The 144179-nt window shown below is 45.1% G+C and overlaps 4 protein-coding genes and 1 pseudogene across 19 annotated transcripts in view; all 5 read right to left on the bottom strand.

Annotated features, from left to right (window-relative positions):
• Window positions 1-18398, bottom strand: part of LOC109880509 (protein FAM131A) — a 43248-nt gene extending 24850 nt beyond the window's left edge. Inside the window, exons 1-3 of one of the 4 annotated variants that reach the window (XM_031795508.1) lie at window positions 17318-17734; window positions 15769-15854; window positions 13676-13818 (exon numbers count right to left, since the gene is read on the bottom strand). In XM_031795508.1, the coding sequence (XP_031651368.1) occupies window positions 13676-13818; window positions 15769-15778 (153 nt within the window). In that variant the 5' untranslated portion in view covers window positions 15779-15854; window positions 17318-17734. Of the gene's footprint in view, window positions 1-11890; window positions 12554-13675; window positions 13819-15768; window positions 15855-17317; window positions 17735-17789 lie in introns of those variants that run through there. The other 3 variants (XM_031795510.1, XM_031795511.1, XM_031795509.1) reach the window with 3 other exon arrangements.
• Window positions 18399-22071: 3673 nt separating this feature from the next.
• LOC109882822 (alkaline phosphatase, tissue-nonspecific isozyme-like) lies at window positions 22072-29975 on the bottom strand. 2 transcript variants are annotated; one of them, XM_020474910.2, is made up of 5 exons: window positions 29127-29964; window positions 28035-28158; window positions 27033-27198; window positions 22744-22860; window positions 22072-22570 (listed from the first exon to the last, which is right to left on the bottom strand). In XM_020474910.2, exons 1-5 carry the CDS (start codon window positions 29186-29188, stop codon window positions 22275-22277), a joined length of 765 nt encoding a protein of 254 aa, XP_020330499.1. In that variant the 5' UTR covers window positions 29189-29964; the 3' UTR covers window positions 22072-22274. The 2 variants fall into 2 exon arrangements, 1 of the variants encoding a protein (XP_020330499.1); XR_004203932.1 differs by lacking the exon at window positions 22072-22570 and adding an exon at window positions 26570-26725 and having other exon boundaries at window positions 22748-22860; window positions 27033-28158; window positions 28497-29975.
• A 5199-nt stretch (window positions 29976-35174) lies between these two features.
• LOC109882823 (eukaryotic translation initiation factor 4 gamma 1) lies at window positions 35175-105379 on the bottom strand. Of its 12 annotated transcripts, none has more exons than XM_031795500.1 (33): window positions 105257-105379; window positions 97352-97431; window positions 97131-97236; window positions 96930-97013; window positions 96476-96508; window positions 89173-89193; window positions 88624-88800; window positions 87819-87918; window positions 59718-59857; window positions 51507-51623; window positions 51257-51329; window positions 50115-50999; window positions 48435-48523; window positions 47816-48002; window positions 47373-47506; window positions 46645-46794; window positions 46123-46530; window positions 45789-45935; window positions 45427-45660; window positions 45208-45312; window positions 43459-43758; window positions 42954-43077; window positions 42755-42872; window positions 40460-40662; window positions 40252-40370; window positions 39429-39601; window positions 39143-39268; window positions 38966-39047; window positions 38705-38803; window positions 37577-37720; window positions 37321-37402; window positions 36864-37004; window positions 35175-36544 (listed from the first exon to the last, which is right to left on the bottom strand). In XM_031795500.1, exons 3-33 carry the CDS (start codon window positions 97191-97193, stop codon window positions 36360-36362), a joined length of 5043 nt encoding a protein of 1680 aa, XP_031651360.1. In that variant the 5' UTR covers window positions 97194-97236; window positions 97352-97431; window positions 105257-105379; the 3' UTR covers window positions 35175-36359. The 12 variants fall into 12 exon arrangements, with proteins under 12 accessions (XP_031651360.1, XP_031651366.1, XP_031651364.1 ...); XM_031795506.1 differs by having other exon boundaries at window positions 51528-51623; XM_031795504.1 differs by having other exon boundaries at window positions 59724-59857.
• LOC116354849 (uncharacterized) lies at window positions 48613-48704 on the bottom strand (annotated as a pseudogene).
• A 448-nt stretch (window positions 105380-105827) lies between the features above and the next one.
• On the bottom strand, window positions 105828-115943 carry LOC109882825 (26S proteasome non-ATPase regulatory subunit 2-like). The gene is made up of 20 exons (XM_020474924.2): window positions 115720-115943; window positions 114606-114662; window positions 113958-114122; window positions 113518-113639; window positions 112848-113072; window positions 112495-112653; window positions 110915-111059; window positions 110394-110454; window positions 110140-110286; window positions 109781-109887; window positions 109509-109636; window positions 109237-109324; window positions 108866-109130; window positions 108569-108714; window positions 108222-108305; window positions 107879-108047; window positions 107534-107628; window positions 107309-107435; window positions 106900-107018; window positions 105828-106600 (listed from the first exon to the last, which is right to left on the bottom strand). The coding sequence occupies exons 1-20, from the start codon at window positions 115822-115824 to the stop codon at window positions 106418-106420; spliced, it is 2697 nt and encodes an 898-aa protein (XP_020330513.1). The 5' UTR covers window positions 115825-115943; the 3' UTR covers window positions 105828-106417.
• Window positions 115944-144179: the final 28236 nt, after the last annotated feature.

The following is a 144179-nucleotide window of genomic DNA, read 5'->3' as shown; positions in this document are numbered from 1 at the left end:
TGGCCTGCTGGCTTGACTGGGTGGATAGGAACATTAACATTAGCCTGCTGGCCTTACTGGGTGGATAGGAACATTAACATTGGCCTGCTGGCCTGACTGGGTGGATAGGAACATTAACATTAGCCTGCTGGCCTTACTGGGTGGATAGGAACATTAACATCAGCCTGCCGGCCTAACTGGGTGGATAGGAACATTAGCCTGCTGGCCTTACTGGGTGGATAGGAACATTAGCCTGCTGGCCTTACTGGGTGGATAGGAACATTAGCCTGCTGGCCTTACTGGGTGGATAGGAACATTAACATCAGCCTGCTGGCTTTACTGGGTGGATAGGAACATTAACATCAGCCTGCTGGCCTTACTGGGTGGATAGGAACATTAGCCTGCTGGTCTTACTGGGTGGATAGGAACATTAGCCTGCTGGTCTTACTGGGTGGATAGGAACATTAGCCTGCTGGCCTTACTGGGTGGATAGGAACATTAGCCTGCTGATCTTACTGGGTGGATAGGAACATTAGCCTGCTGGCCTTACTGGGTGGATAGGAACATTAGCCTGCTGGCCTTACTGGGTGGATAGGTACATTAGCCTGCTGGCCTTACTGGGTGGATAGAAACATTAGCCTGCTGGCCTTACTGGGTGGATAGAAACATTAGCCTGCTGGCCTTACTGGGTGGATAGGAACATTAGCCTGCTGGACTTACTGGGTGGATAGGAACATGAGCCTGCTGGCCTGACTGGGTGGATAGGAACATTAACATTAGCCTGCTGGCCTTACTGGGTGGATAGGAACATTAACATCAGCCTGCCGGCCTAACTGGGTGGATAGGGACATTAGCCTGCTGGCCTTACTGGGTGGATAGGAACATTAGCCTGCTGGCCTTACTGGGTGGATAGGAACATTAGCCTGCTGGCCTTACTGGGTGGATAGGAACATTAACATCAGCCTGCTGGCCTTACTGGGTGGATAGGAACATTAACATTAGCCTGCTGGTCTTACTGGGTGGATAGGAACATTAGCCTGCTGGTCTTACTGGGTGGATAGGAACATTAGCCTGCTGGTCTTACTGGGTGGATAGGAACATTAGCCTGCTGGTCTTACTGGGTGGATAGGAACATTAGCCTGCTGGTCTTACTGGGTGGATAGGAACATTAGCCTGCTGGCCTTACTGGGTGGATAGGAACATTAGCCTGCTGGCCTTACTGGGTGGATAGAAACATTAGCCTGCTGGTCTTACTGGGTGGATAGGAACATTAGCCTGCTGGCCTTACTGGGTGGACAGGAACATTAGCCTGCTGGCCTTACTGGGTGGACAGGAACATTAACATTAGCCTGCTGGCAATACTAGGTGGATAGGAACATTAACATTGTCCTGCTGGACTTACTGGGTGGATAGGAACATTAACATTAGCCTGCTGGCCTTACTGGGTGGATAGGAACATTAACATCAGCCTGCCGGCCTAACTGGGTGGATAGGAACATTAGCCTGCTGGCCTTACTGGGTGGATTGGAACATTAGCCTGCTGTTCTTACTGGGTGGATAGGAACATTAGCCTGCTGGCCTTACTGGGTGGATAGGAACATTAACATCAGCCTGCTGGCCTTACTGGGTGGATAGGAACATTAACATCAGCCTGCTGGCCTTACTGGGTGGATAGGAACATTAGCCTGCTGGTCTTACTGGGTGGATAGGAACATTAGCCTGCTGGCCTTACTGGGTGGTTTGGAACATTAGCCTGCTGGCCTTACTGGGTGGATAGGAACATTAGCCTGCTGGCCTTACTGGGTGGATAGAAACATTAGCCTGCTGGCCTTACTGGGTGGATAGGAACATTAGCCTGCTGGCCTTACTGGGTGGATAGGAACATTAACATTAGCCTGCTGGCAATACTAGGTGGATAGGAACATTAACATTGGCCTGCTGGACTTACTGGGTGGATAGGAACATTAACATTAGCCTGCTGGCCTTACTGGGTGGATAGGAACATTAACATCAGCCTGCCGGCCTAACTGGGTGGATAGGAACATTAGCCTGCTGGTCTTACTGGGTGGATAGGAACATTAGCCTGATGGCCTTACTGGGTGGATAGGTACATTAGCCTGCTGGACTTACTGGGTGGATAGGAACATTAGCCTGCTGGACTTACTGGGTGGATAGGAACATTAACATCAGCCTGCTGGCCTTACTGGGTGGATAGGAAAATTAGCCTGCTGATCTTACTGGGTGGATAGGAACATTAGCCTGCTGGACTTATTGGGTGGATAGGAACATTAACATCAGCCTGCCGGCCTTACTGGGTGGATAGGAACATTAGCCTGCTGTTCTTACTGGGTGGATAGGAACATTAGCATGCTGGCCTTACTGGGTGGATAGGAACATTAGCCTGCTGATCTTACTGAGTCTATAGGAACATTAGCCTGCTGGCCTTACTGGGTGGATAGGAACATTAGCCTGCTGTCCTTACTGGGTGGATAGGAACATTAGCCTGCTGGTCTTGCTGGGTGGATAGGAACATTAGCCTGCTGGCCTTACTGGGTGGATAGGAACATTGGCCTGCTGTCCTTACTGGGTGGATAGGAATATTAGCCTGCTGGTCTTGCTGGGTGGATAGGAACATTAGCCTGCTGGCCTTACTGGGTGGATAGGAACATTAGCCTGCTGGTCTTGCTGGGTGGATAGGAACATTAGCCTGCTGGTCTTACTGGGTGGATGGAACATTAGCCTGCTGGTCTTACTGGGTGGATAGGAACATTAGCCTGCTGGTCTTACTGGGTGGATAGGAACATTAGCCTGCTGGTCTTACTGGGTGGATAGGAACATTAGCCTGATGGCCTTACTGGGTGGATAGGTACATTAGCCTGCTGGACTTACTGGGTGGATAGGAACATTAGCCTGCTGGACTTACTGGGTGGATAGGAACATTAACATCAGCCTGCTGGCCTTACTGGGTGGATAGGAAAATTAGCCTGCTGATCTTACTGGGTGGATAGGAACATTAGCCTGCTGGACTTATTGGGTGGATAGGAACATTAACATCAGCCTGCCGGCCTTACTGGGTGGATAGGAACATTAGCCTGCTGTTCTTACTGGGTGGATAGGAACATTAGCCTGCTGGTCTTACTGGGTGAATAGAAACATTAGCCTGCTGGTCTTACTGGGTGGATAGGAACATTAGCCTGCTGGCCTTACTGGGTTGATAGGAACATTAGCCTGCTAGCCTTACTGGATGGATAGGAACATTAACATCAGCCTGCTGGCCTTACTGGGTGGATAGGAACATTAGCCTGCTGGTCTTACTGGGTGGATAGGAACATTAGCCTGCTGGTCTTACTGGGTGGATAGGAACATTAGCCTGCTGGTCTTACTGGGTGGATAGGAACATTAGCCTGCTGGCCTTACTGGGTGGATAGGAACATTAACATCAGCCTGCCTGCCTTACTGGGTGGATAGGAACATTAACATCAGCCTGCTGGCCTTACTGGGTGGATAGGAACATTAACATCAGCCTGCTGGCCTTACTGGGTGGATAGGAACATTAGCCTGCTGACCTTACTGGGTGGATAGGAACATTAGCCTGCTGGCCTTACTGGGTGGATAGAAACATTAGCTTGCTGATCTTACTGGGTGGATAGGAACATTAGCCTGCTGATCTTACTGGGTGGATAGGAACATTAGCCTGCTGGTCTTACTGGATGGATAGGAACATTAGCCTGCTGGTCTTACTGGGTGGATAGAAACATTAGCCTGCTGATCTTACTGGGTGGATAGAAACATTAGCCTTCTGATCTTACTGGGTGGATAGGAACATTAACATCAGCCTGCTGGCCTTACTGGGTGGATAGAAACATTAGCTTGCTGATCTTACTGGGTGGATAGGAACATTAGCCTGCTGATCTTACTGGGTGGATAGGAACATTAGCCTGATTGTCTTACTGGGTGGATAGGAACATTAGCCTGCTGGCCTTACTGGGTGGATAGAAACATTAGCTTGCTGATCTTACTGGGTGGATAGGAACATTAGCCTGCTGATCTTACTGAGTCTATAGGAACATTAGCCTGCTGGCCTTACTGGGTGGATAGGAACATTAGCCTGCTGATCTTACTGGGTGGATAGGAACATTAGCCTGCTGGTCTTACTGGGTGGATAGGAACATTAGCCTGCTGGCCTTACTGGGTGGATAGAAACATTAGCTTGCTGATGTTACTGGGTGGATAGGAACATTAGCCTGCTGGCCTTACTGGGTGGATAGAAACATTAGCTTGCTGATCTTACTGGGTGGATAGGAACATTAACATCAGCCTGCTGGCCTTACTGGGTGGATAGAAACATTAGCTTGCTGATCTTACTGGGTGGATAGGAACATTAGCCTGCTGATCTTACTGAGTCTATAGGAACATTAGCCTGCTGGCCTTACTGGGTGGATAGGAACATTAGCTTGCTGGTCTTACTGAGTCTATAGGAACATTAGCCTGCTGGCCTTACTGGGTGGATAGAAACATTAGCTTGCTGATCTTACTGGGTGGATAGGAACATTAGCCTGCTGATCTTACTGAGTCTATAGGAACATTAGCCTGCTGGCCTTACTGGGTGGATAGGAACATTAGCCTGCTGTCCTTACTGGGTGGATAGGAACATTAGCCTGCTGGTCTTGCTGGGTGGATAGGAACATTAGCCTGCTGGCCTTACTGGGTGGATAGGAACATTGGCCTGCTGTCCTTACTGGGTGGATAGGAATATTAGCCTGCTGGTCATGCTGGGTGGATAGGAACATTAGCCTGCTGGCCTTACTGGGTGGATAGGAACATTAGCCTGCTGGTCTTGCTGGGTGGATAGGAACATTAGCCTGTTGGTCTTACTGGGTGGATAGAAACATTAGCTTGCTGATCTTACTGGGTGGATAGGAACATTAGCCTGCTGATCTTACTGGGTGGATAGGAACATTAGCCTGCTGGCCTTACTGGGTGGATAGAAACATTAGCTTGCTGATCTTACTGGGTGGATAGGAACATTAGCTTGCTGATCTTACTGGGTGGATAGGAACATTAGCCTGCTGGTCTTACTGGGTGGATAGGAACATTAGCCTGCTGGTCTTACTGGGTGGATAGGAACATTAGCCTGCTGGTCTTACTGGGTGGATAGGAACATTAGCCTGCTGGTCTTACTGGGTGGATAGGAACATTAGCCTGCTGGTCTTACTGGGTGGATAGGAACATTAGCCTGATGGCCTTACTGGGTGGATAGGTACATTAGCCTGCTGGACTTACTGGGTGGATAGGAACATTAGCCTGCTGGACTTACTGGGTGGATAGGAACATTAACATCAGCCTGCTGGCCTTACTGGGTGGATAGGAAAATTAGCCTGCTGGTCTTACTGGGTGGATAGGAACATTAGCCTGCTGGCCTTACTGGGTGGATAGAAACATTAGCTTGCTGATGTTACTGGGTGGATAGGAAAATTAGCCTGCTGGCCTTACTGGGTGGATAGAAACATTAGCTTGCTGATCTTACTGGGTGGATAGGAACATTAACATCAGCCTGCTGGCCTTACTGGGTGGATAGAAACATTAGCTTGCTGATCTTACTGGGTGGATAGGAACATTAGCCTGCTGATCTTACTGGGTGGATAGGAACATTAGCCTGTTGGTCTTACTGGATGGATAGGAACTTTAGCCTGCTGGTCTTACTGGATGGATAGGAACATTAGCCTGCTGATCTTACTGGGTGGATAGGAACATTAGCCTGCTGATCTTACTGGGTGGATAGGAACATTAGCCTGATTGTCTTACTGGGTGGATAGGAACATTAGCCTGCTGGCCTTACTGGGTGGATAGGAACATTAGCCTGCTGATCTTACTGGGTGGATAGGAACATTAGCCTGCTGGACTTACTGGATGGATAAGGAACATTACCATCAGCCTGCCGGCCTTACTGGGTGGATAGGAACATTAGCCTGCTGGTCTTACTGGGTGGATAGGAACATTAGCCTGCTGGTCTTACTGGGTGGATAGAAACATTAGCCTGCTGATCTTACTGGGTGGATAGGAACATTAACATCAGTCTGATGGCCTTACTGGGTGGATAGGAACATTAGCCTGCTGATCTTACTGGGTGGATAGGAACATTAGCCTGCTGGTCTTACTGGGTGGATAGGAACATTAGCCTGCTGGTCTTACTGGGTGGATAGGAACATTAGCCTGCTGAGCTTACTGGGTGGATAGGAACATTAGCCTGCTGGTCTTACTGGGTGGATAGGAACATTAGCCTGCTGCTCCAGTTTCAACTTCCACCTGACTGTGCTGCTGCTCCAGTTTCAACTGTTCTGCCTTATTATTATTCGACCATGCTGGTCATTTATGAACATTTGAACATCTTGGCCATGTTCTGTTATAATCTCCACCCGGCACAGCCAGAAGAGGACTGGCCACCCCTTATAGCCTGGTTCCTCTCTAGGTTTCTTCCTAGGTATTGGCCTTTCTAGGGAGTTTTTCCTAGCCACCGTGCTTCTACACCTGCATTGCTTGCTGTTTGGGGTTTTAAGCTGGGTTTCTGTACAGCACTTTGAGATATCAGCTGATGTACGAAGGGCTATATAAATAAATTTGATTTGATTTGATCTTACTGCGTGGATAGGAACATTAGCCTGCTGGTCTTACTGGGTGGATAGGAACATTAGCCTGCTGATCTTACTGGGTGGATAGGAACATTAGCCTGCTGGTCTTACTGGGTGGATAGGAACATTAGCCTGCTGGCCTTACTGGGTGGATAGAAACATTAGCCTGCTGGTCTTACTGAGTCTTTAGGAACATTAGCCTGCTGGCCTTACTGGGTGGATAGGAACATTAGCCTGCTGGCCTTACTGGGTGGATAGGAACATTAACCTGCTGGTCTTGCTGGGTGGATAGGAACATTAGCCTGCTGGCCTTACTGGGTGGATAGGAACATTAGCCTGCTGGCCTTACTGGGTGGATAGGAACATTAGCCTGCTGGTCTTGCTGGGTGGATAGGAACATTAGCCTGCTGGTCTTACTGGGTGGATAGAAATATTAGCCTGCTGATCTTACTGGGTGAATAGGAACATTAACATCAGCCTGCTGGCCTTACTGGGTGGATAGAAACATTAGCCTGCTGATCTTACTGGGTGGATAGGAACATTAGCCTGCTGATCTTACTGGGTGGATAGGAACATTAGCCTGCTGGTCTTACTGGGTGGATAGGAACATTAGCCTGCTGGCCTTACTGGGTGGATAGGAACATTAGCCTGCTGGTCTTACTGGGTGGATAGGAACATTAGCCTGCTGATCTTACTGGGTGGATAGGAACATTAGCCTGCTGGTCTTACTGGGTGGATAGGAACATTAGCCTGCTGGTCTTACTGGGTGGATAGGAACATTAGCCTGCTGGACTTACTGGGTGGATAGGAACATTAGCCTGCTGGACTTACTGGGTGGATAGGAACATTAACATCAGCCTGCCGGCCTTACTGGGTGGATAGGAACATTAGCCTGCTGGTCTTACTGGGTGGATAGGAACATTAGCCTGCTGGTCTTACTGGGTGGATAGAAACATTAGCCTGCTGATCTTACTGGGTGGATAGGAACATTAACATCAGTCTGATGGCCTTACTGGGTGGATAGGAACATTAGCCTGCTGGACTTACTGGATGGATAAGGAACATTACCATCAGCCTGCCGGCCTTACTGGGTGGATAGGAACATTAGCCTGCTGGTCTTACTGGGTGGATAGGAACATTAGCCTGCTGGTCTTACTGGGTGGATAGAAACATTAGCCTGCTGATCTTACTGGGTGGATAGGAACATTAACATCAGTCTGATGGCCTTACTGGGTGGATAGGAACATTAGCCTGCTGATCTTACTGGGTGGATAGGAACATTAGCCTGCTGATCTTACTGGGTGGATAGGAACATTAGCCTGCTGGTCTTACTGGGTGGATAGGAACATTAGCCTGCTGGTCTTACTGGGTGGATAGGAACATTAGCCTGCTGAGCTTACTGGGTGGATAGGAACATTAGCCTGCTGGTCTTACTGGGTGGATAGGAACATTAGCCTGCTGGTCTTACTGGGTGGATAGGAACATTAGCCTGCTGGACTTACTGGGTGGATAGGAACATTAGCCTGCTGGACTTACTGGGTGGATAGGAACATTAACATCAGCCTGCCGGCCTTACTGGGTGGATAGGAACATTAGCCTGCTGGTCTTACTGGGTGGATAGGAACATTAGCCTGCTGGTCTTACTGGGTGGATAGAAACATTAGCCTGCTGATCTTACTGGGTGGATAGGAACATTAACATCAGTCTGATGGCCTTACTGGGTGGATAGGAACATTAGCCTGCTGGTCTTACTGGGTGGATAGGAACATTAGCCTGCTGGTCTTACTGGGTGGATAGGAACATTAGCCTGCTGGTCTTACTGGGTGGATAGGAACATTAGCCTGCTGATCTTACTGGGTGGATAGGAACATTAGCCTGCTGGTCTTACTGGGTGGATAGGAACATTAGCCTGCTGGCCTTACTGGGTGGATAGGAACATTAGCCTGCTGATCTTACTGGGCAGATAGAAACATTAGCCCAAGCTATTTAGGAGGGATATCACACCTGGCACAAATGATTGTCTAGTTCTGTTTTTCCTGCCGAGGGATGCCCTATGCCTGCGCCTAGAGGGGAGTAGTTCAAAGTCTGGGTACAGGGGGTGGCTTGGGTCTAAAATTATTTTGTGAGCCTTGTGGAGGGCCCTGACCTTAAAGATCTCATCCAGGCCTGTCTGTTTGACTCCCAGTACCTTGCTTGCTGTGGTGATAATTCTTCTCAGCATATTTATCTGGCTGACATTGGCATTGCCAAACCAACAAACAATACAAAAAGTTGAAATACTCTCAATGAAAAATTTGTAAAACAGAGTCCGTATAGTACAATTAACATGAAAAGATCCAATCTTTTTGAGAAAGTACAGTCTCTGTTGACTCTTTTTGTAGATCAGGTCTGTCCATTTACTCCACTGAAACTTATTGTCCAAGAGGACACCAAGATATTTGTATTCCTCTACAATCTCTATGTTCTGACCTCTGATAGATGTTGCAGAGGTAGGTGTTGTACACTTCCTGAAGTCTCGGCACATCTCTTTGGTCTTATTGGCATTGAGGACCAAGTGTGATTCGTCACACCACTCTACAAAGTCATTTAGGACCGGGCCATGGTGTTCCTCTTCATCAAGCAACAGGCTGATCAAGGCAGTGTCAGCAGAGAACTTAACGAGGTGTCTGTCAGGATGGGAACTAGTACAACTATTAGTGTACAAGATGTACATGAGTGGGGACAAAACACATCCCTGAGGAGAGCCTGTGTTGGTGTTGCGTATGTCCGACACGTGGGGACCTATTTTGGCACGCTGTGACCGTTGGCTCAGGAAGTCCAGCAGCCACAAAACCCTGACATGGGATTTGGCACCCTCTAGATGTCTGTAGACCATGTTGAGGAGAGTAAGAATGGCATCATCAACTCCTCTGCTGGGCTGATAGGCAAATTGAAATGGTGACGCTGAGAATATGACTTTTCATAATTTTCTCACTGCATTTCATTACTAAGGATGTCAAGGCGACAGGGCAGTAGTCATTCAGCACAGAGGGATTAAATGCTTTAGGAATGTGTATAATAACTATGAAATCTAGATATTATGCTACTCCCGTGTTATGGTCTGCAGTGGCATATATTCAGGGATGCCAAGGGAAGCCAGGCTTCCCCAAAAAATTAACCAAGATAAAAGGTACAAAGATAAAATAATGTATCTTTTGTCTCCATGTGTTTTCATAATTTTCCTTCAATTTCACCAGAGAAATCATCCGGGTGAGCGAAACAGCACCCCTCTGTCTCCATGACTAGGCCATCTACAGTATCTGATGCTGTCTGGCCATTAACATGGTTGCCGCCTGTAGCACTGAATGCATGGAATGCAATCCAGCGAGCATTTGGCCTCCCTTGATGAAAACAACAATAAAATAATAGCCAATCAGCGTGGAGCTAAACTGAGTGAACTCAACTGTGAATGGTCCTGGCGCACCAAAACAATATATAAAGGGAAGCCAGTATGGATTTGGTGTCACTCCTATCACAGCACATCAAGAGAAATATGTCATTAACAGAAACAACTTAAATTGTTACATCTTATTGTGTTCTCCTCCGGTGGCTGGCTGGCTGGCTATAAATAATTGTCCCTTTCCTATATTAGCCATGGATGGACTTGTGATTTGACTTAATTATCTGTACTGAACAATGATTATAAAAGTGACTTTGATCCAACCATAAATGCATACATTGTGCTCCTGGCCTGAGAGGATGAAAGTGCAATGTGTAGCTAGATGTAGATGACTAATATTAACTAGCTAACGTTGCCCATGAAAGGAAGTTAGGCTAGCGAGCAAGCGTTTTAGGCAGGTAGCCTAGGACAACAACAAATAGTGTACTGTATGACAGAGTCATTGATCATTTCGTCAACATGAAAGAGAGGAGGATGGCAGGATGACACAAATCAGAACCATGGACAGCCACATCATACTTAGCTTACATTGATTGGACTAAATACTTTTTGGTATATTTTAGTTGTCACTGTATTAGACTAAGCATAGGTGATTTGATTATTTTGAAATGTTGAAGACGAAATGGTGCTTTTGAAAAAGTTGAAGTGGAGGCAGCTCCTGTTTCTTTGTGACTTGCGGTAACTCTCAGTGGTTCTAAATCAATAGTTGTTTAGTGGTCCGAAAATGTCGGAAACATGAACTTGCTTCACCATGCTGTAGGTCATGTAACTGTTTGTTACATGCCATATGCTTTGTGGGCTTCACCGGACAGAGGTTGCTCTCCCGTTTTGTAATGGAACAAAGGTGTGGTTGAATTTATTCTGCCACTGTGTCATCTTGTCTCAGCTTTAGGCCTATATATCACGGTCTCAAGGCATATAAACTTAAAGGTTATAGAAAAAGCAATGCTATTATCACAACACATAGATTGCAATATGGCTTTTTTTACTGGCTTGGCTTCCCAAGTGATTTTACCCACGCACCGCTACTGATGGTCTGCTCGTCCTGTAAAGTCACACCACAGACTTTGCATCTGGTGTTGACACGCGCTTTTGTTCGCCATCGCTTTTTATAGCCTAGCTTGGTCCGCGTGTTTATGTCGACAGCTAGCTGATCCCATGGCAAGCTTGTGCATTGCTAATTCATGACGGTAGAATCATTAGCAACAGAAGCAGAACACAATGACAGTTTTTGGAGCGCTCTAAATACTGACAATTTTAGAAACAGACCTGAGGCAGCGGCCCCGCGAGCTCAGATGTTCACGCGCTGGCGATTATATCAACCACCATTGAGGCGTGATAATCCTCTAGCGCCGCAAAGGAGAGAGAACGAGAAAGAGGAGCTCCCAGATCACTGAAGACAATCTGAGAGATATGTATGGCATGCCATCGCGTTTCACAAGACCCCGGGGGCCACTACAGTTTACACCACCGTCACCCACTCTACCTCTTCACCCACTCTCCCCTACTCGGCGGCATTCATCCCAACACAGACGGATGAAGAGGAATAGGTTGCAAAACACCAGGTGCCAGAGTGACGTGAATATAGCGACAGGGAGACACAGCAATGCCCTACCACAGGCTTTCCAGCACTGGGCAGCTCTGCTCCAGTTCCTTTGAATTGAATACGCTGAATATGAGGCATTTCCGCAAGTAGGCTATGCTGTAACATGATATAACAAAAACAAACGCACGCGCGCACACTGGCTGCACGCACAAATACACCCACATACACACACGCAAATATTGCATGCAAGAAAGCATCCTTAGCTACAAAATCATTGACATCAGTGAAATGTCATACCAGTGTTCCTTCATCCGTGACAACGCCCCTTATTTTCTCGCAGAAGAGCAGCTTTTCCATGGAACATAGGATGAACATCGATTCCTCGCCTCCTCGTGACCCTATGCATGTGCTTCGAAAACGGTTTTCCGTTAATCGACTTTCTACCAAAGGAGAATTGCTATAGATTACGTCACATGCACCACGGATAGCCACAATACCGTTTAATTTCTGCTCCAACCCTTTGTATTTTACTCATTGTCTCAGTCTAGCTGTACGTTCATATGTTCCTCTGGAAGCCCAAAGCCTCAAATGCTCTCTATAGGTTTCAGAGGCGACACTGTCTGGTCTACGAACAGATGCGTCGTCTATATAGCTTGTTGAACGTGGAGAGAGGACGAGCCGAAACACGTGCACTCGCGGAGCATCCGTCTGGCAACCGGCATGCATGCACCGATCTGCGACAGTTCTATTCTATTCCAGCTCCGAGATATTCAATAGAGCCATGAAAATAGGAGAGACGAGAGGGGAATGTTTTGGCGGTGCTAATCATCTCCTCGTTCCTGCAGCCACGCGCTGGCTCATTGCGACGTCTAGATGGTGCGCACTGATCGATGAGATTAGACGGATTCATTATTAGCTTTGAGTGAATTATTCCAGCAACCTTCTAACTTCTATTTACTTCTCCATAGCCTGCAGATGACTGTCAATAGCGAGAGATAATATGGACACAATTAAATAGGCATATACAATCCGGTTCATTGCAGAATTGTTTCCACCTCTGGATAGGCCTATACCTGAAATTGTTTAGATATAGCCTAATCGTTATAAAATTGTGCCATTCAATAAATAATATTTATAAATCGTGACAGAGAGCTACTCCGAAAGGAACAATCAAGTCAACCCAATGTCAACGTGGCACTGCGACCAACCTCCGGGTACAAAGCCAGGCAGTCAGTCAGAAGTGCTGAGCCTACACAGTAAATGAGACTGCAGCGTTGGCCGCGGAGCCGCAGCCGACCCAACCGTCCAAATCTCCTTAGTAGAGCTGTTTAATTGCATTTAGGCCAAGGCAAAACTGCATTACTTTCAGTGCCACTGAGATTCCTATTTGAAAGCTGAATTAAAAATTAATTGCTAATTACTTTGAATGACTTCATATAATAATTAGAAAACTTACTGGTGAACATTTAATGAAAACCAAAATGAAGAAACCCAAAGCGGAATCACTCGTTAACGACTTGGACGGCTTAGTTAATTAGGTAATTATTAAACCAGAAAAGGTTGAGAAAATAATTTTCTGCTTCACATCGCGAATTACTGCTGACTTCGAAGATAACTCAATTCAGAGCTAGGGTACCATCAGCTGTGATTATTTGGGTGCCCTTTCGGTCTATTATCGGCGATCCCATTACATTAGACAAAATATACACATAAACGAGCAACACTAGGGTTTATCTAATTGTAGTTATATTCCGAATAGGCTACTGTAGTTAAAACATATAAGCATATTGGTGATACAAATGTTCCGTTCAGAACTGCTGCTTTAGGCTGATGGAATATGATGTAAACGCACCCATTATAACAGAGATGAAAATGATGTTCCACCTCATGCAGCGTATTATCGAGTAAACAGTATACGCCTAATCAATAAGCATTCCTCCAGTGAAAACATCCTGCGATAGAGGGTCGCGCATGGATACACAGTGTATGATAGCTGTAGCTGGGCGGCAGGGCCAGGGGACGCTGAAGTGTCAAGTAACTGCGGACGGAGACAAAAAAAAGGGTGAAACTGAGAATCAGCACCTCGTAGTGGTCCAGTGTCTCTAGGGGCGCGTGGCGAATGTGTCTGCGAGCCAAGCAGGTCCGCGTGTTCCCCAAGAGCTCCAGGTCAGACACAGAGTTTGCTTCGCTCCAGTCCACGCGCAACATAGGACTGTCGACCGCCACTGTCGAAAGGAGAGAACGTAGGTAAACTGCAAATCACCATGCCAACCCTGCCTCGAGAGGGACTAAGCATCCACTGCGGGGGCTAACCCAGCGGTAGCGTTTAGAATGCTCTGCGGGCCCTATGTGGTATCTCAATGCAGTGTCCCTTAGAATAGGCCAACTATTAACCCCAGTTAAAACCGATTTAAAATAGTAATGAAAACGACAGGGTCCACTTGAAGTGAGATACCACGGGAGGCTATGGGAGGGGACTGTCCTCGTGCACATCCACTTTGCAGTCATGCCACATCATGCCACATCATGCAGGCAACACAGACTAAGCTACAAGGAGGTCAGTGTAGGTTAGAGGGGGCCAGTGCCCATCCCTGCTAAGCAAATAAAGCAGATATAATTGCCATCTCTTTATGACAAAATACACATTTTATGTTCTACCCAAACACCCCTTTACCTGGCTGCATGCATTTCAACCGCCCTCCATTATGAATGAGTGCCAAGGCACTAACCAAAAGGCCTAAATGGAAGAGAGAAAAAAGACTATGGGCACGTTGTGCTCGAGCGAGCTCAAATGCCACCATCCCTTCAACCAGCTCCCTCGGGCTGGAATTAGCACCGCGAAAAACTTAATTGAATAACAATTCAGAGAAATAGACCTAATATATTTCTTTAAAAATAATAATTTCGAAAAATATTATTTACTTAAATTATCCTTAGAAATATACAGTGCGCGTGCTTTTGTTTTTTTTGCACGTGGGAAAACTTTCAAAAACGAAATAGATCGAATTGGCCTTGTTTCTTAGACGCTTACGTCATCACTTGGCACAATGGCGGTACTCCTTAGCTAATCGTTTCCACCAGTCGTTCAATACAAAAATGATAAATATTGTATATAATTCTATTTGTTAAACTTATCTCTGAAGGATGGACCAAGATTGCAAAACTTAAGCATGGAAATGCCCTATAGGTGTTTCAGCATTTGGACAGCTTCTAGTCTCCAGTGCACTGTGTGATCGCTGTTTTCAATGGATAGGCTTGTGGGGCTGAGTGCAACATGACTAGATAATCAACCATGCAAGTGCCAATAATGAATGACAAGTGCCATTTAGTATCAGTTGATTACAAAAACCTCAGTCTCTACTGGATATTTCCTTTCAGTAATCAGAGTGGGTCTATAATGTCAAAGGATAACTTCTCCTTTGCTCTCCTCTCAAGAGAACAGTTTCTAGTTACAGCATGTGAAAAGAACTCTTCTTCGCTCGATTAGTCGCCGCACCCATCTCTGATATTAAGCCCAATATATCTGGCCTCATCACTTACGAGCTCAAGTTGCTCGCTCCAGGAGGATTCAATATCTGCCATTTAATTGAATCTGTTGGGATCAAATGCCTCGGGGTGTTTTGTATCTTGGAATCCATGGCTCGCTCGCTAATTAAAGTATTGTTCGGAGAGGTGATGGATCCACGCGCTGTTTGGTAAATTAGATTCATGGAAGGTGCTTGGAAGGTGTTGGTTTGTCATTTGACCCGGTGGCTCCCTTTTGATGTGTGTTGATTTTCAACCCTCACACATACATATTGCTTTGGGGTAGACGAGACATGTAATGCCCACTCTGTTACCCCCCCTGGATCACACACAGAGAGACACACACCTCATTAACCGTTTCTATGACGACGGAATCGACTTGATGCTGAGATCGTGTTGGTGAGAATTAGCAAACCAATAAACACAAAAAGCCTACCAACCCGCACTACTGCCGAGCTAAATGGCAATATTTAGATGTCTAATATCTGCCATGTAAACAATGATTTTCACTTGCCTCTGGAATGACAAATGGATCAGGTTATGACCTTTTTTTAAATCACAGTAGTAGCCACACAACACAAACAACATGTAGGCTGAACGTGGCCTAATTATATAAGACCTTAAATAAACAAATTAATCAAAGGCAATACCGCAACCCATATGTGATCGTGTCTCATGGCAACCTCGATGATTCCATAAAGTCCCTGGTCCACAGAGAAATGCAATGAGGACCAATCTGTAAAAAAAATAGGACGAAATAAAATAAAAACATATTCAAAAGCCTATGTAGCCTAGAGAAAACTACGGGGGGGGGGGGGGGGGCATTGTAATCCTATAGGCATAGCCTGGGATTTTTGAAATTGAAGGGCTAACGACGTCAGGTTGTGCAGCAGTGTCTATGCGGCCGCGTGTATCAAAAGAGAGCGGATCACCAGGAAATGAAAGGCTCGCGGACATCCGTCATATTTGCATATTTTTTTTATATGCTCTATGCTATATCTTTTATAGTTCATGTATGCTTTTTTATCCATCTAGCCTTAGATATCAGTGTATTTTAAATCTACATGTATCTGCTTGAAGAGCAAGTGTCTATAACGCTTTTAGGTGTCTTGCTTTCTGTCGTTGTCGTGGAAACAATACATAGACCATGGCCGTGCGCGTCCCGTCTTCCGGGCTCACTGAAAGAGGAAATCAACATAATTATGTTAAGGCCAGCTGCGTGGTGATGTCATCTACATAGAGTTATAATGGGCAAACAACTGGGTCTTGTCTTGTAGCCTACAACAACGACAGGACTCTGTAGGCTATTACTGGGGTGACAGACAGCCATACACGACACAGAACGTTACAAAGACAGAACGCTTGAAGCAGCCCATCTAAGTCAGTAGTATGGACAGCAATATTATTACATTGACATGTCACAGTCCTGACAAGTGCTGATAGGCGCTCTGGCGATGGTAGCACATTAGCCTACAAGTCATTATCAAGGGTCTGAAGGAGCAAATAATTGATAAGCAATTAGGGGGCCTGGCTTCCAGATTTATATGCATATCAAATAGATCAGCACTGGTTTGTTTATATTGCTAAAAATATTGTATTTCGCTTGCTGTGTGTGTGTGTGTGTGTGTGTGTGTGTGTGTGTGTGTGTGTGTGTGTGTGTGTGTGTGTGTGTGTGTGTGTGTGTGTGTGTGTGTGTGTGTGTGTGATTACATGGTTGTTTGCACTGATGGATGGATGTGTGGAGAGCGTGTGATTTATCGCTTCTGCAAGGCCCCATCAAATTAATTCCCAGGACGGAGCGAGGGATCGTTCGGTGGGAAACACCATTGAAGAGGAGACGGGAAGGCACGTAAGAGCTTCATCGACTAGGCGGACTGAGACCGACAGACTGGCAGAATATTGTAAACAACCAGCGGGAGAACATGACAACTGCGGTGTCAACCGAGGAAGCTCGTCAATCGGAAATAGCAAATCAGTCTGTGGGCTATGTAGCCTATGTCCCAACACAGTGATATATTTTATTCAAATTATGCGTTTCCGAACGAGGGTAGCCCCCTATTTCTTAAAAATGACCAATTACAGCTTAGTCAATTCAACGATGTTATGCTGAATGACGGCTATGTCTGTAAGAATAGCTCTTGTAATAGCCCGGATAACATCACGACAGAAAGCGTAGATAAGAGCAATATGCTGTCTTACCTTCCAGCTAAACTGGGTCAATGCGGTCAAAACCATGGTTCCGGCCGGAAGAGTCTTGTCATTCAAACATAAAACCTTCAGCTCCGCATCCTTTAACAGCAGAAAAAGCACTTCACTCTCTCCTGCCTAGCGCGCCCAACAAAAATATATATGAGATCAGCTCTCGCGGCATCTTGATGCTAGCACTCCATCCTCATCTGCTGCAGCTTCTCCAGAAGAAAGCTCCCGTCCCTCCCTATTCTCAACTGATTGAATATTGTCAACATATTTCTGGTCAATCTAGAAATCTCTAATCTCAAAGATGAAAGCAAGGGTTACAGTCTAGTTCAATACACAAACGACTCATTGCACCTCTTATATTTTCCGTGCACAAGACTTCACAAGCAGCCCAATTTACACAATTCGATGTATGCACAAATCAGGCTGTCTGGGACGTGCTTTTAGGATCACAACAAAATTCAAGAACTCTTACCAACTGGCGTTTTGGAACCAACACAGCCCATTTTCGCTTCTTAGACGAGTAGCCTAACCCACACCCGTTTTCTTTCTGCAAAAACGACCTGAGCGTACCTTATAGATCTGAAGTCTCTCTCTCCCGGGAGTCTTCTCTGGGTTCCGCAAGGATACCGCGTGCTGCTCAGACCCCTCGAGTGACGCCGAGGGCGGGGAAAAGTCCAGCACGTTCGTCCCCGTTTTCACTTGCTTTTTGTTACTGCTTTGCTTGCTTGCAAGTTCTGCATTTTCATTATGGCTTCTGTGTAGTCTTTGTGCAGTTTTATTATTACAAAATTAATCTACCTGTTTGTAGCCTAACCGAACCCCTCTCTCCCTACGTCACTGAGGGAAGAATCGATGCTGGTGTTTCAGCACCACCGCGGCTGGACAGCGCACGTCTGCTTGGGCTACGAGGCGGTGGCATTAGCATTGGCTTTACGCTCCGCTGGTGGGGGTTCCCCCCTCGTCGTCACACACCAGTGAAATCCATACACCGGCAAGGGGTCGCCCCGCGTTCTTCGTGTAGCTCTAGCCTACTAGCGTCACTTGGCCTTGGCTAGCAGAATAGTTGCAGGTTGCATTAGTATAAAAATCCGAAAACTGACTTTATACACAAGGCCGAGTTTCCACCTCCCTTTTCGCTCTACTGGACGCTGAAAGAGAGCTGATTGGAGGATGTCACCGTGGAAGGACCAGCGCATTTCAGAAAGGGGAGGGGGTAGAAGTGGAGAAAGAAATAGTTCGGGATTTATGTTCTCAATTCAAAGTTGCATTTCTCAGCAGATGCGATTTTAGTGAGGGCCGATGGAAGCCCACTGAGATAACTTATTACAATTTGTTCAACTGATCTAACTCACCTCCTGTGGGTAGGGTCTAGTTAAATATGCAAGGCCTGATTAAAACTTTACAATCATAGCTTTTAAAGATGAAAGCTTATAATTGACGGCCTTGCAAAATACAACACTTAGGCATTTCACGAAAGAATCCGGAATCAGGAGTACGTTTTGGTTATTCTCGTATTTGTGCCGACATCTTAGGGACAAGGACCACTCTCCCCCCTATTTGGTTATTCCGTGTGTGGAAAGTTAAATACATAGCTACGGCCAGTCGGCAGGTGGTCAAGACCATACATAGACAGGCTATCAGTCAATCACATTTACTTATAAAGCTATTTTTACAACAGCAGTTGTCACCAAGTGGTAATACAGAAACCGTGCCTAAAACCCCAGAGAGCAATGCAGATGTAGAAGCCCTGTGGCTAGGAAATACTCCCTAGAAAGGCAGTAACCTTAGCTATGTGCTTTGCATATTGCTTAGCCTATAGACCATACTTAGCCTTGCCTTATACTAGGCAATGGGATATAAGTGACACGACGCACAAAGCATTTAAAAAAGTAGGCCTGCATGCATTGTAACATCTCCAGTCCTCTTCTCTCTTAAACGCCCACCATGACGCTAAACATAGCTCGCTCGAGCTGCTGCTGCTGACCCACGTACCCACTTCTTCTAATCGCCTGCCCGACATTATCGTTTCACAGAAAGCGTTCGTATGAGGTGCAGCTCCTACCAGGGATCTAAAGGGGTGAAAAGTAAAAAATAACCTAGATAAATGCGCGGTGTTTCGATGGAAATGAGAACATAACGCAGTGAAGCTCCACAACCTTCAGGTCTGTGACTTAATCAGGCCTGAGTAATGAGGAAACTCCATATGTGATACTATAGTGTATTGGACAGAAGTATTGATGTGAGAAGTCATGCATGGCAGGAAGGGAGGACACAGTAATGGTATTTCGCTCTGTATCTCTAATATATGGCCTACTAATTTTCTCTCACTCGCGTACTCGCACAATTTGCAGGGGCATTTGGAAAGCTTTGTTGGAGGGGTTCTAATAGACGTATCAGGATGACTAAAACAACAGCAGCAGGTGCATGGCTAGCCTACTTATGCATCGCGCTGTGGTGGTCTACCTCTCTGCCCTTCTCGCTCTGGAAGCGAGGAAATGTTTGCGATCGATTATTTTTAAAATCACTAGCTCTAGCCAGGTGAAACCTCTCTCACAGTTATTATGGACAGCCAACGTGGTGCGTTGGAATTGAGCTAAAAGCGGTCAAAATAGGCGTACATACTCAGATTCCACCTGTGGCAGTTATACCAATACTAAAGTTTTTACAGCACCGCTGTAATTAGAGCAGTACAAATACATGTTTTGTCATACCCGTGGTATACAGCAGGCCTCGAACCACCCAGTTTATAATATGATTTTAGTGGCAAAGCAGAATACAAAAATACAATTGAGGCACACTCCCAGCCGCAAGTCCAATAGGTATATCCTCTGGCGTGTTGATGCCCTCTGTAGGATATCCATAGCCAGAATGGTTTTGCAGTGCATGGTGATCAAACAGGTTTCCTGTTATATTCATCAGAGGTTTAGGGTGGGTAAAGTCTGTGAATATAACAAATATATCATTATACAGATGATTAACAAAACGTGTACGACAGTAGTCATATCTTGTTTTTTTGTGGTAAAAAGTATGTGACTGAAAAAACTTCACTTTTGACAGGTTTTCATAGACATACCTCGTCCATAATGTAGAGACCTCTGGGATCTTCATTGAAGAGGTCAGGGAGGAGGAAGATGGCTGCTGTGACTGATTCCTATAAGGTTTTAGAGAAGCCATTCATTCAAATTAATTGTAGATGATATATGTGATCTGCATAGATTTATGAGACAACCAATACCAATTGTATTACAATTACATATTTAATCATATTCAGAGATACATTTTTCCAGTCTGGTGATACATGGATAGTCAGGTTCCACTAGCCTTATCAACTTGACAGTGTCCATTGTGTGCCTCCTCGTCAGAATACCTGCAGACACACACAAATAAGTCAGCAGTTCAGTCATCTGTGCCCAATGCAGCTATTTCTTTAACATATTCTTACCTCTGTTAAACAATATCCATTGACTTGTGTCCATTTTCAGAATGTTTTAATAGGGAGAAAGTGTGAAATAAGACCGCAATTTGCAGTAATATGAAAAGATAGATGGTATCATCAAAAACAATATAATTTTAGATCATAAAAGGAGAAACCTTACCTTAACTGAAAAATGGAAAGATCTCAATTTAAGTGCCTGCACCTGCTGTCTTCTCAAATCCAAATAAAAATATTGCAGTTGGGCAGTTAGGTTCCTGCAAGAACCTTGTTGAACCCCTATTTTTTTAGTGTAGACGGCTTGTTGTATATTTTTTCCTCTATAACCCCTTCTCTGATACCCTACCTGTCCAATATCTTACACCCACCGTTGCGCGATCTGTCTCGATTTCGTAACATCAAATTTGCAGAAACCTGAAGTTCTCACACACACACACACACACACACACACACACACACACACACACACACACACACACACACACGAACTGATTTATTTGTGTTCTAGCGGCACCAAAAGGCCGTATTGTGTAACAACACCTGAGTCAAGAGAAGGCCTGTTGCGCGGTGCAGCGGAGTGATGCAGCATGAAGCCAGACGCACAAGATAAATTTGCTAAGGCTATATTGCAATTAATAGCTCTGAGATCCAACTAACTATTTTAATAAACTCAATCAATTGTCTAGGCTTGGCTGAGATAGCAGTACACAGTAGGCTAACGTAACACAAAACACAAGTAGTCTACAGATTCATTTCCATTGTGGTCCTCTTATTTGTTCGACAAGCAGTCTACAGACTAATTTCCATTGTGGTCCTCTTATTTGTTCGACAAGTAGTCTACGCGGATGGTGGATTATACAATTACACAAATACAATGGCAATAGTTTGAAGGGTGTCTACAACTACAAGGAAATGACCTGATGCTTTAAAAATAAGAGACAATTGGGTGCAAGGAGGGTCCGTACACTCGTAATAGCCAAATTCTGCAACAGCTGTACAAAATAATTACCATAATCTGTAATTATGCGACGGAAATAGGTGATCTTTAAATATTGTGCATTATTAATGGCCTGCTGTAGTAATGTCATCAAACACTTGGCGCCCTCGATCCTCAATTAGCGACGCAGATATTAGAATAGGAGATCAAACGGCTTGGGCCGCCAGGAGGGAACCAGTCATTCCCCCAATCCTAATCCTTCTATGGTTTCATCACACTGCTAAATAGGCCTACAGCACTTTTCCTCTGACTAACCAACGTGTTATTATTGACTCAGGGCTGAAATGAAGACAAAGTTAGCAGAACGGTCATCTTCTCGTCCATATACTTTTTTATTAGCAGAAAATATATTATTTATTTAAATAAACATATACAAATGTGAGTATTCTCATAATTTACAATAATTTGACAAAATCATATTGTTAAAGAGCACATGTATTTGTTTAAGGCGAGTAGCAAAACGGATCCCTTTTATTCTACTTTCATTCTCTTACTCTCCCTTCCACTTCTCCACCTCCACCAGTCTCTTATTGCAGCAGTGCAGCCAGTAGGGCAGTAATGAGAGAGATGGAGGGTACCTGGGATGGTGCACTGTTCCTATCATCAGCAGTAGTAGTGATGAGGATCCTGTTGGTGTGTTGAGGTCTACCTTCACAGTGCCTGAGGTCCCATCCCACACAGCCAGTGTAAGCCAGGTAACTTTTCTCCTGGACCCAGTGGAAGAGGTGGGCCATGGGGACGCGGGCCAGTACCACCACGTCCTCCCCACCATGGAACTCAGTGTCCATGGGCACTGCAGACAGCTGCATGTAGTCCTTCCACTCTGACCAAGAGAAAGAGAGGGGGAGGAGAGGAGAGAGATTAATAAATATGTGAATATGGACTGGAGAGATAAACATGCAGCAGGAGGAAATTTTATAAAGAAGGCCAACTGAGAAGGGATGATTGTAAGAGTGAAAAACTATACAAGAACAGATACTAGTTTTGGTTTCTTACTTGTGTCCACCTTATGGCTGGCAGGGCGCTTGTTGTCTACGACTTTGTATCCAGGGCCGTTTCCATACATCACGGTTGTGTAAGGCAGCATATCCTTCCCATACAGTTTAGATTTCCCTGTGAAACACACACACAGCGGGGTTAATCACAATTTAAAGGTCTTACACACACACAGTGAGAGAGGAGCGTGTCCTGGGGGAGCTAGGGGCCGAGCAGGTTGTTGAGTCTTCAGATGAAGTACTACACTCTCCCGCCCCTACTGATGAACTGCGCAGTGTTTCACTACTGCATTAACCACCAAGACCTGGGAGGCTGGACCACTGGGGAGCCATACACATACAGAGAGTGAGAGAGAGACAGGGCTGAACAATAGGGAGCCTCAGAGAGAGAGAGGGAGAGGTGGAAGGAGAAACGGAGGGAGGGAGGCCTGAATGCTGGCGAGCCTCAGAGGGAGTGATGGAGAGAGGGGGAGGTGGAAAGGGGAGGGAGAGAGAATAGGGAGGGAGAGGCAGAGGGGAGGGAGGGAAAGAGAGAAAGATCTAAGCTGTTTGTTTTCCTCTGTAATTGCAGGGGAGAGGAAATGTCAAAGTGCCAGTGGCGTCTCCCGGGCAGAGGCTGAGTCAGTCTAGTGGAGTACACCACCACCGCGGAGGTAAACATAGCTGTGAGGGGTGACACCTTGGGAAAGGGGGGGAGCAGACAGGGTTCTAGGCTATTTATTAAATATGTTTGCAGCTCCAGGTAGGCTACACAAGTGGCAAATTGATTTGCAATGACTCCAGTTATATTGTCATTTCAACATACAGAACCAGTCAAAAGTTTGGACTCCTACTCATTCAAGGGTTTTTCTTTATTTGACTATTTTCTATAATAGTGAAGACAAAAACTATGAAATAACACATATGGAATCATGTAGTAACCAAGAAAGTGTTAAACAAATCGAAATATATTTAATATTTGAGATTCTTCAAAGTAGCCAACCTTTGCCTTGATGACAGCTTTGCACACTCTTGGAATTCTCTCAACCAGCTTTATGAGGAATGCTTTTCCAACAGTCTTGACAGAGTTCCTACATATGCTGAGCACTTGTTGGCTGCTTTTCCTTCACTCTGCGGTCCAACTCATTTTTTATTTTTTATTTCACCTTCATTTAACCAGGTAGGCTAGTTGAGAACAAGTTCTCATTTACAACTGTGACCTGGCCAAGATAAAGCAAAGCAGTGCGACACAAACAACAACAGAGTTAGACATGGAATAAACAAACATACAATCCAATAATACAGTAGAAAAAGTCGATATACAGTGTGTGCAAATGAGGTAGGATAAGGGAGGGAAGGCATTAAATAGGCCATGGTGGTGAAGTAATTACAATATAGCAATTAAACACTGGAATGGTAAATGTGCAGAAGATGAATGTGCAAGTAGAGATACTGGGATGCAAAGGAGCTAGATAAATAAATAAATACAGTATGGGGATGAGGTAGTTGGATGGGCTATTTACAGATGGGCTATGTACAGGTGCAGTGATCTGTGAGCTGCTCTGACGCTGGTGCTTAAAGCTAGTGAGGGAGAGATGAGTCTCCAGCTTCAGTGATTTTTGCAGTCCATGGTGACCAGTGAGCGGAGGTAAGGTGGGGCTTTACTTAGCAGAGACTTGTTGATGACCTGGAGTCAGTGGATTTGGCGGCGAGTGAAGTGAGGACCAGCCATCGAGAGCATACAGGTCGCAGTGGTGGGTGGTATATAGGGCTTTGGTGACAACACGGAGAAGAGTCTGCCCTCGAATTGAACCCTGTGACATCTCATAGAGACTGCCAGAGGTCCGGCACACTGAACTCTATCAGAGAAGTAGTTGGTGAACCAGGCGTGGCAATCATTTCAGAAACCAATGCTGTTGATTCCAGGCTAATTGGTGCTTGCTTCGGGACAGACATTTGTCAGGAGTAGTCACTCGGATTGCATCTAGCTAGCTGCGATGATCTGGGTGAAAAGGTTCAGGGCTTGCGGAAGGAATCTGGGGATATGGAGAGAAAATAGGTACAGTATGCTCTGGTTTGAGTCGCATTGTACAAACTCACAAGAGCTTTCCGAGCTAAAGGTTAGCTGATGACCGCTAGCAGTGGTTAGCTGACTACTAGCTAGTAGCTACTGAGCTGGCTAGCTTCTGTTGGGGGATTCTGGTTCCGAGGTAAATAAAAATACTTTAGAAAAAACAGATCCACACCACATTGGGTGAGGCGGGTTGCAGGAGAGTATCTTGAAGTTGAGGTTTAGAAAAATATAAAAAGATATGCGAAGAAAAAGATATAAATAGAGATGTAAAAAATATATATATACAAAGATATGTACATGGGACACGACAAGATGAAGGACAAAGACGTCTGACTGCTACTCCATCATCCCAAACCATCTTAATTGGGTTGAGGATAAGTGATTGTGGAGGCCAGGTCATCTGATGCAGCACTCCATCACTCTCCTTCTCGGTCAAATAGCCCTTACACAGCCTGGAGGTGTGTTTTGGGTCATTGTCCTGTTGACAAGCGCAAACCATACGGGATGGCGTATCGCTGCAGAATGCTGTGGTAGCCATGCTGGTTAAGTGTGCCTTGAATTCTAAACAAATCACTGACAGTGTCACCAGCCTCCTCCAAAAATCTCAAATTTGGACTCATCAGACAGATATCCACCGGTCTAATGTCCATTGCTGGTGTTCCTTGGCCAAAGCAAGTCTCTTCTTCTTGTCCTTTAGTAGTGGTTTCTTTGCAGCAATTTGACCATGAAGGCCTGACTCACGCAGTCTCCTCTGAACAGTTGATATTGAGATGTGTCCGAACTCTGTGAAGCATTTATTTAGCCTGCAATCTGAGGCTGGTAACTCTAATGAACGTATCCTCTGCAGCAGGAGTAACTCTGGGTCTTTCCTGTGGTGGTCCGCATGAGAGACAGCTTCATCATAGCTCTTGATGGTTTTTGTGACTGCACTTGAAGAAACTCTCAAAGTTCTTGAAATTTTCCAGATTGACTGATCTTCATGTCTTAAAGTAATCATGGACTGTTGTTTCTCTTTACTTATATGAGCTGTTCTTGCCATAATATGGACTTGGTCTTTTACCAAATAGGGCTATCTTCTGTATACCACCCCTACCTTGTCACTACACAAATTATTGGCTCAAACGCATTGAGGAAAGAAATTCCACAAATTGACTTAACAAGGCACACCTGTTAATTGAAAAGAATTCCAGGTGACTACCTCACGAAGCTGGTTGAGAGAATGCCAAGAGCGTGCAAAGTTGTCATCAAGGCAAAGCGTGGCTACTTTGAAGAATCTAAAATATATTTTTAATTGTTTAACACTTTTGGTTACGACATGATTCCATATGTGTTATTTCATCGTTTTGATGTCTTCACTATTATTCTACAATGTAGAAAACAGTAAAAATAAAGAAAAACCCTTGAATGAATAGGTGTGACTGGTACTGTATTTATTGTATCAAATGTTCAGCTACAGTAACCTACAATGGCAGATAAATTAATAGCCTACTTGATGGCCAACAAATGCACCCTATCATTCTATACATTTAATCTAATTTCATTATGGACTTTTTTTCCATAACAGAAGCACGCCAGGGAGTTCCAAACCTTCCATTTCAAATTCCCACTCGCACAGCACTCCAGACCCTAGAACTGAGCATGAGTAAAACCCTTCGCTTGATATGGTTATCCATAAGAAAAGTCAACATTAGAACAGTTGACTTTAGAACAATTTGCTCAGAGGTAGTTTAAAGACCTGTAGTGGCCTTAAATAGTTAGTCCAATGCTTTCTCACCGTTCTAGCAGTTCTAGCAGGTTAATATGTTGCAATTTAGAAGTAGCCCAAGTAGTCGTTTTCAAAGTATCCCAATTTGGCCGGAAAACTGCAGTCATGGCAACCCTGGGTGCAGAGCAGGAAGGTGGGGGGAGATCTGTCGGAATGAGGACGTTCCTGTCCACAGAGGAAGGGTGTGTGTATGTAAAGGGGGGAGAGATTCTTACTGCTTCACTACATAAGCACATTACTAAACTAATGCAACATAACTATTGGTAATTTCATAAACTTAGCATGACCTGACCCAAACATCTAATCATGGAACCACTGAAAACAGCTGACCAAACATCCCTTTAATTATAAAAAACACTGCAGTGGAAAAGCCCTATAATCAGAATGATGACTAAAATAACCAACACTAACTCTATGGGGAAAACAAACCATAATCCATGAAGAAAGTAGTTTTTGTGAGGTCGTTGCTTACCCAGAATGCTTTGGCCTCTGAAGGGGTATCCATTGAAGGTGAAGGCGTGGGAGTGGCCAGCTGTCAACAGGGTGAGAGTTTCCTCCTCGTTGGGCAGCTCCAGGCCCTTGGCGACGTCATTGTCAAAGGCAACTGTCCCGTGCAAGGCTCTGCTGGCATGGTGGCCCTGGTCGATACGCCCACGTGACACACAGAGAGAAAGAGAAGGATGAAGTTACCCATAAACACTGATCTCAGCTCAGGATTGTGGTGTCATCTCTAATGATTTAAGGTTAAGATTGGGGGAAGGTAAGCTGACCGTAGGTCTGTGTGTAAGGGACAAGGAGTAAAGTTGAAATTACTCTACTACAAGTGTAACTTAGCCAAGTAAAACCAACCTAGCTCCTGTTCTCCTCATCAGTGCAGTGAGAAAGTGGAGAGGAGTTGGGCTAATATGTTGGATCCCCAGGGAGCAGGAGAAGAGGGTACGGTGCACCATATGCCCAGCTCTATTTAAAGCCAGCTGCGATGTGTTATTTAAAACTCATTGTTGAAGATGCAAGACACTCAACAGCACAATCAGGTCCCAGGATGGTGTCTCAGATTGAAGGTAGGATGGATGAGGGCCTGGGCCCAAGAGCCACCGCTGTAGAACAGTAATATGTCGCATCCCAACATAATGTTCCCCCTCCTCACACTGCGGCAAACACATGCAGATCCTACTACAGTCTGCAGATACATGTAGTGTACTGCAGTCCCCAACTGTCTTGCTGAGAGGCACACAGCATCAGCACCGCAACTAACTACCCTCTATATTGACGCAAGATACAAAAACAAGGTTACACACACTTTGAAATCAATGCATCTTGGTGTTCAATTATATAAGCAAGTGGTGTGATTATTCGCTCAATAGATTGATTCCATTTTAACAAACAACCGTACACCCATATCAAAGAGGAACCTGTTGGGATTGGGTTGATGGATCGATTCATTGACTGACAGCTTGGTTAACCCTTTGCTCACCTTGCACCAGGAGGAAGAATCGCTTGGGGATTTTGTTGAGGATGCGGATGGCGTTTCCTGTGGTCTCAGCAATGGACGGGTCCATGGTGGGGTCTCTCTCCACGTAAAAGTGCAGGTCACAGGGCTGCAGGGAACAAGGTTCATCAGGTAAGAAAAAAAGAGTGAGATCGTACTCAGTGCACTTCAGCCCGTGAAAATGATGTGTAATAAAAGGGGTCAGTATCATCTTAGTCAATGTTAACAATAAATATGTAGGCTAAGTGATGTAAGAATAGGTAAGGCAGGATGAGGTACTCTATTCCAAAGTATAAGAAAGTGAAAGAACCAAGGACACTGCAGTGTCTATTGATATACAGTAAGCATCAGCAGTACTGTTTGTTGTGACCTCCAAATACCCAGCTTTCCAGAATACTACAATGCTTTACTGCAGGAAGAGAGCAGAGCAGGGAGAGTAATAGTCACCCATAAGGTAGTCAGTGGTGTCAGGGTCCACAGCGTCAAAGTCAGTCCTGTTCCATTAGGACGGCAGATAGTTGTTTCCTACTTCGTTGATTTGGCAGATTCAGAAGAACTTGTGTAGCAAGGTGAGAGAGGAGGATGAACAGAGGAGTGAAAGAAGAGAACTTAAGAGTTTAGAAGTTTAAGACAAGTAAGAGGAGATCAGAGGGAAGAGTAGGAGAAGAGCGAGATCAGGTGAGAAAGACCGATAGTGGAGTGAGGAGATATGTTCTTGAAAGGAGAGAGTGAGAAGGTTTGAGAGGAGAGGGAAAGTAGAAACCAATGAAAGGAGTGCATATCATGAAAAACAAAACTCAGAAGAAAGTAATAGTGACTGTCTAGAAGTAAGTCGATGAAAAGTCAGGCCAGGTGACACAGGGCCACGATGGACATGTTTCTTACCTTTGGCTGTGGTTGAACCCAAAACACCCAGCAGACACAGGGCCACGATGGACAGGTTTCTTACCTTTGGCTGTGGTTGAACCCAAAACTCCCAGCAGACACAGAGCCACGATGGACAGGTTTCTTACCTTTGGCTGTGGTTGAACCAAAAACACCCAGCAGACACAGGGCCACGATGGACAGGTTTCTTACCTTTGGCTGTGGTTGAACCCAAAACTCCCAGCAGACACAGGGCCACGATGGACAGTTTCCATGATGATTTCTAAAGAGAAGACAGTTCTTCTCTCTGATCACCCCTCAGAGAAACAGAGGAATATATTCCAGCCCTCCCTTACCATCAGTCATTTGTAATGGCAGGTCATAAAACTGACTGATACTGACCATAGGCCACACACCATTTAGTATCTTTGGGATCTCCCCACTGATTCTGGCCAACCAGTGGTTGGCAGCTTCAGCAATAGACCCACCGAACAAGAAGATATCCAATGTAGCGACTAACAACCAACACCAGTGGTGACAGACAACAGCTCTGTATGATTGCTTTTATTTATGACTTTATTGATGAACAGACTGTAGCAGTTGATCAAAGGCACACTAACAGGGAACGTGTGGGAACAGAGCTTACACTAAACACACTATAAACACCGACCTTGGATCTGCCAATACAGTCGGGATCAAACACACAGATCATAAATGAGTAGATCATTAATAACCCAGTAGACTCATGGAGATAAAGGACTCATGATGACTTACATAATAGAGTCCAATGCGACTGGATGGATGAAGGGCTCTCCTCTGGGAGATAGCTGCCAAACACACACACCAGTTAATCATGTATGCATATAATTATGGCAACTTGTTAATGAACAGATTTTTACATATACTCCCACACACTCTCACTACACAGTCTTTCAACATAACACGTCTTAACACTCAAATCACACACACACACACACACACACACATTTATGAAGCTACACGCAGAGAGAAGCAGCCCTGAACTCAGTAGTGTCAGTAGTGAAAACAGCAGTGTGAGGGTGGTTTTGAGGGCAGGGTGTGTTGGCGCTGTGTTACTGCGGGGGGTGGGGTTACAGTGAGTGGCATGCGGGCCCAGGCAGGAGGCATGTGGCATCACATGAGCAATGTAGGTGCTATCATTATAACAGTGCATTCAGAAAGTATTCAGACCCCTTCACTTTTTCCACATTTTGTTATGTGACAGCCTCATTTTAAATTGGATTAAATAGTTTCCCCCCCTCATCAATCTACAAACAATACCCCATAATGACAAAGTGAACAGGTTGCTAGAAATCTTTGTAAATGTATTGAAAATAAAAAACTGAAATATCACATTTACATAAGTATTCAGACCCTTGACTCAGTACTTTGTTGAAGCACCCTTGGCAGCGATTACAGCCTTGTGTCTTCTTCGGTATGATGCTACAAGCTTGGCACACCTGTGTTTGGGGAGTTTCTCCCATTCTTCTCTGCAGATCCTCTCAAGCTCTGTCAGGTTGGATGGGGAGCGTCGCTGCACAGCTATTTTCAGGTCTCTCCAGAGAGGTTCAATCAGGTTCAATTCCAGGCTCTTGCTGGGCCACTGAAGGATATTTAGAAACTTGTCCCGAAGCCACTCCTGTGTGGTCTTGGCTGTGTGCTTAGGGTCGTTGTCCTGTTGGAAGGTGAAGCTTTGCCCAGGTCTGAGGTCCGGAGTGCTCTGGAACAAGTTTTCATCAATAATCTCTGTACTTTGCTCCATTCACCTTTCCCTCGATCCTGACTAGTCTCCCTTTCCCTGCCGCTGAAAAACATCCCCACAGCATGATGCTGGGATGGTGCCAGGTTTCCTCCAGACATGACACATGGAATTCAGGCCAAAGAGTTCAATATTGATTTCATCAGTCCAGAGAATCTTGTTTCTCATAGTCTAAGAGTCCTTTAGGTGACTTTTAGCAAACTCCAAGCGGGCTGTCATGTGCCTTTTACTGAGGAGTGGCTTCCATCTGGCCACTCTACCATTAAGGCCTGATTGATGGAGTGCTGCAAAGATGTTTGTCCTTATGGAAGGTCCCATCTCCACAGAGGAACACTGGAGCTCTGTCAGAGTGACCATCGGGTTCTTGGTCACCTCCCTGACCAAGGCCCTTCTCCCCCAATTGCTCAGTTTGGTCTTGGTCAGGCCAAACTTCTTCCATTTAAGAATGATGGATGCCACTGTGTTCTTGGGGACCTTCAATGCTGCCAAAATGTTTTGGTACCGTTCCGCAGATCTGTGCCTCGACACAATCCTGTCCTGGAGCGTTACGGACAATTCCTTCAACCTCATGGCTTGGTTTTTGCTCTGACATGCACTGTCAACTGTGGGATCTTATATAGACAGGTGTGTGCCACTCCAAATTAAGTCCAATCTTTTGAATTTACCACAGGAGGACACCAATAAAGTTGTAGAAACACCTCAAGGATGATCAATGGAAACAGGATGCACCTGGGCTCAATTTCGAGTCTCATAGCAAAAGGGCCTGAATACTTATGTAAATAAGATCAATATTTTTTTACCCTAACAACCTGTTCTCGCTTTGTCATTATAGGCTATTGTGTGTCAATTTATGAGGAAAAGTTGTGCCCACGGGCCCATGGCATACAGTACACTGCCACTGATTGAGTTACTGAATAAGTGGTTGGTTGGTTGACAGGCTGCTTACTCTTCACCAGTATGAAGAATCCCTTGTTTTTTTTTGTTGAGAATACTGTACAGAGGTATTATGCAGACTCACACTCATATCGATAGTGTGCAGTCACATAGATGGTATGATGGCTCCCTCTTGTGATTATGGAAGCAATGCACAAACCTGAATCAGCTGTGTAGTGCTAGGGTAAAAAACAGAACGTGCACCCAGGGGGGGACCACAGGACAGAGTTTGGAAACCCTGGCCTATGGACTAGGGTGCCATTTCGAACACAGACAGTCTTCCCCAGGGCCCCATATACTGTACTGACTTGATAGGCCTCAGTTAGCCATCTTTGAAAACTGGCAGGAACCTGTTTATTGTGATTGATAAAAGGAGGCTAAAGATTAGACCAAGTCAGTAACTGAAGGATCAACATGTCAGCAAGGGAGAGAATGGTTCCTGTAACAGTCAGGCAAGATAAGCCGATAACAGAGAGAAACAAAATGGCCACCGGGATAAGGTTTCAGTGGTGTAAAATTACAGTGATTACATGAAAGAGTGCTCTGTTGTCTTCATTATAGGTAGTGGATTGAAGAGGACACGAAGTGGAATGTTGTCATAAGTGGTGCATTGAAGACACATGTAAAAAAACAAAACTTATTTACATTAGTATTCAGTCCTTTATCATGAGACTCGAAATTGAACTCAGGTACATCCTGTTTCCATTGATCATCCTTGAGATGTTTCTACAACTTGATTGGAGTCCACCTATGGTAAATTCAATTGACTGGATATGATTTGGAGTGGCACACACCTGTCTATAAAATGGTCCCACAGTTGACAGTGCATGTCAGAGCAAAAACCAAGCCATAGGGTCGACGGAATTGTCCGTAGAGCTCTTTTCGGCAGCATTGAAGGTCCCCAAGAACACAGTGGCCTCCATCATTTTTAAATGGAAGACGCTTGGAACCACCACAGCCCTTCCCACCCGGCAAAACTGAGCAATCGGGGGAGAAGGTCCTTGGTCAGGGAGGTGATCAACAACCCGATGGTAACTCTGAAAGAACTCCAGAGTTCCCATGTGGAGATGGAAGAACCTTCCAGAAGGACAACCATCTCTGCAGCACTCCACCAATCAGGCCTTCATGGTAGAGTGGCCAGATGGAAGCAACTTCTCAGTAAAAGGCACATGACAGCACACTTGGAGTTTGCCATAAGACACCTAAAGGACTCAGACCATGAGAAACAATACGCTCTGGTTTGATGAAACCACGATCGATCTCTTCGGCCTGAATGCCAAGCGTTACGTCTGGAGGAAACCTGGGACCGCTCATCACCGGCAGGGACTGGGAGACCAGTCAGGTTCGAGGGAAAGATGAATTTAACAAAGTACAGAGATCCTCGATGAAAACTTGTTCCAGAGCGTTCCGGACCTCAGATTGGGGTCAAGGTGCACCTTCCAACAGGACAACGACCCTAAGCACACAGCCAAGACCACACAGGAGTGGCTTCGGGACAAGTCTCTGAATGTCCTTGAGTGGCCCAGCAAGAGCCTGGAATGAATCTGATCTAACCTCTCTGGAGACCTCAAAATAGCTGTGAAGCAACACTCCCCATCCAACCTGACAGAGCTTGAGAGGATCCGCAGAGAAGAATGGGAAAACTCCCCAAATACAGGTGTGCCAAGCTTGTAGCGTCATACCCAAGAAGACTTGAGGCTGTAATCACTGCCAAAAGGTGCTTCAGCAAAGTACTGAGTAAAGGGTCTGAATACTTATGTAAAATGTGATATTTCATTTTTAATACATTTTCAAAAACAATTTACCTGCTTTTGCTTTGTCAATATTGGGTGTAGATTGATGAGAGGAAAAACATTTGAATCCATTTTAGAACAAGGCTGTAATGTAACAAAATGTGGAAAAAGTGAAGGGGTCTGAATACTTTCCAAATGCACTGTAAGTAGTGTATTGAAGAGGGCATGAGGTTGAATGCTGTCTTCATTATAGGTAGTGTATTGCAGATGGCATGAATTTGAATGTTTCCTAAGGAAAGGGAATCTAGCTCTATGAGCTGCCAAATCTGCTCTGTCAACTATCTGGAGTGGTCCAAGGGTTAACAGACTAAACAGGATTAAATCTAGAGCGGCCGGGGACGATTTGTGCCTCCACTACCAAGGTAGAGGATGGATTTCTGTTGATCACAGAAGACAAAATTCTGCTATTCCACGAGGCCATTTGATCATCAAATTGAAAGGCTTCAAATTAAGTGGATAGAAAGGGTTGTTGAGTGTGTTGAAGGATGAAATGGTGTAAGCCTACTGTACTTCTATGTCAGGGATGTTATGGACCATCTGGTAGGCCAGGTCAGTACAGCCCTGTTGTCTGGCCTCATCACTCACTGCACAAATACCGGCTCACAGTGGGCGTAACTCACCGTGGAGAGTTGTATCCTTTCACAAAATCAACAGTCTTACCTGAGTGGAGAGGAGTACTGGACAGGTCAGACAGGAAGGGATCGAGGGATGAGAGTAGAGAAAGGAGACCAACAGAAGCACAGCGTGTAGAAATGTTGCTCTATCAATCTTGCTCATAGTTAGATCCAAGATATGCTGATAGTTAGATCCAAGCAAGATATGCTCACAGTTAGATCCAAGATATGCTCAGTTAGATCCAAGATATGCTCACAGTTGCAGTTTGAGTGAGTTTGTTACTTAGGACAGTCATGGTGGGATGTGGCTCGTGGTTGTACAGTACCTGCATCTGACCGAGCGCAGTATGGAGGTGACCTCGTTGCTGTTACACTGTTTACAGACAGCCTTGGCACTCAGCCCTCCCAGGAACTTGGCCTGTGGCTGACACCTTTTCCACATCTGTCATTTTTAAAATGTAACTAGGCAAGCCAGTTAAGCACAAATTCTAAGTTACAATGACGGCCTACCCCGGCCAAACTATGCGCCACCCTATGTGACTCCCAATCATGGCTGGTTGTGATACAGCCTTGAATTGAACCAGGGTCTGTAGTGAAGCCTCTAGCACAGAAATGCAGTGCCATAGACATTCCATTACTAACTAGGGTATGAGAGTGCTTACATCTTAGCTTTTTTTAAATGATTGTTTAGTGAAATCTCAAAACCCCTACTTAACAATACATTCAAAACTACAGCCCCATCCCATTAACCAGGTCCTTCTTTCAGTCCCCCCCCCAAAATAAAATACAAATATTTACAACATAAAAAAACCCAGGCTCCTTTTCAGTGGTGGGCTGAGCCCCATCTACACAGATGGAACTTCTGCACAAAAGAGAACAGTCAGAATACACAACTCCTTAGATCGGAGAACTTTAGAAGCGGAAACAATGAAGACAAATACAATTTCTCAGCGGTGGTGCCGCATTCTCGTAAATAAATTGTGTCTCTGCCAATGCCCAGTCAGCTTACTCATTCCACAAGACAATTAAGTACAATAGAGGCTTTGTTTCTTTGTATGGGGCAACCAAGTGAGGACATGTTGGGGCAAAACATTTTGTAATCGTCCCCTCTGGATACAAAAATATATATATATCCTCCCCAGTGTTCTTATTTGCAATGTTCTTTATTATCTTTTCCAGTTTCGGATATGAAAAGGATGCATTCATTTTCTTAATTAAATACTTCATAAAGTAAATCAAAAACATATTTACAAAATATTCAATTAAGTTGCAATCAATGACTTCAGGTGGATAATTACAAGCACCTTCTGCTAACAGAGGAAAATATAAATACATAGAACTGCCACTGTTTCTGGAAAAAAAAAATACATGGCTTGACAATAGCACTTCTTTTTTTGAAAAATAAAAACCAAAACTCCTTAAATGCATTTCCACTAGGCCTTAGTATACATACTGTGAACATTCATCTTCTTGAAATTATTTTTTAAAGTTGATTTCTATATATACCTTTCAAGTTTTAAATTATGATTTTCTCTTTAAAAAAATCCCTATCCTTGCAAGGCCGTTCTCCCTTTCCAAACCCCCAGTCTAGGAGAAAAGAGGACAAATGGGGGTTGGCCAGCAAGGCCATAAGGAAGCATTGTGACCCCCAGGAGCAAAAGGTCCTTGTCCAACACACCCCCCCCCCCCCCCCCCCCCCAATCCCAGGCCTTCCAGAGTCCATAGACATGAAGTTCAAAGGAGTCTCACAAAGACTGACTGGAACGTCCAAAGACCGTGAGCTCCAGAATGTCCACTTTCCTTTATAAAATAAACACTCCAATCAAAAAGAAAGAGCTAATCGCTGACAGTCATATAGAATCATACATATGACATGGCCATCATGCCTCATTCAACACAATATATGATGTAATCAAAAATATATATGAGCAGCCTTTATTAGTTCGTCGTCTGTTGGGGATTTTGTTTAATTGTTTTGCTAAACATCATGAAGTGTTGCTACGGCAACGAGACGCCTTTAAAACAAGGGCTAAAACCTCAAAAAACACTGAAGTAAACAGCCATCCCTACCGCTTGTTGTAAAGCTTACCATTCTCTCGCAATTACTTTCTTAATTTAGTTCAAAGACATTCGGCAGCGCAAAAGAAAGAAAATAAAAGGGTTGCATGTTTCGATATGTAGTAGAATCTCCCAGCTGATTATTTCCCTCGCTTTCATTTTATTTAATGCAGAAGGATTTTATTGATTCTAACAGCTCCATGCTCCTGAATAATTATCGACAGCATGTTGTCTTTCCTCCAAGAGTCCAGGGGGCACCGGTGAGCAGGTCCTAGCTGTTGTCAGACTCCTCATCCTCGGCCTCACGGAGCCAGGTAAAGAAGGCAGTGACTGACTTCAGGGCCACACCCTTGCCCTGCATCTCAGCGGGGTCCTTGCTGGACTCCCACTTGTAGAAGGCCTGCTCTTTGATCACGTCTTCGTCGTACAGCGTGTCAAAGAACATCCGCAGCAGGTCTACAAGGAAAGAGGAAGAGAGCATGTCAACAATGTAAGAGAAAGGATTTCAATACACAATGTACACACAAATAACTAATCTAGGAGACAAATTGGTCAACCACACCCCTCTGTCAAATAACCCCTATGGAAAAAAGATAAAGGCTAACATTGGGAGACAAACACAGGACAAATCTGAATCAAATCAAAAAAATTGAGATATCAGCTGATGTACGAAGGGCTATATAAATTTGATTTGATTTGATCTGAGTCTTCATGTAATAAACTGCCAAAGAGATGTGACAGAGGAGTGACTGAAGTCATTCTGTATCTCACTCACTGGCAGGCTGCTCCATCGCCACCATGAGGGCCTGCAAGGCGTAGAGAGCCTGTAGCTCCTTCTGCTCATCCTTCAGGTACTTGTGGAGCAGCTTGGCCCTCCGGGTGATCACCTTCGCATCCAACTTGTAAGGGTTCTCACCTGGGGGCAGAGATGGAGGGGTCAAAAACTCTTTGCTAATTAAAAAATATATATTAGTCCACTTTGTTTTGCATGTCAGCAGTCATGTTTTCAAGATATTGGACTTTCAAAAAGCAAAGTGTCACCGGCCACAACATCACGGTGATGCGTTTGGAGTGATCTGAACCACAATGTGCTGTGTTGGATATATTCCTTCTACCTTGTCCTTTCCAGCAACGGTACGGCCCTGCTAAGTTCTGTGAAAGGGGTATTCGAGTGGAGGAGTCCTGATAGTGTTGGATTGAGAGGTGGTAGCAATAAAGATAGGGAAACTCACACAGGATGGCCGACTGGCAGATGGCTGCCATGACTGCTCTGACAAACACGTTGGAGGATATCTGTGTCTCGTCCAGGTTAGCCTAAAGAGGGAAGGCACAGTCACAACACATATCAGTGGTGTTGAGCAGTGGAATATACAGTAGGGACTAATGCAACTATATATAAGAGTCTATTGGTAAAACTACTGCACAAGGAACCAATAGCAAAGCGAAATATTAATTGGGTGATGGGACACTCTCCCACTCACATCATACCTCGACCCAATCGTAAATCCTCTGGTTGTCAGCCTTGTCCTGTATGAGTCTGTCCAGCTGTTTGTTCAGCTCCTCTGAGCTCAGATCTTTCTTACTGCTCTTCTCTGTCTCATCACCTTCTCCTCCCAGGGTGAACTCCACATTCTGCATTCAGAGGGAACACACAGCAAGACAGTGAAACTTCCCATCATTACTGTTAAGGGCTTTCCAGACAGGAGGCGATGGGGCGGAGCAAAGTTTGCCAAAATAGAGCAGATTCCTATTTTCTCCACCTCGGCTGAGCGGCTTTCACGTGCACAAGCACCGCAGATCACCAGGCCTAGAATAACGTTGCCTGCCTAGCTCCATTGAAAATGAATGGGCAACTCTGCTGCCGCTTCCTGTCTGGAAAGCCCTCAAAGCACTTTGGGAAACTGTGGATGCAAGTAAGACGAACACATTTGATTGATCTAAAAGGTAGACTCAGCCATATGATGTAGATGCAGAAAATAAACAGGATAGTGGGCATATTTTTCACAACTACTAAGTGTTGGTCCCCTGGCTATAATTCCCAGCTGTGTTGGTCCCCTGGCTATAATTCCCAGCTGTGTTGGTCCCCTGGCTATAATTCCCAGCTGTGTTGGTCCCCTGGCTATAATTCCCAGCTGTGTTGGTCCCCTGGCTATAATTCCCAGCTGTGTTGGTCCCCTGGCTATAATTCCCAGCTGTGTTGGTCCCCTGGCTATAATTCCCAGCTGTGTTGGTCCCCTGGCTATAATTCCCAGCTGTGTTGGTCCCCTGGCTATAATTCCCAGCTGTGTTGGTCCCCTGGCTATAATTCCCAGCTGTGTTGGTCCCCTGGCTATAATTCCCAGCTGTTTTGGTCCCCTGGCTGTAATTCCCAGCTGTTTTGGTCCCCTGGCTGTAATTCCCAGCTGTTTTGGTCTCCTGGCTATAATTCCCAGCTGTTTTGGTCCACTGGCTCAGACGCACAGATACTGTGACTGTGTGAGAGCGAAGTTATTTTGCTGAGTCTACCTTTAATAATTGACTATTATTTCATATTTGTTTCTCAGTGCAGTTTAAGGTCAATACTAAATGGTGCAGCTCCTTTCAATCTTTACAGGGTCATGATCTCTGACCGCTTACTTTTTCTGTCACAAACTTGTTGACGTCCTCGTCCTCAGGCAGAAAGTCTTTCCAGCTAAGCCCCGCCTCCCTCCACATGGCGCCTGCCTTTTTACGGCTCTGAGGTAGACAGATACAAGTGGTTCCATTTCAAACACTTTGGATCCACAAACATGACATTTGCATTGGATTCAAACATCAAAGGTCATCTAGATGCCTGGATGGATAGTTATGAAAACAAAGCACCATCTCCTTTACAGGTTGGGTAGTGAGAGAACGTACCATTCCTCTGCAGAGTAGGGTGAGGATCTGGACCAGCAGAACTCCAGCCGTCCCCTGAGGAACCAGGGGCTTGGATATCTCCCTGCAGAGTGATAGGTCAATTCTTAATATAGAGGATACTGACTGATTGAATAGAGTTATTATTAGTAGAGGCCTAGAATGAAGCCTGGGACTGACTTGAAGAGCGGTCCCATGGGGATGCCTCCTTCGTGGAGCATAGGGGTGATGAGCTCAGCCAGGTAGAGCCAGATGTGGGGGATGTCGATGGCCATGTCCTCTGCCACCTCCAGTATCTCCTGAAGCCTGTTGACACACACACACTCAAAATCAATCCCTCAGACTTTATCTCGAAAAGAAAAGTTAAAATATTAGTGGTCCACTTCCACCCTTTTCACAATTTCAATGTTTCACAAGTCATTGGTATGCAGTGCTGTTCCACAGGTAGAAAACTGAGGTGACTGACCCTCTGTAGTACTGCTCTGTGGGCAGGGTGCCTGCCTTGTACAGCTGGTGCAGCAGCAGGCCGGTGCGTTCTCTGGCGATGGGGCTGCGCTCCAGAGTAGACTCCAGACCGCTCCGTACAAACACAAAGAGCAGCGGGGTGCTGTTCATCTCCACTACACACTGCAGCGCCTCCTATAGCGCAGGAGGGGAAACAAACAGGATTAAAAAGGTTAGTTTTACTCCTCTAAAGTAGGGCCGAGTTTCAGTAAAAACAGGTTAAACAATTTGTTGTACTTCATTTACATGGAAAGCCATGTTCAATAACACCATGTGGCCAACTAGCTACAGTATGTATCATTCAACTGTGTGACGTTGATATGGAGGTCCTACCAATGATCTACATGGGTATAAGTGTGATGTACCTTCATGTCTTTGATGTGTAGGTCTCACCAATGATCTGCATGGGTATAAGTGTGATGTACCTTCATGTCTTTGATGTGTAGGTCTCACCAATGATCTGCATGGGTATAAGTGTGCTGTACCTTCATGTCTTTGATGTGTAGGTCTCACCAATGATCTGCATGGGTATAAGTGTGATGTACCTTCGTGTCTTTGATGTGTAGGTCTCACCAATGATCTGCATGGGTATAAGTGTGATGTACCTTCATGTCGTTGATGTGTAGGTCTCACCAATGATCTGCATGGGTATAAGTGTGATGTACCTTTGTGTCGTTGATGTGTAGGTCCCACCAATGATCTGCATGGGTATAAGTGTGATGTACCTTCATGTCGTTGATGTGTAGGTCCCACCAATGATCTGCATGGGTATAAGTGTGATGTACCTTCATGTCGTTGATGTGTAGGTACTCCTCTATGATAGCTGTGGCCTTCTTCTCCAGCTCTTCTTCCCTCAAGGAAGGTTTGGTCTGGGCAGGAGGTGTTGCAGCAGCTTCCCTCTTCACTGTGGCCCAAACAGAGAGAGAATGTCACACAGAAGTTACTCTCAAAATGTCTGCCTGAGAAATCCTTGCTTGACAAAGTTTTTCGTACCATTCTCTTTGCTCCTAGCTCGGTCTCTGGTGCCCCGGTCGTCGGTCATGCTGGCAACGCGGCGTATGGGATCAGAAGGGCCGCGGTGCTTCTCTCTGCTGTGCTCCTCCGTCTCCCTACTAAAGCTCCGCTTGGTGACCGGGTTCCTGTCGTCCCGCCGGCCGAAGCGGTCGTTGCTGCCACGGTCCCGGCTCGAGCTGTTCCTGTATATGTTTAGGGTGGTAGACGCAAAGAGTCACAAGACCTTGATTCATATGAACCAATCAAACATTCTGCCCTGTGGTGATGTTACAATTAAGTGATAATGCCCGAGAAGCCGGTGTTTGGAGTAATATATATATATATAAAACACACACACGTATATACACATACACATGTATGTATATAGACACAAATATATATCTATACACAAACACACATATAGACAGATGTATACATACCCATACACACACAGCTCAAAAAAATAAAGGGAACACTTAAACACAATTTAACTCAAAGTCAAATCACACTTCTGTGAAATAAAACTGTCCACTTCAGAAGCAACACTGATTGACAATACATTTCACATGCTGTTGTGCAAATGGAATAGAGAACAGGTGGAAATTATAGGCAATTAGCAAGACTCCCCCAATAAAGGAGTGGTTCTGCAGGTGATATAAACAGACCACTTCTCAGTTCCTATGCTTCCTGGCTGATGTTTTGGTCACTTTTGAATGCTGGCAGTGCTTTCACTGTAGTGGTAGCACGAGACTGAGTCTACAACACACACACAAGTGGCTCAGGTAGTGCAGCTCATCCAGGATGGAACATCAATGCGAGCTGTGGCAAGAAGGTTTGTTGTGTCTGTCAGCGTAGTGTCCAGAGCATGGAGGCGCTACCAGGAGACGGGCCAGTACTTCAGGAGACGTGGAGGAGGCCATAGGAGGGCAACAACCCAGCAGCAGGACCGCTACCAGAGCCCTGCAAAATGACCTCCAGCAGGCCACAAATGTGCATGTGTCTGCTCAGAAACAGACTCCATGAGGGTGGTATGAGGGCCCGACGTCCACAGATGAAAGCAGGTTCACACTGAGCACGTGACAGGCGTGACAGTGTCTGGAGACGCCGTGGAGAACGTTCTGCTGCCTGCAACATCCTCCAGCATGACCGGTTTGGCGGTGGGTCAGTCATGGTGTGGGGTGGAATTTCTTTGGGGGGGGGGGCCGCACAGCCCTCCATGTGCTCGCCAGAGGTAGCCTGACTGCCATTAGGTACCGAGATGAGATCCTCAGACCCTTTGTGAGACCATATGCTTGTGCGGTTGGCCCTGGGTTCCTCCTAATGCAAGACCATGCTAGACCTCATATGGCTGGAGTGTGTCAGCAGTTCCTGCAAGAGGAAGGCATTGATGTTATGGACTGGCCCGCCCGTTCCCCAGAACTGAATCCAATTGAGCACATCTGGGATAACATGTCTCGCTCCATCCACCAACGCCACGTTGCACCACAGACTGTCCAGGAGTTGGCGGATGCTTTAGTCCAGGTCTGGGAGGAGATCACTCAGGAGACCGTCCGCCACCTCATCAGAAGCATGCCCAGGCGTTGTAGGGAGGTCATACAGGCACGTGGAGGCCACAGACACTACTGAGCCTCATTTTGACTTGTTTTAATGACATTACATCAAAGTTGGATCAGACAGTTTTCCACTTTAATTTTGAGTGTGACTCCAAATCCAGACCTCCATGGGTTGATAAATGTCCTTAAAACAAGTCAAAATGAGACTCAGTAGTGACAATATATCCTCCAAACAGCGGCTTTGAGGGAATTATCACTTTTATACAACGGGTTACCAACATATTCAAATAATGATTGACATATTGTCATTAAAAACTTTATTTTGATTAATTTATTCATACCATTTCATCCTTCCACAAGATATAATCCCGACACAAATCTAGGGTTGCTTAAGACGCGACCCAGTCGTTCAGTATTTTTGTTCTGTATCTATGGACACGACCCAGTCATTCGTTCTAAATGTTCCATTGCCATGCTGGCTGGCAACATTCTTATCCCTTGCTTGCTAGCTAGCCAACTACGGCTAACTTACTCTCATGTCAAAAAGTGCAGCCAGAATAAAATGTGAGATAATGTCTAGATACGTTTTATACACAGGCTGGAATGCGGTTTTAACCAATCAGCACTAGACCCACCCGTTGTATATATTCAAATCAGTAACTCTGACACAGAGCTATCTGGGAGGTTTTCTTTCTATGTAAAGGACAGGTGTAGTCTGTTGTACCGGCTCAGTGGTGCTGACCTTAGAGGAACTCTTCTGTCCGAGTCCTGTGAGGGCCCTGAGGAGGGCGGCTGCTGTGGCTGCAGGGCTGAGAACCTGTTAAGGGTGCTGGTGGCTGGGCGGCCTCCTGACTCTGGGGCTATGAACACAAACAGTTGGTTTTAAAATAGTCTGAGAGTAGATTATTTTCGGTGGTGTGTGTATTGGTAAGAGGACTTACTGGCTTCCCCGGCGGGTTTGGCTCCGGTGGTGCCCCCACTGCTGCCCTTGCCCCAACTGCCCCACATGCCCTTACCCCCGAGCTGGGGCGCCAACAGCTGGTTGCTGAAGTCCAAAGCCCCGGGCTGCAGAGACAGAGAGGTTAGAAACGTTACTGTTGAGGAAAGAAACTAGCAGAATTGTTGGAGGCAAAACATCTTGAGATCTGAGAAAGGTCTGAGGTTTCAAGTTACATAAGTAAGAAGTTTGGAGGAGTCAGGAATGGTAGGGAATAACTCTAAATGGAGGTTAAAAGGTTAAGAAGTGTGTGCCATACTACAGAGGGAGTGGGTTTGGGGTTTCAGTTCAACAGATCAGAAGAGTTGGGAATGGTTGGGATGATAGAACTTTGCAATGGGGTTGAAGGTTAAGGAGGTGGGTGCTAGACTGCAAGTGGAGGGTGTTTCAGTCCTGAGTATGGGTCCACGATATGTGGCTGAGAATCCACAGCATGATGTATCACTGACCTTAGTGATCTTGCTGAGTCGACTGGTGTCGATGGGTCTGCTCTTGGTGGAGATGGGAACTGTGTTCCAGCCCTCGTCCTGGGGCTGACTCCTCTGGCCCGACTGGGGGTGTTGGCCCCCGCGGTTCCCCTGATCTCTTCCTCCTCCACCACCACCACCACCACGTCCTCCTCGGGTGTTCTGGTTGAGGAGTTGCTGCTGCACCTTGAGAACCTCCCTGTGCTCCTCCAGCTCTGCCTCCTTGTGGATCTGGTCTATGGTCTTGGGGCCCTGCTCTCCTCTCCTGGGGACCCACGTATTCTGAGAGGGGGAGTCAGTACAGTAGTATACTTTAACTGAGGAATGGAGTTAGATGAAAAAGTCTGGCGTACTCTTAACACTCCATATCTCTGAGGCATAAGTCCCTTATATTAGGAGATCAATGGGTCACTTGACAACTATGTTATAGAAAGAGAGATTACTTGCCCTACCTTGACACCACTGTCTGTCAGTCAGTTATGTTTGGGCTGTATAGCATATATATATTATAATATATATATATATTATAATATATATATATATATATATATATATATATATATATATGTATAAAGTATATATGTATAAAGTATATATATATATAAAGTATATATATATATATGTATAAAGTATATATATATATATGTATAAAGTATATATATATATATATATACACACACACACCAGGGTATTAGGAAATATCCACGAAATGTTTTTTCCCCCAATACTGTCAATACCACTGAAACTATTTATCTTAAATTAATTAGAATATTTGTAGCTACTTTTTAAGTAAATACCTGCAGTGCAATTTAGAAGATCATAATATAATGACGAGATCAGTATTAAGCTAACATGTAGTCCTGGGAGTAACTGCAGCCCACGCCAGGTGAACAAGTTGCAGTAGGGAATTCACAACTAAATGTTTTCCAGCTAGATATCTTATAACTATTAAGTTAAGTGTGTAAAATTCTCTGCAGTTGTGCACTTGGTTTGCTAACTTAGTGCTAAGTTATCTAGCTAAGTGGTTAGCTTCTTGCAATCAAGCTCCTCAGAGAATCCCTTCCAGGATCAAGAACTAATATTTGTTTTGCGCGATCAGCAAACTGTGTAGCATTTTTGAGTTACTTGTATAACTTTGAGTGGGATGTCTTTCCTGCAAAGTGTGTCAGAGACTGAATAAATCCTTCGCATGCGTTCGTTAGATTTCACATGTACTTGTTAGCGTTGCTAACCTTGGAATTGAAAATAGCCCTCCTTGTGTTCAGTGCAGGTATTACCGAATATTCCGGTGTGGCACAATGTCGGTATGACGCTAGGACAATCTGGATACTGCCCAAGCCTACTAGGCATCGATAAGTAGTTTGTGAGAACATCAAGGGACACATCCATTTAGAAGGGTGGTAAACATCTAGGTGGTGAATCACATGGAGAGGAGGGAGGGGTTACAATAGTTTGGAGATGGGATTGGCTGCGGGGGTGCAGACTGACACATGCATGCATAGAGAGGGCTTGTAAAGTAAGTAAGACTAGAGGTCAGAGGTGATGTGGGGTTAGGGGAGACTATTCTGTCTATGGTAGTTTGACCCATAGTGTTTACTGATAAGCTTGGATACATATCAACCACAGAACAAGGGCCAGTCAGTTTAGATATAGATGACCAAAATATTTAGGTGAGGGGGCTGAAGCATTCCCCAGACACTGGTGGGTGGTGTGTGTGTGACGAGGTATTACCCTCCTGAGGTCCAGTACGTCCTGCAGCATGAAGCGGATTCTGGACGAGGTCTTCTTCTCCTTGATGATCTTGTCTATCTGGACAAAGTACTGGTCCATACGAGGCTACAGAAAGACAGGCAGGTTAGTGTGTAAATCTATGTTTCTTAGAAATAATTTGGTGTAAGTGTTCTAAAGGATGCAGGGGTTGGTGTGTGAGAGACACTGGTTCAGCGTTACCTTCGCCTTTTCAAAGTCCAGGTCCTTGCCTATAGTTGACAAGAGTCTACAGAGGCACTCTAGTGACTCCTCATCGTGGTTCTTCAGCAGCTTGACGATGCAGTCGTGCATGATGGCCTCCGTCAGCATCTTGAGCTTGAACAGCTCACCGATGAACTTTATGTTGCCTAGCGACCGCCGCCGTGCAATGTCTTTGGCCTCCTCCAACTCCGCCTTCAGGCGATCCTTCTCCTCCTTCAGACAGGAAGTGATGTAACAGAGGGAGGAATAGCAGATAGATGGTCAGCTAACTCCTACAGAAACCAAAACCAATTCAAAAAGTGAGAGACATTTGAATTGATCACTCAGAGCCCAGCTCGTACCATGGCTGCAGAGTCCAGCTCTTCTTGCTTTTTCTCAAAGATGGCATCATCGTCCTTGTCCTTCTCAAACTCCTTCTGACAACGGTTCAGAAGCAGCTTGCGGAAATTCACAGTGACTCCCGGCTTGTCTGTAGTGGGGACTTTGAGCTGACGAGAGGAACAGAAAAACACAAGCATTTAGGCCACGGTTGGAGAGCTTTGCAGACGTCACAAAACATGAGTTAACGTGACGAGTATAGTGGCACCACTCCACAAGTCAGCGGCCCAGAACGGAGGTCATCACCGGAACAAGACCAGCACACTAGCCGTACACACACCCTTCAGAGTCACTCACCCCCATAAGGCAGCGGCACATGTTGGCGTAGGCCACGGAGAAGTTGGGTTCAGAAATGGCCTTCTCAAAGATCAGATCTATCACTCCCTTCAGCCTCTGCTCCGTATCGATGGTCAGCTCCTTGACCTGCTTCATTAGCTGTTGGAACATCTGAGGGGTCAGCTTGTTCAGGATACTACGGACCCTCTTAAACAGCTCATGGGTCTTGGCCTGTTCTGGGTTGTCGCTCTCCTCCTCAGGAGCCGCTTGCCCACTGGCAGCCTTCTTGACAGCGGGCTTCCAGGCATCCTCAGCCTTGTTGAGTTTCACGTCATCCGTCAGAGACGAAGAGATGTTGATGATCCTCCTGGGCTCCTTACGCTGACCCTGTTGGGAGCGACGCGGTCCTCCACCACCCATACCAGAGGGCTGGAGGAGGGAAGGAAAAGAAATTCAGTCCACATTGTTTTAATATCTACCCTGAATTTCAGAATCAGAGTGTAGTCTGAGAAGATTGACAGCTAGTTTCCCATGCTAACTCACTGGTCCTCTGTGTCCACCACCTCCTCCTCCTCCTCCTCCTCCCCCCATTCCAGGCCTGCCCAGGTTGGCAAATGAGGGCGTGAAGTCAGTGCCCATGTTCATCCCCGACAAACGGCTGGGGTCCAACTGGCGGAGAGGTGCCTTATTCGCCTGGAGAGAGAGAAGTAGTAACAGGAAGAGAGGGGGAGAAGTAGTAACAGGAAGAGAGGGGGAGAAGTAGTAACAGGAAGAGAGGGGGAGAAGTAGTAACAGGAAGAGAGGGGGAGAAGTAGTAACAGGAAGAGAGGGGGAGAAGTAGTAACAGGAAGAGAGGGGGAGAAGTAGTAACAGGAAGAGAGGGGGAGAAGTAGTAACAGGAAGAGAGGGGGAGAAGTAGTAACAGGAAGAGAGGGGGAGAAGTAGTAACAGGAAGAGAGGGGGAGAAGTAGTAACAGGAAGAGAGGGGGAGAAGTAGTAACAGGAAGAGAAGGGGAGAAGTAGTAACAGGAAGAGAAGGGGAGAAGTAGTAACAGGAAGAGAAGGGGAGAAGTAGTAACAGGAAGAGAAGGGGAGAAGTAGTAACAGGAAGAGAAGGGGAGAAGTAGTAACAGGAAGAGAAGGGGAGAATGATGGATACAAAGACAAAATAAATAACTGGTGAATAAAGTGGTCCATCTGAATAAATACAATTATCGAACAGAGCGTGCAGTTGTTCCTCCAGTCCAGCAGGGGACAGAGTTGTAATGTACCTTGTCCAGCACCACATCACTGATCTGAGGCAGGCCCTCAGGCTTGGACATGGCAGCACTGATGAACTGGAAGCCCAGCAGGAAGTCCCTGTCATACCTCTTCTTCTCCTCTGGGTCTATAGGCCTACATAGTTCTGGAGGAGAGAAGGAACAAGGAATGATAGAGGAATCACATTATATAATGTGACTTTTCATGGGTATAGTCTAGGTTGGTAGAGTTGGGGTATTTAGTCTGGCATCCGAACTGAGTATCGCTCAGTTTCACTAATGTTTCACTTAAAAAGAAAATCATACATTGATGTCAAATGGGACTTTAGGAGGCAGACCCTGTGAGATCAGGTGTAGAGAATAACATTTCTAAGTAAGTATATAAATGTTACACAGCCTCTTAGGGCCAAGGTTCAGAACCCATTCTCTTCTTAGGGCCAAGGTTCAGAACCCACCCTCTTTGTACTGGTACTTCAGATCCCCGGGCTTGGGTTCAATGTTCTCTGCATCCAGTTTGTCCTCCTTCTCCTCCCACGTCTCATCTACCTCTGCGACGGCAGGGGTGGTGGCTGGGCGGGGCTCCTCGGTGTCAGAGGCAGAAGTGGGTGTGGCCTGCTCTGGCGGGCTCTGCACTACCTGCTCCTGGAAAGGGGGAGAGAAGGGGGTGGGAGAGCGAGCGAGAGGGGGGTGCGCGAGAGAGTGTCAGAGGAGGAGAGTGTGCGAGAAACAGGGTGGGAAACGGATAGGGGGAGAGACCGAGGGAAAAAGAGGGGCGGTAGAGGAAAGAGTATTAGTCGATAAAACCAAGAATTCTTAATACTTTGATATGAACAGAGTGGGTGGTGTGTTTGATATGAACGGAGTGGGTGGTGTATTTGATATGAACGGAGTGGGTGGTGTATTTGATATGAACGGAGTGGGTGGTATATTTGATATGAACAGAGTGGGTGGTGTATTTGATATGAACAGAGTGGGTGGTGTATTTGATATGAACAGAGTGGGTGGTGTATTTGATATGAACAGAGTGGGTGGTGTATTTGATATGAACAGAGTGGGTAGTTTGTGTGAACAGACCTCCTTAAAGGCATCCAGGAGGTCTCCAACAGCCTCCTTCCTGTTCAGATCCTTCATCTTCCTCTTCTTCTTAGGCACAGAAACAGCAGCTACAAGCAGAACACCACCAACACAGTCAGACTAAACCTCTATGGACTGACACTCAATACCAATCCAACACACAAACTCAGAAATAATCATTCTGTGTCATCGGTGTAGACAACCCTGTCACTCTGCCCCTCATGACACATGCTCGACAGACAGTCAGACTGCAGCGCCTCAAGGGGCAGATCATCCTAGCCAATGTCTTATCTTCACAAAGTGCCAAGGGGTAGGGTTAGGAATTAAGAAAGACAATGTGGTTGAATGACAGACAGATCGATCTAGATCAGTGGACCCCAAACTTTTTATAGTCCCGTACCCATTCAAACATTCAACCTCCAGCTGCGTACCCCCTCAGGTACCAGTTTCAGCGCACTTTCAAATGTTTTTTGCCATCATTGTAAACCTGCCACACACACACACACACACACACACACACATACACACACACACACACATACACACACACACACACACACACACACACACACACTAAGATAAATGTATTAAACATAAGAATGAGTGTGAGTTTGTCACAGCCTGGGTCATAGGAAGTGACAAAGAGCTCTTATAGAACCAGGGAACAAATAATATAATAATCAATCATTTTGCTTTTTATTTAACCATCTTACATATAAAACCTTATTTGTTAATCAAAAATTGTGAATAAACCACCACAAGTTAATGAGAAGTGTGCATGAAAGGATGCACATAACTCTGCAGTGCTGGGTTGTATTGGAGAGAATGTCAGTCTTAAAACAAATTCCACACAGTCTGTACCTGTATTTAGTTTTCATGCTAGTGAGGGCCGAGAATCCACTCTCACATAGGTACATGGTTGCAAAGTGCATCAGCGTCTTAACAGCAGTTTGCCAAGGCAGGATACTCAGAAATCTGTCAGTGGCTTCTGATTACATTTTCAGAGAATTTCGATGAGGCTCTCTTGTTCAGATAGAGATAAGTGGACTGGAAGCAGGGCATGAAAGGGAAAATAAATCAAGTTGTTTGTGTACCTGCATAATTGCGCACCCAACTCACTCAGGTGCTTCACATTTGACATTGTCCCTGTAGTGTCCAAAACATCTATCAAGTTGTCAGGCATTCCCTTGGCAGCAAGAGCCTTTCGGTGGATGCTGCAGTGTACCCAAGTGTCGTCGGGAGCAACTGCTTGCACGCGCATTACCACTCCACTATGTCTCCCTGTCATGGCTTTTGCACCATCAGTACAGATACCAACATGAGCAGCAGCTACATTTGGCTACATAGTGGAATTCCCACGAGAGAGTAAAGGTTAATGTGATTGGATGAGTAACGGTTAATGTGATTGGATGTAAATTATTTGACTAGGCTTCCTGTATTTGACATGTTATTTTGCTGAACACTAGATGGTTTAACTTTATTTTTGGCAGTGAAACAAGAAAACAAAACCAAATGTAAAGCCCCGTTGGAAAATATAAATGGACTGTTTAAAAACGTGAATAAATAAAAAATAATAATAAATAGTAATCAGATTTTTATTTGGCCTCCCCCTGACGGCATTGCCCCAGTTTGGGAAAACCTGATCTAGATAGAGATAGTGAGAGTCAGACTGATACAGACCTTGCATAGAATTCTCCCCGGGTGGGATGGTGCGCTGTGATGGTGGAGAGTCCATCTCTTCTTCAATTTGGCGAGGGGTTACCGCTGTAGTAATAGCAGTCTCCGCTAGGACCACGGGGGCAACGGTGGCCTGGACGACGGGGTCGGGCTTTGCCGTGGCGGCGACAGGCGCGGGTGCCTCCCTCTGTAATGGGGTCACCTCGGGCTCAGCGATGGGGCTGAGGTCACACTCAGACAACTCTGCAGAAACCTTCTCAGGGTCCCGGGAGCTGGGGAGCGGCAAGCCGTTGGGCAGACGGAGCTCCTCTGGCTGGGCGATGGGAGACTCCAGCGGGGGTTCTGCTGCCTGGAGGGAGGGCATGGTGATGGACAGGGCTACTGGCTCCTCCTCTGGGAGTGGCTGGGTGGCAGACACACCATTAGTGCTGCTGCTAGAGTTGGTCACTGGAGCAAGGGAAGGCTCAGGTTTAGATGATGTAGTCACTTCTCTAGCCTCCGTTACCTCTTTCTCCTTCACCTCCTCCTGCGGCTCCTTAGCGGCTGAGGGCTGCTCCTCAGCTGCAGGAGTGGGGCGGGGTTCACGTAGGGGTGCAGGGTAAGCAGGCACTTTAGGGGCAGATAGAGCTGGAGCAGCAGCCGGGGCTGGTGCGTCCATCATGTCTGCAGTGGGACTAGTTGGGGGTGGGGGGGTGCCAGGGGCAGTAGTGTGGAGGGTGGTAGTTACCCGCGGGGGTGTGGGTAGGTCCTGGGGTAAGGAAGGGGATTTACTGTCCGTGTCTGGGAGTTTGACCTCTGTAGGGGCAGGGGCAGTCTTGACCAGTTCAGGGGTTTTAGACAGGGCTGGGGGGCCAGTGATGAGTGTGGCTGCAGGTTTCCCTCTGTCATCTGACGAGGAAAAGAGATGCTTGAGGATGTGGTCAATAGTACCATACTAATGTTAAAATGTACCCTCGTCATTTGATCATCTTTTGATTATTACCCACTTATTGGATGGTCAAAATGCATGGGACCTTCCCAATGGAGCATTTTGTCAATGTGATTTATTCAAATTCACAAAAAATTACTTCTATGTACTGAATGTGAACCAATGAGAGACAGCCAGCTACATCCTTCAAGATCACCTGACCCCTCGGTCAACTCACCTGGTCTGACCACGACAGGTGTCACGTTCTCACCGTTGGCCTGGGCAACGGCTGAGCCCTCTGATCCAGATGACTAAAGGAGGGACAGAACAACACCCAAACATCAGGGAATGCGAGTGGACACAACCATATGACAGGTTAGAAACAATGGATGGGCAGACATTTTCTTTTCATATTGGACAGCTACGTGACTGCATAGTAGCTAGTGTGTAAAGGGATGATGGTTGGTGACGAGGGTACGGTAGCTCACCTCTGAAGAGTCGTCGCTCACCTGTGGGGGTGTGGGGGTGGTGCCACTGCGAGTGCCCCCTGACATAATCTCCTCAGTGATGTCTCTACCACCCTGGTTAGGGTCTCGTATTATGATCTACAGAGAGGACACAAGACAACAGTGAGGGATACAAGAATAACAATATAGAAAACAGGAGCAAGAGAATGCGTGAGAGCCTTAAAGAAAAACGTGTTATTTGCTCTTGGTTCATTCACTTTCTAAAGGAGGGAGAGCAAAAAAGAGAGAAAGAGCGAGAGTAAAGGAGAGAGAGGGAGGAGAAAGCTGAAGAGAAGAGCAGTCACAACGGCTTTCTATGATGCTAGGCCCCGTTTCCAAAAGTCTTGTTGTACTGTGGCCTAGCAGAGTCTTCTCATTCAGCAGAGCTACATTTCTCACATACTGACACAAGAAACACCAGCCCCACAACAGCTATGCAGCATGACAAAAAGATCTCTACACGGACTGCTGCCTTGTTTCAGCGAATTCTTACCCAACAAAATTTGACAAACTCAACTTCAGCTAAGTCAACAAATTCCAGTGCATTTTCTTTTCTCTCTCCATATGATCACTCAAACTACACCAAGAAAACTAGCCAGATTTTATGTTATTTAAAAGCACATCGTACAGTACTCATTCAAACTTCTGAAAAATGGATTACTCACAAGGCGTGCCCTTACACAGAGCCACATGTTTTCTATCACAAACTCTCCCCTCTCTCTGTCACACACAAAGAGTTGTTAGCAACAGGCGTGAGACAGCACAGTCCCCCACTGGTAGAGTCATTTACCTGACACACGGACAGGCTCCAGAGTCCTTAGCAGGCCTCTCTCATCCTGGGGCCGGAGTTGAGCTGTCGGCCTGGGAACACGCACGTAGCCTACTCCCTCAACAACTCAGTGAGCAAAGCCAACAGGGCAGAGCCTCGTTCCCAGCTCGCGCACACACGTATAGAGCGAGCGATAGAAGCCAGAGTGACTGGCCGTGTGGAGCTGCAGCACTGGAATGCAAGCGCCCCCGCCCACCGAACTACAGAGTCAAAGGGGGCCAAAGAGAGGGGGGAGAAGGAAGAGGGATTTCAGGGAGAAAAATATATTTAAAAAATATAAAACTCGGCCAATAAGATCAGGCTAGTGCCAAAAAATGTATAAATACAAAATAAATGTTCTCTCCCAGCTGCTTTTCTGTCATTCTGTGCACACACACTCACTCCTAAATATTTCAGCCTCTTCCTGGGGGAGAGGGAGGGGCAGTGGATGGAAGAGGGGAGACGGGGAATGCCACAGAAGCAGCAGCAGAGACAGCGAGAGAGAGAAGGGGAGGAGATAGGTCAACCATTGTGCTTCCGGCTCAGAGGGGGAGGAGAATGGAAGCCACGTGGAGCTGAGCTATGTGCTGACATGTCCTTTCACTCCCCCTTCCTCTACCCAGAGACCAGAGAGAGTGAGGAGACCATTTTTTATGGAGAGCAGAGGAGAAGGAGGAAAATACAGGCCAATGCACTGCTTGAAGGCAGTAGTTAACAAAATAAAAAAAAGATACAACTACTCACAGTTACAACACAGCTACGACTAAGTAGTCTGCTTAGCGCAGCTGAAAAACAGCTTTACACTTCATACTCTTTTGCCAGAATACCAGCAGACATGTTTGAAACCATATAGAAAGACACAGCGTGACTCAGAGACTGGCTGAAGCATGACTCACTGCGGGGCGTTCCGCTGCAGCGCTTCCTCTCCAGTCCCCCTGTCTACCATCCTCCTAGTGGGACTGGGAGAGTCTCTGAAGGACCTTGAGCAGCGTGGGACAGGACAGCTTGGCCGGCCAAAGTCCACCACAGCAAGCTGCATGCTCCCACAGCCAATGATAAATCAGCCAGACCCACCGTACCATACAGAGCACAGATACTCAATTCGATAAACCTGGCACATCGTAGAAAACAGATGCGCTGCAGACTAGATCAGTCTACCATAGAGCACAGTCTAACCTGATCAGCCAGGTCCACTTTAGTCAGATCAGCACAGGGACAAATCAGTTCAGTCCAACAGAGTGCAGTAGAACAAAAGGAAAACTTGATCAGTAGTCTGCCATTGAGGTACTAAGAAACCAGACCAGCCAAGTCCACCATAGACAGTAGGACTGGGAATTGCCAGGGACCTCAGAATACAATATTATGACAATACTTTGGTACTGATACAATACGAATTGCGATTCTCACGATCATATGTACAGTCGTGGCCAAAAGTTGAGAATGTCAAATATACATTTCCACAAAGTCTGCTGCCTCAGTTTATATGACGGCAATTTGCATATACTCCAGAACGTTATGAAGAGTGATTAGATGAATTGCAATTAACGGCAATGTCCCTCTTTGCCATGCAAACGAACTGAATCCCCAAAAAACATTTCCCCTGCATTTCAGCCCTGCCACAAAAGGACCAGGTGACATGCCATTGATTCTCTCACAGGTGTGTGTTGATGAGGACAAGGCTGGAGATCACTCTGTCATGCTGATTGAGTTTGAGTAACAGACTGAAAGCTTCAAAAGGAGGGTGGTGCTTGGAATCATTGTTCTTCCTGTAAACCATGGTTACCTGGAAGGAAACACGTGTCGTCATCATCGCTTTGCACAAAATGGGCTTCACAGGCAAGGATATTGTTGCCAGTAAGATTGCACCTAAATCAACCATTTATCAGATCATCAGGAACTTCAAGGAGAGCGGTTCAATTGTGACGAACAATGCCTTTTCCAGCATGATGGAGCACCTTGCCATAAGGCAAAAGTTATAACTAAGTGGCTCGGGGAACAAAACATCTATATTTTGGGTCCATGGCCAGGAAACTCCCCAGACCTTAATCCCATTGAGAACTTGTGGTCAATCCTCAAGAGGTGGGTGGACAAACAAAACCCCCACAAATTCTGACAAACTCCAAGCATAGATTATGCAAGAATGGGCTGCCATCAGTCAGGATGTGGCCCAGAAGTTAATTGACAGCATGCCAGGGCGGATTGCAGAGGTCTTGGAAAAGAAGGGTAAACACTGCAATATTGACTCTCTGCATAAACTTCATGTAATTGTCAATAAAAGCCTTTGACACTTATGAAATGCCTGTAATTATACTTCAGTATTCCATAGTAACATCTGACAAAAATATCTAAAGACACGGAGACAGCAGACTGTGAAAATGTATATTTGTGTCATTCTCAAAACCTTTGGCCACGACTGACTGATTTCATGTTTCAAACATATTGCTCACTACACACTGTGTAGAAAACATTAGGAACACCTCATTCCATGATTGCGACCAAGTGAATCCAGGTGAAATCTATGATCTCTTATTGATGTCACCTGTTAAATCCATTCCCATTAGTGTAGATGAAGGGGAGGACACAGGTTAAAGAAGGATTTTTATAAGCCTCGAGACAATTGAGACATGGATTGTGTATGTGTGCCATTCAGAGGGTGAATGGGCAGGACAAAAGATGGTGCCGATAGAGATGGTCGCCTCGAGTCAAAAACTGTAATATCCTGTGTGTCACGGAATCGTGGTTGAATGACGACATGGATATTCAGCTAGCGGGATATACACTGCACCGGCAGGATAGAACAGCACACCCCGGTAAGACGAGGGGGGGCGGTCTGTGCATATTTGTAAACAACAGCTGGTGCACGAACTCTAAGGAAGTCTCTAGATTTTGCTCGCCTGAAGTAGAGTATATTGTGATAAATTGCAGGCCACACTACTTGCCTAGAGAGTTCTCAGCTATACTTTTCGTGGCTGTTTATTTACCACCAAACATATTCTGGCACTAAGACCGCACTCAGTCAACTGTATAAGTAAATAAGCAAACAGGAAATCACTCACCCAGAGGCAGTGCACCTAGTGGCCGGAGACTTTAATGCAGGGAAACTGAAATCAGTTCTACAAAATCTCTATCAACATGTTAAATGTGCAACCAGAGGGAAAAAAATTCCAGATCACCTGTACTCCACACACAGAGACGCGTACAAATCTCTCCCTCGCCATCCATTTGGTAAATCTGACCACAACTCTTTCCTCCTGAATCCTGCTTACAAGCAAAAATTAAAGCAGGAAGCACCAGTGAAAAAGAGCAAAAAGTGGTCAGATGAAACAGATGCTAAACTACAGGACTGTTTTGCTATCACAGACTGGAACATGTTCCGGGATTCTTCCGATGACATTGAGGAGTACACCACATCAGTCACTGGATTTATCAATAAGTGCATTGAGGACGTCGTCCCCAAAGTGACTGTACGTACATACCCCAACCAGAAGCCACGGATTACAGGCAACAGTCGCACTGAGCTAAAGGGTAGAGCTGCCGTTTTCAAGGTGCAGGACTCTAACCCGGAAGCTTACAAGAAATCTCGCTATGCCCTGCGACAAACCATCAAACTGGCAATGCGTCAATACAGGGCTAAGATTGAATCCTACTACACCGGCTCCGATGCTCGTCAGATGTGGCAGGGCTTGCAAACTATTACAGACTACAAAAGGTAAGCACAGCCGCGAGCTGCCCAGTGACACGAGCCTACCAGATGAGCTAAATCACTTCTATGCGCGCTTCGAGGCAAGCAACACTGAGGCATGCATGAGAGCATCAGCTGTTCTGGACGACTGTGATCACGCTCTCCGTAGCCGACGTGAGTAAGACCTTTAAACAGGTCAACATACACAAGGCTGCGGGGCCAGACAGATTGCCAGGACGTGTGCTCCGGGCATGTGCTGACCAACTGGCAGGTTCCTTCACTGACATTTTCAACATGTCCCTGATTGAGTCTGTAATACCAACATATTTCAAGCCGACCACCATAGACCCTGTGCCCAAGAACAAAGGCAACCTGCCTAAATGACTACAGACCAGTAGCACTCAAGTCCGTAACCATGACGTGCTTTGAAAGGCTGGTAATGGCTCAACACCATTAGCCCAGAAACCCTTTACCCACTCCAATTTGCATACCGCCCAAACAGATCCACAGATGATGCCATCTCTATTGCACTGCACACTGCCCTTTCCCACCTGGACAAAAGGAACACCTATGTGAGAATATTCATTGACTACAGCTCAGCGTTCAACACCATAGTAACCTCAAAGCTCATCACTAAGCTAAGGAACCTGGGACTAAACACCTCCCAAGCTATAGGGTGAAAAATACAGTAGTGTCAGCGCAGGTACACATTTATTTTACAAAGTTACTTTGAGTAAAAGTATCAATATAATATCCAAAACAATATTGTGATACGGGGTTCCTTGAGTGGTACAGCGGTCTAAGGCGCTGCATCGCAGTGCTAGAGGCATCACTACAGATGGTTCAATCCCAGGGTGTATCACAACCGGTCGTGATCAGGAGTCCCATAGGGAGGCGCACAATTGGCCCAGCGCAGTCAATCATTGTAAATACGATTTCTTTCCTAAACTGACTTCCCTCGATAAATAATAAATGATGTAACTATCGTTCCCCCATCAATGCCAGAACAAATGAATACAGACCAGCTGAGGACACCTGCACCAACAGCCAGAGAAGAGGCACATCAGTACTACAGCCCTAAAAGAACATGCTCGAGTCACAGCAGTTTGTGATTTGAATTAGATAACTGTAACACTTGCAGTTATCTAATTCAAATCACTGACTGAACATAAATCATGAGGAATAGGCCCATCTAGAATCTTCTGGACAGATTGCAACACTACCCACATCACAGTGTTAATCATCATCACACAAGCCCAAGTCCTGTCACATCCACCTTTAAGAGTGTAGGTCAGACAGGAAGACACTGTAGCTGTAGACCAAAACTGCACTGTTAAACCTTCACAGTGGATGATGGGGAAAAGGCATCCGTGTTGGACACACCTTACTGACTGAAACTATGCTTGTTTAAAAAAAAATATTGACACCCTTTATTAGCACAGTCCTTCACTTCCTTTAGGGAGAATCACTGAAGTATTTAAACGCTGCTCTGGTTGATGGGGAAGTTTGACTGTAGAACATCAGGCCCTTAACATCTCTTGGGGTTTCCAGTTCTGTTACCTGTCCATTCTGGGATGAGGATACCGGATTGTCTACCTAAGTAGGAGGTGTTACGTGGGCTGGCCTGAGGTCCTGCAGTTAGTGCCACTGACCCCGGCATACCAGAGTGGGCACGGGTTCCAATCCAACGCGCCGGCATACCAGAGTGGGCACGGGTTCCAATCCAACGCGCCGGCATACCAGAGTGGGCACGGGTTCCAATCCAACGCGCCGGCATACCAGAGTGGGCACGGGTTCCAATCCAACGCGCCGGCATACCAGAGTGGGCACGGGTTCCAATCCAACGCGCCGGCATACCAGAGTGGGCACGGGTTCCAATCCAACGCGCCGGCATACAAGAGTGGGCACGGGTTCCAATCCAACGCGCCGACTACCAGAGTGGGCACGGGTTCCAATCCAACGCGCCGGCATACCAGAGTGGGCACGGGTTCCAATCCAACGCGCCGGCATACCAGAGTGGGCACGGGTTCCAATCCAACGCGCCGGCATACCAGAGTGGGCACGGGTTCCAATCCAACGCGCCGGCATACCAGAGTGGGCACGGGTTCCAATCCAACGCGCCGACTACCAGAGTGGGCACGGGTTCCAATCCAACGCGCCGACTACCAGAGTGGGCACGGGTTCCAATCCAACGCGCCGACTACCAGAGTGGGCACGGGTTCCAATCCAACGCGCCGACTACCAGAGTGGGCACGGGTTCCAATCCAACGCGCCGACTACCAGAGTGGGCACGGGTTCCAATCCAACGCTCCGACTACCAGAGTGGGCACGGGTTCCAATCCAACGCGCCGACTACCAGAGTGGGCACGGGTTCCAATCCAACGCGCCGACTACCAGAGTGGGCACGGGTTCCAATCCAACGCGCCGACTACCAGAGTGGGCACGGGTTCCAATCCAACGCACCGACTACCAGAGTGGGCACGGGTTCCAATCCAACGCACCGACTACCAGAGTGGGCACGGGTTCCAATCCAACGCACCGACTACCAGAGTGGGCACGGGTTCCAATCCAACGCACCGACTACCAGAGTGGGCACGGGTTCCAATCCAACGCACCGACTACCAGAGTGGGCACGGGTTCCAATCCAACGCACCGACTACCAGAGTGGGCACGGGTTCCAATCCAACGCACAGACTACCAGAGTGGGCACGGGTTCCAATCCAACGCACCGACTACCAGAGTGGGCACGGGTTCCAATCCAACGCACAGACTACCAGAGTGGGCACGGGTTCCAATCCAACGCACCGACTACCAGAGTGGGCACGGGTTCCAATCCAACGCACCGACTACCAGAGTGGGCACGGGTTCCAATCCAACGCACCGACTACCAGAGTGGGCACGGGTTCCAATCCAACGCACCGACTACCAGAGTGGGCAGGGGTTCCAATCCAACGCACCGACTACCAGAGTGGGCAGGGGTTCCAATCCAACGCACCGACTACCAGAGTGGGCACGGGTTCCAATCCAACGCACCGACTGACCTGGTGATCCTATCTGTTCAATAAAACAATATGAAAGCAGTAAAAAAAGCAGTATTGTAGAGGTGGGGTGATGAGTTTACCTGTGTGGATGTATATATAGGTGGTGTATAACAGGTAGAGGTGGGGTGATGAGTTTACCTGTGTGGATGTATATATAGGTGGTGTATAACAGGTAGAGGTGGGGTGATGAGTTTACCTGTGTGGATGTATATATAGGTGGTGTATAACAGGTAGAGGTGGGGTGATGAGTTTACCTGTGTGGATGTATATATAGGTGGTGTATAACAGGTAGAGGTGGGGTGATGAGTTTACCTGTGTGGATGTATATATAGGTGGTGTATAACAGGTAGAGGTGGGGTGATGAGTTTACCTGTGTGGATGTATATATAGGTGGTGTATAACAGGTAGAGGTGGGGTGATGAGTTTACCTGTGTGGATGTATATATATAGGTGGTGTATAACAGGTAGAGGTGGGGTGATGAGTTTACCTGTGTGGATGTATATATAGGTGGTGTATAACAGGTAGAGGTGGGGTGATGAGTTTACCTGTGTGGATGTATATATAGGTGGTGTATAACAGGTAGAGGTGGGGTGATGAGTTTACCTGTGTGGATGTATATATAGGTGGTGTATAACAGGTAGAGGTGGGACGATGAGTTTACCTGTACCTGTTTGCGCTCCCTTTTGGGCTGGATCTGTTGCTGTGGAGGTAGTTGCTGCTGCTGGGGGGGAGGGTTCATGATACCCGGAGCAGCCGGCAAGGAGGGCGTGTACTGCTGTTGGGCCGGGTAGTATGCCCCTGCTGTGGAAAAAGAGACACGTCCCAAACATTTAAATTAGCATACAATTATACTGAATATAAAAATGCAACATGAAACAATTTCAAAGATCTCGCTGAGATACAGTTCCTATAAGGAAAGTCAGTCAGTTCAAATAATTTCATTCGGCCCTAAAATATTGGGAGCCAGGCCCAGCCAATCAGTGACCTTTTCCACACAATAGGGCTTTATTACAGAGACATATTGTCATTTACGCATGTCCCCGTCACCAGTAAAACAATTTATTTCACTTACATGCTGTGCTGTTTTGTTAATTTGTTCAGTTGTTTCATTCTCAACCAGGATTTCATCATACATGTCAAGTAGTGAAGTTTCAGCTCTGTCTGTGGCCTCTTCCTCGGTGCACACTGTCCTTTTCCATCCGATCCAGCAGTCTCTCACATTTCACGTAAACCATGTTTCTTGTCTGCATCGAAGTAGCTGTCCTTGTACCAAGCATGGAGTATGGTGGCGACACAGTAGAGGCTCAGAGAGAATGCCACCGAATCGCTTGTTCACAGCCTCTAGTAGAGTACTTTTGCAAGTTAACCCCACGGTCTGTGCTGGCAGTTTTTTGAACAGGCGTTTCAATGCCATGACAGAGGGTATCACGTCTGCTGCAGATGCAGTTGATGAGCTTATTTCTCGAGTCAGTTGTTTGAATGGAGCTAGGAGTGTGTTCATGTTTCCAAGTTTCAAACATGTTCTCAAATGCCATTGCAATGGCGCGGTATGAGAACCAGCAGTCTTGAGTATGCAATATGGTTTTCCTCAGTACAAAATCCTTGTTGACCCACTGTGCTGTCAGACAGCATGCTTATGGGGCTGATATCGCTGGTCCAAATGTCAGTTGTGAAGCTAATAGCAGTGACGCCCATGGATGTGCGTTTCAACAATACTGTGTAAGTCCGGTAGGGCTAGATCTGAAAAATAGCACCTACTTGGTAGTGTGTACCGGGGCTCAAGGTGCTCGACCAGATGGTGAAAGCCATCACCCACGACAGAACGGTTGATTGTCAGGTCGCAGTTGTAAATGAGAACTTGTTCTCAACTAGCCTACCTGGTTAAATAAAAGGTGAAATAAAATTGTAAAAATTTGTCAAGGGCAATAAATTCCAATATCTTGGCGTTAATGGATTTCGCCTTCAAGTTGTCTCGCTGAAATGTTCTTACTCTTTCAAATGACTGTTCGACTTGAACTTGTTTAGTTATTTGAAGTGTGCGCTTCGTTTTTTCTGCTATTATTCTAAGTAGTCGCTGAACGTCTGGGGGTGATGCACTTTCAAATGAGCAATTAGGTTTGTGGTATTGAACGATTTCACTTTCTCCCCTCAGGAAATAATAGCAGCACAAATGTTGCATATGGCCTTTATCTTCCTTTGCAACTTCAAAATAGATCCACACAGCAGACATTGTGGGCTAGGTTAGGAATGCTGTGTTGCACGTGTAGCGATGTATTTTTCGCAGCGTCATCAAGTCATCTACCTACATTATATAGGTATGCACGTCAGCTTCGACATCGGATTTGCACATCAGCGCTAAACTAGACGTCGGGCCGATGCCGGCATTTTAAGCTAATATCGTCCGGTTCTGATTAGCTTACTGATATATCCATGCATCCCTAGTTCTCGCTTCCTAAATTACGGTCAGATGTATATGTCAGAACGTGGATCGCCATTTCTTCTTTTCTACTCTTGTTCTCCTTGCTAGATATTACACACATGTATGGCTTGGCAGTAAATTTCATCGCCATTGAGCCATCTCTCATATTAGCAGTAAACAGCAACAAGTGATGTGAGCGATGGCGAGAGATATTAAAAAGGGAGCGTTGCTACAGCCTCGCTCCATCCAATTGTAGCAGTAGGATTCAGTTACAACATGCCCATTTCTTGAAATGAATTTGCCAATTAAGTTATTTCAAATGTCATCCTGGCAGTGGAGTAGTTTAGAGTGGTGTCCTGACAGCTGAATTTTTTTTTTTAAGAATCGCCCGAACACAGAAAATGACTAGCGCATCAATAATAACAAATCATAGACTTTTTGTCATTACTGGCCTACACACACACACACACACACACACACCCCATAATGTGGAATTATGCTTTAAATTATTATTATTTTTAATTTTTTTGAGAAATTAATAAAATATGAAAAGCTAAAAATGTCTTTAGTCAATAGGTATTCAACCCCTTTTGGCAAGCCTAAATAAACATTTGCTTAACAAGTCACATAATAAGTTGCATGGCAACTTTACCCGGGTAACCCGGGTAAAGTATAAAGCGCACACACACACACACACGTTTGGATTTGATTAGCATAGAAACTCAAACCTGATGTTATCTGAGCCAGATGAGCAATATATTAAAATACATTTCATGAGCCCTACATTAAAGACATTTAATGAGACAAAGCCCAAATGATTGTGCAGTTATCCAATACATGACATAGGCACATTAACGTAGCTCGCTATATGCTCTCTTGGGTAAATAAATGAAACTAACCAGTAGGCTCATCTTTGAATGTGTAAACTGTATTACTGTACTATATGGACTGGAAAGACGCATCATTAAACCATGATTAAGCAAAACAGAACATGCGATTATGGTGCTACACATACGGCCTACAAAGATACTAGTATAGGCTAGAGAATTTGATTTTAAAATATAATAGGGCCTATGACACACACACACACAACCTTTCATAATATTTACACCACCTCTTTCTATTGTTGCTTAACCTCTGTGTTAGGGGGCAGTATTTTCATTTTTGGGGAAAAAAACGTTCCCGTTTTAAATGGGATATTTTGTCAGGAAAAGATGCTAGAATATGCATATAATTGACAGCTTTGGATAGAAAACACTAAGGTTTCCAAAACTGTAAAGATAGTCTGTGTATAACAGAACTGATGTTGCAGGCGAAAGCCTGAGAAAATTCCAATCCGGAAGTGCCCCAGGTTTTGAAAGCGCTGCGTTCCAATGACTCCCTATATGGCTGTGAATGTACCATCAACGAGCTTACGCTTTCTACGTATTCCAAGGTGTCTACAGCATTGTGACGTAGTTTTACGCATTTCTGTTGAAGAATAGCCGTATGGGGGCATATTGCGTAAGTGGTCACATGGTGGCTCCGAGAGAGATTCTCGCGTAAAGTGCAGAGGTAGCCATTACTCCAATCGGTCCAAGAGAAAAAGGAATTGTCCCAACGGATATATTATTGAATAGATATCAGAAAAACACCTTGAGGATGGATTCTAAACAACATTTGCCATGTTTCTGTCGATATTATGGAGCCAATTTGGAATATTTGTTGTGGTGATCGCAATTTCCGGGCGATTTCTCAGCCAAACGTGAAGAACAAACGGAGCTATTTCGCCTACAAAAATAATATTTTGGGGAAAAAAAATGAACTTTGGCTGTCTACCTGGGAGTCTCGTGAGTGAAAACATCTGAAGTTCATCAAAGGTAAACGATTTCATTTGATTGCTTTTCTGATTTCCGTGATAAGTTTGCCTGCTGCTAGCAAGGCATAATGCTATGCTAGGCTATGATAAACTTACACAAATGCTTGTCTAGCGTTGGCTGTAAAGCATATTTTGAAAATCTAAGATGACAGGGTGATTAACAAAAGGCTAAGCTGTGTTCCAATATATTTCACTTGTGATTTTAATGAATAGGAAGATTTATGTCCGTTGCGTTATGCTAATTAGTGTCAGATGAGGATAACGGTCCCGTTCACGGGCTGGGCGTCACTACAGCTTAATTCCTTCCAACAGTTAAATGAAATAAATTGTCCTCATCTTAATCATTCTATTGTCATCCTTGAATAATAGCACTAGAATTAGATGCAGAAGGCATCACTTCTCTTCACGAAGATTGAATGGTTATGGTCTGAATAAATAAATGCTATAGCCGACCATCATGCATTTGATCTTCTCTCCAACCATGAGTTCTATTGGCTGCAGTATTTAACATTCAGGGAAATTATCTTGCGTCCCTCCTGGAATACTCTTTCCATAACAAATGCAAGAACAATTATATCCAGCAAGCTATTATGGTCTAGCTTTTCCTGCAAAGGACTCCAAGAGCTAAGGAGGCCAGAGGAGCTTGTGTATTGCACAAAAGACAGAGGCTATAAGTATCATTAATTAGCTAAAAATCTACACAATACCTCATAATAACAAAATATAGGGTATAGAAATGTATATATTTTTTTTTAAACAGAAATAACATTTACATAAGTATTCCGACACTTTACTCAGCACTTTGTTGAATCACCTTTGGCAGTGATTGCAGCCTCAATTCTTGTTGGGTACGACGCTTCAAATTTGGCAAACGTGTTTGGAGCGTTTCTCCCAGTCTTCTCTGCAGATCCTCTCAAGCTCTGTCAGGTTAGATGAGGATAGTCGCGGCACAGCCATTTTCAGGTTCCTCCAGGAATGTTCAATCGGATTCAAGTATGGGCCGCCGGCTTGGCCACTCTAGGACATTGAGACTTGTCCCGAAGCAACAACTGCATTGTCTGGGCTGTGTGCTTGAGGTCGTTGTCCTGTTGGAAGGTGAACCTCCACCCCAGTCTGAGGTCCTGAGCATTATGGAGCAGGTTATCACCAATGATCTCTGTACTTTGCTCCGTTCGTCTTTCCCTCGATCCTTACTAGACTCCCAGACCCTGCAGCTGAAAAACATCCCCACATCATGCTGCTGCCACCACCACGCTTCACCAAAGGGATGGTGCCAGATTTCCTCATTTCCTTTCCTCCTTCCGCCATGCAGGCCAAAGAATTCAATGTAAGTTTCATCAGACCAGAGAATCTTGTCTCATGGTCTGAGAGTCCTTAAGGTGCCTTTTGGCAAACTCAAAGCAGGCTGTCATGTGCCTTTTACAAAGGAGTGGCTTCTATCTGGCCACGCTACCATAAAGGCCTGATTGGTGGATGCTGCAGAGATGGAGGAACCTTCCAGAAGGACAACCATCTCCACAGAGGAACTCTGGAGCTCTGTCAGTGGCCATCGGGTTCTTGGTCACCTCCCTGACCAAGGCCCGTCTAACCCGATTGCTCAGTATTGCCTGGCGACCAGCTCTAGGAAGAGTATTGGTGGTTCCAAATGGCTTCCATTTAATAATGGAGGCCACTGTGTTCTTGAGGACCTTCAATGCTTTAGAAGTTATTTGGCACCCTTCCCCAGATCTGTGCCTTAACACAATGCTGTCTCGGAGCTCTACGGACAATTCCTTCAAACTCATGACTTGGTTGTTAATCTGACATGCACTGTCAACTGTAGGACCTTATATAGAGAGGTGTGCGCCTTTCCAAATCATGTCCAATCAAATGAATTTACCACAGGTGGACTGCAATCATGTTGTAGAAACATCAAGGATGATCAAAGGAAACAGGCCACACCTGAGCGCAATTGAGTCTCACAATTCTGAGGTAATGTTGTAGATTGAGGAAAAAAATCTAAATTTAATCAATTTGAGAATAAGGCTGTGTAACAAAATGTGGAATACTTTGACTGCAGTGTGTGTGTGTAAAAAAACAACTTGTTTTTCAGCCACTCCACACATTTTTTGATAACAAACTATAGTTTTGGTAAGTTGGTTAGGACACCTACAGTTGTGGCCAAAGGTTTTGAGAATGACACATTTTTTCACAAAGTCTGCTGCCTCAGTTTGTATGATGGCAATTTGCATATACTCCAGAATGTTATGAAGAGTGATCAGATTAATTGCAATGTCCCTCTTTGCCATGCAAATGAACTGAATCCCTCAAAAAACATTAGCACTGCATTTCAGCACTGTCACAAAAGGACCAGCTGACATCATGTCAGTGATTCTCTCGTTAACACAGGTGTGTGTTGATGAGGACAAGGCTGGAGATCACTCTGTCATGCTGATTGAGTTTGAATAACAGACTGAAAGCTTCAAAAGGAAGGTGGTGCTTGGAATCATTGTTCTTCCTGTAAACCATGGTTACCTGGAAGGAAACACGTGTCGTCATCATTGCTTTGCACAAAAAAGGGCTTCACAGGCAAGGATATTGTTGCCAGTAAGATTGCACCTAAATCAACCATTTATCAGATCATCAGGAACTTCAAGGAGAGCGGTTCAATTGTTGTGAAGAAGGCTTCAGGGCGCCCAAGAAAGTCCAGCAAGCGCCAGGACTGTCTCCTAAAGTTGATTCAGCTGCGGGATCGGGGCACCACCAGTACAGAGCTCAGGAATGGCAGCAGGCAGGTGAGTGCATCTGCACGCACAGTGAGGCGAAGACTTTGAGGATGGCCTGGTGTCAAGGGCAGCAAAGAAGCCACTTCTCTCCAGGAAAAACATCAGGGACAGACTGATATTATGCAAAAGGTACAGGGATTGGGGTACTGAGGACTGGGGTAAAGTCATTTTCTCTGATGAATCCCCTTTCCGATTGTTTGGGGCATCCTGAAAAAAGCTTGACTGGAGAAGACAAGGTGAGCGCTACCATCAGTCCTGTGTCATGCCAACAGTAAAGCAGCCTGAGACAATTCATGTGTGGGGTTGCTTCTCAGCCAAGGGAGTTGGCTCACTCACAATTTTGCCTAAGAACACAGACATGAATAAAGAATGGTACCAACACATCCTCCGAGAGCAACTTCTCCCAACCATCCAGGAACAGTTTGGTGACGAACAATGCCTTTTCCAGCATGATGGAGCACCTTGCCATAAGGCAAAAGTGATAACTAAGTGGCTCGGGGAACAAAACATCTATATTTTGGGTCCATGGCCAGGAAACTCCCCAGACCTTAATCCCATTGAGAACTTGTGGTCAATCCTCAAGAGGTGGGTGGACAAACAAAACCCCCACAAATTCTGACAAACTCCAAGCATAGATTATGCAAGAATGGGCTGCCATCAATGTGGCAAAGAAGTTTTTAAAAATGTTACCTTAATTTAACTAGGCAAGTCAGTGAAGAACAAATTCTTATTTTCAATGACGGCCTAGGAACAGTGGGTTAACTGCCTGTTCAGGGGCAGAACGACAAATTTGTACCTTGTCAGCCCGGGGGTTTGAACTTGCAACCTTCCGATTACTAGTCCAACGCTCTAACCACTAGGCTACCCTGCCACCCCTAGTTACTTGACAGCATGCCAGGGCAGATTGCAGAGGTCTTGAAAAAGAAGGGTCAGCGCTGCAAATATTGACTCTTTGCATCAACTTCATGTAATTGTCAAAGAGAGCCTTTGACACTTATGAAATGCTTTTAATTATACTTCAGTATTTCATCTGACAAAAATATCTAAAGAAACTGAAGCAAACTTTGTGAAAATAAATATTTGTTTTTCATAACGTTTTGCCACTACTGTACGTTTTGCATGACAAGTCATTTTTCCAAAAATTGTTTAGACAGATCATTTCACTGTATCACAATTCCAGTGGGTCAGACGTTTACATAAAATAAGTTGGCTGTGTCTTTAAACAGCTTGGAAAATTCCAGAAAACAATGTCATGGCTTTAGAAGCTTCGGATAGGATAATTGACATAATTTGAGTCAATTGGAGGTGTACCTGTGGATGTATTTCAAGTCCTACCTTCAAACTCAGTGCCTCTTTGCTCGACATCATGGGAAAATCAAAAGAAATTAGCCAAGACCTCAGAAACAGAAGTCTGTTACACAAGTCTGGTTCATCCTTGGGATCAATTTCCAAACGCATGAAGGTACCACGTTCATCTGTACAAACAATAGTACGCAAGTATAAACACCATGGGACCACGCAGCAAAGGACCTTGTGAAGATGCTGGAGGAAACAGGTACAAAAGTATCTATATCCACAGTAAAATGAGTCCTATATCAACACAACCTGGAAGGCCACTCAGCAAGGCAGGAGCCACTGCTCCAAAACCGCCATAAAAAGTCAGACGATTTGCAACTGTACATGGGGACAAAGATCGTACTTTTTGGAGAAATGTCCTCTGGTCTGATGAAACAAAAATAGAACTGTTTGGCCATATAGACCATCATTACGTTTGGAGGAAAAAGGGGGAAGCTTGCAAGCCGAAGAACAACATCCCAACCGTGAAGCACGGGATGGCAGAATCATGTTGTGGGGGTGCTTTGCTGAAGGAGGGTCTGGTGCAATTCACAAAATAGATGGCATAATGAGGGAGGAAAATTACGTGGATATATCGAAGCAACATCTCAAGACATCATTCAGGAAGTTAAAGCTTGGTCGCAAATGGATCTTCCAAATGGACAATGACCACAAGCATATTTCCAAAGTTGTGGCAAAGGACAACAAAGTCAATGTATTGGAGTGGCCATCACAAAGCCCCAACTTCAATCCTATAGAACATTTGTGGGCAGAACTGAATTACCATGTGTGAGCAAAGAGGCCTACAAACCTGACTCAATTACACCAGCTCTGTCGGGAGGAATGGGCCAAAATTCACCCAACTTATTGTGGGAAGCTTGTGGAAGACTACCTGAAACGTTTGACACGAGTTAAACAATTTAAAGGCAATGCTACCAAATACTAATTGAGTGTATGTAAACTTCTGACCCACTGGGAATGTGATGAAAGAAACAAAAGCTGAAATAAATCACTCTACTATTATTCTGACATTTCACATTCTTAAAATAAAGTGGTGATCCTAACTAGAGGTCGACCGATTATGATTTAACGCCGATACCGATTATTGGAGGACTCCCCCAAAAAAAGCAGATTCAGATTACTTGCCCATTTTTTTTTACATTAGTAATAATGACAATTAAAATAAGTGTTCATTCAGTATTGTTGTAACTTCATATAATACATCAATAAAATCTATTTAGCCTCAGATAATGAAACATGTTCAATTTGGTTTAAATAATGCAAAAACAAAGTGTTGGAGAAGAAAGTAAAAGTGCAATATGTGTCATGTAAGAAAGATAACATTTAAGTTCCTTGCTCAGAGCATGAGAACACATGAAAGCTGGTGGTTCCTTTTAACATGAGTCTTGTCTTTATTAACATGAGGTTGTCATTATTATAGGAATTATAGGACTATTTCCCTCTATACCATTCGTATTTCATTAACCTTTGACTATTGGATGTTCTTATAGGCACTTTAGTATTGCCAGTGTAACAGTATAGCTTCCGTCCTGCTCCTACCTGGGCTCGAACCAGGAACACAACGACAACAGCCACCCTCGAAGCAGCCGTTACCCATGCAGAGCAAGGGAAATAACCACTCCAAGTCTCAGAGCGAGTGACGTTTGAAACGCTATTAGCGCACACCCCGCTAACTAGCTAGCCATTTCACATCGGTTACACAAATTCTAGACTTAGTTATAACATAATAACACAGAAATATGAGCCGTAGGTCATTAATATGGTCAAATCCGGAAACTATCATCTCGAAAACAAGACGTTCAGTGAAATACGGAACCGTTGCATATTTTATCTAAGGGGTGGCATCCATTAGTCTAAATATTCCTGTTACATTGCACAACCTTCAATGTTGTCATAATTATGTAAAAGTCTGGCAAATTAGGCGGCCCAAACTGTTGCATATACACGGACTCTGCGTGCAATGAACGCAAGAGAAGTGACACAATTTCACCTGGTTAATATTGCCTGTTAACCTGGATTTCTTTTAGCTAAATATACAGGTTTAAAAATATATACTTCTGTGTATTGATTTTAAGAAAGGCATTGATGTTCATGGTTAGGTACACATTGGAGCAACGATACGCACCGCATCAATTATATGCAATGCAGGACACGCTAGATAAACTAGTAATATCAACCATGTGTAGTTAACACGTGATTATGATAGATTTTTTTTATAAGATAAGTTTAATGCTAGCTAGCAACTCACCCTGGCTTACTGCATTCGCGTAACAGGCAGTCTCCTCGTGGAGGGCAATGAGAGGCAGGTGGTTAAAGCGTTGCACTAGTTGCAAGATTGAATCCGCCGAGCTGACAAGGTGAAAATCTGTCGTTCTGCCCCTGAACAAGGCAGTTCCTAGGCCATCATTGAAAATAAGGATGTATTCTTAACTGACTTGCCTAGTTAAATAAAAGGTGTATAAAAAAAAAATATATATATATATATATATATATATATATATTTTTTTTTTAAATCGGCCAAATCGGTGTCCAAAAATATCGATTTCCGATTGTTATGAAAACGTGACCTCTTATCCTAACTGACATAAGACAAGGAATTTTTACTGGAAGTAAATGTCAGGATTTGTGAAAAAATAAGTTTAAATGTATTTGGCTAAGGTGTATGTAAGCTTCCAACTCCAACTGTATATGCACACACGGGCTTCAATATGGCCACCATCGTTACTGTACCCAAGAAGGCAAAGGTAACTTAACTAAATTACTATCACCCCATAGCACTCAGTTCTGTCATCATGAAGTGCTTTGAGAGGCTTGTCAAGAATCATATCACCTCCACCTTACCTGCCACCCTAGACCCACTTTAATTTGCTTACTGCACCAATAGGTCCACAGGTGATTAAATCGCCATCACACTGCCCTATCCCATCTGGACAATAGGAATACCTATGCAAGAATGCTGTTCATTGACTAGAGCTCAGCATTTTAAAAAAAGTAGAACTAAGAACCGATTTTGCCCTGGGTTCACTCCAGACTTGACTGCGCTTGACCAGCACAAAAACATGCTGTGGCGTACTGCATCAGCATCGAATAGCCCCCGTGATATGCAACTTTTCAGGGAAGTTAGGAACCCATATACACAGGCAGTTTGAAAAAGCAAGCCTTTGCATTCCTAACAGAAACTTACATCCTGTAGTAGCAACTCCAAAAAGTTCTGGGACACTAAAGTCCAAGGAGAATAAGAGCACCCCCTCCCAGCTGCCCACGGCACTGAGGCTAGGAAAGGCTGTCCGAAAGAGCTGCAAAATCTGGACCCCTACAAATCAGCTGGGCTAGACAATCTGGACCCTCTGTTCCTAAAATTATCCTTCGCAATTGTTGCAAACCCTATTACTAGCCTGTTTTTTTATTTTTATTTTATTTTACCTTTATTTAACCAGGTAGGCAAGTTGAGAACAAGTTCTCATTTACAATTGCGTCCTGGCCAAGATACAGCAAAGCAGTTCGACAGATAAAACGACACAGAGTTACACATGGAGTAAAAACAAACATACAGTCAATAATGCAGTATAAACAAGTCTATATACAATGTGAGCAAATGAGGTGAGAAGGGAGGTAAAGGCAAAAAAGGCCATGATGGCAAAGTAAATACAATATAGCAAGTAAAATACTGGAATAGTAGTTTTGCAATGGAAGAATGTGCAAAGTAAGAAATAAAAAATAATGGGGTGCAAAGGAGCTAAATAAATTAATTAATTAAAATTAAATACAGTTGGGAAAGAGGTAGTTGTTTGGGCTAAATTATAGGTGGGCTATGTACAGGTGCAGTAATCTGTGAGCTGCTCTGACAGTTGGTGCTTAAAGCTAGTGAGGGAGATAAGTGTTTCCAGTTTCAGAGATTTTTGTAGTTCGTTCCAGTCATTGGCAGCAGAGAACTGGAAGGAGAGGCGGCCAAAGAAAGAATTGGTTTTGGGGGTGACTAGAGAGATATACCTGCTGGAGCGTGTGCTACAGGTGGGAGATGCTATGGTGACCAGCGAGCTGAGATAAGGGGGGACTTTACCTAGCAGGGTCTTGTAGATGACATGGAGCCAGTGGGTTTGGCGACGGGTATGAAGCGAGGGCCAGCCAACGAGAGCGTACAGGTCGCAACGGTGGGTAGTATATGGGGCTTTGGTGATAAAACGGATTGCACTGTGATAGACTGCATCCAATTTGTTGAGTAGGGTATTGGAGGCTATTTTGTAAATGACATCGCCAAAGTTGAGGATTGGTAGGATGGTCAGTTTTACAAGTATGTTTGGCAGCATGAGTGAAGGATGCTTTGTTGCGAAATAGGAAGCCAATTCTAGATTTAACTTTGGATTGGAGATGTTTGATATGGGTCTGGAAGGAGAGTTTACAATCTAACCAGACACCTAAGTATTTGTAGTTGTCCACGTATTCTAAGTCAGAGCCGTCCAGAGTAGTGATGTTGGACAGGCGGGTAGGTGCAGGTAGCGATCGGTTGAAGAGCATGCATTTAGTTTTACTTGTATTTAAGAGCAATTGGAGGCCACGGAAGGAGAGTTGTATGGCATTGAAGCTTGCCTGGAGGGTTGTTAACACAGTGTCCAAAGAAGGGCCGGAAGTATACAGAATGGTGTCGTCTGCGTAGAGGTGGATCAGGGACTCACCAGCAGCAAGAGCGACCTCATTGATGTATACAGAGAAGAGAGTCGGTCCAAGAATTGAACCCTGTGGCACCCCCATAGAGACTGCCAGAGGTGCGGACAGCAGACCCTCCGATTTGACACACTGAACTCTATCAGAGAAGTAGTTGGTGAACCAGGCGAGGCAATCATTTGAGAAACCAAGGCTGTCGAGTCTGCCGATGAGGATATGGTGATTGACAGAGTCGAAAGCCTTGGCCAGATCAATGAATACGGCTGCACAGTTATGTTTCTTATCGATGGCGGTTAAGATATCGTTTAGGACCTTGAGCGTGGCTGAGGTGCACCCATGACCAGCTCTGAAACCGGATTGCATAGCAGAGAAGGTATGGTGAGATTCGAAATGGTCGGTAATCTGTTTGTTGACTTGGCTTTCGAAGACCTTAGAAAGGCACGGTAGGATAGATATAGGTCTGTAGCAGTTTGGGTCAAGAGTGTCCCCCCCTTTGAAGAGGGGGATGACCGCAGCTGCTTTCCAATCTTTGGGAATCTCAGACGACACGAAAGAGAGGTTGAACAGGCTAGTAATAGGGGTGGCAACAATTTCGGCAGATAATTTTAGAAAGAAAGGGTCCAGATTGTCTAGCCCGGCTGATTTGTAGGGGTCCAGATTTTGCAGCTCTTTCAGAACATCAGCTGAATGGATTTGGGAGAAGGAGAAATGGGGAAGGCTTGGGCGAGTTGCTGTTGGGGGTGCAGTGCTGTTGTCCGGGGTAGGAGTAGCCAGGTGGAAAGCATGGCCAGCCGTAGAAAAATGCTTATTGAAATTCTCAATTATGGTGGATTTATCAGTGGTGACAGTGTTTCCTATCTTCAGTGCAGTGGGCAGCTGGGAGGAGGTGTTCTTATTCTCCATGGACTTTACAGTGTCCCAGAACTTTTTTGAGTTAGTGTTGCAGGAAGCAAATTTCTGCTTGAAAAAGCTAGCCTTGGCTTTTCTAACTGCCTGTGTATAATGATTTCTAGCTTCCCTGAACAGCTGCATATCACGGGGGCTGTTCGATGCTAATGCAGAACGCCATAGGATGTTTTTGTGTTGGTTAAGGGCAGTCAGGTCTGGGGAGAACCAAGGGCTATATCTGTTCCTGGTTCTAAATTTCTTAAATGGGGCATGTTTATTTAAGATGGTTAGGAAGGCATTTAAAAAAAATATCCAGGCATCCTCTACTGACGGGATGAGATCAATATCCTTCCAGGATACCCCGGCCAGGTCGATTAGAAAGGCCTGCTCGCAGAAGTGTTTCAGGGAGCGTTTTACAGTGATGAGTGGAGGTCGTTTGACCGCTGACCCATTACGGATGCAGGCAATGAGGCAGTGATCGCTGAGATCTTGGTTGAAGACAGCAGAGGTGTATTTAGAGGGGAAGTTGGTTAGGATGATATCTATGAGGGTGCCCGTGTTTAAGGTTTTGGGGAGGTACCTGGTAGGTTCATTGATTATTTGTGTGAGATTGAGGGCATCAAGTTTAGATTGTAGGATGGCTGGGGTGTTAAGCATGTTCCAGTTTAGGTCGCCTAGCAGCACGAACTCTGAAGATAGATGGGGGGCAATCAGTTCACATATGGTGTCCAGAGCACAGCTGGGGGCAGAGGGTGGTCTATAGCAGGCGGCAACGGTGAGAGACTTGTTTTTAGAGAGGTGGATTTTTAAAAGTAGAAGTTCAAATTGTTTGGGTACAGACCTGGATAGTAGGACAGAACTCTGCAGGCTATCTTTGCAGTAGATTGCAACACCGCCCCCTTTGGCAGTTCTATCTTGTCTGAAAATGTTGTAGTTTGGAATTAAAATGTCTGAATTTTTGGTGGTCTTCCTAAGCCAGGATTCAGACACAGCTAGAACATCCGGGTTGGCAGAGTGTGCTAAAGCAGTGAATAGAACAAACTTAGGGAGGAGGCTTCTAATGTTAACATGCATGAAACCAAGGCTATTACGGTTACAGAAGTCCTCAAAAGAGAGCGCCTGGGGAATAGGAGTGGAGCTAGGCACTGCAGGGCCTGGATTCACCTCTACATCGCCAGAGGAACATAGGAGGAGTAGAATAAGGGTACGGCTAAAAGCTATGAGAATTGGTCGTCTAGAACGTAGAGTAAAAGGAGGTTTCTGGGGGCGATAAAATAGCATCAAGGTATAATGTACAGACAAATGTATGGTAGGATGTGAATACAGTGGAGGTAAACCTAGGTATTGAGTGATGAAGAGAGAGATATTGTCTCTAGAAACATCGTTGAAACCAGGAGATGTCATTGCATGTGTGGGTGGTGGAACTAATAGGTTGGATAAGGTATAGTGAGCAGGACTAGAGGCTCTACAGTGAAATAAGCCAATAAACACTAACCAGAACAGCAATGGACAAGACATATTGACATTAAGGAGAGGCATGCTTAGTCGAGTGATCAAAAGGGTCCGGTGAGTGGAGAGGTTGGTTGGTGATTTAGACAGCTAGCCAGGGCATCGGTAGCAAGCTAGCATAGGATGGAGGTCTGTTGTTAGCCACCTCCTGCGCTCTGTCAGTAGATTAGTGGGGTCCCGTGTGGTAGAGGGGATCAATCCAAATCACACAACAACAACAAAAATAAAAACAATAGATATAGTTATAGAGGCCCAAGAAGAAAACATAATAATAATAATAAAAATAATTTTAAAAAATTGTCCGATTGTCTATTCAGATAGCAGCCGGTAAGACAGCTAACGGTTAGCAGGCCGCAGATGGGCGTTCAGGTAACGTCGCGACGGAGGAGCCAGCCGAATAACCCCTTCGGGTAGATAACGTCGGCAGTCCAGTTGTGAAGGCCCGGTGGGGCTCCGCGAAGGCAGCAAAACGGGTCCGGATAGGCGACTGCAGCCCAGGTGCGATTGATGGAACTCAGGAGTGATTGACGGAGCTTGCTAGCTCCTGAACAATTGATGTTTGCTCCGGAATCGACGAAGGCCGATAGTCACACGGATAGCAGCTAGCTAGCTGTGAGATCCGGGCATGAATGTCCAGAGAGCAGTCGAAATCCAGGGACATGGAGAGAAAAATTGGTCCGGTATGCTCCGCTCCGAGCCGCGCTGCGCCGTACAGAACTGGCGATAGACTTTCGAGCCAAAGGATAGCCGATGACCACAAACCGTGGTTAGCTGAACACCAACGACTTGCCAGTAAAGGAGCCAACTAGCTTCTGAACTAGCTTCTGGATTAGCTTCTGGCTAGTTTCAGGCCAGCCTCCTGGAGTTTCTGGCTAGCTTCTTGGAGGATTACAGATCTGAGGTAAATAATACTTTTTTATAAATATACATTGGTGAGGCGGGTTGCAGGAGAGTGTTTTGAAGATGAGTTGATGGAAAATAAAAATAAAATGTATGTGAAAAAGTTGTAAATATATATATATATATATATATATATATATATATAGGACACGACAAGACGAGGACAAAAGACGTCTGAACTGCTATGCCACCTTGGAGAAAGATGTTCAACCTCTATCGTATTGTCCGAGATCCCTAAAAAATTTGGAAAGCTGCCGAGACACTCTAGACCCAAACTGCTACAGACCTATATCTATCCTACCCTGCCTTTCTAAAGTCTTCGATAGCAAAGTTAAACAGATCACCGACCATTTCGAATCCCACCATACCTTCTCCGCTATGCAATCTGGTTTCCGAGTGGGTCATGGGTGCACCTCAACCACGCTCAAGGTCCTAAACAATATCATAACCGCCAATGATAAATGACAATACTGTGCAGCCGTCATCAACGACCTGGCTAAGGCGTTCGATTGTCAATCACCGCATTCTTATCGGCAGACTCAACAGCCTTGGATTCTCGGAGGGCCTGTTGTCCGGACCTCTGGCAGTCTCTGTGGGTGGTGCCACAGGGTTCAATTCTCGGGCCGACTCTTTTCACGGTATACATCATTGATGTCGCTCTTGCTGCGGGTGATTCTCTAATCCACTTCTATACAGACGACAACATTCTGTATACATCTGGCCCTTCTTTGGACACTGCGTTAACGAACCTCCAGACGAGTTTCAATGCCATACAACTCTCCTTCCGTGGCCTTCAACTGCTCTTAAATGCAAATAAAACTAAATGCATGCTCTTCAACATATCGCTGCCCGCACCTGCCCGCCCGTCTAGCATCACTACGCTGGACAGTTCTGACTTAGGTATTTGTAGTTGTTCACATATTCCTAGGTGTCTGGTTAGACTGTAAACTCTCCTTCCAAACTCATATTAAGCATCTCCAATCCAAAATGAAATCTAGAATCGGCTTCCTATTTCACAACAAAGCCTCCTTCACTCATGCTGCCAAACACACCCTCGTAAAAAGGACCATCCTACCGATCCTTGACTTCGGCAATGTCATTTACAAAATAGACGTCAACAATATACTCAGCAAATTGGATGTAGTCTATCACTGTGCCATCCGTTTTGTCGCCAAAGCCCCATACACTTACCCACCATTGCGTCCTGTATGCTCTTGTTGGCTGGTCCTCGCATCATATTCGTCGCCAAACCCACCGGCTCCAGGTCATCTACAAGTCTTTGCTAGGTAAAGCCCAGTCTTATCTCAGCTCACTGGTCACCATAGCGGCACTCACCCGTAGCACGTGCTGCAGCAGGTATATTTCACTGGTCATCCCCAAAGCCAATTCTTCCTTTAGCAGCCTTTCCTTCCAGTTCTCTGCTGCCAATGACTGGAACGCATTGCAATGTATTTTTTGTTTTTTTTAAATCACTGAAGCCATATATCTCCCTCACTAACCTAAGCATCAGCTGTCATTCATCTTCTGCACATTTATCACTCGTGTTTAATTGCTACTTTGTAATTATTTCACCACTATGGCCTACTTACTGCCTTACCTGCCTAATCTTACTATATTTGCACACACTGTATATAGATTTTTCTATTACATGTTTGTTTATCCCATGTGTAACACTGTTGTTTTTGTCACACTGCTTTGCTTCATCTTGGCCAGGTCACAGTTGTAAATGAGAACTTGTTCTCAACAGGCCTACCTGGTTGAATAAAAGGTGAAAGAAGAAAATCAGCATTTGTGGGTTCGATTACAGGCTCAAAATGGCCAGAAACAATGACCTTTCTTCATAAACTCGTCAGTCTTTTCTTGGTCTGAGAAATGAAGGCTATTCCATACGAGAAATTGCCAAGAAACTGAAGATCTCGTACAACGCTGTGTACTACTCCCTTCACAGAACAGCGCAAACTGGCTCGAACCAGAATAGAAAGAGTATAAAATATTAAGCTGGGCAAACGAACAGACACTGGACAGAGGAACTCTGCCTAGAAGGCCAGCATCCCGGAGTCGCCTTTTCACTGTTACTAACCTAATGGACAGAGTGGAAAGGAGGATGCCAGTACAGAATATAAATATTCCCAAACATGCATCCTGTTTGCAACAAGGCACTAAAGTAATATTGCAAGAAATGTGGCAAAGCAATTCACTTTTTGTTCTGAACAGTGTTATGTTTGGGGCAAATCCTATATAACACATTAGCGAGTACCACTCTATATTTTCAAGCATAGTGGTGGCTGCATCATGTTAAGGGTATTCTTGTAAATGTTAAGGACTGGAGTTTTTTCGGGATAAAAAAACTGAATGGACCTAAGCATAGCAAAATCCTAGAGGAACACCTTGTTCAGTCTACTTTCCACCAGACACTTGGAGATAAATTCACCTTTCAGCAGGACAATAACCTGAAACATAAGGCCAAATCTACACTGGAGTTGCTTACCAAGAAGGCAGTGGCCAGAGTAGCTGAGTTACAGTTTTGATTTCAATCTATGGTAAGACCTGAAAATTGTTGCCTAGCAATGATCAACAATCAATTTGACAGACCTTGAAGAATTTTGAGAAGAATAAATGGGCAAATGTTGCACAATCCAGGTGTGGAAAGCTCTTAAGAGACTTACAGCTGTAATTGCTGCCAAAGGAGCTTCTACAAAGTACTGACTCAAGGGTGTGAATACTTATGTAAATAAGAACATTTCTACATTTTATTGTCAATAAATTTGCCCAAATTTCTAAAAACATGTTTTCACTTTGTCATTGTGTGTAGATGGGTGAGAAATCTATTTTGAAATCAACACAACAAAAGTCAATGAGAATGAATTTGAAGGCAATGTAATGTAATTTGTAGCACCATTGACACCACTGTTCAAGCTCAGTAACTAAATGCATGCACACACTCCTATTGAATATGCATTCACCTGTATTGTGAGTAAGACTCTTAACATCTTATTTTACCCATCTTACCAAGAGATTTCCCATTCAAATAAAAATAACCATTAGGTTTTGTAGTTAGATTGTTTTTACCAAAGTCAAACTTGATGCATTAATGTATGGAAAATGTTATGAAATTGAATATCGGCCAGCCTCCTTGCCCCCTGAAAATCAGTATGAGCACACAAAATCCATATTGGTCGTTCTCCACAGTAAAATGTATTGACTGAGACGGACCAATCGACTCCTAATATATAGTTGGAGCTCAGTGTAACTCACATTACGGAGTCTGCATTGTTGACCAAGGAAAGCACTGACTAAATATAGTCAAAACCCACACCGAGTACTGAGACGGAGGGAGGGAGAGAAGGATAGAGGTGGAACATGCAGGAAAAGAGAAAGCAAAGGGAACAGGACTTTCTTGGAAAGCATCCCATCCCAGTAAATAAGAGCTTGAGATATGAGTCACGACGAGAGGGAGGGAGAGGATGGGGGAGTAGAGGGAGGGAGAGAGTGGGGTTAAAAGGAGACTAACCAGACAGCAGCACATAGTTACCCTCAGCTATGCTGGGAGCTCATCCTAAATGCACGGTTCCCCATCTCAATGGCAGCCTGAGAGTGTGAGAGAGGACAACACGGGGGAGAAGAGGGTATTGTCTTATCCCTTTCTCTGAAGTCCTCCTACTCTGTCTACAGCTGTGTTTTGCCCTCAAAACTGCTCAAAGCCTCTTTTTACTACTCTCCTTCCTCATTCACTTGGCCTCTCGGTCCGTCCTTCCCCATTTCTCTCAAAGTTTATCCACAAGCAGTGTGTGAGAGACATACACACAGTACCAGTCAAAAAGGAGGAAGCAAGTCTTCTTATTATTGGTGAGATGGCACCGACAGACATGATCACCTCGCTTCAGGTCCTTAAAAAAACGGCATAGTTTCCTAAGGACTTGAAGCGAGGCGACCATGTCTGTCGGCGCCATCTCACCAATAATGAGAAAAAACATTAAACATTAAAAACTGCATAGTCTCCTATTTATTATTTATTACATTGTTAGCCCAGAAAATCTCAAGTGTTATTTAATACAGCTGGAAATAAAAGCGATGTCAATTTACCAACATTATGACCAGGAATACGTCTTTCCCGAAGCAGATCCTTTGCTGGGACCTTATCCCAGAGGCTGACCCAAAACAAAGCGGTCGCCGCAGACGGAGCAGCCTTTTGGTCAGACTCAGAAGGCGAGAACACCATCCACCGCTTCCGATCATATTACTCGCTAATGTCCAATCTCTAGATAACAAGGTGGATGAAATTAGGGCACGAGTTGCCTTTCAGAGAGACAGAGATTGTAACATTCTCTGTTTCACGGAAACATGGCTCACTCGGGATATGTTGGAGTCGGTACAGCCACCTGGTTTCTTCATGCATCGCGCCAACAGAAACAAACATCTCTCTGGTAAGAAGGGCAGGAGTGTATACCTTATGATTAAACGACTCAAGTCCTTTTGTTCACCTGAACTAGAATTCCTTACAATCAAATGACCGACCGCATTATCTTTGATTATAGTCACAGCCGTGTACATCCCACCCCAAGCAGATACCTCGTCGGCCTGAAATAACTTCTCTGGACTCTATGTGAACTGGAAACCATACATCCTGAGGCTGCATTTATTGTAGCTGGGGATTTTAACAAAGCTAACATGAGAACAAGACTTCCAAAATTTGATCAGCATTTCGAATGCACGACACGGTAGCATTCTGGATCATTACTACTCCAACTTCCGCGATGCATACAAAGCCCTCCCCCGCCCTGCAATTCAGCAAATCTCACCATGACTATTTTGTTGCTCCCAGCCAATCGAAAGAAACTAAAACAGGAAACGCACATGCTCAGGTCTATCCAACGCTGGTATGCCTAATCGGATTCCACGCGTCAAGATTGCTTCGATCACATGGACTGGGATATGTTCCGGATAGCCTCAGACAAAAACATTGATGATGTATACGTTGACTCGGTGAGCGAGTTTATTAGCAACTGCATCAGAGATGTCGTAGCCACTGTGACTAAAACCTTTCCTAAACAGAAACTGTGGATTGATGGCAGCATTTGCAAAAAGCTGAAAACACAAATCACTGCTTTTAAATCATGGCAAGGCAACAGGAAACATGACCAAATACAAACAGCGCAGCTATACCCTCCACAAGGCAATCAAACAAGCAAAGCGTCAGTATAGAGAAAGGAGTCGCAATTTATCAGCTCAAACACGAGACGTATGTGGCAGGGTCTACAGCCAATCACAGGCTACAAAAAGAAAACCAGCCCTGTCGCGGACATCTTGCTCCCAGACAAATTCAACTTCTTTGCTCGCTTTGAGGACAACACAGTGCCACTGACACAGCCTGCTACCAAAGCCTGTGGGCTCTCCTCCTCCATGGCCAACGGGAGTAAAACATTTAAATGTAATAACTCTCGCAAGGCTGCCGGGCCAGATGGCATCACTAGCCCTGTCCTCAGAGCATGCAGCTGGCTGGTGTGTTTACGGAAATATTCAAATCAATCCCTATCCCAGTCTGCTGTCCACACATGCATCAAGGCGGCCACCATTGTTCCTGTTCCCAAGAAAGCTAAGGTAACTGAACTAAATGACTATCGCCCCATTGCACTCACTTCTGTCATCATGAAGTACTTTGACAGACTAGTCAAGGATCATATGACCTCCACCCTACCTGATACAACCGCCATCACACTGCCCTACCCAATCTGGACAAGAGGAATACCTTTGTAAGAATGCGGTTACTTGACTACAGCTCAGCATTTAAACACAATAGTACCCTCCAAACTTGTCATTAAGCTCGAGACCCTGGGTTGAACCCTCCCTGTGGAACTGGGTCCTGGACTTTGACGGGCCGCTCCCAGGTGGTGAAGGGAGGAAACAACATCTTCACCCCACTGATTCTCAACACTGGGGCCCCACAAGCGTGGGTTCTCAGCCCTCTCCTGTACTCACTGTTCACCAACAACTGCGTGGCCATGCATGCTTCCAACTCAATCATCAAGACGACACTACAGTGGTAGGCTTGATTACCAACAACGACAAGGCGGCCTACAGGGAGGTGGTGAGGGCCTCGGAGTGTGGAAAATAACCTCACAGTCAACGTCAACAAAACAGGGGATGATCGTGGACTTCAAGAAACAGAGGGAGCAACCCCCCATCCAGAGACGGGACAGGAGTAGAGAAGGTGGAAATTTAAGTTCCTCTGTGTACACATCATGGACAAACTGAAATGGTCCACCCACACAAACAGTGAGGTGAAGGCGGTGCAATAGCGCCTCTTCAACCTCAGGAGGCTGAAGAAATTTGGCTTGTCACCAAAAACCGTGACAAACTTTTACAGATGCACAATCGAGAGCATCCTGTCGGGCTGTACCACCGCCTGGTACGGCAACTGCACCGCCCTCAACCGCTAGGCTCTCCAGAGGGTAGAGCGGTCTGCACAAAGCATCACCGGGGGCAAACTACCTGGCCTCCAGGACATCTACACCACCCAATGTCACAAGAAGGACAAAAAGATCATCAAGGAAAACAACCACCCGAGCCACTGCCTGTTTACCCCGCTATCATCCAGAAGGCGGGGTCAGTACAGGTGCATCAAAGCTGGGACCGAGAGACTGAAAAACAGCTTCTATCTCAAGGCCATCAGACTGTTAAACAGCCACCACTAACATTGAGTGGCTGCTGCCAACACACTGACTCAACTCCAGCCACTTTAATAATGGGAATTGATGGGAAATGTAAAATATATCCCTAGCCACTTTAAACAATGATACCTAATATAATGTTTACATACCCTACATTATTCATCTCATATGTATACATATATACTGTACTCTATATCATCTACTGCATCTTTATGTAATACATGTATTACTAGCCACTTTAACTATGCCACTTTGTTTACATACTCATATACTGCACTCAATACCATCTACTGTATCTTGCCTATGCCGCTCTGTACCATCACTCATTCATATATCTTTATGTACATATTCTTTATCCCCTTACACTTGTGTCTATAAGGTAGTAGTTTTGGAATTGTTAGCTAGATTACTTGTTGGTTATTATTGCATTGTCAGAACTAGAAGCACAAGCATTTCGCTACACTCGCATTAACATCTGCTAACCATGTGTATGTGACAAATAAAATTTGATTTGATTTAATGGACTGTCATTTCTCTTTGTTTATTTGAGCTGTTCTCGCCATAATATGGACTTGGTCTTTTACCAAATAGGGCTATCTTCTGTATACCACCCCTACCTTGTCATAACTGATTGGCTCAAATGCATTAAGGAAAGAAATTCCACAAATTAACAAGGCACACCTGTTAATTGAAATGCATTCCAGGTGAATGCCTCATGAAGCTGGTTGAGGGAATGCCAAGAGTGTGCAAAGCTGTCAAGGCAAAGGGTGGCTACTTTGAAGAATCTTAAATATTACATTTTTATTTGTTTAAGACCTTTTGGGTTACTACATGATTCCATGTGTGATATTTCATGTCTTTACTATTACTCTACAATGTAGAAAATAGTAAAAAGAAAGAAACCCTTGAATGAGTAGGTGTGTCCAAACTTTTGACTGGTATTGCATGCGCTTGCTCTGTATTGCTCTGTATTGCTCTGTATTGATGCCAGAGTTAACCTACTAGTTCACCAACAGAGGGCCCAAACAAACACTTATCTTATTCACACTGAAAGATGCAATCAGAGCTGTATGTGTCCCCCAATTTTCTCGACTCAAGTCTGGTTAAATAAAATATGTTGCAGTCTCATCAAGGCTAGACTGTTAGAGTGTGGTGCTGAAGCCAAGTTCTCCTCTCATTGTCACATGACCAGTGAAGAGGAGGGTCATGTGTCAGACTGACCTAATGACATGTGACACACACACAGACACCCCATGACAACCTTATGAGTCTGATAAAGATGCAACAACCATAGGATTTCCTAAAAGAACAACTCCAAGAGGGTCAATAATAGACCTTACTAACATATCCTACGGTGATGACTGTACCTAAAACAGAGTGAAGCAAGTCTCAGCAGCCTCACTTCAGAGTCACAATTTGGGCTGTGGTCTTTACATATAGCCTACTAATAAATATGAATTATTTTTTATTGAGAATGGCACACCAAAAAAATATGTCATCCATAGCCTGCACTCGAAAAGCAAATGGAGGACGAGCTTCCCTCGGTTAGGTTTTAATATGCCAGGAAGACTACACTGGTTGTGAAGCAAATTAATGTGTTTAAAATGTCATAATTGAGCAATAAATATAACAGCATACTAAAGCTCTTTTAAATAGTGGCCAGTTAAAACTCTTCAACATGCGACTGCGCAATGACTGGGTTTATAAGAAACCGTTTCACTGGGCTCTGTAGGCTATGGGCTCTCCAACCCTGTTTCAGGGGTCCGAGACCTATAGGCTACGTTTGGAATTATTTGGCCACTTTAGTTGTGATACCAACCTTATCAAAACATAGGACTATGGGCTAGGTTATAGGAGACTGACTTTCCTTTTAGACTGCAAATGCTGGGATTCATTCACAAGTGATAATATTCTCACCCATCAGACTATTCTCAATTTAATCTGGTCTTTACATGTACAAAATAATGTTTGTGAAATGAGTTGATTTAGACTGGGCTATTATCATGCACCTGTTGGAATAGGAGGAAAATTATATGTTCTCTGTACACACTTGAATAGTCAATGGAGGAAGCTTCTCCCATGCTTCATTCTCATGCCACCTATGAGATGCCTCTCCCTGCACAACATGTGATCCTATTCCACTCAAACTCAATGCCAGGGCTCTCAAGTGTTTGGTTTGATTTTCAATTGCATTGATGTCAGAGTGATTAGAGGGACATTATAAACTGGGTGGTTCGAACCATGAATGCTGATTGGCTGACAGCCGTGGTCTATTTAAGCAATAAGGCCCAATGGCCAATAAACCACAGCTAAGGGCTGTTCTTATGCACAACGCAATGCAGAGAGCCTGGACACAGCCCGTAGCCATGGTATATTGGCCATATACCACAAAACCCTGAGGTGCCTTATTGTTATTACCAAATTACCAAAGTAATTAGAGTAGTATAAATACATGGTGTCATACCTGTTAGCCAATCAGCATTCAGGGCTCAAACCACCCAGTTCATATAAGACTGTATACCACAGTTATGACAAAACATTTATTTTTACTGTTCTAATTACTTTGGTAACCAGTTTATAATTGCAATATGGCACCTCTTGGGTTTGTGGGATATGGCGAATATACCACAGCTAAGGACTGTATCAAGGTTGCTTTGTGCATAAGAACAGCCCTTAGCCGTGGTATATTGTCCATATACCACACCCCATTGGGCCTTGTTGCTTAAATAGAGCACAAGACCATTAGCAACTGGACTTTAGCAAGTTTGGTAGGATACTAATGACCATCAGTCCACAGTTTTGGAGAAGCCTAGTTACCGTGACTTAACGGTCACGTGTAATTTGAATGTGGTTATGCCTGCCGGTATTTATTTATTTAATTTAACTAGGCAAGTCAGTTAAGAACAAATTCTTATTTACAATGACAGCCTAGGAACAGTGAGTTAACTGCCTGTTCAGTTTTTTTTTTACCTTAACAGCTTGGGGATTCCATCTAGCAACATCTCCAACCACTAGGCTATCTGCCTTTGTGTTTTGAGCACTCAGAGCAGTCAGAGGCTCTGTGCACGTTGGTCAGTCTGTCCATGGCTCCAGAGGCCCAGACAAACGGAGTCAATAGAGACAACATGTTAAGTGTCGTAAAAGTGTTTGCCACGTGCGAGTACAGTATGTGAGTGCATGAGCATCAGTAGCTTTGTGAGGCATTGAGAGAGCACGTGACTATTGGATTGTGTGCACGTGTGAGCATGCAAATTTCGGCCTCTGAATGTGTGTTTGTATGAGTGTGTGACCCTACTTCACCCTCCAAGCTAGTTAATTCTATTAGACTGGCACCACGAGGGGGGAGAAAAGTTCACTCTTCCAAATGATCTAGCTCAGAGGGAAGAAAGCTGTATAGCCTGCAGCCTAAAAACAGCCCTACAATGGCATCTGACCAGATCTATAAAGCACACACACCCCTCTCTTACACAGAAACATGATATGCACAGAAACTCAACAAAAAAAATAAAATGTCCTCTCACTGTCAACTGCATTTATTTTCCGCAAACTTAGCATGTGTAAATATTTGTATGAACATAAGATTCAACAGACCTAGTTCCACAGACATGTGACTAACAGAAATGGAATAATGTGCCCCTGAACAACGGGGGGGGGGGGGGGGGGGGGGGGGGGGGTCAAAATCAAAAGTAAGTCAGTATCTGGTGTGGCCACCAGCTGCATTAAGTCGTACAGTGCATCTCCTCCTCATGGACTGCACCAGATGTGCCAGTTCTTGCTGTGAGATGTTACCCCACTCTTCCACCAAGGCACCTGCAAGTTTCAGGACATTCCTGGGGGGGAATGGCCCTAGCCCTCACCCTCCAATCCAACAGGTCCCAGATGTGCTCAATGGGATTGAGATCCGGGCTCTTCACTGGCTAAGACATTCCTGTCTTGCAGGAAATCACTCACAGAACGAGCAGTATGGCTGATGGCATTGTTATGCTGGAGGGTCATGTCAGGATGAGCCTGCAGGAAGGGTACCACATGAGGAAGGAGGATGTCTTCCCTGTAATGCACAGCGTTGAGATTGCCTGCAATGACAACAAGCTCAGTCCAATGACGCTGTGACACACTGCCCTAGACCATGACGGACCCTCCACCTCCAAATCGATCCCGCTCCAGAGTACAGGCCTCGGTGTAACGCTCATTCCTTCAATGATACACGCAAATCCGACCATCACCCCTGGTGAGACAAAACCGCGACTTGTCAGTGAAGCATGTTTTGCCAGTCCTGTTTGGTCCAGCGACGGTGGGTGTGCCCACAAGCGACGTTGTTGCCGGTGATGTCTGGTGAGGACCTGCCTTAAAACAGGCTACAAGCCCTCAGGCCAGTCTCTTTCAGCCTATTGCAGACAGTCTGAGCACTGATGGGGGATTGTGCGTTCCTGGTTTAACTCAGGTAGTTGTTGTTGCCACCCTGTACCTGTCCCGCAGGTGTGATGTTCGGATGTACCGATCCTGTGCAGGTGTTACACGTGGTCTGCCACTGCGAGGACGATCTGCTGTCCGCCCTGTCTCCCTGTAGCGCTGTCTTAGGCGTCTCAGTACGGACATCGCAATTTACTGCCCTGGCCACATCTGCAGGCTTCATGCCTACTTGCAGCATGCCTAAGGCATGTTCATGTAAGTGAGCAGGGACCCTGGGCATCTTTCTTTTGGTGTTTTTCAGAGTCAGTAGAAAGACCTCTTAGTGTCCTAAGTTTTCATAACTTAATTGCCTACAGTCTGTAAGCTGTTAGAATCTTAACGACTGTTCCACAGGTGCATGTTCATTACATGTTTATGGTTCATTGAACAAGCATGGGAAACGGTGTTTAAACCCTTTACAATGAAGATCTGTGATGTTATTTTGATTTTTTTTTTTATTATCTTTGAAAGACAGGGTCCTGAAAAAGGGACGTTTCTTTTTTTGCTGAATTTATATCCACACACAAAACACACAACTCCCCCAGCTCTCAAAACCTTATTTACAATCAGACATCTTGTTAACTTCTTATGGATGGGGGGCAGTATTGAGTAGCTTGGATAAATAAGGTGCTCAGAGTAAACTGCCTGCTACTCAGGCCCAGAAGCTAAGATATGCATATAATTAGTAGATTTGGATAGAAAACACTCTGAAGTTTCAAAAATTGTTATGAATTATGTCTGTGAGTATAACAGAACTCATATTTATATTTAAGCATGTTGGAGCAACACATGTCAACATTTTCTAAAGTAGACACCATAAATGGACTGCTCTGACCAGGTCACTGATGAACTGTACAGGACTAAGACCCTACATAGCTCACAGGCTTGAGAGCAGGGTCACCAAGCTGGTTTTCAGGACAACCAGTGAGCTTTCTATAGCCCCTGTACATACCACTAGAGGGCAGTCAAAATCTGAATCACCAGCTGAGGCCTTTGTCCTGGACAAACTGAACAGTGACATTAGGGATTTTGGAAGAGAGCACACTGTTGGGAATAACTTAGTGCCGAAATAAGTAACAGGCTTGGAATTTGACCTGTGTATCAGGGTTGAATTCCATTTCTCTTCAAATCAGTCAATTGAAATTCTGTTGAAAATACTTTTAAATTAATCTCAGGAATTGACATCCCTGTTTTCAGTGTGTCCAGGAGAGAGCGGTGTAAAGCTGAGGCCTGTGGTGTTGGGTAAAGGTGGGTATCGGCAGGTGAGGCCCTAAGCAGAGCCTCTTACCATAAGTACCATATTCAGCTGGGCTGGTGCCTGGGTAGAAGCCTGGGGTGCCCGGCGGGACCGGGTACTGCTGGGGGGTGGCCACATACGTTGACCGGTACTGAGGGAGAGAGACATGTCAGAATGGTTTAGATATAAGACCTAAACGTGCATTGTAGAGTGTTCCCCGAGCCCAGAGGATTCAGGGCAAGCTAAAGCTCAACTACAGAACAACGAGTAAGATGGAAAAGGTGTTAAGACAGTCTGCCAACTAGTACTTGATATAACTCATTCACCAGACAGACACACCTCTACCTTTCTTTGTCCCACACACACTTTGGTGTGTTTTGATGACCAACCAGCTGTGGCAGGCCTACCTCTCCTAACGTCTAACATACACCTCTCCCTCAAACACACAGTAACACCCATCCTGCTCTCTCTCTCTGTGGTGTTTTAGTCACTGCACAATCAGGAAGGAACTGGAGGGTCAGCTGATCACCTGGCCATGGCCAGGGGAGGGGAAAGGGGCTTTTGTCCCAACACTGGCTCCATAGAGCAGAGGCCAGACTCAGCAGAATCTGTCTGACTCAGGTCACCAGGGGGAGGCAGGCCATGTGGGGCCTCCCTCATAGACAGGAAGGGGAACTGCATTGTTAGTTGCTACCAGACCTACTTCCAAATAGCATTTATTTTCTTCCCAAATACCATAGCGGCACTTGATTGAGCTTGCCTGGCGGAAAGCAACCAATGTAACAGTCCCAAAAGTTATAGTGAATGTCTGAGTAAAGATGGAGAACCCTGTAGGAAGGGGTGGGGCTGTGTTTACCTGTCCGGGTATGAAGTAGGTGGGGCCTTGTTGGTTGGGGAAGCGGATCCGCTGTGAGGGGATCATCATCATCTGTTGGCCTGGCTGGTAGACGTGTGTGGGCGCCACGGGCCTCGGCGTGCTGCTGGGGGGCACCCGGGGGGCATTGCTGTGCAGACTGGGATGGCTGTAGTAGGGCTGGAGAGAAGAGAAAATGAGGCAGTAGGAGAGAAGAGTGGGGCAAGTTATTGAAGTGTCACATGTCCATAAGTCTCCTCTTTTGTAAAAACTTTCAACAATAAAATTCAACCCAACTTTTAAAAAGGGCTATTATATTTCCCCTTGCCAGTTAATACAAAAACAATTTCAACGAGCTATTCTGGCACTTTAACTGCATGTTCATAAAGGCAGAACCCAAACTGCTAAAAAACAAATATTACTAGAATGTTCTGTGTTGCTTCATTTACATTGCGATGAGACTCTTCAAGCAAAACGGAAGCCAAAATGATGACGACAGGACCACAGGCAGGAACAACTAGACAGACCTCTGTCCAGGAGTCTAAGCGTTACCTGCAGTGACCTGAATCCTCCCTTCAGCAGCACATCGCCCAGACACCACGTGAACACACACAAGCGAGAGGGGGGGGGTGAGAGGGGAGGGAGAGAGAGGTGAAACGAGAGGGAGTGAGAGCGGCAGTCAGTTAAGTTGACAGAAAGCAGAGCCTACCCCCACCACCCAGCAGTAAATTAACAAGCAGCATGCAAAATGCAGGACACATCCCTAGTCCATTAAAGATGCAGGTGTGTGAGTAACTGTCCATGCGCAAAGCTAACATAGAGCACGGAGTCTGTGTGTGCGTGTCAGGGTTTCCGTTAGGAAATTAAAAATCTCATTTTCATTACGGTAATTCATGTTAACAGAACATGCAAGTTGAGAATGCAATGATGTGCGGTCCTTATCGAATTCTGATGTGCACTTTGACATGGCAGAATAACTGTCCACAAGTAACGAACAGCAAAATCACGAGCCTATGTCAATCTACTACAGAGAAAAAAAGTTTAGGCAACCTATTCTATTGGTCAGCTTGTCTCGAAATAAGTAGCCTATTCAAAACAGACGACTCGGGACAGTTGTGGGGCGATAGATCAAATGCATACAACCAGTAGGCCTAGGCTACTGAATTAGAAATAAATGAGTCTGAAGCAACAGTTCAGAATGTATCACTTAATGTTGATAAACTTATTTCTTCACATTATAAGCGCAGCAATGAGCACAGGGCAGTAGGCAACACACGAAGGTTTGTTCCATAATGCAATTAGTCAGAAAAAAGTTGTGAAAAGGGCACTACAAATGCAAGCAGTTTCACATGACAGATGAATATTAGAACGTTTGAAATCTCTAATAGGCTACTCTGAAGCAAGATAAGGCATGCCTCAATATACCCAACAAAAATATAAACATGTAAAGTTTGGTCCCATGATACATGAGCTGAAATAAAAGATCCCAGACATTTTTACATGTGCACAAAAAGCTTCTCTCCTCAATTTTGCAGATAAATGTGTTCACATCCCTGTTAGTGAGCATTTTTTCTTTGCCAAGATAATCCATCCACATGTCAGGTGTGGATCAAGAAGCGGATTAAACAGCATGATCATTACACAGGTGCATCATGTGCCGGGGACAATAAACGGCCACTAAAATGTGCAGTTGTCACAACACAATGCTACAGATGTCTCAAATTGAGGCAGCGTGCAATTGGCATGCTGACTGCAAAAATGCCCACCAGAGCTGTTGCCAGAGAACTGAATGCTAATTTCTCTACCTTAAGCCACCTCCAACATCGTTTCAGAGAATTTGGCAGTACGTCCAACCGGCCTCACAACCGCAGACCACGTGTAACCACGCAAGACAAAGAGGATGGCTGATGTTTTACATGCCCGTAAACAATTATGCTATTTTGTTCATTTGTAACTTATTTTGTACATTATGTTGCTGCTACCATCTCTTATGACTGAAAATAACTTCTGGACATCAGAACTGGGATGACTCACCACGAACTGGAATAAGCTTTATCCTTTAACGAGTCCGACGAGTAAGATATACTGCTCTCCCGGGAACAGGCCCAGATCCCAGTCATTTGCGTGAAGAAAAGACGGAGGGAAAGAGGATGCAGATCAAGCTGTCTTTTGAGAATCTGTAGATGAGCGAGAACTCCCACTGCCATAAATTCTACTTGCTAACATGCAATTATTGGAAAATAAAATTGATGACCTACGACTACCCTCGCAATGAGACATTAAGAACTGTAATATCTTATGTTTCACCGAGCCGTGGCTGAACGACTATATGGATAATAGAGCTGGAGGGATTTTAATGCACCGGCAGAACAGAGAAGCTATGTCTGGTAAGACGAGGGGTGGGGATGTGTCTTTTTGTCAATAACAGCTGGTGCTCGACGTCTAATAATAAAGAAGTCTCGAGGTATTGCTCGCCTGAGGTACCTCACCTAAGTACCTTATGATAAGCTGTAGACCACACTATCTATATTATTCATAACCGTCTATTTACCACCACAGACCGATGTTGGCACTATGACCACACTCAACCAACTCTATAAGGCCATAAGCAAATAAGAAAATGCTCACCCAAAAGCAGCGCTCCTAGTGGTTGGGGACTTTAATGCAGGTAAACTTAAATCAGATTTACCTAATTTTTACCAGCATGTGACATGTGCAACCAGAGGAATTCCTGCTTACAAGCAAACACTAAAGCAAGGGCGGCAGGTAGCCTAGTGGTTAGAGCGTTGGGCCAGCAACTGTAAGGTTGTTAGATCAAATCTCTGAGCAGACAAAGTAAAAAATCTGTCATTCTGTCCCTGAACAAGGCAGTTAACCCACTGCTCATAGGCAGTAATTGTAAATAAGCATGTGTTCTTAACTGGACTTGCCTAGTTAACATTTTATTTAAAATCGCTCAACACGGAAGTGGTCAGATGACGCCGATGCTACGCTACAGGACTGTTTTTCTAGCACAGACTGGAATATGTTCTGGGATTCATCCAATAGCATTGAGGAGTACACCACCTCAGTCACCAGCTTCATTAATAAGTGCATCGATGACATCGTCCCCACAGTGACCGTACGTACGTACGTACGTACAGTGCCTTGCGAAAGTATTCGGCCCCCTTGAACTTTGCGACCTTTTGCCACATTTCAGGCTTCAAACATAAAGATATAAAACTGTATTGTTTTGTGAAGAATCAACAACAAGTGGGACACAATCATGAAGTGGAACGACATTTATTGGATATTTCAAACTTTAATAAATCAAAAACTGAAAAATTGGGCGTGCAAAATTATTCAGCCCTTTTACTTTCAGTGCAGCAAACTCTCTCCAGAAGTTCAGTGAGGATCTCTGAATGATCCAATGTTGACCTAAATGACTAATGATGATAAATACAATCCACCTGTGTGTAATCAAGTCTCCGTATAAATGCACCTGCACTGGTCCGTTAAAAGCGCAGAGAGCATCATGAAGAACAAGGAACACACCAGGCAGGTCCGAGATACTGTTGTGAAGAAGTTTAAAGCCGGATTTGGATACAAAAAGATTTCCCAAGCTTTAAACATCCCAAGGAGCACTGTGCAAGCGATAATATTGAAATGGAAGGAGTATCAGACCACTGCAAATCTACCAAGACCTGGCCGTCCCTCTAAACTTTCAGCTCATACAAGGAGAAGACTGACCAGAGATGCAGCCAAGAGGCCCATGATCACTCTGGATGAACTGCAGAGATCTACAGCTGAGGTGAGAGACTCTGTCCATAGGACAACAATCGTATATTGCACAAATCTGGCCTTTATGGAAGAGTGGCAAGAAGAAAGCCATTTCTTAAAAATATCCATAAAAAGTGTTTAAAGTTTGCCACAAGCCACCTGGGAGACACACCAAACATGTGGAAGAAGGTGCTCTGGTCAGATGAAACCAAAATTGCACTTTTTGGCAACAATGCAAAACGTTATGTTTGACGTAAAAGCAACACAGCTCATCACCCTGAACACAACATCCCCACTGTCAAACATGGTGGTGGCAGCATCATGGTTTGGGCCTGCTTTTCTTCAGCAGGGACAGGGAAGATGGTTAAAATTGATGGGAAGATGGATGGAGCCAAATACAGGACCATTCTGGAAGACAACCGGATGGAGTCTGCAAAAGACCTGAGACTGGGACGGAGATTTGTCTTCCAACAAGACAATGATCCAAAACATAAAGCAAAATCTACAATGGAACGGTTCAAAAATAAACATATCCAGGTGTTAGAATGGCCAAGTCAAAGTCCAGACCTGAATCCAATCGAGAATCTGTGGAAAGAACTGAAAACTACTGTTCACAAATGCTCTCCATCCAACCTCACTGAGCTCGAGCAGTTTTGCAAGGAGGAATGGGAAAAAATGTCAGTCTCTCGATGTGCAAAACTGATAGAGACATACCCCAAGCGACTTACAGCTGTAATTGCAGCAAAAGGTGGCGCTACAAAGTATTAACTTAATAATTTTGCACGCCCAATTTTTCAGGTGTTGATTTGTTAAAAAGGTTTGAAATATCCAATAAATGTCGTTCCACTTCATGATTGTGTCCCACTTGTTGTTGATTCTTCACAAAAAATACAGTTTTATATCTTTATGTTTGAAGCCTGAAATGTGGCAAAAGGTTGCAAAGTTCAAGGGGGCCGAATACTTTCGCAAGGCACTGTACATATCCCAACCAAAAGCCATGGACTTCAGGCAACATACGCATCAAGCTAAAGCTGCCACTTTCAAGGAGCGGGATACTAATCTGAATGCCTATAATAAATCCCGCTATGCCCTCAGACGAACCATCAAACAAACAAAATGTCAACACAGGATTAAGATTGAATCCTACTACACCGGCTACGACGCTCGTCGGATGTGGCATTCTTGAAAACTATTACGGACTACAAAGGGCTGTGCTTAGTGTTCTGCCTTGGCAAATCGCGCTGTTAAGACACTGATGCCCTTTGCAACCACGTACCTATGTGAGAGTGGATTCTCGGCCCTAGCATGAAAACTAAATACAGGCACAGACTGTGTATGGAAAATGATTTAAGGCGGAGACTCTCCAACATTGCAGAGTTATGTGCATCCTTTCAAGCACACCCTTCTCATTAACATGTTGTGAGCTATTTTTTTAGGCAAGTAAATTAAGAATCAAATCAAATTTATTTATATAGCCCTTCGTACATCAGCTGATATCTCAAAGTGCTGTACAGAAACCCAGCCTAAAACCCCAAACAGCAAGCAATGCAGGTGTAGAAGCACGGTGGCTAGGAAAAACTCCCTAGAAAGGCCAATACCTAGGAAGAAACCTAATAAGAAACAAATTCTTATTTTACAACAACGGCCTAGGAACAGTGGGTTAACTGTTAACTAGGCAACAGAATGACAGATTTTTACCTTGTCAGCTCAGAGCAACCTTTAGGTTACTGGCCTAACTCTCTAACCACTTGGCTACCTGCCGCCCCTATTCACAATTTTCGATGAACAAATAAGGTTTTATATGTAAGATGGCTAAATAAAGAGCAAAGTTATTGATTATTATATTATTTGTGCCCTGGTCCTATAAGAGCTCTTTGTCACTTCCCATGAGCCGGGTTGTGACAAACTCCCTCACTCTTATGTTTAATAAATGTATTGTATAGTGTGTGAGACAGGCTTACAATGATGGCAAAAAACAACATTTGAGAGTGTGCTGACCCTGGTGCTACAAGGGGTACGCAGCTGGAGGTGGAATGTTTGAAGAGGTACGGGACTATAAAAAGTTAGGGAACCACTGCCCTAGACCCACTCAAAATTGTATACCGCCCCAAAAGATTTACAGATGACGCAATCTAAATTCTGGAAACTAACCTATAGACCGAAAAGCATGACCAGTCAAATATATTTACTTCAATGAATAGGCAACAAAGCATTACAATCTTCTCCTGGACAACTGGCCAGAGCCAATTTCATTTATTGTTGTTTCTGCCATTACTAGCTAACGGAAACCCTGGTATGTGTGAACATGATAAGTTCCCAATAGAGGTAGACCGATTATGATTTTTCAACGCCGATACCGATTATTGGAGGACCCAAAGGGGCAGATACCGATTAATCGGCCGATGTAAAAAAAAAAAATTTGTTTGTAATAATGACAATTACAACACTGAATGAACACTTATTTTAACTTAATATAATACATCAATAAAATCAATTTAGCCTCAAATAATGTTCATTTTGTTTTAAATAATGCAAACACAAAGTGGGGGAGAAGAAAGTAAAAGTGCAATATGTGCCATGTAAGAAAGCTAACGTTTCAGTTCTTTGCTCAGAACATGAGAACATATGAAAGCTGGTGGTTCTTTTTAACATGAGGCTTCAATATTCCCAGGTAAGAAGTTTTAGGTTGTAGTTATTATAGGACTATTTCTCTCTATACCATTTGTATTTCATTAACCTTTGACTATCGGATGTTCTTATAGGCACTATAGTATTGCCAATGTAACAGTATAGCTTCCGTCCCCCTCCTCGCCCCTACCTGAGCTCGAACCAAGAAAACATTGACAACAGCCATACTCGAAACATCGTTACCCATCACTCCACAAAAGCCGCGGCCCTTGCAGCGGGGGGAATAACTACTCCAAATCTAAAAGAGAGTGACATTTGAAACGGTATTAGCGCACACCCAGCTAACTAGCTAGCCATTTCACATTGGTTATACCAGCCATTAGGCTGATAGGCTTGAAGTCATAAACAGCAATGTTTTTGCGAAGAGCTACTGGCAAAACGCACAAAAGTGCTGTTTGAATGAATGATTACGGGACTGATGCTGCTCAGTCAGACTGCTCTATCAAATCAGACTTAATTATAACATAACACACAGAAATACGAGCCTTAGGTCATTAATATAGTCGAATCCGTTAACTATCATTTCGAAAACAAAACGTTTATTATTTCAGTGAAATACGGAACAGTTTGCTATTTTATCTAACGGGTGGCATCCCTACGTCTAAATATTCCTATTACATTGCACAACCTTCAATGTATGTCATAATTACGTAAAATTCTGGCAAATTAGTTCAATGAGCCAGGCAGCCCAAACTGTTACATATACCCTGACTCTGCAAAAGAAATCACATAATTTCACCTGGTTAATATTGCCTGCTAAACTGGATTAGTAGTTATAACTAGTGATTATGATTGATTGTTTTTTATAAGATCAGTTTAATGCCAACTAGCAATTTACCTTGGCTTCTACTGCATTCGCATAACAAGCAGGCTACTCGTGGAGTGCAATGGTTAGAGCGTTGGACTAGTTAACTGTACGGTTGCAAGATTAGATCCCCTGAGCTGACAAGGTGAAAATATGTCGTTCTGCCCCTGAACAAGGTAGTTAACCCACCGCTCCTAGGCCGTCATTAAAAATAAGAATATGTTCTTAACCGACTTGCCTAGTTAAATAAAAAGGTATAAAAATACAAAATAAACACTTAAAATATATATTTTTATATCGGCGCCCAAAATACAGATTTCCGATTGTTATGAAAACTTGAAATTGGCCCTAATTAATCGGCCATTCCGATTAATCGGTCGACCTCTATATCCCAATGAATGGTCCTCAGAGACAAGACATCCCAGAATACTTTCTGAATAGGATTCTACGGCAGATTCAATCTTTTGGCCTCTGATATTAAACACGAGTTGGTTTTAGAACATGCAGTGCTCAGAAACAGTTCAGGAAGACAGGAAATGCAAGTGAAGAGAACTCCAGTGCCCACAATTCCAACCGAGCCCACCCAAATCAGACTGTTAGTACCTGTTGGTGTAAAGCACGGGGCACGGTGGCGAACTAGAAAAGGAGGACAAGACAGGTCACAGGTAAGAGGTTAAACCCAAATAGGGCACCAGCTGGAAAGCAGCGAATACAACCTTCCTCCAAAACCACACACAGATAGGAAGGCAGGGAGCAGGGATTAACATGAGGATTCAAAACACAATACAAGTCTCATCTGAGATCTGACATACTGATTTTGCCTTCCAGCAGTAACGTTGACAGGTTGGAGGGTGGAACGTACACACACTGGGCGCTAAAACAGTATGAGATGGAATCAACAGGAGAGCTTAGTTGTAGGAAAGAGTGAAGAGTTGGCATGTAGCATAATCTACATTCCTACCAATGGATTAAGATACTGCACTACGGAGAAGTATCCGACAGCGGAAATAATAAGTAATGTCAAGAGGTGAAGCTGTGGGGTGACGAACATGTGTACCTGTCGGGGCTGTGGCGCTGGGTTCATTTGTGGAGGTGGGGTGGCAAAGACAACAGAGGGGGGCTGTCCAGGAGGGAAGGTGGGCTGTGAAAGGGAGAGAAAAAGAGGGGCGAGACCATGATCAACAATATGGTTACCGATTGGACAAACCACAAGACAAGATTGAAGCTTCAATCTAAACAGACAGTAGATTCCCCTTACTAGCTGGAGTCCAGGGGAGAGGGCAGGGTGGGGTCGCGTTATAGACTGTGGTGCTTTATTCATTTCATGTGGTTCTGCATGGGTGCACTCGGACCTGCACAGAAATCTGAGAGGAGGAATAACAGAGTGGAGGAGGTGAAGAGAAAAAAAATTCTGTGATGAACTAGAAGAGAGCGAGAGACCAAGAGAATGGTGTTCAGGCTTTGTTGATCAGCACTCACACGTTGAACCGTGTTTAGTCCCAGGAACGGGAGCAAGGATGTGGTGTGCCAACGTGGTCGTCGTCTGTCCTGTGATCAACCTATCAGAGAGAGAGAGGGTGAAAGGTAAGATTGTCATCTCAGTTATGAGTCCAATGGTTTGGTACACAGGGGATACAATCCTATTCTCCAAGAGACAGGCATATAGTCTAGAGCTGGGAATTGCCAGGACCTCGCGATATGACATTTAGGTGCCAATACAAAATTGTGATTCTATATGTACACTATTGCGATTCGATACTGCGATTTAATTGCAAGTTGATGTTCTAAACACACAATATGTCTGCTGCAGAGACGAGAGATTAAGAGAAAATTTGTTTATCAGTCATGGAAATAAATAAAGTGTTGAAAACATGTTGACTCACTATATAAAAAGAACAAGCAATAGGATGAAAAATACCAGCGTTTTGGCACAGGTACAGCAGACTAGAGTTCAAAAATAGGGCTTAGGTGGGGTGGGGGCGTGGCCAATGGAGCGGTCGCTGACCGAACATCTTAGGCCTTGCTGCTGGCCGCAGTCACAAAATATGACCTTTTGTCAAGCTAATTTCTTGCAATTTTACACATCTCGCCATGGGGCTTGACAGAACATGTTCAGTTTTAAAGCAGATTTCCAGCAATTCTACACATTTCGCCATGGCTTATGCTATCTGAGTGACTCAAACATAACAAAATTGGCCTCATTACACAAATATCCTCTCCATCCTTACTATTGTCCCGATGGCCCCTGGGTAAAACCCAAGATTGTTTACTCCTAAAGTAACAGTAAACGCAGACTGCCCTGCCACACAAATAGCAATGGGGAAAAGCCCCAAATCATGCTGAGTCCATGTTTTATAAACAAAAATTACACTTCTGTCAGGTGAAAGAAGCCAAAACAGAAAAACTGACTGTTAGAGAAGAAAAGCACACTAGACAATCCCAGCATCTTTAACAAAATATAGATTGACTGTCGGAACAGCAAACTTAGGACATTTTCCACTGACGCTACCAAACCCTCAGAATGGTGGGGGGGTTGGAAGGGAAATGGCAATGTCTCTAAAAAGGAGGTGCTGGTTAATTAAGGTCAGAAACAGAGTGAGATTATAGCCCCGGAGTGTCAACTCCACACAAAGGGCTCTCCACAGTCTATGCAAACGGAGGTCCGTTTACACCAAGTTCCAAACATTCAGCCGCAAAAATGTACATAGAACTACATAGTGATGTAAACAGACCTACCTTTGCTTCTGTTGCATAGACCCCTTTAGAGGGTGTCCCTGTGCTCACCCTGACAGCAAGACAGCCAATGAAAGACTGCTTCACCCTGTGGGGAGAGACCCATGTTCTCCAAAGGGGAACCCTGGGACACACCCCATAGCAGAGACCTAAAGCTGTTCCCTCAGAAAGGTATGGATGGGGAGCACTTCACATACATGAAGGCTACAGTTGAGTTCCCTGATGAGCGAACAGTGATAACCATATACAGTGCCTTCGGAAAGTATTCAGGCCCCTTGACTTTCTCCACACTTCGTTACGTTACAGCCTTACTCTAAAATGGATTACTTTTTTAAATCTACACACAATACCCCATAATGACAAAGCAAAAACAGGTTCAAACATTTTTTGCTAATTTATATATATATATTTTAACTGAAATATCACATTTACATAAGAATTCAAATCAAATCAATTTATATAGCCCTTCGTACATCAGCTGATATCTCAAAGTGCTGTACAGAAACCCAGCCTAAAACCCCAAACAGCAAGCAATGCAGGTGTAGAAGCACGGTGGCTAGGAAAAACTCCCTAGAAAGGAATTCAGACTAGAGGTCGACCGATTATGATTCTTCAACTCCGATACCGATTAATCTGACAATTTATTTTGTTTGTAATAATGACAGTTACAACAATACTGAATGAACACTTATTTTAACTTAATATAATACATCAATTCCAATCTTCTCCTGGACAACTGGCCAGAGCCAATTTAATTTATTGTTGTTTCTGCCATTAATAGCTAACAGAAACCCTGGTATGTGTGAACATAAGTTCCCAATAGAGGTAGACCGATTATGATTTTTCAACGCCGATACCGATTATTGGAGGACCCAAAAGGGCAGATACCGATTAATCGTCCGATTTAAAAAATAAAAATTATTTGTAATAATGACAATTACAACAACACTGAATGAACACTTGACTTAATATAATACATCAATAAATCTATTTAGCCTCAAATAATGTTCATTTTGGTTTAAATGCAAAACAAAGTATGAGAAGAAAGTAAAAGTGCCATGTAAGAAAGCTAACGTTTCAGTTCCTTGCTCAGCACGAGAACATATGAAAGCTGGTGGTTCCTTTTAACATGAGTCTTCAATATTCCCAGGTAAGAAGTTCTAGGTTGTAGTTATTATAGGAATTATAGAACTATTTCTCTCTATACCATTTGTATTTTATTAACCTTTGACTATCGGATGTTCTTATAGGCACTTTAGTATTGCCAGTGTAACAGTATAGCTTCCGTCCCGCTCCTACCTGGGCTCGAACCAGGAACACAACGACAACAGCCACCCTCGAAGCAGCGTTACCCATGCAGAGCAAGGGGAATAACCACTCCAAGTCTCAGAGCGAGTGACGTTTGAAACGCTATTAGCACACACCCCGCTAACTAGCTAGCCATTTCACATCGTTTACACAAATTCTAGACTTAGTTATAACATAATAACACAGAAATATGAGCCTTAGGTCATTAATATGGTCAAACCCGGAAACTATCATCTCGAAAACAAGACGTTTATTCTTTCAGTGAAATACAGAACCGTTGCATATTTTATCTAAGGGGTGGCATCCATTAGTCTAAATATTCCTGTTACATTGCACAACCTTCAATGTTGTCATAATTACGTAAAAGTCTGGCAAATTAAGCGGCCCAAACTGTTGCATATACACTGACTCTGCATGCAATGAACGCAAGAGAAGTGACACAATTTCACCTGGTTAATATTGCCTGCTAACCTGGATTTCTTTTAGCTAAATATGCAGGTTTAAAAATATACACTTCTGTGTATTGATTTTAAGAAAGGCATTGATGTTCATGGTTAGGTACACATTGGAGCAACGATACGCACCGCATCAATTATATGCAACGCAGGACACGCTAGATAAACTAGTAATATCATCAACCATGTGTAGTTAACACGTGATTATGATTGATTTTTTTAATAAGATAAGTTTAATGCTAGCTAGCAACTCACCCTGGCTTACTGCATTCGCGTAACAGGCAGTCTCCTAAATGAGGGCAATGAGAGGCAGGTGGTTAGAGCGTTGGACTAGTTAACGGTAAGGTTGCAAGATTGAATCCCCGAGCTGACAAGGTGAAAATCTGTCGTTCTGCCCCTGAACAAGGCAGTTAACCCACCGCTCCTAGGCCGTCGTTGAAAATAAGAATGTGTTCTTAACGGACTTACATAGTTAAATAAAAGGTGTCTAAACATTTTTGGGGGGCTAAGTCGGTGTCCAAAAATACAGATTTCTGATGGTTATGAAAACGGCCCTAATTAAATCGGCCATTCCGATTAATCGGTCGACCTCTAATTCAGACCCTTTACTCAGTACTTTGTTGAAGCACATTTGGCAGAGATTACAGCCTCGAGTCTTCTTCGGTATGTTGCTACAAGATACACGCCAAAATTACAGGTGTGCGTTTCTCCCATTATTTTCTGCAGATCCTCTCAAGCTTTGTCAGGTTGGATGGGGAGCGTTGCTGCACAGCTATTTTCAGGTATCTCCAGAGACGGTCAAGTCCGGGTTCCAGCTGGGCCACTCAAGGACATTCATAGATTTGTCCTGAATCATGTCCAATCAATTGAATTTAACACAGGTGGACTCGCGACCGCAAGTGGTGCAAAATAAATGTACACATACACGTTATTCAATCATTGCGCGACAACTGCTCGCGAGTGACTACGTAGCCAGGCGCTAAAATATAACTTGGTTCTATTTGTGACGCTCAATGCGCTGCCAGTCCTGCCTCTCAAATCTCCTCATTGGTTTTTAGGAGCATATATCCAAACGGACAGTTCCTTTGACCTCAGGGCTTGGTATTTGCGCAGACATGCACCGTCAGCTGTGGGGCCTTATATAGGCAGTTGTGCACCTTTCCAAATTATGTCCAATCAATTGAAATTAACACAGGTGGACTTCAATCAAAACATCTCAAAGATGATCAATGGAAACAGGATGCACCCGAGCTAAATTTCAAGTCTCATGGCAAAGGGTCTGAAGTCTTATTTAGATAAGTAATCTGTTTTTCAAAAAAATAAAAATGTTTTCGCATGGTCAATTATGGGGTATTGTGTGTAGATTGCTGAGAAATTGTTTAAATTATACATTTTAGAATAAAGCTGTAATGTAACAAACTGTGGAAAAAGTCAAGGGGTCTGAATACCTTCCAAAGTCACTGTAACTCATTCACCTACTATTCTGGCAGCATTAATTAAGTGTGTGTGCGCGCATACACACACACACTAAACCAACTCAGTAAGTATCCTACTCCCGCAGCGATAGTGCTGCACTGCAGAACTGACTTGGCAGGTTAGCCCAAGGAACCAGGGGGTGGAGGGAGATATGTGAACCCCAGCCAAGACCACACCAACCAGGCCCAGTCATCTGAGATGGCCTGACAGGAAGTAGAGAGAGCGGGATAAGTGGTTGTGGGGTCGTTCAAGTTCAACAGAGACCGATGCATAACCCCAACATGACACCATGACCTAGTGAGGGTGGGAGCACAGAGCTGTTGCCTTAACAAGGCTGAAAAAGTGTTTGTTTGCATGTGCAACTATGCACTAGTGGATAATTCAAGCTGCGCGTCTATGTGAACGGTAGCATCAGGGTAAGTTCACAATGTTTTGTTATGCAGTCTCAACCCCCAAGAGTGGTTCAGGCAATTACTAAACAGTGGCATTGACATGTCACATGCTTAACGATTGAATTGCCAGCCTCCGATTCTCAGACAATTTAGCATACGTGATAGTCGGCTTTAAAGGAACTGTACTGCCTGGATGGATAGGCACAAACACAGTAGCTTGCACGACCTTTGAAATGTCTGCTGAGTTAACATGCTTTAAAGTTTTACAGTATTGCCCAGGTCAATAGGCCTATGGCAGTGCCACACAAAGAAATGTGTATGTGATGGAAAGGAAGGAAACAAGACGTCACTCGCATCATTTTTCGATGTAAACCATAGCTTAATATATAACAAGCCTTACGGGGGACAATTAGCTCTGGATTGTTGTGGTCTGTCTTGCCCTAAAATTCTTGCTACAATGACCTCATTCCTATCACTGCTCATCAGCCAGATCCCATCCCAGAGAGCATTTCAAATGTGATAAAGAACTTTACATTTGTTGGGCAGAATTTAATTACAGTGTTCTCTGTACATTGGATTTGGATTATCAACAACATTCAAATTACAGGTGAGTGATCTCATTTTCTACATCAGGACTTCCTAACCCTTTTCACCCAGGACCAGACAGGTGTGTACCCCCAAGTGGCACAGTGGTCTTAGGAACTGCATCTCAGTGCAAGAGGCATCACTACAGTCAAATCCAGGCAGTATCACACAATTGGCCCGGCGTCGTCTGGGTTTGCCTGTCATTGTAAATAAGAATTTGTTCTTACTGGTTTACCTAGTTAAATAATGGTTACATTACTAAATTACAATGGTGGCACACTTGGCAGGCTAAAGCAGTTATTGGTTACGGATTATCACAATCCCACGAATTCAACATGAAAGACAAAGCTATTCAAACAAAAGGCATTTGGTTGAGTACTAATAATGGGGCACATCTGGGATCATGGCTCGCCTGACTCAAGGCTCACGAGCTACTCTGAATCGGCATCCATTTTGAGCGGAGGTTCTCAGTCAAATTCACTTGTCCGTAAACGCCGTATATCGGCAATCGCTTCTCTCATGCAGATGTTACTACAACAGAAACACAACTTGTCTGGCAAGGATACTCGACATTTGAGCGAATGCCAAGTTGATTCTTTCCTACGCTACATGATCCTTAGCATTAATGTTCAAGCCACACACCGGTCATTGTTCATTCACGCACAACATGGTTACAAATTCACAGGACAACAAAAAAAGCAGACCTGACGACTGTCACAATACACACAGTAATATTGCTAACTACATGCATGTAGGCTACGGATAGTGGATAACTTTCAAACCCTCAGTTCTGCCAAGTTCCGATAACGTGAAACGAAAAGGCGTGTAGGATGGCTACGCTGTGCGGCGCCATGTTGTTCAAACAGCTTTTTAGGTCGTCACTAGTTACCACAGCCACAAAGTTATAAACACCACCTATTTACACAATTTACCCTAACCACAGTGCTAACCTCGTGTCTAGCCTTATATTAAGACCAAAAACTAAGATGTGTTACATTTTTCTTAACGATATAGCCAGCGCTTTCCCAAGCCAACTTGAGTTACCACGTGGTTGGTTTTCAGGCTTTAGCGCGCGTAGTAAGTGTGGCACAGTGCACACGCAGAAGCCGGCTTCTTGTTCTCTTAACAGATTTAGATGATCTAATTTGCCTGTTTTCAGTTTAGTTCGATTGTCAACGCTTTATAGCAAACCCTAAAGTGCATATGATTACATGCAGGCTAGCAAGCAAGTAGTTGGTGATGAACGTTCCACTCCGTTCTCTTATATCGAGGCGGATATGTGAACGAAGTTGAGCGTTCCTCAGCTAGCAAGCAGTCTCCCAAATACCGAAAAGATTAATGAAAAGATGGAAACCAACGTCTGTGGCAACTACTACCAATAAACGGATCAGCATCAGTGCCATTTAAACCGCAGGGTAGCATCCTCGTCATGCTGTGTCATCCTCTGAACATGACGCATGGGATCCAAGGACCGAACTTGACAATGTAGATCCTACCACTGGCCATACATAAGCAGTATGTATTCTCAGTTAACTGAGATCCCATAATATCACATCCCTCTGTCAAATTACACACGCCACATACATGTGGACTATATGCCACGTTCAAAACAACTGGGAACTCGGAAATAAACTACTTTGGCGTGTTCAAGACAACAGGGAACTAAAAGCCCCAACTGAGAAAACCCATTTTGAACAATCATCCAGTCGGGTACTTTCTAGGGCTAAGACTTTCCGACCTGAAGAGCATTGGCGTCATGACTTGACCTCTTTTTCCGAGTTCCCAGTTGTCTAGAAAGCACCACACAGCTAGATAACACTGGTTACAACACAACCATGCGGACTGGAAGGCGACAAAATGCTGCATCCTTAACCAGCACCAACTAACTACCGGTACGTCAACTATAATTCTTAAACTGGGGTCAATGTCCATTCCTCAAGAATAAACTAACATATGGCATGACATTTGTTACCGAAAACAAGCAATCATTCACCCACAAACCGAGAAAAGCATAGGACAGTTTCTCATAACGTTAACAAATCCAACTGAAGTTAGCTTGCTACCTCAAATCAATACCAAAGCCGGCTGCATATAGAAGAATTCTTACCATAAATTTGTTTAATGTTGAAGGATATTGGCTAGCTAATAAAGTGATTCAAAATGTCGAAACCTTCTGCCTTCGTCAATTCTATTTCGTAAGCTAACGTTTATAACCTCCTAAGACTTAGGAAGGGGGTGTCCTATCCCTTTTTGGGGTGGGGGTTGGTCGGGCTAGCAGAGGAAAAATCAGTCTGGAAAAAGAGCGACAACTCTATCCCCCAGATCGATCTACTGGGTTTAAAGTCCATTAAAATGCGCGGATGAATGCTGGTTGTCAATTGGTTTCTCACAGTTCTTAACTAGCAAAGAATATAGTTGGAAACCCTAACATTTACCTTTCTCTCCTTCAGTCCGCAGTCGGACGGAATGGACTGGTTCCGGAAGCCGGTAGTCAAATTCCGGTTTAATCACAGTCATGTGACAGGGACGCCGGTGTGATTTTAGCTACACGTTTTAGTTAACGATGTACTGCTGAACCACAAACTAATATCCAGTACACTATTCGTTTAATATTAAACTTATTCATATACACACACAAAACAAACTCGCCGGTTGATTTGACTTGCATGGGCGTAGCCAGAGTCTTGACAGTGTAGTCTAAACAGTTTATCAAGAAGTGTAAAATGTATGTGTTTAATATGCATTCTTTCATTACATGTGTATTTCAAATGTTCAATAAAATGTGTCCATTGTCTGCAACATCCAGCAGTCCAGCAATTATTCATACCTTTGCTGCAGTGAGGGTTCATGACCAGTGTCACCTCAGTTCCTCCTTGCCCCTGCCCAGTTTCATAATTAGCCATCCAGATCTGCAGGCTGTTTTAAAGCATCATAAATAATGACAGACCTTTCAGAAACTTGTCCCTCATATGACAAACTGACCTGGTGATAGACAAGTCCACCAAATGGATCTGACACTTTTATTTTAACCTTTTGTACAGTACTGTAACAAAACAAAATTTAAAAAAAACTGGATGAAGACACATTTTCCATGCTCTAATTACAAAAGGAGGTTATCATGGGTGGGGAAAGAAACTGGTTGTAGTATTGATGCAGACTGAGCTTATGTTGTTCATCAGCCCAATTCAGATCAGCTCTGAAAAATATCTGATGTGATTGGTCTAAAGACCAATTAGTGGGGAAAAATATCACAAACCGGGAGAGGCTGAACACTTCCTTCCTGATGGCTGACCCTAGTTATTGTGGAGCCTGAAAGAGTAATACATGTAATACGTTTATGTGGAACTGATCCTAGATCAAAGAGTAAACTAATTGAAACAGTGAATGAGGTCCCATTTTCCACTCCCTGCTCCAGTCAGTTTGGCCACCCAGAACACAAGCATATTTTCACAGTATGGAGAGAAGCTGTTGACAAGAGAAAGAGGGGTAGGCCTTCCTGGCTCTTTTCAGACATGGAATAAAGTACTAAAACATGAGGTGTAAACGAGCCAGGGAGGGCTACCCCAGCTACCAATGAGGGACCACTAGGGGGCAATCTAAGCATCGTAGTTGGGGTTCTTGCGGAGGATGACGAAGCCCTCCAGGATGGGGGTGACTGGGAGATACTCCTCTGTGGCCAGCTCTGCCCTCTCTCCATGGGCCAGGAGCACCGGCGTGGTGTGGGTCTGGAAACCTGTGATGGCTTTGGGCTTACCGGCCTGACCAACCACGTCCACCGCCTATAGACCAATTACATACGTAAACCATGAGGTCGAATCCACTCTGCCATCATCTTATAGCATTTCATCCTGAGAGTGAAAAGCACTTGCACATCTAGACGTTACTTCGCATTGGAGATGTTCAACCATTATTAAAATGAAAATCTCCAGTACATTTCACTTGCAAAGCAGCACATCGTGCTAACGTTTTGGCCTTCATCACACCATCTAGGCTACATCCTCAACGAGCATTGTATTTTGAATATGAAGTTAATCCTCCAGGCTCTTATTAAGAGCATAGTGTGAGCAGCAGTCCTTACCTGTCCCACCCTGACAGACACGGGCAGTGGCCTCAGCTCCTCGTCGAATGTGACCAGCATACGGGGCTGCATGGCAGCCACTAGGCCATAGAGAACGTAGTGAGACTTCCCCAGGATTACTGCAGCACACACAGGAAACAGCAGGGGGCGATGTCAAACAGACAAATATTTAGAACTGGGTCAAGGCATTTAGATTACTACAAGGGCCAATGCCATTCAGGAGTTGAACAATTGCTAATTGTTGTTTTTTTAAGTGGAATTTTCCATCCATACATTGAAATTCAGGTCACTTCCTCAAATTACTCAACATAAATGGACTTCACCCCAATCCTAAACAAACAGATGTGGAAAAACAGAGGGGGGAAGCAAATAAAATGAGTGGTGAAGAGTAATGAGGAAAAGGGCTTACTGTTCTTGACATCGAGGAAGGAGACTAGGACAGTGAGTAGTCCTGCCACAGCCACCTGACTCATCAGCTGCCTGTCACTGTGGTATGGACACAGTGTCAATGTCCCTTTACCCAGGTGAGTCAGACCCTGTGGACATGGCACAGAGCAAGGGTTAGGAGACACAGACTCTCCCCCTCTAACGCGTAGGTTAGAGTGCCAGAGCGGCACCTCTTTTTGCAACCCACCTGTGCAAGTCGGACCATAAAGAGGTTGTTGGGGTCTTTGGCATGGTACTGAGCCAGCTGCCTCAGCATGGCAGCCAGGCGGGCATTGTTTGTTCCTGCAGAGAGAGTGAGATGGAGCCGTGAGTCGTCATGGAAACCAATCACAGCTTGAGACGCAGTCAATGGAGAAGGTCTCATACTTCGATGTCATCTGGCACAGTGAATTCACAGTTATAGGTATTTTTCTTATTCAAGGACAAGGAATAATTACAGGGGAACATTGTAATAACTTAGTGAGGCAAATCTAAATAACTTTGAACGTCTCAATATAATAATGAAGACACTGACTGATTGGGGCCCACTCACCGCTGCCTACCATGCCCATGGCAAAGATGGAGTTGTGGGAGACCTCTGGGTCAGCATCGTGGGAGAACTTGCTGAGTGTGTCCAGGATGTTGAGGCGAGGATTCGACACGGAGATCAGGGCCAAGGCCAGAGGTACCGCACGCCTTAGAGTAGGCTCTCCATACCGCAACTAGGAGAGTGAGTGAGATGGAGAGAAGGCAAGACAATGGAGAGATGAAGAGAAAAACAGTTATATGTAGGATGGTTGGATTGAGCCAAAGAGACAGGGGCTAAATCAACCCCCAACATGTCCTGAAAATGTGTTGAAGCCAAATGGAGTGAACAGGACAGAGGTTATACTGACCAGGTGTCCAAATGCCCGTAGTGCCATCTCTGAGCCAATCTCTTCTCCCATAGCAATGAGTGCAATACCCAGGACAGCCACACCCTGGGAGGGGGAAGCAGAGAGCAGATTAGTTCAATATCAAATCTCAATTCAAACCCCTCATTAGATTGTATTTTACATTTGTCGTCATTTAGCAGGCACTGTTATCCAGAGTGGCTTACAGGAGCAATTAGGGTTAAGTGCCTTGCTCAAGGCCACCAACAGATTTTTCACCTATTCAAACCAGCAATGTTTTGGTTACTGGCCCAACACTCTTAAAGCACTAGCCTACCTGACACCCCTTTATTAACAAACGCCTGGCATACCTGGTGGGAGCCCATGTCAGCTGCACTCTCTTTCTTGTCTTTATCCTTCTTATCCTTCTTGTCTTTTTCTTCCTCCTTCTCTTTGGCTTCATAGTGCTCACTGCAGATGTGGAGCAGCTGCTGCACCTTCAGTACATTACCAGAACCTAGCATGCAGAGAAACCGAGAGATAAATATAGGAAAGCCATCACTTGTAAATCTCAATGAGATCACCTGTATAAATAAATATGTAAATCAAAAAAAAAAATTAACACAAAATTGGAGACAAAATGATAACTCTGGAGCTATGAGACTGACCTGCATAGGCACAGACGTCCACCAGCGTGTTAGCGAAGCTGCGGAAGGGCTCAGGCACCACCTGCAGCGCTGCCAGGGTGGTCTCAATGGCCTCCCCTTTACCCAGGTGGTTGAGGCCCAGGCCCAGGGGCAGCCAGCGGGCGTATGTGTCTTTTAGCTCCAGCTCACTCTTCTCCATGATGGACTGGACGATGGTGGAGGTGACGTCACCGTTGCACGAGCCCACCGCGATCATACCGCACGCCAGCGCCGTCACACCTGCCACCTGAGAGTGTGTGACAAGACATAACATGGGACAGTGAGCTGGGTTTAATGAGTGTGGATGTGTAATAGACTTAAGAAGACAAACTGTGGAACTACACACACAGTACCTCCATGCTGGACTTGGAGTCTACCATGACAGGCAGCAGCAGAGAGAGGACGTCCTCACGGTTCGAGCCAGCATATGCCAGGCCCAGGCTGGGGATAGAGGAGAAAGGTCAGGGTCAAACCCCACCTAAACAAGTACTTTTCACAGGCAGAGATTACATTGTGCTAATGGACTAAACAAACCTCAATACAAATCTTTAATGTACAAGAGGTGTCAGGCAGTAGGGGCTAGGGGTTGATTTGGGACTAAACACGCATTTCCTTCTCTCCTTACCCGAAGATGGCTCCTATCCGCATGACGTTGCTGTTGTGGAGGACGTAGTCTGACAGCAGGGCCAGGGCCGGGTCACACTCATTCCTCACCCCAGAGTTTACTATGCCACAAGCCAAGAGGGCGCCCGACTACAGGGAGAGAGAGAAGAGAAAGAGAGGGGGAGACATATCTACATGAATAGGATGTTTAGGGCTTTTCTGGATGCTGTGAAGGTTGTGGTGAGGAGGTTTTAATGCAAGGTGTTTGGTAAGAGGCTGAGTGTGTGTGCTGACCTTAATGTAGTCTTCTGAGGAGTAGAGGTACTTGTCTATCTGTGTCAGACCACCATCCACATCCCACAGCAGGATCATCCCCAGAGAGGCTGCAGCACTCAGCATACCTGGAGATAAACACAGAATTAGCAACATTTACACAACAGCAATATATTATTTTTGTTACTATGCTTGAAATTAAGGATTAGCAACGAAGGCAATACATTAAGTTGCTGCTAAGCATCCTAGATTCATGAGACTGGTACTCACTGTCGAACCACCAAACATGAACCAATTTTCAGTCAAACCCCCACAAATGTGAACCACGAGGCCCATTTGAAGACGGGGATGTGAGGCTGTGTGTGTGTGGTTTCCCTCACCATGGTCTTTGTTCTTGTACAGCCATTTGTTTCCGTCGTCTGTGAGCAGCTTGTCCTGTCCAAACCCTGCGTTGACGAAGCCGTTGACAAATGAGGAGGCCAGGTTCATACGAGCAGAGTCCACCTGGGAACCACTTCCTCCAAACCCTGACAGACAGACAATGGCATGATGAAAAGGAGGATGAGGATAGAGGAGTGTGATAGAACACGACCAGGACATTAGTGAGCTGCTGAAGTGAAGGTGCTGAACTCACTGTTGTTCTCCAGGTGGGTTTTGTAGATGTCATCTGGGACTTTGGGTTCCATGATGTCCAACTGTAAAGAAAGGGAACAGTATGTTACTGGCTGCCTGGTGCTGAGTCATAGCCACTAACAGGCTTAAATGTCTTTCACTAATTGGTTTATTCACTATACCAGCCATTTATTATCCTCTAGCCTCATTTGTTCTCTCACTCTATGCACCATTATTCTCCCACATGACCCCTACCCCACTCTTTCACTCTCCTCTTGGTACCTTCTTCAAGCCTCCTCCATTTCCCCCTCAAAAATATTAAATAAGAGCACAGTCCTCTAACTCATCTCTACAGGTCATATTCCCCTCTCCTTAGTCCTACTCTAAAAACCCTTTCTCTAACATACACTCAGCCCTCAGTCAGTCACACTCCATCCACTGACTTCAACAGTGACCCACTCCTGTCCTGCTCTAAACACTCACTCTTACAACCCCCTCCACTCTCTCTAGTAGTCTACCCATCTTCCCTCTTTCTCTCCTCACCTCTCGGGCCAGGGCCAGGAAGTTGCTGTTGAGCTGGACGTTGGACATGATCTCCGTCAGGTCCTCGTAGTCCTCCACGTCCTCGTTGAGCTCCAGGAACATGCCATGTCGGCCCAGCATGAAGGCCATCTCCTTCTGGATCACACTACAGGAAAACACCCACTAAACCATCAACTCTTCATGCACATCATTAACTATGGAAAACACTGCTGAATACATTCCCAATGACTGTCAGTAGAAAATGTGAATAACGATTAGAAAGAAAATACTGTTTACCACTATAGGTTGTACAGGGAACTGCTAAAATAAATGAAACACCAACATAAAGTTTTCTAATTGGGAGTTGGGCCACCACAAGCTGCCAGAACAGCTTCAATAGGCCTTGGCCTAGATTTGACAAGTGTCTGAAGGGATGCGACACCATTCTTCAACAACAAAAATAAAAAATAAATTGGGTTTTGTTGACGGTGGTGGAAAACGCCATCTCAGGCGCCGCTCTAAAATCTCAAATAAAATGTTCAATTGGTTGAGATCTGATGACTGAGACACACACCCCTTTAAACACTGTATGCTCCTTTGAGACCCCTCTTTCAAAGTCACAGCTCTCTTCTAGCCATGGTAGCCAAAACAATAGGCAACCCTAAGCATGATGAAATGTTTTAATTGCTTAATTAACTTTGGAACCACACCTGTGTGGAAGCACCTGCTTTCAATATATACTGAACAAAAAAGTATAGTGTTGGTCCCATGTTTCATGACCTGAAATAAAAGATCCCAGAAATGTTCCATGTGCACAATCTTATTTTTCAACTTTTGTACACAATTGTCTTTATTTCCCTGTTAGTGAGCATTTCTCCTTTGCCAAGATAATCCATTCACGTGACAGGCGTGGAATATCAGGAAGCTGATTAAACAGCATGATCATTACACAAGTGTACCTTGTGCTTGGGAAAATAAAAGGACAAAATGTGCAGTCATCACAACACAATGCCACAGATGTCTCAAATTTTGAGACATGTTCAATTGGCATGCTAACTGCAGGAATGTCCACCAGAGTTGTTGCCAGAGATGAACCATTACTATACTATAAGCCACCTCCGTTGTTTTAGATAATTTGTCAGTACGTCCAACCGGCCTCACAACCGCAGACCATGTATAACCACACCAGCCCAGGACCTCCACAACCAGCCACCCCGACAGCTGATGAAACTGAAGAGTATTTCTGTCTGTAATAAAGCCCTTTTGTGGGGAACAACTCATTCTGATTGGCTGTTCCTGGCTCCCCAGTGGGTGGGCCCATGCCCTCCCAAGCCCACCCATGGCTTCGCCCCTGCCCAGTCATGTGAAATAGATTAGAGCCTAATTTATTTATTTCAATTGACTGACTTCCTTAAATGAACTCAGTAAGAATGATGAAATTGTATTGAATTTATATTTTTGTTCAGTATACTTTGTAGCCCTCATTTACTCAAGTGTTTCTTTCATGTTGGCAGTTACCTGTAGGTAGCACTTATTTCGAACGTTTTGCTGTGAGATAATTAAGTGTGAGAGTGCATTGAGTGTGTTGTGTCAGTCTGTACATGTCTTTGCAGGAGGTGAAGATGTTCTCCACCAGTTCCACGTCGTTGAGCATCAGGGCCAGCCTCAGGGCCTCTGGGTAACGGTTAAACTTCCTGAAGATGTTAAGGGAACACTTCAACAGGGCAGAGTTCTCTGGCTCAGGGACGTAGCTCACACAGCTGGCATAGAGAGAGAGGACAGAGGGTTTAGGTAATACTGATGAGAGGAACAACCTTTTGTCTCTTTAGGCTGCTGTTGGCACACTACAGGTATGTTGAGGCAGACTGTGGTACATGTGTTTGAACATGTGTGTGAAGATATATATATATATATGTTTGCCCCTCACATGGTAAGGTGTGTGTTGTGCACTCACCTGGTGAGGTAGAGGCAGACCTTGGCATATGCATTATCATCTATGTAGAGCTCCAGCATCTCCAGCTTCTCGACCTCCATCAGCAGGTCACAGGCCTCGTGCTCAGCATTGTGGGCCATGTTGTAGGGCACAATCTCCTTCACCAGCTTCAGCAAGGTCTCCTGCTGCGTCTTATCACTCTCCTCAACCTCCTGCCACTCCTTGGCCACCTCGCCCGCCAGGTGCCTACACACAAACACACCAGAGTTTAGGGTAGAAGACTAGGGCCGGGACGATACTCATAAGTATCGCTGAAAGAAAATAAAAGATTGAACTTCTTTAGGAAAACAGCCCAAATGTTGGAAACAAACATCCTTATGTTGTCATCCATAGTCACATGTATTTATTTTCCAAGCTATAGCACACAATATTTTACACACAGCAGATCGGTCTGCGTCGTGTTTTAATTTTTGCCATGGAAAAAAAATCTAAATACTGGTATTGTCACAGCCCTAGGTCAGACCACACAAACTGCCTACTGCTGCCAGGCATGGAATGAATGAGGCAAATAAGTCACATTTTTACTTAGTCTTCCATTGGTATCAATGCATGACAAAGTGAAAATTCTACTTAAGTAGAAGGTAGGATTCACCCATGTGTTAGCCGTTTCAAATGGCGTCCCGTACCCTACCTGACGTATTCATGTCCCCAGGACGCCAGCTCCTCCTGGGAGCCCAGCAGACGATACTTCAGACACTCCCGCTCCCCACTCATTGTCATGGCCAAGACCGACACCACGTCCGCACAGAAACTCTGCAAAAACAAAAAGACATGAGTTAGCTAGACATATCCATAAATACAGTTATGATCAGTCCTTCTGAACATGAATCCCTAGTTCCATCCAGAATTACGATGTCCAATATACTAGGTATATATCTTTGTTTTTCTTTTCTGTATCTCCAGTAACATTGTAAAATAAATCCATCCAAATGTTTTGCACAGTGGTTATAAAGTAAAAGCAGACAGGGAAAGGAAGCAATACAGTGGATGAGACAGTCTTACATTCCTTCCTCCTGTTTTCCCCACTGAACAGTTAGCCATTTAGCAAGGACATGGAATCAGTGTTCCCACCTTGTTCTCGCCAGGCACCATGCCCTCGTAGATCTCTTTGAGCTTGCCATAATGTGGCCGCAGGAACTTCAGGGGCTTGGGCACAGAGGTCATGGAGGTGGTGGAGGAGCGGATCTGCCTGCGCAGCTCCTCTAGAGCAGGCCGGTACAGAGACGTGTCTGTCTCCTGTGGGTGGGTGAGAGAGAAAGGGGGCAGGGGGAGTACAAAATTAAGTTTCATATGCATTAGCTACCAAAGTTCACGCAGTGTATGTAAATTACCGACTCTCCACTAATGCCTTATGTACAGTATAATACATAAGAATTGAAAAAGCTATACTGCCCTACCAAGCAAAAAGGCAGTATCTTCTCATAGCGTGGAATTGAGGAAAAATAGCTTTTTATTTACCTTGCTTTCACAGTAACTTTATGCAGTTACTGCTAACATGACCCCCATTTTCGCCAAAACACAATATAGGCAGGATACTTGTCCACACGATTAAGCATGTATTTAATGTAGCAAAAATGATATTGCTCATTTGGTAGAAAATTAGTTAGTTCCTGCCTTTTTGCTTGGTAGGGCAGTATAGTCCCAGTGTCTAAAGCAAAGCAGACTTTAGGTTTGGTAGTTATTGTGGTACTCGGCAGTTCTTGTGGTAGTGGTACTCACACCAAGCCTCTCCACCATCATCTCCAGCTCTTCTTGCAGCTGTTTGTCCTCATCAGACTGGAGAGAGAAAAAAGGAATTGACATTACAGTATGACAGATTCAATATGCAATGTTGGGCAATTTAATAACTGAACCCTGCACAGTAAACAGTCAAAAAAATAACAGGTCTTCCAACAGGGAACTATTGCAATAAAAGGCTGTGCAATTTGCTAACAGCTAGATATTGGGAGCATTTTGTCGTACACCGGTCCTATACCATTGTCGACTGATGGTAGGGTTGCCATGATAACTATGTATGTAACCTTGCCTCCATTGTTATGGTGTTTAAAATGGGCTTTTGTTAATGTACTCGCTAATAAGTTATACAACTCTCTCCATGTAAATAGCTAGCTAACTAAACAAACAAACACGTAAAAACTAAAGCCACCTCGCAATCAAAGATCACTGATCATGTCAAATCTAGCTAGCTACGCTGTCTCAACGAGACAATCTGAACCACAGGCAGGTTGCTACAGTTCCAAAGTCACTACTAGCTAGCTAACGTTACTGTCTATATCAAAGATTGGTATAACTAAACTGTGACTGTACTGTGGTAGCTAACTGTTGGCTAGTTAGCTAACAAGTTTGCTAACTGTTTGCTAGTTAGCTAACAACATTAGCGAACAGAGAGCCAACGTTAGGTATTTTGATTATGGTTGTTGACATTGCAACACTAACATTATTTAGCTAGGTAACGTTACATTATTTTAACTTGGCTAGCTAGATACTTAGCTAAATTTTATTTTACATTTCGGTAGTTACTTTCTGGCCTGTCATTAGCAATTGTTAGTTAACGTTAGCTAGCACAGCCAGCTCCTACTTTTACCCTAGGCTAGCAAGCTAACGTTAGGTAGTTTTATAACTCGCTTTCAGTCGGACATAATAATCGTAATTGTTGGCATCTCGTACTTAGCCAGCCATGTCATACTTTTCCATTAAAGGGGACTCAAACAGTTCGCTATTCTTTTGAATGACAACGCTTTCGGCCTGTTCAAACATGCAGTGAGTGAATGACTCAGGCAAAAACGCTACTCTGCTTCCCTTGTTCAAGATGTTGAGAAGTGTCCCAACTCACCAGTTCTTGCTCATCTTTTTTATCCTTGTCCTTCCCTGTGGGCTTAGTCTCCTTTAACTCTGTCTTTTCGGACTGCTTTTTCTCTTTATTTTTTGCCTCCTCCATGGTTGCAGTTTCACGGAATTCGGCTACGGATACACTGAACAACCGGAGACCGGGTACACCGCTTCCTCTCTTCAAGAACCGTTGTGTTCTACTGCCACCTGCTATGCAGGAATAATATTGCACCGATCCCTAACCTAACCCCAAGACGATATATGGCAGCACTTAGACTATCCAATGTTGACACTGTCGTGGCAGAATCAGAATTAGTTGGGTAACATAGATAAGACGTTTTATTTTCATAATATGCTTGTGAGATACTTGTCATTTAGAATGTATTTTGTTGTACTATAGTGTTGGCCGTTTGCAGTTATCTGTTCTCTGTCAGGGTTCAGTTACTTGGGCCACAGAAAGGGGAGAGGTCAAGCTTGTCTTCATATGTAAACGTATCTTTTAAACCATGTGAAAGGATGATTGAGGGGGAACCAATTATCTCTTGGCTTCACAATGTCTGTGTGCCAGTCACTCCCTACTTTTCCCATCGGGGAGAGGAGGTGGCAGTGTCTGGAACCATTCTATGTTCCAGACACTCTCCTCTCCGTGAGCTTGTCCAGGATGGGTTGTATTTGGGATGAGAGTGTCTAAAATGACAATTGATATATACCATTGGGTGAGGTAATGTCTTGGTACTATTTTGTACCAAGAACGAGATAAGAGGTTTGTTTAGGAGACCAAACTGAACGATAATTTATTGCTAAATACTGTCTGGCGATGGGACACTACTCTCTCTCAAGTAAAATCTTTCTTTGTATAATGTTCTTAAGATCTGTTATTTGTCATGTCGACTAGGGGTGTGTGTCTTTGCTATAAAGGATCTCAGTTGCAATGTGTAAGCACTCTCAGAGAATTCATTTATAGACACTGAATTGATCTGAGAGTCACAGGGTTGTGATGGAGCTCATATAATTAAAGATGGACTTTATGATAAGTCTGACTTGTGTGTGGTTTGCTCTCATGATTTGGTAATACAGGACATTTCCACCACAACACATACACGAAGAAGTAAAAGCTTTCACATTATTTTTTAAATGTATTTAACTAGGCAAGTCAGTTAACAACACATTCTCATTTACAATGACGGCCTACCAAAAGGCAAAAGACCTCCTGCGGGGATGGGGGCTGGGATTTAAAAAATAAATATTAAACAACAAATAAATATTGGACAAAACACACATATGACATCACGACAAGAGAGACAACACTACATAAAGAGATACCTAAGACAGCAAGATAGCAAGGCAGCAACACATGACAATACAACATGGTAGCAGCACAAAACATGGTACAAACATTATTGGGCACAGACAACAGCACAAAGGGCAAGAAGGTAGAGACAACAATACATCACACAAATGCAGCCACAACTGTCAGTAAGAGTGTCCATGATGAAGTCTTTGAATGAAGAGATTGAGATAAAACTGTCCAGTTTGAGTTTGTTGTAGCTCATGCTAGCTGCAGCGAACTGAAAAGAGGAGTGACCCAGGGATGTGTGTGCTTTGGGGACCTTTAACAGAATGTGACTGGCAGAACGGGTGTTGTATGTGGAGGATGAGGGCTGCAGTAGATATCTCAGATAGTGTGTGTGGGGCTTATAAATAAGCATCAACCAGTGGGTCTTGCAACGGGTTTACAGAGACGACCAGTTTAAAGAGGAGTATAGAGTGCAGTGATGTGTCCTATAAGGAGCATTGGTGGCAAACCTGATGGCAGAATGGTAATGAACATCTAGCTGCTCGAGAGCACCCTTACCTGCTGATCTATAAATTATGTCCCTGTAATCTAGCATGGGTAGGATGGTCATCTGAATCAAGGTTAGTTTGGCAGCTGAGGTGAAAGAGGAGCGATTACGATAGAGGAAACCAAGTGTAGATTTAACCTTAGCCTGCAGCTTTGATATGTGCTGAGAGAAGGACAGTGTACCGTCTAGCCATACTCCCAAGTACTTGTATGAGGTACTTGTAGGTACCTCAAGCTCTAAACTCTCAGAGGTAGTAATCACACCTGTGGGGAGAGGGGCAGTATTCTTACCAAAACACATGACCTTTGTTTTGGAGGTGTTCAGAACAAGGCTAAGGGTAGAGACAGCTTGTTTGATATTAAGAAAGCTTTGAAAGCTTTGTTGTAGAACATTTAACACAAAATCCAGGGAGGGGCCAGCTGAGTATAAGACTGTATCATTTGCATATAAATGAATGACAGCACTTCCTACTGCCTGAGCTCTTGCTCCCAGACAAACTAAGCAACTTCTTTGCTCACTTTGAGGACAATACAGTAACACTGACACGGCCCGCTACCAAAACCTGCGGCTCTCCTTCACCGCAGCCAACATGAGTAAAGCAATTAAACAATGAGAGACGGCATCCCTAGCCGAGTCCTCAGAGCATGCGCAGACCAGCTGGCTGGTGTGTTTGCGGACATATTCAATCAATCCCTATCCCAGTCTGCTGTTCCCACATGCTTCAAGAGGGCCACCATTGTGCCTGTTCCCAAGAAAGCAAAGGTAACTGAGCTAAACGACTATCGCCCTGTAGCACTCACTTCCGTCATCCTGAAGTACTTTGAGAGACTAGTCAAGGATTATATCACCAACACCTTATCTGACACCCTAGACCCACTACAAGTTGCTTACCGCCCCAATAGGTCAACAGACTATGCAATCGCAATCACACTGCAGACTGCCCTAACCCACCTGGACAAGAGGGATACCTATGTAAGAAGGCTGTTCATTGATTACAGCTCAGCATTTAACACCATAGTACCCTTCAAACCCGTCATTAAGCTCGAGACCCTGCCCTGTGCAACTGGGTCATTGACTTTCTGACAGGCCGCCCCCAGGTGGTGAGGGTAGGAAACAACGTCTCCACCCTGCTGATCCTCAACACTGGGGCCCCACAAGGGTGCGTTCTCAGCCCTTTCCTGTACTCACTGTTCACCCATGACTGCGTGGCCATACACTCCTCCAAGTAAATCATCAAGTTTGCAGATGACACTACAATGGTAGGCTTGATTACCAACAACGACGAGACAGTCTACAGGAAGAAGGTGAGGGCCCTCGGAGTGTGGTGTCAGGAAAATAACCTCACACTCAACATCAACAAAACAAAGGAGATGATCGTGGACTTAACAACATTTATAACAACATAAATTGTTATGGCTTTAGAAGCTTCGGAAAGGCTAATTGACATAATTTGAGTCAATTGGAGGTTCACCTGTGGATGTATTTCAAGGCCTACCTTCAAACTCAGTGCCTCTTTGCTTGAAGTCATGGGAAAATCAAAAGAAGTCAGCCAAGACCTCAGCAAAAAAATTGTAGACCTCCACAAGTCTGGTTTATCCTTGGGAGCAATTTCAAAATGCCTGAAAGAACCACATTCATCTGTACAAACAATAGTATGCAAGTATAAACACCATGGGACCACGCAGCCTTCATTCCGCTCAGGAAGGAGGCGTGTTCTGTCTCCTCGAGATGAATGTACTTTCTTGCGAAAAGTGCAAATCAATCCCAGAACAACACCAAAGGACCTCGTGAAGATGCTGGAGGAAACAAGTACAAAGTATCTATAGCCACAGTAAAACGAGTCCTATATCGACATAACCTGAAAGACGACTCAGCAAGGAAGAAGCCACTGCTCCAAAACCCCCATAAAAAAAGCCAGACTACGGTTTACAACTGCACATGGGGACAAAGATCATTATTTCTGAAGAAATGTCCTCTAGTCTGATGAAACAGAAATAGAACTGTTTGGTCATAATGACCATCGTTATGTTTGTAGTTAAAAGGGGGAATCTTGCAAGCTGAAGAACACCATCCCAACCGTGAAGCACGAGGGTGGCAGCATCATGTTGTGGGGGTGCTTTGCTGCAGGAGGGTCTGGTGCACTTCACAAAATAGACGGCATCATGAGGAGGAAAATTACATGGATTTGTTGAAGCAACATCTCAAGACATCAGTCAGGAAGTTAAAGCTTGGTCGCAAATGGGTCTTCCAAATGGACAATGACCCCAAGCATACTTCCAAAGTTGTGGCAAAATGGCTTAAGGACAACAAAGTCAAGGTATTGGAGTGGCCATCACAAAGCCCTGACCTCATAGAGGTCCCATAGAACATTTGTGAGCAGAACTGAAAAAGCGTGTGCGAGCAAGGAGGCCTACAAACCTGACTCAGTTATACCAGCTCTGTCAGGAGGAATGGGCCAAAATTCACCCAACTTATTGTGGGAAGCTTGTGGAAGGCTACCCGAAACATTTGACCCAAGTTAAACAATTTAAAGGCAATGCTACCGAATACTAATTGAGTGTATGTATACTTCTGACGCACTGGGAATGTGATGAAATAAATAAAAGCTGAAATAAATCATTCTCTCTACTATTATTCTGACATTTTACATTCTTAAAATGAAGTGGTGATCCTATCTGACCTAAGACAGGGATTTTTTTTATTTGATTAATTGTCAGTAATTGTGAAAAACTGAGTTTAAATGTATTTGGCTAAGGTGTATGTAAACTTCCGACTTCAACTGTATATACTGTACTCTATACCATCTACTGCATCTTGCCTATGCCGCACGGCCATTGCTCATCCATAGATTTATATGTACATATTCTCATTCATTCCTTTACACTGTCTGTAAGGTAGTTGTGAAATTGTTAGATTCCTTGTTAGATATTACTGCACGATCGGAACTAGAAGCACAAGAATTTCGCTACACTCGCATTAACATCGGCTAACCATGTGTATGTGACCAATACAATTTGATTTGATGTATTTTGTAATTTTAGCGTACTCCCTTTGTGATCAGCAGTGGCTGATACAGCAGATTTTCTGACTTTTTACACTGCACTCTTTGAGAGGTAGTTAGCAAACCAGGCCAAAGACCCCTCAGAGACACCAATATTCCTTTGCCGGCCCACAAGAATGGAATGGTCTACCGTATCAAAAGCTTTGGCCAAGTCAATAAAAATAGCAACACAACATTGCTTAAAATCAAGGGCAATGGTGACGTCAATGAGGACCTTTAAGTTTGCAGTAACACATTCATAACCTGAGTGGAAACCAAATTGCATAGCGGAAGAAATACTATAGACATCAAGAAAGCCAGTCAGTTGATTATTGACAAGTTTTTCTGACACTTTTGATAAACATGGCAAAATAGAAATAGGCCTATAACAGTTAGGATCAGCTTGATCTCCCTTTTAAATAAAGGACGATCCATGGCTGCCTTCCAAGCAATGGGAACCTCCCCAGAAAGGAGAGACAGGTTAAAAAGGTCAGAGATAGGCTTGGCGATGTAACGTGTTAGTCTGTTGAAGGAGAGTCGGACCAAAATGCAGCGTGGTGGTTACTCATGTTCTTTTAATGAAAATATGTACGATACATGAAATAACTAAATACAAAACAACAAACGAAACGTGAAAACCTATACAGCCTGTCTGGTGCTAACTAACACAAAGACAGGAACAATCACCCACCAAATACACAGTGAAACCCCGGCTACCTAAATATGGTTCCCAATCAGAGACAACGAGAATCACCTGACTCTGATTGAGAACCGCCTCAGGCAGCCAAATCTATGCTACACCCCTACTCAGCCGCAATCCCAATGCCTACAAAACCCCAATACGAAACACAACAAAATAAACCCATGTCACACCCTGGCCTGACCAAATATATAACGAAAACACAAAATACTATGACCAAGGCGTGACAGGCGATGATAGGGACAGCAACCTTAAAGAAGAAAGGGTCTAAACCATCTGATCCAGATGTTTTTTGGGGGTCAAGTTTAAGGAGCTCCTTTAGCACCTCAGACTCAGTGACCGCCTGCAGGGAGAAACTTTGTAGCGGAGCAGGGGAAAAATAGGTTGGAGCTTCAGGGCTAGTCGCATTAGAAGGTGTGGGAGATGAGGAAATGTTGGACAGGCAAGGAGGCATGGCTGATTCAAATAGGAATCCTGACTTAATGAAGTGGTGATTAAAGAGCTCAGCCATGTGCTTCTTGTCAGTAACAACCACATCATCAACATTAAGGGACATGGGCAGCTGTGAGGAGGGTTTATTCTCCAGGTCTTTAAACGTTTTCCAGAACTTCTTGGGGTTAGACACACAGAGAGAGAACTGCTTCTTAAAGTAACTGACTTTGGCCTTCAGGATAGCCTGAGTGCACTTATTTCTCATTTTCCTGAACGAAAGCCAGTCAGCCTGAATATGCGTGTGCCAAGCCTTTCGCCAAATGCAATTCTTGAGGTGGAGTAACTTGTCACACCCTGACCATAGTTTGCTTTGTATGTTTCTATGTTTTGTTTGGTCAGGGTGTGATCTGAGTGGGCATTCTATGTTGGATGTCTTGTTTGTCTGTTTCTGTGTTTGGGCCTGATATGGTTCTCAATCAGAGGCAGGTGTTAGTCATTGTCTCTGATTGGGAGCCATATTTAGGTAGCCTGTTTTGTGTTGGGTTTTGTGGGTGGTTGTCTCCTGTGTCAGTGTTTGTACCACACAGGACTGTTTTGGGTTTTCACGGTTCTTGTTTTGTAGTTTATTCATGTATGGTTTCATTATTAAAGAACCATGAATTATAACCACGCTGCATTTTGGTCCGCCTCTCCTTCACAGGAAGAATCCCGTTACATAACTCTGCAAGATCACGGTCAAACCAGGGGCTGAACCTGTTTTTAATTCTCATTTTCTTTATGGGGGCGTGTTTGTAAACAATACCACTGAAAATATAAAAAAAGAAGGTCCAAGCGTCTTCGACAGAGGGGATCAAACTGATTCTATTCCATTTTACAAATATCAAATATATTTATATTTCCATAAGAGTACTTAAAGTTGTCTATGGTATTTCCTCTTCGTTTTCCCAGCCCGTCAACATGGCTTTTGAAGCTCTCGTAGTTTTAACTTTTGCATGTCTGTGTGTCCTTGGTGGTTGTTTTTTTAAAGGTAACAGGAAAAAAAGAGAAAGATCTGCATCTTCTAATGATGTCCAGGAAGGAAAGGCAAACCTGTCTTTCAGCAGCAATGGATTACCCAAAAACTGGACAACTTCAAAGGTGCAGACAGTCGAGTGTGGAATCAAGTCAGTTCTGACATTTCATTACATTCTTATTTGCACTGCAGTATATGGAGAGATCAATTACCAGTGAGATGTTAAGTCTACTGTCTAGGTGTGATCAAGTGTGTTAGTTCATGCATAACACAACATATGGTTTAATACATTGCCAGAAATTCCTCGTAAGTGAGACGCACTACAGAGCTGGGGGATTGGTGGTGATTGGCGGAGGGGGTCCAATCAATGCCGAATGGATGGCCATGAACCCCGGTACCAAGAAGCTCGGCGCCCACTGTCTTATGGTAGACCATAGTTTCTACGGCGACAGTTATCCCACGGCGTAAGTTTATTGATTGTTTTTTTTATGTATGTTTAGATTTGACCTAGGAATGTATATTGCGCTTCCATCACTTTATTATGGTGGCTGTTCTACATCAAATTGACCGCTAGGTAGCAGTGTTCCATTGAAAGGTGAGCCCACTGTCCAAAGTGTCCTGTGCTCTCTCTCAATCTGAACATAATTTTACTGATGGATATCTGTTATTATTTGTATCTGGCTAGTTCAAAGAAACTAGTGGGATTGATTGACGTGGCATTGCATGCAGAGTATATAAATAGTCAACCAAGTGCTGAGTGAGGCTCTGACTGGCATCCTCCTGACTTGATTAACCCCTTGTCTGTCTTGTCTGTCTTGTCCCTTACAGTGACATGAGCACAGATAATCTATGGTTTCTCAGCAGTCAACAAGCTCTGGCTGACCTGGCTCACTTCCGCACTGTCATCACCAAACAACGGGGCTTGACCAACAGCAAGTGGGTGGCATTCGGCGGGATCGTACCTAGGTACGCTGGCAGCCCGGTCCTGACTCAAGTACTCCCACCTGATTTATTCTGCTGTGGCAAGCAGCGAGCCTCTCCACACCACGGTCAACTTCTCAGGTAATAATAACACACACACAGTAATCCTCCTTTTTCTCTGTCATCTGTATATTCTCACTCTAATTTGACCTGTACTCAGGCTTGTCCATCTCCCCATCGCTCTTTCTCTCCATGACCAGTGTGTCACTCTGCCTGGGGGAGTATCAGGGCATTACAAGATACCTGGAGGAGGATGTCCCTTAATTTCAGAAAAATGTTAAAATGGTTAACGTAAGTATATCACTCAATAAACAGCTGAGAGTCATAACAAAAGGTTGAGCCTGGATTGGCCCGTAGTTTCCTGGACTTGCCCTTTACCTCCCGGCGAGTATTCAGGACATCTCAGTGTTTGGAATGTTTCACCTTGCTGAATGTAGATCCCAGGGATATCCTTGCTATGGAATAATGACCTGGAAATAGTCATGCACTGAATATGAGTCTGTCACTATTAGTGGAGGCTGCTGAGGGAAGGACGACTCATAATGATGGCTGGAAACCACGGTTGATGCCATTATGATGAGCCGTCCTCCCCTCAGCAGCCTCCACTGGTCACTATGTGTATTAGAGTGGAGTGTAATGGCCAGTGATGTATACCATGGAGGGCAGGTAGAGGAATGTGGGTGGATAGGGAAGAGTGAAGGGTCCTCTCTAGGTAGTTGTCTTAGGCTTTCTCTTCTTTTCTCTCTTCTTTTCTCTCTTCTATTGTCTCACTGGTTTATTGAGGAAGACTACAAGGGTGTCACCAAGGCAACAGTGTTTTGGAACATGGACATCTATAAAAACACACTGATCTCTTTTGACCAACCAACACACACAAACACAGAAGCTCAGTTGGGAACACTGCACTGATGTCAAATTTCTCCCAGTCCACGCAAGTTTCTATTTCCCAACAAGCATCAGGTCATTGTGGTTTAGTGAGTGTTTTTTACCCTTAAGTGCTTTCACTTGCTTGTTTAAACAAGGCTCACTTTCTCCACTGTAAAGATGATAATTTTTTACAAAGTCAGAAAGGTTGAAATAATGAGGTTATTATTGGGGTAACCACTAATGGAGCTGGCCCGTGTCCGTACTGAGACACTTGGAAAACTTTTTTAACTCTGAACACTATGATATTCTAAATAAGGTTCAGGTTATTTGAACAATACTCCTACACACTGTTTAAGTATAACATTGGGAGGCTGTGATATATATATATATATATATAATCTACTCATATGTTATGACATGCCTTACTGGCTCTGTTGGAACAGTTACCATGTCTTCATAGAACCCAGAGTGCCTTCTAAAGAAGGCTTTTGACACCCTGCAGGAGTGCATCAGACCCCAACAATATCACCAAAGACTTCCAGTACTACACCTCTCCTCTTTTCCCTGCTTCTCCCTCCCTCCACCTCACAATATACTGTAGCACACAAGCATATTCACTCTCTCACTCAGTCATTCTCATCTCCCTGGTATATTACAGAAGAGTTCCAGTAAGAACAATCACTACATAGTACAGAATGACAAGGAATACCACAGAACAGGTGTGTGGTGTGGCTGAGCACAAACAGTTGTTATTAAATTGGGGTCAAGTGCCAGGAAATGATCCAGTCACTCCTCTCCTAGCTGCCCTGTCCTAAGAGTGTGTGTTGATGGTGCTGGTCTGAGATGGGTCTGGTTTCAGCTCACCCCTCTAGACCTTCAAGGTCTCCATTGGCAGCTTGAGATATCAGAATGTCGGACACGCTCTAGAATCCGTCGGAATGCCATGGCATCCGCTCCTGTCTCTTAGAATCTCTCTGAAAGGCATTGGTGCTCCAGGCAGACAAAGGAATCACTCTCCACATCTTCATTCAGTCCCTCTCCCTCTTATCCTTCCCTCTCTCCCTCTTATCCTTCCCTCTCTCCCTCTTATCCTTCCCTCTCTCCCTCTCATCCTTCCCCCTTATCCTCCTCCTTCCCTCTTATCCTTCCCCCTCCCTCTTATCCTCCTTCTTCCATCTTATCCTCCCCCTTATTCTTCCCTCTCATCCTTCCCCCTCCCTCTTATCCTCCCCCTTATTCTTCCCTCTCATCCTTCCCCCTCCCTCTTATCCTCCCCCTTATTCTTCCCTCTCATCCTTCCCCCTCCCTCTTATCCTCCCCCTTATTCTTCCCTCTCATCCTTCCCCCTCCCTCTTATCCCTCCGCCTCTCTCTTATCTTTAACTCTTATCCTTCCCTCTCCCTCCTATCCTTGCCTGTTATCCTTCCCTCTCCCTTTCAATCCAAGATGGCGTAGCAGCAAGACATGTTTGTTTTTGTCCCGTTATTGTCCAATGTAAATATTCATCTTTTTCTTTTTTTCTGTATACATTTCAATCTCTTTTTCCATGTTCAAATTAAATATACCTTCCTGCAACCCGCCACACCCAACATGGTACAGATCTGCTATATTTTTGTTTGTTGACCTTTTAACTGGAACCTCCATCAGAAGCTAGCTACTAGCTATTTAGTCATTGTTAGCCACTGCTAGCAGTCTTTACCTTTAGCACAGACACCAGCCACTTTAGCCCGGATAATATCTGCCAGTCTGCACAGCGCGATATCACCCCGGAACATATCGGACTGCTCTGGACCATTCCACCGGATCATCACAGCTAGCTAGCTGCTACCGAGTGGCTATCATCCTTGTCCAGAAGCAAGCACTAGTTAGCCTCGAGCTAGGCCCATTCCCCCGGCTAGCAAACAAAGTACACCAACTACAACACCTCTCTTTCCAATTGGCCTGGACCCTTTGTCGACATGGAGCCCTGCCGATCCATCACGACTGGTCTGCTGACGCCTCTCGGCCGATGTGCTCTCAACCGGCCTCTGCTTCATTGATGTTGGTGAGGACCCAGATACTAGCCCCGGCCTGCTAGCTCTCTGAGCGCCGTGTCTCCCGCTCGCCTAGTGTAGTGACGACTGCCGCGGGGCTCCCTGTTTCGTCGATTGCTGCTCATTCATTTTGTTTATCTATCGGCCCCAGCCTCAAACTCAGGCCCTGTGTGTAGCTAACTGACCCTCTCTGTCCATTCATCGCCATTTACCCGTTGTCTTAGCCCTCCCAATCAACACCTGTGATTGCTTTATGCCTCCCTCTGTCAATATGCCTTGTATACGGTTTAGGGTAGCTCTCATTGTTTTGTTTTGCTGCGGAGCCCCTAGTCCCGCTCTACATGCCTCGGTTAGCTCCCTCGCACCCCCCCCCCCCCCCCACATATGCAGAGACCGCACCTAGCTTAACTGGCGCTTCCAGAGATGCAGCCTCTCTCATCGTCACTCAATGCCTAGGCGACCTGTTCTTATAGCCTTTAGCCGTACCCTTATCCTACTCCTCCTCTGTTCCTCTGGTGATGTAGAGGTTAACCCAGGCCCTGTGTGTCCCCAGGTACTCTCATTTGTTGACTTCTGTAACCGGAAAAGCCTTGGGTGCATGTTAACATGCATGTTAACATCAGAAGCCTCCTTATGTTTGCTTTATTCACTGCTTTAGCACACTCCGCAAACCCTGATATCCTAGCCGTGTCTGAATCCTGGCTTATGAAGGCCACCAAAAATGCTGAAATTTCCATCCCCAATTACAACATTTCCGTCAAGATAGAACTGGTAAAGGGGGCGGATTTGCAATCTACTGTAGAAATAGCCTGCAGAGTTCTGTCCTACTATCCAAGTCTATGCCTAAACAGTTTGAGCTACTACTTTTAAAAATCCATCTCTCCAGAAATAAGTTTCTCACTGTTGATTGCCCCCCATCTATCTTCAGAACTTGTGCTGTTAGGTGACCTAAACTGGGATATGCTTAACACCCCGGCCGTCCTACAATCTAAGCTAGATGCCCTCAAACTCACACAAATTATCAAGGAACCTACCAGCTACAACTCCAAATCCGTAACCATGGGCACCCTCATAGATATCATCCTGACCAACTTGCCCTCTAAATACACCTCCGCTGTTTTCAACCAGGATCTGAGGTCACTGCCTCATTGCCTGCGTCCGTTATGGGTCCGCGGTCAAACGACCACCCCTCATCACTGTCAAACGCTCCCTAAAACACTTCTGCGAGCAGACCTTTCTAATCGACCTGGCCCGGGTATCCTGGAAGGATACTGACCTCATCCCGTCAGTAGAGGATGCCTGGTTGTTCTTCAAAAGTGCTTTCCTCACCATCTTAAAAAAGCACACCCCTTTCAAAAAATTCAGAACTAAGAACAGTTATAGCCCTTGGTTCACTCCAGACTTGACTGCCCCTGACCAGCACGAAAACATCATGTGGCACACTGCACTAGCTTCGAATAGTCCCTGTGATATGCAACTTTTCAGGGAAGTCAGGAAACAATATACAGTCAGTTAGGAAAGCTAAGGCTAGCTTTTTCAAACAAATTTGCATTCTGCAGCACTAATTCCAAAAAGTTTTGTGACTGTCACGTTCTGACCTTTTATTTCTTTAGTTTTGTCATTATTTAGTATGGTCAGGGCGTGAGTTGGGGTGGGCAGTCTGTTTGTTTTTCTATGATTTGGGTATTTCTATGTTTCGGCCTAGTATGGTTCTCAATCAGGAGGCAGGATTCATTAGTTGTCTCTGATTTGAGAATCATACTTAGGTAGCCTGGGTTTCACTGTGTGTTTGTGGGTCATTGTTCCTGTCTCTGTGTTTTGCACCAGATAGGGCTGTTTTGGGTTTTCACGTTTCTTGTTTTTGTTAGTTTGTTCATGTGAAGTTCTTTATTAAACATGAATCAAAATAACCACGCTGCGCTTTGGTCCGCCTCTCCAAGTCAAGAAAACCGTTACAGAATCACCCACCACAACAGGACCAAGCGGCGTGGTAACGGGCAGCAGCAGGAGCAGCAAAATAAAGACTTCTGGACTTGGGAAGAAATCCTCGACGGGAGAGGACCCTGGGCAAAGCCAGGGGAGTGTCGCCGCCCCGAGAAGCAGCAGCAGGAGCAGCGCGAGGAGGAATGGACATGGGAGGACGAATTGGACGGAAAAGGACCCTGGGCACAGCCTGGAGAATCTCGCCGCCCCAAAGAAGAGCTGGAGGCGGTGAAGGCAAAGAGGCGCTGGTATGAGGGAGCACGGTGGCGTGGATGGAAGCCCGAGAGTCAGCCCCAAAAATGTCTGGGGGGGGGTGGCACACTGGAAGTGTGGCGAAGCCAGGTAGGAGACCTGCGCCAACTTCCTGTGCTTACCGGGGGTTGAGAGAGACCGGGCAGGCACCGTGTCATGCAGTGGAGCGCACGGTGTCCCCGGTGCGGGTGCATACCCCGGTGCGGTACATACCAGCTCCGCGTATCAGCCGGGCTAGAGTGAGCATCGAGCCAAGTGCCATGAAGCCTGCTCTACGCATCTGGTCCCCAGTGCGTCTCCTTGGGCCGGCTTACATGGCACCAGCCTTGCGACTACTTGGGCCGGCTTACATGGCACCAGCCTTGCGCCTGGTGTCCCCGGTTCGCCTGCATAGCCCAGTGCGGGCTATTCCACCTCGCCGCACTGAAAGGGCGACCGGGAGCATTCAACCGGGTAAGGTTGGGCAGGCTCGGTGCTCAAGAGCTCCAGTGCGCCTGCACGGTCCGGTCTATCCAGTACCACCTCCACACACCAGCCCTCCGCTGGCAGCTCCCCGCACCAGGCTTCCTGTGCGTGTCCTCGGCCCAGCACCACGCATCAGGCCTACAGTGCGCCTCGCCTGTCCAGCGCTGCCGGAGCCTTCCTTCCTCTACAGCACTGCCGGAGTCTCCCGCCTGTTCGGCGCTGCCAGAGCTCCCGCCCCTCAGTCCAGAGGCGCCAGAGCTACTCAGTCCAGCGCTGCCAGAGCCTTCCTCTCCAGCGTTGCCGGAGCTTCCCGTCTGCCCAGTGCCATCAGAGTCACCAGTCTGCCCAGCGTCGCCTGAGCCACCCGTCTGCCCAGCGCCGCCAGTTCCGCCAGTCTGCCCAGCGCCGCCAGTTCCGCCAGTCTGCCCAGCGCCGCCAGTTCCGCCAGTCTGCCCAGCGCCGCCAGTTCCGCCAGTCTGCCCAGCGCCGCCAGTCTGCCCAGCGCCGCCAGTCTGCCCAGCGCCGCCTGAGCCACCCGTCTGCCCAGCGCCGCCAGTCTGCCCAGCGCCGCCAGTCTGCTCAGCGCTGCCAGTCTGCAAGGAGCCGCCAGTCAGCCAGGGGCCGCCGGGGCCGCCAGTGCTCCCAGTCAGCCAGGGGCCGCCAGTGCTCCCAGTCAGCCAGGGGCCGCCAGTGCCCCCAGTCAGCCAGGGGCCGCCAGTCATCCCAGAGGCGCCAGAGCCCCTCTGTCCCGAGCTTCCACCCCTCTGTCCCGAGCTGCCTCTCAGCCCAGTGGGGTCATTTAGAAGGGTCGCCGTGGTTAGGAGGCCACGGAGGCGGAAAAGGCGGACTAAGACGATGGTGAAGTGGGGTCCGCGTCCCGCGCCAGAGTCGTCACCGGGGACAGACGCCCACCCAGACCCTCCCCTATAGGTTAAGGTTTTGCGGCCGGAGTCCACACCTTTGGGGGGGGGGGTACTGTCACGTTCTGACCTTTTATTTCCTTTGTTTTGTCATTATTTAGTATGGTCAGGGCGTGAGTTGGGGTGGGCAGTCTGTTTGTTTTTCTATGATTTGGGTATTTCTATGTTTCGGCCTAGTATGGTTCTCAATCAGAGGCAGGTGTCATTAGTTGTCTCTGATTGAGTATCATACTTAGGTAGCCTGGGTTTCACTGTGTTTTTTGTGGGTGATTGTTCCTGTCTCTGTGTTTGCACCAGATAGGACTGTTTTGGGTTTTCACGGTTCTTGTTTTTGTTAGTTTGTTCATGTGAAGTGCTTTATTAAACATGAATCAAAATAACCACGCTGCGCTTTGGTCCGCCTCTCCTTCAAGTCAAGAAAACCGTTAGTGACACTGGAAAGTCCATGGAGAATAAGAGCACCTCCTCTCAGCTGCCCACTACACTGAGGCTAGGTAACACTGTCACCACCAATAAATCCACGATAATCGAGAATTTCAATAAGCATTTCTCTACGGCTGGTCACGCTTTCCACCAGGTTACCCCAAAAGCTCTGCACCCCCCGCAGCAACTGGCCCTAGCCCTCCCCGCTTCTCTTTCACCCAAATCCAGACAGCTGATGTCCTGAAAAAGCTGCAGAATCTGGATCCCTGCAAATCAGCCCGGCTTGACAATCTGGACCCTCTCTTCCTAAAATTATCCGCCGCCATTGTCGCAACCTCTATTACTAGTCTGTTCAACCTCTCTTTCGTAATTCTGAGATTCCTAAAGATTGGAAAGCGGCCGTGGTCATCCCCCTCTTCAAAGGGGGAGACACTCTAGACCCAAACTGCTACAGACCTATATCCATCCTGCCCTGCCTTTTATAAAGTCTTCGAAAAGCCAAGTGAACAAACAGATCACCGACCATCTCGAACCCCACCGTACCTTCTCCGCTATGCAATCCGGTTTCAGAGCTGGTCACGGGTGTACCTCAGCCATGCTCAAGGTCCGAAACGATATCACAACCAACATCGATAAATACAGTACTGTGCAGCCGTCTTCATCGACCTGGCCAAGGCTTTCTACTCTGTCAGTCAACGTATTCTTATTAGACTCAACAGCCTTTTTTTCCTCTAATGATTGCCTTGCCTGGTTCACTGACAACTTCTCAGAGTTCAGTGTGTCAAATCAGAGGGACTGTTGTCCGGACCTCTGGCAATCTCTATGGGGGTGCCACGGGGTTCAATTCTCGGGCCGACTCTTTTCTCTGTAGATATCAATTATGTTGCTCTTGCTGCGGATGATTCTTTGATCCACTTCTACGCAGACGACACCATTCTGTATACATCTGGCCCTTCTTTGGACACTGTGTTAACAAACATCCAGACGAGCTTTGATGCAATACAACTCTCCTTCCATGGCCTCCAACTGCTCTTAAACATTAGTAAAACTAAATGCATGCTCTTCAACTGATCGCTGCCCGCACCCGCCTGCCTGCCTAGCATCATTATTCTGGACAGTTCTGACTTAGAATATGTGGACAACTATAAATACCTAGGTGTCTGGCTAGACTGTAAACTCTCCTTCCAGACTCATATCGAGCATCTCCAATCCAAAATGAAATCTAGAATCAGCTTCCTATTTCGCAACAAAGCCTCCTTCCCTCATGCTGCTCCTTCACCATTCCTTGACTTCGGTGACGTCATTCACAAAATAGCCTCCAACACTCTACTCAGCAAATTGGATGGAGTCGATCACAGTGCCATCCGTTTTGTCACCAAAGCCCCATATACTACCCACCACTGCGACCTGTATGCTCTCGTTGGCTGGTCCTCGCTACATATTCGCCGCCAAACCCATTGGCTCCGGGTCATCTTTGCTAGGTAAAGCTCTGCCTTATTTCAGCTCACTGGTCACCATAGCAACACCCACCCACAGCACACACTCCAGCAGGTATATTTCACTGGTCATCCCCAAAGCCAACACCTCCTTTGGCCGCCTTTCCTTCCAGTTCTCTGCTGCCAATGACTGGAACGAATTGCAAAAATCACTGAAGTTGGAGACTTATCTCCCTCACTAACTTCAACCTTCAGCTGTCAGAGCAGCTTACCGATCGCTGCAGCTGTACACAGCCCATCTGTAAATAGCCCATCCGTAAATAGCCCATCCAACCTACTACCTACCTTATCCCCATATTTGTTTTTTGTTTTTCTGCTCTTTTGCACACCAGTATTTCTACTTGCACATTCTCATCTGCACATCTATCACTCCAGTGTTAATTGCTAAATTGTAATTACTTCGCCACTATGGCCTATTTATTACCTTACCTCCTTACTTAATTTGCACACACTGTATACATATTTTCTATTGTGTTATTGACTGTATGTTTGTTTATCCCATGTGTAACTCTGTTTTGTCGCACTGCTTTGCTTTATCTTGGCCAGGTCGCAGTTGTAAATGAGAACTTGTTCTCAACCGGCCTACCTGGTTAAATAAAGGTAAAATAAAAAAATCCCTCCCTCTTATTCTTCCCCCTCCTTCTTATCCTTTCCTCATATCCTTCCTCCTCCCTCTCATCCTCTTCTCCTTCCCTCTGCCTCTTATCCTTCCCTCTGCCTCTTATCCTTCCCTCTGCCTCTTATCCTTCCCTCTGCCTCTTCCCTCTTATCCTTCCCCCTCCCTCTTATCCTTCCATCTCCCCCCCCTAGCTCACCTCATGACTCTAATTTGCTTTCCCTGTTTTTTTAACAATCTTTTACACTTTCATTCCCATTTTATGTCATGTTCTCTTTATTTTTCTTTCACTCTTATCTTTATCGCTGTTGTAGAATTTCTTGGTGTGTTTGTAGACATGGCAGTGAAAGGGTTTTAATAACATTTGTGTGTGTGCTGTCCTTAGTTACATTGGTCTTTGGCATAATGGGCAGTCTCTTTTTACTGCATGTTCTCTATGTGCTTGTTCCTGGTTGTCTTAGTGACTGTATGGTCATTTTATATGGTGAACGGGTGGGCTGAGACTGCTTTATTAGTCTGGTTACTGATGTCAGACTAACACACACACCATGCATTTGTCTGGGCAGCACCCTGACCACACTGTACAAGCGCACACACAGAAATATACACATGTAGGCCATGTCACCATCTGTCCAGTTTTCTAACCACCAACTCTTTCAGATACCTCTGAAAGACAGCGTCTGAGGCGCTCTGTCATGGGTCATCTCCAAAGTCAACATGTGACCTCAAAACTCGAGGCTGGTACCGGGCCTGTTGTGGGCGGTGACTCATGACAACACAAACAACAACAACCCTCTGTGACTTGGACAACAGTACCTCACACTAGGGCTTTTGGATGATGATAATTGCCAGCCAAATTACCGTGGTCACCAAAATAGCTGTTAGAATAGCTATACATGTGTGTTCATGTGTGTGTATACAGTTTAAGTCGGACGTTTACATACACCTTGGACAAATACAATTAAACTCAGTTTTTCACAATTCCTGACATTTAATCCTAATAAAATTGTCCTGTCTTAGGTCAGTTAGGATCCCCACTTTATTTTAAGAATGTGTCATGTCAGAATAATAGTAGAGTGGTTTATTTCAGCTTTAATGTTTTTCATCACATTCCCAGTGGGTCAGAAGTTTACATACACTCAATTAGTATTTGGTAGCATTGCCTTTAAATTGTTTAACTTGGGTCAAACGTTTCAGGTAGCCTTCCACAAGCTTCCCACATTACGTTGGGTGAATTTTGGCCCATTCCTCATGACAGAGCTGGTGTAACTGAGTCAGATTTGTAGGCCTCCTTGCTCACACTTTTTCATTTCTGCCCACGAATGTTCTATGGGATTGAGGTCAGGGCTTTGTGATGGCCACTCCAATACCTTGACTTTGGTGTCCTTTAGCCATTTTGCCACAACTTTGGAAGTATGCTTGGGGTCATTGTCCATTTGGAAGACCCATTTGCGACCAAGCTTTAACTTCCTGACTGATGTCTTGAGATGTTGCTTCAATATATCCACATACTTATCCTCCCTCATGATGCCATCTATTTTGTGAAGTGCACAAGACCCTTCTGCAGCAAAGCACCCCCACAACATGATGCTGCCACCCCCGTGATTCACTTTGGGATGGTGTTCTTCAGCTTGCAAGCCTCCCCTTTTTCCTCCAAACATAACAATAGTATTTATTGCCAAACAGTTATATTTTTCACAACGTTCTATGACGTCTGCGTGGTTCCATGGTGTTTATACTTGCGTACTATTGTTTGTACAGATGAATGTGGTACCTTCAGGTGTTTGGAAATTGCTCCCAAGGATGAACCAGACTTGTGGAGGTCTACAATTCTTTCTATGAGGTCTTGAATGATTTATTTTGATTTTCCCATGATGTCAAGCAGAGGCGCTGAGTTTGAAGGTAGGCCTTGAAATACATCCACAGGTACACCTCCAATTGACTCAATGATGTCAATTAGCTTATCAAAAGCTTCTAAAGCCATAACATACTTGCATAAGGGTTTTCTAATGATCAATTAGCCTTTTAAAATGATAAACTTGGATTAGCTAACACAACGTGCCATTGGAACACATGAGTGATGGTTGCTGTTAATGGGCCTCGGTGCGCATATGTAGATATTCCATTAGAAATCTGCCGTTTCCAGCTACAATAGTCATTTACAACATTAACAATGACTACACTGTATTTCTGATCAATTTGATGTTATTTTAATGGACAAAAAATGTACTTTTCTTTCAAAAACAAGGACATTTCTAAGTGACCCCAAACTTTTGAACGGTAGTGTATTTATAATTAAGAGGCACATTTTCTCTTCCTCTGCTCCTGACTGCATGTGCTGCCATAGAAATGGAATGAATAGAACGGGAATCCCCATTCAAGTCAATGATGGCATAATGGGTGGACTGCGGGGAGCAAAGCAGGAAGTAAATGCAGGAAGTGTACCTATCAATAAGTGCTGTGATTTGTTGATTCAACTCAACTGACATTATAGAAGTTACATTCCATTGTGTGATCCACAAAAGTTAACATCATTTGAATGAACATTTTACCATGGAAATGATTATTACAATACCAGGCAGCCATTGTGAGTGTACCCATGAGTTTACCTGGCAAATTGCCTGGGTTAGGGTGTAATATGAATAGAATGACAGTAAAAACCATTATGCTATGTATTTGCTGGGTAGTTAGCTGAAATTCAATGCGATTGTGTTCATTTTACACTTTGATGGCAATTTTTGATGGTAATTTTTGCTTCGGCACTGGTCAAATGAATTAGTTTATTTTCTAGCTGATGTCTAATGTCTATACTGTCATCAGCAGTGGCCCTCGGTCTCTGTAACACACAGCTCTCAGTCTCTCAGCTTATGTTCCAAACTGCAGATCCAGTCAGAGAAGGACCGGCGTATATCCAGGATGCCCTGGCAGACAACATTATGAACACAGTCCAATACGACAAAAACAATAGACTATTTGGAGGTAAGAGAGGTTTGTGAACAGTATCATTTCAGGGTATAAGGAGCCTGGTTGGCCTATGAGAGGAACTATTTTGAGTGAGGGTTAGGATAGTTTGGGGGTGAAATGGGACAGGTAGCTCAAAGCTGAAGCCCAAGGGAGGGAATAAAACCGCCATTGTTCCAATGTGAGAGGCCCAGGGTTGTGGCCTAGAAAATAGGCTCTCCTGCCAGTTCACTGGGCTTTCATGCACACCTATCCGAAACTGTGCACCCTCTCATAACAGAGTAGTGTCTCTTTCCATTAGGGGGGGGGGGGGGGGGCAGAGCTTAGAGATGGGCTATCTGACCATTTCCCCAGAGGTTTGTTGTGGTCACCATGGTGATTCACTCTGTGGGCTATTGCTGGTGGAGATGTGAGTGCGATTACCAATAAGGAACAAAAGAGTCTTCATGTTCAAACAGGCTCCAGTTTCCTTCCCTCAGAGCAGAGAGCTGCTTTAAAAGGGGTTTTGTTGTATGGTCCCCACAGAACAACACACTAATAGAGTGATTGGTAGGCTCCAGCGCCCAGAGGGATGGATAGGGCCTGGGGGTTCTGGTACCACTGAGGAATTTGAATAGGGATCAAAGCAGATTAAGGGGGGGGGGGGTAATCTAACCATTGAAGCCATGTGTGGCTCATAAAATAGGAAGGAAATTATGTAATCTTATGAAACAATGTTTATAAGGTTCCTCTTTTTCCATGTATTAACTTAATATAGCAGAGATACAAATATAGACTTCCTGTGTAGAACCCAGTTGTAGTAAATATGTAACTAACTAAAGAACTCCGGTTTACCTTAGCTGTTTAGCATACTTAGTAGAAATGTATAGCTCTGTATGATACCAGTGAAGGAGATACATAGCAGTAGTCAATGAGATTCTACAGATTCCACCCACAGTAAGTATCCATTATGTTCGTGTCATTGCTGCGTGTGTTGTACACCAGCTGCACCATTAAGACTGTGTGGGGTGATGTTCATTGGCTCTTTTGGAGAGCCGTACTACTGCTTCACTGCTTTTGTTAGCCTCAGAACCATGATCCACCTTCTTAAGCCCTGTTTTAAAGACCTCACCTACAACGCTTCTTGGTAAAATAGCCCTTACACAGCCTGGAGGTTTGTTGTGTCATTGTCCTGTTGAAAAACAAATGATAGTCCCACTAAGTGCAAACCCAATGGAATGGCATATCGCTTCAGAATGCTGGTTAAGTGTGCCTTGAATTCTAAATAAATCACAGACAGTGTCACAAGCAAAGCACCCCCACACCATCACATCTCCTCTTCCATACTTCACGGTGGCAACCACACATGCGGAGATCATCTGTTTACCTATTCTGCGTCTCACATAGACACAGCGGTTGGATCCAAAAATCTCAAAGTGGCACTCATCAGACCAAAGCACAGATTTCCACCGGTCTAATGTCCAGTGTTCGTGTTTATTGGCCAAAGCAAGTCTCTTATTATTATTGGTGTCCTTTAGTAGTGGTTTCTTTGCACCAATTTGACCATGAAGGCCTGATTCACGGAATCTCCTCTGAACAGTTGATGTTGACTGTCTGTTACTTGAACTCTGAAGCATTTATTTGTTCTACAATCTGAGGCTGGTAACTCTAATGAAGTTATCCACTGCAGCAGAGGTAACTCCGGGTTAACACCAGTCTCAACATCAACAGTGAAGAGGCGACTCCGGGATGCTGGCCTTCTAACCAGAGTTGCAAAGAAAAAGCCACATCTCAGACTGGCCAATAAAAAGAAAAGATTAAGATGGGCAAAAGAACACAGACACTGGACAGACGAAGATTGGAAAAAAGTGCTATGGACAGACTAATCTAAGTTTGAGGTGTTCGGATCACAAAGAAGAACATTCGTGAGACGCAGTAAAAATAAAAAGATGCTGGAGGAGTGCTTGACACCATCTGTCAAGCATGGTGGAGGCAATGTAATGGTCTGGGGGTGCTTTGGTGGTGGTAACGTGGGAGATTTGTACAGGGTAAAGGGATCTTGAAGAAGGAAGGCTAGCACTCCGTTTTGCAATGCCATGCCATACCTTGCGGGCGCCACTTAATTGGAGCCAATTTCCTCCTACATCAGGACAATGACCCAAAGCACAGCTCCAAACTATGCAATAACTATTTAGGGAAGAAGCAGTCAGCTGGTATTCTGTGTTAATGGAGTGGCCAGCACAGTCACCGGATCTCAACCCTATTGAGCTGTTGTGGGAGCAGCTTGACCGTATGGTACATAATAAGTGCACATCAACAGCCAGTAAAAAGGCTATCATTTGGAAATGGCTACAAAAAGACCCTCCCACAGTGACACAATGGATAGACATTGTAAAAGAAATACAACACATGATGGAGCGTATGACCTTTGCTTTAAGAACACAAGAGAGAGGTTAGGAATACTGGGGAAAATGGGTTTCGTACTTGAAAAAGGTCTAATTCAAAGATGTCAATGTAACTAATATGAAGGTATGACGTGCACTGTAACTGCCAGATCTTTTTTTGTTGTTCCTTTATTTTCCTTTGTGTTCCTACAATAAAAACAAAGTATAAAAAAAAGAAGTGCCCATCAAGCCAATCCAATTTGTGGGAGGTGCATCAGGAAGCATGGGGTGAAATCTCTTCAGATTACCTCAACAAATTGACAACTAGAATGCTGAAGGTCGGCAAGGATGTAACTGCTGCAAATGGAGGATTCTTTGACTAAAGCAAAGTTTAAAAGACTATTATTTCAAACCTTGTCAACATCTTGACTATATTTCCTGTTTGTTTTCATGAAAAACAAGGATATTTCTAACGGACCCTAAACTTTTGAACAGTAGTGTATAACAAGAAAATGACCACAGCTGTATAATAGTGATTGTGCTATGAGAATGTAATGACTATTGATTATATCAATGTGGTAACTGTCACGCCTTGGTCTTAGTGTTTTGTGTTTTCCTTATATATTTGGTCAGGCCAGGGTGTGACAGGGGTTTACGTGTTGTATTTCGTATTGGGGTTTGTAGTATTTGGGATCGCGGCTGATTAGGGGTGTTGTATAGGCTTGGCTGCCTGAGGCGGTTCTCAATCAGCTGTCAGGTGATTCTCGTTGCCTCTGATTGGGAACCGTATTTAGGTAGCTTGAGTTTCGCTTTGTCTTTCGTGGGTGATTGTTCCTGTCTCTGTGTTAGTTTGCACCAGATAAGGCTCAGTCACTTTGGATTTTCTTTTTTCATTGTTTTGGAAGAGAAGAGAACGAGCGCCATTCTCCTTGCGGAGATGGTGCTAAATACATCAACACGGTCGGTCCCTGGGATTGGGCTGGCCAACACGATTCGTTTTGCTTGGAAGGAAAAGGAGTTGGAGCCTTTAGGACGGGAAACTTTTGGAAGGATAATATTGATGGGGATTCTAAAGCTGACGGTGAAGGACGTGTTTTGTTTCCAAGGCAACTCGTTGGAGGGAGCATACGATGTGGCACTATATACAGAGGAGAAACACGATGATATCCTGAGAAGGGCAAGAGCAGTGGGAGGCGAGAGGCCGATGAGCCACTATGAAATAACAAGCCTGGCGAAGAATAACTTTAGGGTTGTAACTGTCAACATTTACAACCCATACGTTAAGGATGAAGAGGTGAGGGCCTTTCTGGGGAGATACATGGATAACGTCTCCTCAGCAAGGCACCTCAAAGACTCCCTTGGGTTTTGGAATGGGAGGAGAGGCTTCCAGGCCCTCCTCAGAGAGGACCCAAAGGGACATGGTGGCTACCTCCATCCTCCTGCTATGTTCTCCCTAGGGGCTGACAGGGGGACGTTGTTTTATACACGTCAGCCCCCATTTTGCAGGCGCTGTATGGCCTACGGCCACATATTCGCCTCGTGCAGCACAAGAAAATGCAGATTTTGTGGATCTGAGGAACACGGGGCGAAGGATTGTGACAAGCCTAAGGCGTGCCACGGGTGTGGCTCGTCAGCACACCTGTGGCGGGGGTGCCCGGCTCGTCAGAGGTCATATGCGTCTGCGGCTGGGGGGGGAGCAGGAGCGGGGGATGGGGGAAGAAGAGGGGGGGAAGGAAGCAAGCCTCATGACCAGAGTACAGGTCCAGAGGGGAAGGCCGCAAGGAAGGAGGAGGAGCAAGAAGCGGCGGATGGAAGAGAGAAGGAAACGGAAGGCACGGGAGTAGGAGAACCAGGAAAAGCGGCGGAAGAAGGCAACCGAGTGGAGGAGCATGAGAGAGAAGAAAGCGAGGGAGGAGTGTTGGAGAAGGAGACGGTGGAAGAGCAAGTGGACTGGGGGGAAAGTGCCCTGGTGGAAGAGATGAGGGGTATGGTGGAGGAGCTGGTGGGGGGGGAGGGTGGTATCTCTCCACTACCGCCATCACCAAAGAAGAGAATGAAGAGGAGGGTGCGATTGGCCGACAGTGAGAGGGAGGGGATGGCCAAGAGAGTGATGGGGGTGGGAGAAACCTCTGGGTTGCTGCTGGTTTCCCCAGGCCCTCAACTTCTGTTGGGTGGGGACACACCTAACAAGACTCAGGACTGGGTACAGGAGGAGGTGGGGAGTTTTTTGTTTGGGGACTCAGCCTCCCCGATTTTTTTCCAATCCAGCTGCAGCACTGGGGAGGGGGAGGATTGTGGGGGTAGACCCAGGGTGCAGGGCACCCCGGAGCCAAACACTATTCCTGCATCCTGGGTTGGTGAGATGGAGGAAGTGGGGTGGATGTCGGGAGTACGGATGGTGTTTTCACCGGTAGATATGGAGCAGGGGAGCATCGGGTGAGTCTCCTGTTTTTGTTTTTTTCTGTCTGGGTTTAGAATTTGAGTGTATTACATGTTTTTATTTGATTCTTTCATGGGGTCTAATTTTACTTTTGTTACTTTAAATGTAAGGGGTTTAAGGGATTTTGTTAAGAGGAGGGCGGTTTTTAGTTATTTGGAGGGTGTGGGGTTTGATTTTTGTTTTTTACAGGAGGTTCACCTGAGGGATGGAGGGGATGTTAGTAGGTTTAAGAGGGAGTGGGACAAGGGGGAGTCGGTTTGGGGTATTGGGGGGGTGCACTCATCGGGGGTAGGGATTTTGTGTGGGCACAGGGAGGTAAAAGTGGAGGATTCTTTTGTGGTAATGCAGGGGAGGGTTATAGGGGTGGATGTCACGATAAGGGATTGTAAATTTAGATTAGTGGTGGTGTATGGGCCACAGGTGGTGGCAGACAGGAGGGAGATGGTGGACTGTCTGACGCCCCTGTGTGTCACAAATAGGAAATTAGTGATAGGGGGGGATTTTAATACAGATTTAGGAATAGGGGGGGATAGCAGTGCAGGCGCCATTACCAGGCTAATGGCTTGCCATGGTCTGGTTGATGGTGGTCTGCACACTACTCCGAAAATGGCCGGTCCTACATGGCGCAACTCCAGGGGGGTTGAGCGGAGGCTCGACTATATTTTTGTACCCAGGTCTTTGGGTAAGTTGTCTGGGCGGCTGTTGCCTGTTTTCTTTTCGGATCACGACGGGGTGCTCCTGCAGGTGGGGTCTCCAGTCTGCCTCTTTGGTAGGGGGTACTGGAAGTTAGATCGGGATGTGCTGGAGGAGCAGGCTTTTGTTGACAGGTTTTATGATTTCTTTTGGAGGCTTGAAGGCCTCCGGTCCATGTGCGAGGGGGTGTTAGAGTGGTGGGAATTAGTTAAGGTGAGGATTAGGGCTTTTATAATAGGGTATTGCAAGAGGAAAAAAAGGGAGGAGAGGAGGGAGGTGGATCGTATCCAAAGGTTAATTGAACTCGAGTATGAGGCAGGCAACCTCGGCGGGTCGTTTGACTGGGAGAGATCCGCTACCCTAAAGGCGCAGCTCAGGGAGTTGCAGGAGCGGAAGGCTCGAGCTTTCCTGGAGCGTGCGCATAGTGGCTTTCTAGAACACAATGAGACTTGTTCCGCTATGTTCTTTAAGTCGGTTAGGGCCAGACAGAGTAGGAAGGTAATGCATGGCATTAGGGAAGAAAATGGTAGTATAGTTAGAGAACCAGAGGATATGGTCAGGGTGACAACTGATCATTTCCAAGGTTTATTTAAGGAAAGGGAAATAGATGTAGAGCAGGGAAATGTGTTTTTAGAACACTTGTCCAGGCGGTTGCCGGAGGACATTAGAGAAGTGATGGAGGCCCAGATTTCACTAGAAGAGGTTGAGAGCGCTCTTAGGAGGATGGGAAAAGGGAAGGTGCCTGGGATGGATGGGCTGCCGGCTGAGTTTTATCTCAAGTTTTGGGGTATACTTGGACCAGTGGTCCTCGAAGTCTTGAAGGCCATCCTTGAGACGGGGGTCCCGGGGGGATCAATGGCTGTTGGTGTGCTGTCACTTTTATATAAGAAGGGGGAAGTAACAGACCTTGGCAACTGGCGGCCATTGACCATGCTGTGCGTAGATTACAAGCTACTTGCAAAGGTTTTAGCAGACCGGTTGCGCACAGCCCTTCCCTACGTCGTTCATGAGGATCAGACGTGCGGGGTAGAGGGCCGCTCTATTAGATGGAACCTACAGTTAATCAGGGACTCCATCGCTTGGGTTGAAGATAGAGGACTGCCTTTAATGGGAGCAGCGCTAGATCAGGCGAAAGCCTTTGATCGCGTGAATAGATCCTTTTTATTCAGAGTGTTAGGTCGATTAGGATTTGGGGAGAAGTTCATAGGATGGATTCGTACATTATATGTCGGAGCGGGGTGCCGAGTTAGTGTAAATAGTCACTTGGGTGACGTTTTTGACCTCTCGTCTGGGGTCAGGCAGGGGTGCCCACTCTCGGCTCTCCTCTTCGTTCTGTACATGGAGCCTCTGGGGGCTGCCATTAGGGCAGACACAGGGGTGGAAGGCTTGTTGATCCCTGGAAGTGGTGGGCTGCGTGTTAAGATGACGCAGTACGCCGACGACACTTCCTTGCTGCTGTGCAAGGACTCGTGCCTGACAAGGTCCCTTGCCATCTTTGGGGATTTCACCCGAGCGTCGGGAGCGGTTCTGAACCATGCAAAGTCTTCCGTCAAGTTTTTCGGTAGATGGCGCGGTAGAACGGATGTGCCCGGGGGGTTATCTCTCTGTGAGGGGGCCCTGAGGATTCTCGGGGTCCATTTTGAGACCTCCGGCTCAGCGACGCTGAACTGGAACATGCGTATCGCAGTGGTACAGAGGAAGCTAGCAATGTGGAAGGCTAGGTATTTGTCTTTTATGGGCAAAGTCCTGGTCCTAAAGGTGGATGTGTTGCCGTCTCTTTTGTATTTGGCGTACATCTACCCATTGCCGGCTTGTCTGAGGAGGCCTCTAGTGAGGCTTGTGTTTCAGTTCATGTGGAGTGGCAGGTGCGAGTGGGTCGCCAGGGCGCGCATGATCTGTCCCATCGGGGAGGGAGGTAGGGGGGTACCACATTTCCCCCTCAAGCTGGACACAATTTTTGTTTCTTTCTTGTTAACGGAGCTTGCTCATCCAGTGATACACCCATCCGGTTACCTCCTGCGGGTGTTCTTCTCATATCAGGCGAGAAGCATAATGGTGTGGTCTAACACGGGTCCTCGGGCAGAACAGCTGCCGTGGCACTTTGGTCATGCGGCCAAGTGGCTGCGTGCGCACCCTGAGGTTGAAGTTGCCCGAGTAGGTTTAGATCACAGGCACCTGTACGAGGAGGCCAGAAAGGCAGGGAGTCCGGTGCCTGTAGTGGGCATCTCGGAAGTGGTCTGGGAGGGAGTGCAGACGCGGGGTCTGGACAACAGGCTCAAGGACCTGAATTGGTTGAGCCTCCATAGGTGCTTGCCGGTACGTTCCATCATGTACCGGTATAGTTTGGTGCAATCCCCCACCTGTCCAAGATCCTCTTGTGGCAGGGAGGAGACTGTGCGCCATGTCTTTTGGGACTGTGCCTTTGCCGGAGTAGTATGGTCTAGGGCACGGGTGTTGTTAGGTTTGGTAAGGGGGGATTTTGTATTGACGTGGGCCAGGTTAGAGAGAGGTGTAGGGAGAGCGAGAGGGACGGATAGGGACAGGTTTCTGCTCTGGCTTCTCATGAGTCTCTTTAAAAGGGGGCTGTGGGAAGCCAGGCAGAACATGGTGAAGACAGGGAGAGATTGGGGGGTGGAAGGGATAGTGAGGAGGGTGGAGGGAGATTTGAGGGGGAGGATGAAGAGGGAGGAGAGGAAGTGGGGGCAGCATGCTGCTCGGGAGAGGTGGAAGGGGGGTTTAGGGCTGGGTGTCATTTAGATTTGTAAGGGGATAGATTAGGGATGGGGAGATAGGGAAAGGTATTTTGTAGGGTGACGGGAGGGAAGATGCTCCCCTGAGGTTTTGTTTGGGGTTTATGTTTAGTTAAATTAGTTAAATTAAAATACCATTATTTGAGTATGTATGAAAATTATGAGTTGTAAAGAATGAATGGTATTGAAGATA

This window comes from Oncorhynchus kisutch, linkage group LG18 (assembly GCF_002021735.2).
Source record: "Oncorhynchus kisutch isolate 150728-3 linkage group LG18, Okis_V2, whole genome shotgun sequence".
Classification (NCBI taxonomy): domain Eukaryota; kingdom Metazoa; phylum Chordata; class Actinopteri; order Salmoniformes; family Salmonidae; genus Oncorhynchus; species Oncorhynchus kisutch.
Note: the sequence above shows the minus strand (reverse complement) of the source record. Positions and strands in the feature narration are given on the sequence as shown.

What these genes read in the sequence shown, in the direction of transcription:
- LOC109882825 (XM_020474924.2), bottom strand. Translation starts at nt 115,824, where the DNA reads ATGGAGGAGGCAAAAAATAAAGAGAAAAAGCAGTCCGAAAAGACAGAG. An exon ending in CCTCAGAAGACTACATTAAG is followed by an intron (nt 109,637 to 109,780) that starts GTCAGCACACAC and finishes CTCTCCCTGTAG; the next exon opens with TCGGGCGCCCTCTTGGCTTG. An exon ending in TTATGGTCCGACTTGCACAG is followed by an intron (nt 107,436 to 107,533) that starts GTGGGTTGCAAA and finishes CCATGTCCACAG; the next exon opens with GGTCTGACTCACCTGGGTAA.
- LOC109882822 (XM_020474910.2), bottom strand. Translation starts at nt 29,188, where the DNA reads ATGGAAACTGTCCATCGTGGCCCTGTGTCTGCTGGGAGTTTTGGGTTC. An exon ending in GGGTTCAACCACAGCCAAAG is followed by an intron (nt 28,159 to 29,126) that starts GTAAGAAACCTG and finishes TGTTCCCTGCAG; the next exon opens with CCCTGTGACCTGCACTTTTA. An exon ending in CAGAGGCCAAAGCATTCTGG is followed by an intron (nt 22,861 to 27,032) that starts GTAAGCAACGAC and finishes TGTGTTTCACAG; the next exon opens with GGAAATCTAAACTGTATGGG.
- LOC109882823 (XM_031795500.1), bottom strand. Translation starts at nt 97,193, where the DNA reads ATGAATAAAGCACCACAGTCTATAACGCGACCCCACCCTGCCCTCTCC. An exon ending in ACCTGTCGTGGTCAGACCAG is followed by an intron (nt 51,000 to 51,256) that starts GTGAGTTGACCG and finishes TTTCCTCGTCAG; the next exon opens with ATGACAGAGGGAAACCTGCA. An exon ending in CGGGGAGAATTCTATGCAAG is followed by an intron (nt 48,524 to 50,114) that starts GTCTGTATCAGT and finishes TTCTGCTTGTAG; the next exon opens with CTGCTGTTTCTGTGCCTAAG.